This window comes from Diadema antillarum, unplaced genomic scaffold (assembly GCF_040938485.1).
Source record: "Diadema antillarum isolate AM-2024a unplaced genomic scaffold, OU_Dant_1.0 seq00000877_RagTag, whole genome shotgun sequence".
NCBI lineage: Eukaryota > Metazoa > Echinodermata > Echinoidea > Diadematoida > Diadematidae > Diadema > Diadema antillarum.
The window spans coordinates 709,045-837,500 of NW_027271741.1; the positions used below are offsets into that span (position 1 = coordinate 709,045).

The 128,456-nt window shown below is 38.9% G+C and overlaps 1 protein-coding gene and 1 pseudogene across 1 annotated transcript; one reads left to right on the forward strand and one right to left on the reverse strand.

Moving 5' to 3' along the window:
- Window positions 1-31,364: 31,364 nt before the first annotated feature.
- LOC139740752 (uncharacterized) lies at window positions 31,365-37,781 on the reverse strand (annotated as a pseudogene).
- Window positions 37,782-44,850: 7,069 nt separating this feature from the next.
- On the forward strand, window positions 44,851-121,682 carry LOC139740753 (myoferlin-like). Its single transcript, XM_071651328.1, has 51 exons — window positions 44,851-44,962; window positions 46,962-47,017; window positions 53,481-53,572; window positions 56,269-56,374; window positions 57,629-57,698; window positions 58,312-58,426; window positions 59,124-59,310; window positions 60,148-60,210; window positions 65,107-65,307; window positions 66,352-66,389; window positions 66,901-66,983; window positions 68,108-68,211; window positions 69,448-69,516; window positions 70,414-70,457; window positions 70,920-70,996; window positions 75,035-75,135; window positions 76,032-76,235; window positions 77,352-77,564; window positions 78,060-78,166; window positions 79,445-79,640; window positions 80,486-80,641; window positions 81,315-81,458; window positions 82,739-82,822; window positions 84,444-84,523; window positions 85,257-85,374; window positions 85,843-85,945; window positions 86,620-86,744; window positions 87,626-87,790; window positions 88,459-88,522; window positions 90,594-90,671; window positions 91,510-91,691; window positions 92,302-92,454; window positions 93,629-93,727; window positions 96,338-96,499; window positions 96,815-96,977; window positions 98,481-98,617; window positions 101,070-101,099; window positions 101,496-101,525; window positions 103,505-103,612; window positions 108,972-109,097; window positions 110,035-110,196; window positions 110,802-110,893; window positions 111,980-112,150; window positions 112,606-112,760; window positions 113,586-113,814; window positions 114,727-114,822; window positions 116,057-116,195; window positions 117,041-117,140; window positions 117,874-118,079; window positions 119,577-119,686; window positions 121,505-121,682. The coding sequence occupies exons 1-51, from the start codon at window positions 44,869-44,871 to the stop codon at window positions 121,680-121,682; spliced, it is 6,165 nt and encodes a 2,054-aa protein (XP_071507429.1). The 5' UTR covers window positions 44,851-44,868.
- Window positions 121,683-128,456: the final 6,774 nt, after the last annotated feature.

Consider the following 128,456-nt stretch of genomic DNA (forward strand, 5'->3'; position numbering starts at 1 on the left):
CCCCCCCCCCCCCCCACAGTTGCAGCTGACAAGCTTCAGAAGATAGATGGGTGCGATGGGGTCTGTTGAAGGGACCGGTGCGCAACCTTGGTCACCGAGCTTCCATCCATACTCCAAGACATCCAATGATGGAGTTTGCAACATTAGCCAATCTCTGGTTTGGAGATAAGGTCGTATAGAGAATGCTGTGCTGCAGCTTCTGTTTCTCAGGTTTGATGCTCCCAGCAGCAGCCCGCCTGCTGAAGATGTCAAATCTCAAGTCTCCCAAGTCTTTGGGTGGTTTTCCATGGTACATGAGCTTACATAATTCACAGCCGGCTTTAATGATATCATTTTTCTTGGCTCGGATGTCCAGAAACGCATCCATGGCCCTTTCAGCCTTGCTAGTGTCGCAGAGCTTAAAGTTGATTTGCTAAACCCACAAATCGCTGACACTGTATCGCAGCCGGAGAAGCTGTGCAAGAAGACCAAATACTTCCGGTAGGCCTATCTCTCTAGGAGGGCCTCCCTGATCTTTGCGATATCATTAGATGTTTCTTTGGCTCTTGTGAGGAAGATGGGGTGGTCTGCAGCATGATGAATCAGCAAAACCATGATATCGGTGTCCTCAGCCCTCACCTCAACAGGAGAATCTTTTGCCTCATCTAGAGCTGCCCGGACTACAGCAGTGTCTACACCATCGTGGCATTGCTGTACACTGATCCCATTTCTACTGAATGTCTCAGCAAGCAGCAGAATGAGCTGGGCCTTGTTGCTCTTGTTGTCTCTTGGAACGAGGCGTTTGATGTCTGGGCGAATCAGAATGTCACAGCATGCATTCTCTGTTCGTCTCGGGTGATCATTGTCCTTAGTGGAGCTGCCGTATTCATCAAAGACCACAGTGGTTTTGAGAAACTGGCTCCCCATGGACTTCAAAAACTGGAAGTAGCTCTCCGCAATGCCCTTCCAGGTGAGGTTAGCTTAACACTTGACGTTGTGCGGGAGCAACCCCCCCCCCCCCCCCCCCCACCCCAGGCAACGCTTATCAGGCAGAGGAGGTTGGCAGGACCATGCAGGCCACGATGAATTGACGAACGGTTCTGGATTCAATGGAAACTAAGCACAAGGTGAAGTCATTAGAGAGCCTCAGAAGTGGACCTATAAAGTCAATGTAAAGAACCTGGTTATTGACTCACTCATGCTCTTCAACCGTCTAACCATCATCAGTGAGCGTGAAGTCAATACCAAAGAAGCTGTGCGATTTGAGTTGACGCCAACACCAATGCCTCTATTTGACAAAGACCAGAAGTTGTGAAAGCCAGACAAGGCTGCCCTAGCAAGATTTCTGAAGGCATTTGTGGAACCCGTTGAACGAACCCCCTGCACGAGGCTGGTGATTGATGGTGGGTGGCTCCTGCACAACGTCAAATGGGAGGCTAACCTCACCTGGAAGGGCAGAGCTACCTCCAGTTTTTGAAGTCCATGGGGAGCCAGTTTCTCAAAATCACTGTGGTCTTTGATGAATACGGCAGCTCCACTAAGGACAATGATCACCTGAGACGAACAGAGAATGCATGCTGTGACATTCTGATTCGCCCAGACATCAAAAGCCTCGTTCCAAGAGAAAAGTTCCTCGACAACAAGAGCAACAAGGCCCAGCTCATTCTGCTGCTTGCTGAGACATTCAGTAGAAATGGGATCAGTTTACAGCAATGCCACGATGACGCAGACAATGCTATAGTCCGGGCAGCTCTATAGATGAGGCAAAAGATTCTCCTGTTGAGGTGAGGGCCGAGGACACCGACATCATGGTTTTGCTGATTCATCATGCTGCAGACCACCCCATCTTCCTCACAAGAGCCAAAAAACATCTTATGATATCGCAAAGATCTGGGAGGCCCTCCCAGAGAGATACCAGAAGTATTTGATCTTCTTGCACAGCTTCTCCGGCTGCGATACAGTGTCAGCGATTTCTGGGTTCAGCAAATCAACTTTGGTAAACAAGCTCTGCGAGACTGACAAGGTGGAGAGGGCCATGGATGCGTTTCTGGACATCCGATCCAAGAAAGATGATATCATTAAAACCGGCTGTGAATTATTTAAACTCATGTTCCATACGTATACGTATACGTATACGTATAAAAATACCAATATTTATGTATTTCGGCGTTGCCAAAAAGGAGGCGTGGCCTATTATGCGGTCAGATAGTAGTTTTTACTCCAAACTAACGGTTTGAATCGATTCAGCACCCCCAGAAACCCCTAGTTAAACATCTCACACGCTTATATTCGGAAAAAAAATATATTTTTTTCCATTTTTGCCCCGCCCCCCTCCGGGTGCCCAACTTTGATTGGCTCCCCAGAATTTTCCACAAGGATTTGGGTTGGTACTAATTGATAGGTGTTAGTAGACACCTTTATGAACACACTGGTGAAGAAAGCTATTGGTAAGCAATTTTTTTCACAGATGGTCCAGAGATTTTCTAAAATGCCCTAACTATTAGTTGCAATATAACAGTGTCTGCATCGGCTGAAACGGTGAACCAGATAGCCAATGCCTCCCTGCACGATTTTGTTTTCTTATCTTCCTTGATCTCAGTCACATCTTGTAGTTTGTGGTCCAATAATACAGTGACATTTTTAAATCCTCTATGTTCCCTAACACTTTAAATAACTTAACATGTAAAAAAAAACTTTTTCACGCTTTTATCACGAGCATGGAAAGGGCTTGATGAATATCAGAGGGAATGTCTCCGTTACAGCAGACTCCGAGAAGAAAACAAGACATGGATGTGGATAACACAGGAAGAAAGACGTATGCAAAACATTATTATACCACACTGCGTGTGAGTTTGTGTGTGTTATTTTTCTTGTTCTTCTTTTACTTTGTATGAAAAACAAAACAATGGGTTAACAAAGAATAAGGACCGGATATCTTTATAACATTGCATTGCCCTTTCTATAAAGGAGTTATATAAAACAGGTAAGGAATCGTGTATTTAGCGACTGGCTTAGTGAGAAGGGAAGAGTGGTAATCTATTATGCCTTGACGTATCCAAGCAGGTCACTGGTAACCTCGGTGCTCACTCGTACCACGACTTATCAGATCAAGTGACATTTGAATATTGCATTGCAAATTCCGTATAAAGCACAATGTCTTATTCATAACATCATTCTTGAAAGTAAGATAAAAGTTGGAAAGACTTAAGGTCTTAAACCAGTATTCTTGCATAAAATATCTCGTATGATCTACTCATACATTATTAATCCACCTGTCTATTTTACCCTTCGAGATTTAAAGTTGTCCTTTGTAGACTCATAACTGAGATACTAAGTAGATGGGGCCTTGGTAACACACAGTAAATCTACAGCGTTTAATTAGAAAGTTCCAAAATCGGTGTCTGAGTGTAAACGCGGTTAGAACTCGTTTTTTAAGAAAACGCAGTGGGGATTATTACTTTGTGCAGGCATTCAACACACACACACACACACACACACATACACGCACACCCACACACACATACACACACACACTAACTTGGCAATATATTTCGGAAATGTTGGCGCAAATTTATACAAAATTGCGTTTTATTATTCGTCTCGTAGCGTGCCATGTGTGAACAAGTCGAATGAGTCGAATGAACGAACGAGAATGACGTTAGATCTAATAAAGACGATAACAGGCGATACTGATGTATCGATGATTATGCGATGTCCGCTGATTTGTGCCACTAGAGATTGCTAGCTCCTCGCGTGGCCGATTGTGATGCGAGCGATACTTTTATCGATTCCAATCGTGGGTATGTGAAAAGTGCTAAAGAAAAAGAGTATCACATATTTATGTGATAGTCCCACGGCATGGATGTTGGGAGAAACATCTCTCGGTCACGTGTTCCAAATTAAGTAATCCCATTGGTCAAACATACTATTTGGGATATACAACATAACAAAAACATTAACAAACTCTTTCTTATAATATCATATCTCATCTGAGATATTTGCGTGCAAAATTCTTAATCTATATTTCGGCAAATATGTACTTTCAACTAAAAACGTGTGTTAACATGTAAGAATAAGCATTATCATCTGCAAATTTTTACTTTAGCTATTGAAATTAACAATGATTAGGAAACCCACTTTGCTTGCCATATCTAAGTCGCTCATAAAGTCGTGCGTTACCTTTCAAACAGCTTAATATGAAACAGCGCACAGGAGAACTACGTTTAATGTCGAAGATTACAGAGAAGAAGACAGAAGGGATATAGACCCTACATGTTTAATGCTGGTTAAAGACTTAAGACCTTGAAAATGATACAGGACTTTTGGAGAATATTTGAATGCCAAGTAATCTGAACTGTCATGAAACGGTTGAGTAAAAGGTTGCATCTAAACAGTAATGAGTTTAGACAGACGCTAAAACATTCTGGATTATCCCCCTTCCCTCTCTCTAAGCCCGTCGCTGATAGTACGTGGTCTATTTTTCTTGTTTATATAACTTTCTATGTTTCGTTCTTGCACGAAGTATTGAATAATAAAGAAGCACTCTGAGAGCGCAGACCTCCTCCAAGCAGCTCACTTCTACCACTGACTGATCTTGTTCTCCAAATGAGATTAATAATCTTTCAACTAGCTCATACGGATAATGCTACATGCCGAATATATAGAAGCCAATTGTTCAACAGCTTCCAGCAGCGCGGCGCCTCGTTTAAGCATTGTACACACTAGAATTAGTGTCAGTATGCAAATCTCAAAAACATGCAGCTTTAACTCCCAAGTTCATTGACTCCTTACCCGCCAAAATATCGCATATCCTTCATAAAATCCATAAGATTTCCCGGATCACTACCAAAATTTAATTATCTGTTCCTCGTGTCATTCTCAAGCCCCCCTTTTTGTAAGTTTCATCTAAATCCGTTCACAACTTCTTGTAATTTTTGCACACAGTCAAACAAACAAGCAAACGCCAATGAAAAATAACCTCCTTCTTTAGCGGAGGTAATGATAACATATTTTTATTTCCTTTTTGACTGTCAACCGTGTTTCATAGAATGTAAAATACAAGACTTGTTCTTTGATAATGTAAAATAAACGGCTGCATGTCACGAGATCGATACCCACGAGTCATACAGCCCACAAATCATAAAGGTCACTAGTTATACAGCCCAAGAGTTCGACACTTCGTGAACAAAGCTCACGAGTTCGACATCAAGTAAAATAGGCGAAAGAGTTATACAGCCTATGAGTTCAACTCTAGGCAAGAAAGGCTCACGAGAGCGACAATACGCAAAAGATGCTCACAAGACTGACATTGAACAAAGAAGGCCAGCTCCCTCTGTAAACCAATGAATAGTGCGATAGATGGCATAAGGAAGAACCTAGAGATGAGAATCCGAAGTTGCTAGGGTGTTGACCTCCTTCACCCCCTGTCATTTTCAATAGATTTATGTCTGTATGTATGTGTGAGTGTTTGTGAAAAAAAAAATGATATAATTCACTAAAAGTGTGCACCAGATCTTTCCACTTCAATATATTCTAAAAATTAACTTCTGGGCCTTTTTAGGTATTCTTATCCCCCCCCCCCCTTTAAAAGTCTGAAAAAAGTCTAAAAGTCTGTGTACGGTCATTGTTATTACAGTCCAGTGGGATTTTCGAAGTAAATGTGACTGGTATCAAAATAAAAATTCTTTGATTATTGCCTCATTACAATAATTTATGATGCGCTAGTTTATAACAGTTCTTTGTATAAAAAAAAAGCCTTTGCCGTCCATTTTTAGTATTATTTTATTAGGAGGTGGAGGAGTTTATCGCCCGAAGCCGCTGTGTCCCTTCCTGCAGAATATACACTTACTCAGAAAAAAAAGTGAAATGATGTGTTTAGTCAAGTCAAGTTGTGCCTCTGACGCCTTAGCTATGCAACATTTACAACAGACTTTCATTTCAAACGTTTCACTATTTAGGCTACGGTTACAACTCAGACTACCGATTTGTAGCCTGCTCGGTCGCCGCTGAAATCTTGGCACTGCCCAGCGGTTTTTTTTTTAAATGTCGATCAGGCTGTAAAACCCCAGCGATGGCCGACCAATGCCCTGACGATTTCCCGTCGGTCATCGGTCGATTTTCGGTAACAATTTTGCAAACCCTATGACGATCGTCAGCGTATTGCGCAATGTTGTGTTTATCGTGACTATATTAGCTTGCTTGCAGTGTTGACACTAATCCTGATATTTAAAGGTAAACTGCGTCTTAATATTACATAATTTCTCCTTTTTTTGTCTGCTCAGTGATTAATGAAAGAGAATTTCCCTATTACACTTTTCCTGTGTTGCTCCTTGTTTGATCGTTTTGATTTTTTTTTTTTTTTTGGCTAGCTTTAACATTCCATATTATGGGACAATGGAGTCGCTCTCTTTGTTGAATGATGAGATAGCTTTGTCGCATGTCCAAAGGGGCATGACTACATGACTGAGCACATCAACTTTAAAGACAACAAAAGTATGAATGAATGAATGAATGAATGAATGAATGAATGAATGAATGAATGAATTTATTATCCAATGCAATAAAAATCATTGTACATGTTCATAGTCGTGTCAGTTACATAAAAAAGCGAGGATAATAGGAACCAGAAAATAGAATGAATGCTAGTCAAGTCTGGCCCCTTACAATTTATGCAGTTATAAAGTATAATTATTTCTTAGTTTATTACCGTTCAGTAATGTGTTACGATAACCAATTATCAATAACTCTAGTACTAAAGGAAGGAAAACCTATCTGATTAAATGAACAGTTTGTGACGTAATGAATCTACTGATAATAATCTGTAATCCATGTATATCAAAAACATAAACAATGTCTATATAAAGCGAAAAAATAGCATTTACATTTTGAAAGGTAAAATATATGCTAACAAAATGTCAGGAGTACATTAACTTTCTAACAAAAGTTCTTTGACAGCTTTTCGAAAACTTGACCTTGATGGTTTCTTCCTAATTTTGATTGGTAGGTCATTCCAACAAAAAAAAATTGTACCTAGGTAAGATAAACACTCTTTTCCCAAGCTCGTCTTTACCTTTGGTATATAAAGATTTTCATCTTCTTTTTTCCTTGTACTATATCCATGTTGAATTAATGAACAATATTCTGACAGCGAATGTGGCAAATTCTCATTAATCAAGTCATACATAACACTACAGATAGATAATCTATGCAGTAAATTGATAAACATCAAGTGTCTTAATATTCCTGAATAATGGATAATATTAACTTTGTCAACACAATAAGTACTAATGGAAAGATGAAGAGTTCTTCTTTCCTCACGACCACCAAGGGGGCTCTATAGTTGAAAACTATGGATTAGTTGCCTTCTAAAATCGGATTACTTTTTTTGATACGCATTGATATATATATATATATATATATATATATATTTACGTGTGTGTGTGTGTGCGCTCGCGTACGTGTATGTGTCTTGGTGTGGGTGTGTGTCTTGATACGTTTATGAGTAATTTATCGATTTCCTCTTTTTGAAATCGTGTCCGCTTGCTTTATTATACCTGTCTTTTATTGCTTACTTTCAGGCTCTTGCACCTTGCACTTGCACCTGTTTATATTTTTTGCTGTGAAATTATGTTTTTTTATTCTTTGGTTTTTTTTCACTTATATACATTTTTTTCCTTCTTAGGAGGGGGTGGAGGGAGACGACATGCTTACCAATGCTCAGAGGGTTGGTTTGTCAGGTTATGTATGTGCATTTGGGGCACGTACGTGCGTCAGAATTTATCAACTCATGCAAATGATGTAGATTCTGATGTGCATTTTTCTGACATTTAATGTATTTCGATGTAATCACACTTCTTGTTATTTCCCGTAAAGGACTTAATTCCTCTTCCATATTCTCCAACTTATCATAGTAATCTCACACATATTGGTCGGGTTTTTCTGCCTGGAATTAAACGTTTGATGGGATTTTCGTGAAGCTCTCACATCCGTTGAAAGCTTCTCCTAGAAATGATCCCAAGCACAAGGAATACCTTGCATGCTTGATTTGCCATGTTTCAAATCATGAACAAAATGAAACCGAGAGGATGATACTGATCAGTAAATGTCCTCGAATAATGAAAAACGCAGCGCTGAATTTATTACTCGGACTTCCGAATGAGATTTCACCTTACCCAAACCTGTGTACCTACAGTTTGGTCAATTAGCATTCCAAACATTTGAATATCAGGTACATGTGCGAATATTCTTCTTAGCTGGACAGGCATAATTTCTTTGCAGCCTACTGTAGATTTTCTGCGTCTTACACTGGGAAAAAGACTTGCCGAGAGCAAGAGCCTGTTGTCTGTTCTTTATTTACGACAACTTGAAAAGATTACGTTTTCATTATAAGTTCGAACTGTTCGTCTTGGAACCAGCCCATGTCGTAATTGGAAAGGTTTGTATATTTGTCGATTTTTCTTCTTTTTATTTGAAATCTTGTCGAGGACTTGAACCAGCTTTGCTAGGATATCATTCCTTTATTATTACAAAAGTCCCGTGGTGGGTTATTTTACTCTGACCGATACAAACGATAACTGCGACTTGTTTTGAAGGGGGGGGGGGGGGGCGTATAAGCGTATGATAAGTCACCGCTCTCTCAGTCGTGAACGATTCGTTATTCCGAAGGTTCGAAATGAAATGAGGTTTGTTAGTTCCGAAAGGCTGATTTCACGGAGCACGCGAACGATTTGTGAAAATTGCACCGATGGTGAGAAAAAAAGTGACGAAGTCCAACATTCGTACTTAGCATTAGTCTTCAAAAAATCGCCAAGAACCGAAAATCGTCAACATTTACTGTTCGCGTCTGTCGTTTTTTAGTTCGGCAGTAATTAAAAAAAAAAGCACAGGAAAAAGAAATTGCTTGCGAACGTTTGACTCACATTTGGTCGCGATTGCCAGTGATTTGTTACTAAAAATGTTTTGAAAGCCTCGTCATACATGTGCACGACCTATGCATTTCGTCCATGATGTTCGCAAAATCTTCATAAAACCCTTAAAGAGGTCCCGACAATTTGGAGAATATCTTGCGTATGTTTCCCGAAATTTGCGAAGTTCTTCCGATCATCTATCTGCTCTATATTTTGAGACATCTCTCACGAACGTTTCCTACATGTTTGGGACAAATCTGCATCCTGTGACGTACGACTGACCTCTACATAAAGCGCTTATGCCCGAGGTGTCTGACTTCTGATTGCATTTCATTTCTTTTCCTTCCGTTTCATTTCTTAGATTAAAATCGCAAAATACATCTTACACATGCAATAATTACAAAAATTCAAATACCCGCATAGAGAATGAAATCTTCTGAACAGTCACAGAATTCAATTCAAATTGCTCTGGATTACGCCAAAGTTAGAAATGAAAATCAAAACAATGTGTGGGGAAATCTCAAAAGAATAAGACAATTGTGGGGGCACATCCGGTCCTCACAAAAGAAGTCGGCACAGACACAATGACCGTTCATGTGTGTTTAAACCAACGAACAACAGAGAGAAGTGAAAGGGAAAGAATGAAAAGGAAAAGGAACAGCGAACAAATTGGCTTCAACTCAAGGCAGCTATTAACTCTTTTCATATTTTGCCCGTGATTAGGCCAAATGGAAAATTTGCGTTCTTCGCATTTAAATTGCGTGGTCTTCTTATAATGCGACTGGCAGTAGTTCAGCAATGACCGCATACAACATCCGCACATACGTTGTGAGAACTACACACAAACTGCGCAAGAATGGCTTTGCCATATGAGTATCACTCTCTACCTATACGCAAGACTCGACGTATCTGCGAGCTGCTCGTGTACTTCCTGAGGTATTTTCACGAACGTTTGGGGGCCAAATTTGACGGCATTTGACGGCTGGCCGCTGTAAAGTGCATGACCGAGGTGCCTGTCTTCATACCGACTTCACTTCATATCATATTATTTATCAAGAACCAATACCTTTGAAATCCCGTTATAGAGAATAAGAATTACATAATTATTCATGACAGAATTCCCTTTTAAGTCAGTCTAGGGTCCGCCATACCTTTATTAAGAAATTAAGATGTGTGAGTGGCAATCTAAAGAAAAGCATATGCTTGTGGGGTAAGGTCCTCAGAACTGCAATATATTGTGTTTGCCGATGACACCAACATATTCTGTTCCAATTCTGATTTTCATTCCCTCCTAAGAACTCTTAATACTGAATCACCAAAATTATCTACATGGCTTAATCGTAAACTCAACTTAAAACAAGCAAATCTTATCTATTTTCATGATAAGAGGCATAAAAATGAAACAACATTTGAATATCATGGTGGATGGTATATCATTGGAACAAAGAGAAAGTATCAAATTTCTCGGAATATATATAAATGAAAATATGAAATGGAACACTCATGTGCAATACATCTCTGATAAAGTGTCTCGTAAAGTTCGTATACTCCATAATCTCAGGTATAACGTCCCTAAGAACATTTTGTGTTTGCTATATAACTCGTTTATATTATCGTATATTTCATCTTGCAACATTGTATGAGCAACTTCAAAAAGTCACATTGATGATATATTACTTCTACCCCTTAAGAAGGCTATACGTATCTATATGCATCAACTCAGGTTATCGAGAGAATTCAGATTCTTTATTCTCAGAATTAAAAACACTCAAGGCAAATGACATTATTTTTATTTTGCAAAATTCACTCCTTATATTTCGCTTACTAGTACATAATGGTCAGTTGCCATTTTCTTTCTTCTCACTATTTCAATTAAACAAGGACATATATTCTTATCCCACAAGACAATCTGAGAAATTTCATCTGTATAATCCTGAAAACAGTGATGGCTCTGAAATTATGAAATGATATATCTGGACAAACAGCGCAACATGGTTAATGGGTCAATTGTCGGGACACATTCGGAGAAAGCCTTTTTCGAATGTTTTGATTTATTTTCGACATTCGCATCCTCCGCAAATATTGCTTGCTTAGTGAAAACAGCCCTAATAATTCAAAAGCGTAAAAAGAATATTTTTCCGAAGGTTCTTAATCCGAAAACGAAACAAAGTCCGTTATTCGTAGGGATCGTCAGTACGAACATTTTTTTCCATTATTTTCTTTTTTAAATGATGAAACTTGTTTTATTTTCGGATTACCGAATCTTCGGAATAACAAAGCTAATTCGCAACAGCAAACATTAAACCCATTAAATCAAACTTGTGGAGTTGGCGCACAACAGGGATTTGAAAATACCTATTTATTTCAAATAAATACGCGAAGCACTGCATTCTCTTGTCAAATTCTGTGTATTTGCGTACGTTATCCTTTTTGAAATCGTTATCCTACTTTTATTTTTTTTATCCGATCGTAACATTTTATTTACTTTTTGTTGACTTTTCAAGGAATGAAAATGCTGATACACTGTGAGAAGAGAATGGAGACCGGGCTCTACGCTCCAAGTTTTCTTCTGACTCTGTTGATTCTATCTGGTCTTTTGCCATCGGTACCCGCGCAACGGAGCGTCTGTGACATATGCACATGTTTTTCCGGGATACGAAGTGTGTCGTGCGTAAATGTATTCAATGTTCCGAAGTGCTCTTCTTGTCTTCAAGGTAACAGTTCTGGCGCATTTGTAGATATACAGGATATACCAGAAATGCTTCCTGCAGACCTATTTGAAGAGTTAACCACGACAAATGTGCTCGTGCTCAACGGAAATTCTCTGAGAAATGTTCCGACAGATATGTGTATTATTATGAGAGAGCTACAAAGCTTATCGCTTGCCCGAAACCTGTTGACAGGAATTCCTGTGTTCAGCAACAATACTTCTCTAAGATCCCTCTCATTTTCAAGAAACGCTATTTCGGATGTTGGAAAACACCTAAGAGAAGATGCCCCCAAACTTGAGCAACTTTCCCTTTCATTTAACAGGATCAAGAGCTTTACGGCAGATCAGTTTCCAGTCAATATTCGTTCAATAGATTTGAATGCAAATATAACTGAAAAGGTTAACGAGTACTCTTTTGCTGGTCTGCTTCAACTGCAAAGGATTGAATTGTGCGAGAACCGACTTAAAGGCATAATTTCAGGAACGTTTTCACTACCGTCCCTTCTGACGGTGCGTTTACAGGGCAATCAAATCTCCTGGGTTTCCTCTGATGCCTTCTCCAGCAGCATTACATATTTATCTCTCTTACGAAATAGATTAACTGAACTCTACTCTGTCGATGGATTTCCTAACTTGCAAACATTGTATTTACCCAGCATTCGCTTCATCACACCTGGCCTTGGAAGGCTCAAATTACTTTCTGTTCACGGGACTAACAGAGATTTCAAGATTGTGTCATCTCTAGAAAACGTCAACACTCTTGAAGCATTTACTGTCTTCGGTGGTGCGGAAAAATCGATTTCGTTTACCAACCATTCCTCTCTCAGATCCTTCTCCATTTACTCATCGCAGGTGGAAGGACTGCACAATGTCACAAGATTATGGTCATTATCAGGTCTTAGGGTATCGGACAGTAAACTTAGCGTTGTACCTGCTGTCGCCGGACTAAAAATGCTCAGAATCATCGATCTGGTAGGCAACCAAATCACATCAGTTGAAGCCTCTAGTTTTGACAACCTCCCCTGTCTGGAGTATATAGGCCTGGAGGGAAACAGAATATCATCTAGTAGTGGACAATTTCAGACTCCGAATTTGGAAATTATCAACTTATATCACAACGTTATATCGTCCACCAATGTGGATATTGTTTTTCCTCTTAGCGTAGTATTCCTTCATTTTTCCAGAAATAACTTATTGCGTTGGTTTCCTTTTGCAGATACACGGCACCTCCAGGCACTATATGTTTCTCAAAACAAATTCACATTTGTCGATTGGGACACCTTTGGTGCAGTGTACAGTCTTAAATCACTGTTTTTGGCATACAACCATATTGAAGCAGTATACGCATTACCTATCTCACCTCGACTAACACTTGTAAATCTGAGTAATAACCCACTTATTTTCATTGATCCTTCGGCCTTTCTGACTACCCCAAAAATTACTGAACTGTATCTTAAAAACACCCTTGTTTCAGCGTTTGAATTTCGCCTTTCAGTATTGATGATACTGGATCTTAGTGGTAGCAAGCTTCTAAAGATCCCGCCAAATTTTGCCCAACTTTGTCCAGAACTTCTATATTTCTATTTATGCGGCATTCCCATCTTAAGTGTTGATCTAGCTGCCGTAGAAACGCTGCCACTAAAATCCGTGTGCGTTGGAAGTAGTGAGGGGAAGCCAATCTCTCCAAAAAGTTTCCAGTTCTTCGAACAGGCAGAGTCGGTAGATCTGTTACTGACGTCATCCGTGGAGCTCTCCTGCAGTGATTTCACTGCCTTAGCGGCAAGGATTTCCCTCAGTATTACTGGCGGGACTGTAGGAGATTCCAATGAGACTCACTGTAGAATACCTCTGTTAAAATATCTTTTCTTAAGGGAAATAGTCGTCGCCGACAGTGTTTTTGTCCAACTCCTAACCAGTAGACGTGTTGTGTCGGTGACTTTTGAAAAACTTACACTGACTTCAAAACTTTCATTTCCGGATGTCAGCAACATTTTGCACACACCGAATCTCAAAAGTCTAGAGTACACATTAAGCAACTTAGTGAGTATCCCACAAATTTTTGCTCCCGTTGCTGTTTCTCTTAACCTAAGCAGAAATTTGGTGAAGGTTCTCGACTGCGAGCGAATCGTGCACTCATACCGTCAACTTCGTTACGTTGACTTGGCCTACAATCGCATTACCTTTTTGTCGCAATGCTCTAGAATCGATATCGTACATCCGCTCGAACACCTGATATTAAAAGGTAATGGAATCTTCTTATTAGGAATTAAAGCTCGATATACGCACCTGAGCATGTTTCCACACCTGACCTATTTGGACTTGACAAGTAACAATTTACATTATCTGAGTGAGGGTATTGTCCCTACAAGTCTTTGGAACATGCCGTTGTTTTATCTTACTCTGGATGTAGACGATAACCCACTCGTCTGTGATTGTAACCAACGATGGCTTCTCAGTCTTGATGATCATTTAACTTTTCAAAATGGCGTCTGCGTTGCTCCAGGCATAAATGAAGGGCGCATTCTGACAGACCTCATTCAAGAATCTTTCCCTTGCCCGCCATTTATTACGACCTTGCATGTGTGTGCCTCTATCAATGACAGTTTAATTGTGTCTGTTACGTGCCCGGTGATATCGCAACCAGAACCTAACATCACGTGGTTCTCTTCAAGCCTCCTCCCTAGTGATACGCTCGCCACTCAGCACGGTGACCCCATTAAAAATGATCACATCGAAATCGATCTATTCAATTTCGTCAACCAAAAAGTTATCTTGTCATGTGGCGTTAAGAGCATCTACCAATCCATTGTTATAGATATTGCTGTATCGGTAGAATTTTCATCTGAAACATTGAATTTTCGGAACGCGTCGTTAATTTGTGAAGCTTGGCAACGGCTAGATGATGTTTCGGAGGTCGATAGTCCTATCGTTCCCACCTCGAACGACCAAGTGAGGGGTGCAGGATGGTCTAAATATGAAAATACTTATTTCGTTGCTGCTATGACTTTGTTATTGTCGAATATACTTATTTAACAGCTGCCAAAACTTTCTGCTATCAATAATCACATGAATACTGCATCCTAGAACCACAGTGGGGAGTTCTAGATATACTTTAGCGTAATCATTTTCTATCTTACAAGGAAAAGACCTCTTTAATAATTATGACTTGTTTGAATATTTCCTTGAAACCTCTTACTAAACTGCTTAGCAAGGTATAGCAGAGAGATTATTTCGTAAGGGCCTGAGAGAATCCTACTATCTCACAATCGACAATTAGTCTCTGTGATCCCTACTCTTTGGCAGAAGTGGATTTAGGCCTGAAAGCTAACAAGTCAGGAAAAGCGGCTGGAATCGATGGTATCTACCCGGAGCTCCTGAAAAACCTTAGACGCAAGGGACGCATATGGTTGGCATCCATGTTTTCCTATGCGCATTCTATTGGAACCATTCCTAAGGCATGGAGAGAGTCTAGGATCATCGCTCTCCTACAACCAGGGAAAGCTGCTGAAGACCTTGCCAGCTACAGACCTACCTCGCTGTTGTGTACAACTTTCAAGCTGTTTGAACGACTCCAACCTGCCAGGCTGTCTCCTTTGGTGGAGCCTATCCTGCCGAGAGAGCAAGCAGGTTTTACACCAGGTAGGAGCTGTGCCGACCAAGTTCTAACCCTGACAAACATCGAGGCTGGCTTCCAACAAGGCTTGAAAACTGGCCTAGCACTCATAGACCTTCCATCAGCATACAACACAGTGTGGAGATGTGGTCTCCTTTTGAAACTGTCCAAGATCTTGTCTTCGGTCCTCAGCAATCGGAAATTCAGGGTCACTCTAGGTAACCAGACCAGTTCTGTGTTAGGACTCTCAATAATGGCGTCCCCAGGCCTCTGAGTTGGCTCCACTCCTTTTTAACATGTATGTGACCGACATGCCCACCACTTCATCCAGGAAACTTGCTCATGCAGGTGACCTCGTCAGAAAATTTGCAGAAATTGACATATTGAAATTCATTTGTAAATGTCTTTCAAGATAGCAATGATAAGAGACAAATTTAACGCAATGAGGGGCATGAATGATATAGCAGAAATACGTTTCCGTTCCCTCACTGTCCCTTGTTTCTCTGTATATTTTCAAACAAAAACAGTGAGGAAACTGATGGGGGAACATACACATTTTCTGTCAACTCGAACTTTAAATGACGTAGAGAGTAAGCCGCAAAGGCGTTAGAATGGACACAATTTGTTCATTTCACTTTTTGACTAAGGAATTGAAGAATGCATGAAACAAATTCAGCCCCAAATATTGTTTCAAAGTTTCTTGATTTGGAATAACGTTTAAAATTTCTACCATCTTTGTTACCATTGCTCCTCTTCTTATGTCTTTTGACTCTGGATTTGACAGAAGATTCTTCATTTTCCTCCATTATTTCTCGCCTTTCTTTATATTTTGAAGGTGACAGAGACATAGAGATCATAGGTTGATTTTTTTGCCCATTAATTTGGGTTTTGATTGTTTGGAATTTGTCTGTTGTTCTCATTGGTGTATGGAAAAGTACATACTCTTGAATAACAACTTGCCAATTTTTGCTTTTGTGCTTTGGAAGATACAAACTGATGTGTTCACTCATGTGCAAGGTTTATAGATTTGTATTGTGATGTATTTTCATCATAGCATAATCTGAATTATAAACGAGGATGGATGCTCATTCTTTAGTAACCACAAACTGTTTGTAAATTTTTGATATTTGTGTGTGTGATAAATGGTTGCACACACACTCATACACACATACACACACATATATGTATATATATATATATATATATTATCATTATTATTATTATTATTATTATTATTATTGAAATTTGAATCATGATACAAATGAATCAGTGTATTGTTGCACACGTATATCATTCCTTGCGTAATAATTATTGATAGGCATATTATTTTGAATCTCATTCGGAAGTTTATTTCAGGTCTCAATTTAGTTTTAAACCTCGCTATGAAACTTCTTTCTCTCTCCCTCTTTCTTTCTCTCTCTCCATCTCTCTCCTCTCTTTCTCTCTTTCTCTGTTTCATTCTCTCTCTCTCTCTTTCTTTTATTTTTTCTTCAATTTTACTGTTGCCCATACAACTTTATTACACGGGTATCATGTGCACTGTATACGATGATCAAAATGTGTGATGTACCTGATTTCAGTACCGGAGTTGGTTTGATTTGATTTGTTTGTCTTTTGTTTATATTTAGAAGTATAATTGAGCATTATAAGATGTACATTAAAATATTACATGTATGATGGTACATGACAGTCATTTTTTACATTGTACAAGCTTCAAGATTGATAATTTTTGTGTATGGTTTTATTTTTGTTTTTACTCTATATGCATCTTTTATCTCTTGGTATACGTGTATATATTTCAATGTTGCTATGGATGTTACCCAATAAAATATCTTTCCATTCATTCATTCATTCAGTCAGTCAGTCATTCAAAAGTCGATTTCGTTTACTAACCATTCCTTTCTCAGATTCTTTTCCATGAAGTCACCGCGGGTACAAAGACTGCACAATGTCATGTGATTGATCTTGTCTGTTAACGCAGTCCTGATGAAGGTCCACTCAATGAAGGTTCGCCGAAAGCTCGGCGGCCATTAAACCTGTTGAAATCTATAGCTATGCCTATCGCTCCGTCCGACTTCTCATTACGTACACACAAGCACACACACACACACACACACACACACACACACACACACACATATATATATATATTATATTTTTATATATATTATATATAAAAATATAATATTAATATATATTATATTATATATATATATATCATATTTTTAATATATATATATATATATATATATATATATATATATATATATATTATATTTTTATATATATTTATATACATAATTACTATATACTTCGCATAGGCTACCGTATCCTCGTACAGAGTGCTCGATGTCTGGATGGCAGAGCATGTGATAATGACGTTTACACCAGAAGATGACTATAGGTTCATTAGTGCTTTATTGTTACTCCAGGGAGCAATAACCGTATTATTCAAATTCATGAAATAATAACCGTATTATATATGTATGTATGTATGTATGTATATATATATATATATATATATATATATATATATATATAATATATGCATATATAATTATATTGTACGAAGAAATGTAGAAACAAACTGGTAATGCATTTTTCGCCAACAAAACATGAGTTTATTGGACTCAGATTTTCGGCGTACCACTCGTTCTTCCGGAGTCATAGCAATTAAGTCTGTCTTTGAGTACGCGCTCTGCGTTTTCAATTTTTGTTTTGCTTTGTTTTGATACCGTCATTGTCAAGGCTCTTGAAGAAGGCGTAGGACGCCGAAAATTTGAGTAGAATAACCTTCCAGGTCGTGGAGACATTATATGCGTAAGACAGTATAGTATTCTTATATCCTTAATTTTGTGTTCGAGCTTTCGGCCGTGTCGGCATTCATCAGGATCTATCAATATATAATAATGATGATGATGATAATAATAATAATAATAATAATAATAATAATAATAATGAAAATGATAATAATAGCATATATATATATATATATATATAATTCTATATATATAATTTATGTTATATAATCGAGAAAATGGATGACAGAAGACGTTGCAGGATGCCAGCTGGTGGAAGTTTTTCTTCGGTCTTCTTCAGCTTTATTGTCTGTTTATACGAAATGAAATAGATGTTTTGAGCATAACAGATCATATTATGAAGTGATGAGTATAATATGATACATTGAATACAATTTCAGCATGGGTTAACAGCTTCAGAGCATACTTGGCAACATATTTAGCAATTGCAAAACATTCAACAATGTATAACTGTAAATAGATATATAATAATGGGAATTTATTACATGCTTTGATGTAATATATACCCATCATTATATATCTATTTATAGTTATACATCGTTTTGCAACATTGTTTTGTTATCCATTGTCTCGATTATAATTCTTCCTAAGATGACAGAGGCGTACCGTACAACTAACAGCATCATACCTCTCCCTCTCACATTTTCAAGTACTGTTGCCGGGAACGGGTCAATTTTCTAAGTGAGATTTGCATAATGGTGACAGTTAATAGGCCACGGTTTGGGGCAACTAAGTTGACCGTTTAAACAGATGTATGACTATATTTTATACATATACACTTAAACCGTAATTAAAGGAAGTTTGCAACAATTAGTGCGATTTTCTACTCTCTTTTTCACTCTTATTGGTGTAGCTATGAGGATGACGTCATTTGGAATCTCAAGTAGATGGTGGTTTGGCTTAATTTTTATTATCAGGTCGTGTTGAATATATATAAAAAGATTGTATAAGTTTTGTCATACGACAGACAGTCATGTACAAGGAGTTTAGAGATGAATTCTATGAATTTGTTCATGCGTGTATCAATAGATCGACAGATTCTGAAAGATATGTAGATGGATGAATAATTTGATCGATCGACAGATTAATAGATAGGTACACATTTCTTCATTTTGTCTATGGGGTTCGGCCTCGAAAGGTGAATTGCTGTTCCCCTTCACACTCGCCACATATCCTGAGTCACAAACTTTGATTTTTATACATGTGCATTATTTTGTTATTGATTGTTTTTTTTTCTGTGTGTACATTTTGTTATGCTCATATGAAATCATATTGATTTCATTTTTCTTTTTTTTTATGAGATGTGGAAAATAAACTTGAAACTTGATATACGATTTATACATAAAAGATGGTTACGTTGATATGCCTTTGATGAGATAATGGAAATATCAAAGAATCAAACTATAACAGAAAGCTAAGATTTGCTTTCTGCTATCAATAAGATCTATCACTTATGGGACACTACAGCATTCAACAGCTCTTACAGTAAGTATCATGAGCATGACGAAGGTAAGTGTACTATTCTCTCCATTACTAGTGGTAATTCAGATGACATAAACACTGTTCACAAGTTGCAAAATACATGCAGGGCCTACAACTTTCAAAAACAACACAAAATCATTAAAATTACACTTCTAATACTTTTGATCAAGTACATAATAATTGGAAAAAATAACATTTTGCAACATCTTCTCTATGTGATAGTGAAAGATGAAAAACAGTCTTCAAAACAGCCCAAACTCTTAAAATTCTAAAATGTAATGTAATACATAAGAAATACGAATAAGTGTTCCTCAACAACTGTTTGTTTAATATCAATGTCTAGATACAATGAGACCTGTTATTATCAATTATAGGTTGTTTGTTTGTTTGTTTGTTTGTTTGTTTGTTTGTTTGGGGGGATCCTGAGCACCATGTTCTTCTTAGGCTTTAGAATGGATCCCTTTTTGTGTCATTTACTTTAAGTTTTGCCTAACTGGCTCTGTTACTAATACTTTGTAGTCATCGTGGCGCGTATACCTACTACGTCATCCAGGCAGACATGGAATGATTATTGTCAACACCATACAATGTACCAATGTCTTACTCTTTATGGCTACATTGACTTGTCAGAACAAAAGAGATATCAAACAACTTCATTGTTCCCATGCTTTATGAAGTGCATATATTATGATACAAATGTAATTCCATTTAACTTCCACTGTCAAACACAAACTTAATTTGAGTCAAATTTACCGTTTCGATTTACAGTATTTCATCATCTGTTAACTTGTGGACTGCTACACTAGCCATAGCTGCATATGCGTAATGAAACTTTCTCCATCTGTGACGATGGACTTATGTATTACACGTCTACAGTTCTCACCAGATAATCAGGAATAGCATTTGCAAAAATAACCGTATAAGTACACCATATTTCAATGTAACACACTTGAACTTTGCTTTAAAATAGCTGACTACTTCGAATAAACATCACTTGTATTGAAACATATTTTGGCTAAAATTGTCCCTCGTCCGATATCAGTGTCTAAAGATAATACGTAAATACAGAGAAACATATTGTCCTACATTTCTATAGTTACTGCGATTTGAGTACAACGTTCGCTGTTTTGTAGTAGACAACTTGTAAAAACATATTTCTGGTTTACTTTGCGATACACAAACTGTCAAACCCCTGTATGATCCTTTCGTCATTCAATCTTCCTTACCTCACCCCTCTACCTATATGCCTCGTTCGACCTAAAGGCCCTGTCATACCTTTCCGGGTAAGCTACGCGGGCTCGTTGCGAGTAAGGATTTTCCAGCAAGCAGGGAAATTTTCTGCGGGCGAACAAGGATGTTGGCGAGTTCCGTACTAGCGTCTTACCTGTTAGACGCGTGCTACTTACATGCGTGTATTCCGTGTGACCTGCGTGAGAACTTAGAAACCGATCCGTTTTCAGTTACGAGGGACATACGGGGGCTACGAAGCACCTGCGTTACAGCTACCTATGAGTTGCCTGCGAGGTGCTGCCGCTATTAAAAGGCCTCCTACTGGCGTTCTACGTGTACCTCTGCGGGTAGACCCCCGCGACTCACCCGGAACGAGCTTTGAGTATGCTCAAGGCCCTGTCACACCGGGTCTGGGAAGGCATTTTTTTTTTTTTTTTTTTGCTACCTGACAGTATAGGGCCTACATAGCGCGTATCTCGCCGCAGTTGCCTGAAGGTGCGCACGCAAGTCCGATTTACCCGCAGCCAAGTTTTGAGCATGACCAAAACTATTCCGGGTGAGTAGCGGGGATTGCCCACAGAGGTCCACGCAGAACACCAGTAGGAGGCCCGGAGATACCGCAAGTCATCTGTATGTGATCTGTATGACTTTCTGTGGGACAATTGCCGTAACAAATTCCTTCAGAGGAATTCCATCACCGAGTTGTCAGCCCTCACTCGCCACCCATGCGCCTACACGCAGGTCAAATGGAATGGTAGAACGTGAGTAGCACAGGTCCAGCAGGTAGTAAAGACGCATGCGAAACTCCCCCAAATCCTTGTCCCCCTGCAAAAATTGTCCTGTGTGCTCAAAAATCCCCACACGCATCAAGCCCGCGTATCTTTCCCCGGAAAGATGTGATATGCCAAACTTGGCTGCGGGTAAAGAGGACATGCGTGCGCAACTCCGGGTAACTACGGGTGAGATACGTGCAAGGTACTGTCATGTGTGGGTCATCTGCGGGGACCTCCGGGTAGCAAAAATTGTTCTTCGCAACTCGCACGCAAGGCTTGCCCGGGAAGGTGTGACACGGCCTTTATCTTCTATGTCTTTTGCTTTCTTTTATTTATAATTTTCGTCTTCGTTTTCTTCTTTCTTCTCTTCTCTCCTCTGGTAGAGTCATAGACATGTGATTTCATATTAAGAGAAATATATATATATATTGTAATACAGGTCTTTTATTGATCCATAAATCAAACAATCATAAACATCATGACATTATTCAATGTCCACATGACAGACATAATCAAACAATCCATACTAAAGATTAATTTCAGCATCGCAAGGAAAATCCGTAAATCTCGAATAGACCTAACTGGATTATAGTATTCCGACCTGCCTAAATTCAATAAAAGGTGCATGTGACAATGTCATGCCTGATGTCTGCACCAATCTGCCGGCTTATACTAGTAAAGCAAAACAACCCATTGTTCTTTTAACGCTAGATGCACTGGCACTCTTCAAATAACTACTGCTTTGAAATGCGCGTCGCCAAGACTACGCAGCTGAACATTACACCGTTGACAGGGCGCCAGCTAAATCTAAAGCCAATCGTTTATCCTGTTTGCAGAAGCAATTACATTTCTAGTCAGTAGAAGCGTTACATGTTTGTCCTAGTGAAGTTTTTCATACATTTTTTTTTTAACTGGCGACACTATCGATTAAAACAAACATCTTTCTCTTCAAAATTAGAGTACGATTAAGTTTTGGAAGTGTTTGACAGCTTGTTTCTCTAACTTTAACATGATAATGTATAGGAAAACAGAAGTTATTTCCTCGCAACGAGATGAACATGAAATTTAAGTGTCATGTTCACTTCCCCATTGAGTTGCATTGTATGTAAAATTGAACTGACCGTAAACGATCTAAAATTATGATGTTAATTCTTATTTTATTTTGATTTGATCTGATTTGATTTACTTCCGCATTGCATCAAACACAAATTTAATGCAAATTTCAAAAGCACAAAGACAAAGAATAACGAGTGCACTGATTGAAAATAGTAACATAACATTACACAAACAGACAAGCATAAACAATTGTATTGAGCAGTGTACATATTCAGAAACATGCAGTAAAATAATAATATTTTTCAGTAAATAACAGATAATCGAATGCAGGAGACGACCATCGTGAGTGATTAAGCTTGAAATGGATGGGGACTCACAAAAAGACTAGCGACACAACTCTCTTAGAGGAAATTAAGTGATCAGGTGAGTGCAGTGCAGTTGCAAGTATGGGTGCAGAATGCAGTTGAATGAACAAAATAGATATTAAAAAAACGACATTCATATTCAATATCTTTGAATGGGCAGTTCAAGTAAGAAGTAAGGAAAATGTCGAACAAGTCACAATATTCTAAGGAGACCAGTTGATTGCGCTTAAGCATGTCTAATTCTCCGAACAGTGACTGCCCCATGTTGATGTGATCACTAACAGCAGCATGTATTGACAACTATCAAATAAGTAATGTCGACGATAGCAAAGACATAGCTGCCACGAAATACGATTTGTCGAATTCAGAGCTTCCTCCATCAATCATTTGGGTACTCCAGGGGCGACCCGTAGGACCATCGAGCTTTGTAACGTCATCTAGCCTTTGCCAGGCCTTACAGGTTAACGACGCGTTCCGAAATTCATGTCTTCCTACTGTTTCAGATGAAAATTCTACAGATAAAGCGATGTCTATCACAATGGACTGGTAGATGCTTTTTACGCCACATGACAAGACAAGTTCTTGGTTAAGGAAAGTGTATAGATCGATTTCTATGTGATCTTTCTCACTGGGCTCATCATAATGACTGGAGAGTGTATCACGAAGAAGGGGGCTTGAAGAGAACCACGTAATATTAGGTTGTGGATGTGATATCACCGGGCACGTAACAGACACAATTAAACTGTCATTGATATAGGCACAAACCTGCGAAGCCGTAATAGATGGTGGACAAGGGAAAGATTCTTGAATAAGGTCTGTCAAAAGGCGCCCTTCGTTTATCCCTGGAGCTGCGCAGACTCCGTTTTGAAAAGTCACATGATCATCAAGGCTGAGAAGCCATCGTTGGTTACAATCACAGAGGAGTGGGTTATCGTTTGCATTCAGCGTAAGATAAAACAACGGCATGTTCCACACACTTGTAGGGACAATACCCTCACTCAGATAATGTAAATTATTACTTGTTACGTCCAAATTGGTAAGGTGCGGAAATATGCTGAGGTGTGTATTTCCATTCTTAACTCCTAATAAACCGATTTTATTACCTTTTAAAATTAATGATTCAAGTGAATGTATAGTGTCTATCCCTGAACAATTGGCCAAAAAAGTAATGCGATTGTAAGATAAGTCAAGGTAACGAAGCTGACGGTAAAAATATAAGATTCGGTCACAGTCGAGGAACTTTACCATATTTCTGCTAAGGTTAAGAGAAATAGCAATCGGTGCAAAAATCGGTGGGATATTCAATAATTTGCTCAATGTGTACTCCAGGCCTGTAAGGTTCGGTGCGTGTAGATATTTGCTCACGTGTGGAAAGGAAAGTTTTGACTTCAACCCAAGTTTTTTAAGGGTGAGGGATTTCACACCTCCGCTGGCAAATAGTTGGATAAAAAGGCTGTCGGCGACGGTTACTTCCCTCAAGGAAAGATGCTTGAATAAAGGTATTACACAGTGCGTCTCTATGAATTCTCCTACGGTTCCTCCAGTAATGCTGAGGTACAACTTTGCCGCTAGGGCAGCTAAATCGCTGCAGGTGATCTCAACAGATGACGCCAGTAACAAATCTACGGACTTTGCCTGTTTGAGGAGATGAAAATTTTCAGGCGAGATTGCCCTCCTCTTTCTGCTTCCCACACACACGGATTTTAGTGGCAGTGTTTCTACGGCAGCTAGATCAATACTTACAATGGGGTTATCGCATAGGCAAAGATCAAGAAGTTTTGGAAAGAATATGCCAAGATTTAGCGGGATCGCTAGTAACATGCTACCAAAAAGATCCAGTACAGTCAATCGAGACAGGTAAAATTCAAATACTGAAATGCGGGTGTTCTTAAGATATACTTTACTTATTTTGGGGGTAGTCAAAAACACCGAAGAATCGATGAAAAAAAGTGGGTTGTTGCTGAGATCAATATGTGCTAGCCGAGGTGAGATGGGGAGTCCGTATACTGCTTCAATACGGTTAAATTCCAAAAGCAGTACTTCAAGACTAAACACCGCACCAAACGTGTTGATATCGACAAATGTCAATTCATTTCCAAAAACATATAGTCTCCGAAGGTGCCGTGTATCTGTAAAAGGAAACCAACGCCATATATGATTTTGGGAGAGATGAAGAACATCCAGGCTAAGGGGAAAAGTTATATCTACGTCGGTGTACGAGATTTTGTTGTGATGTAAGTTAATAATATGCAAACTTGGAGTCTGAAATTGTCCACTTATAGATGATATTCTGTTTTTCTGTAGGTCTATATACTCCAGACTGGGAAGATTATCAAAACTCGAGGCTTGAATTGATGTAATTTCGTTGCCTGGCAGATGGATTATTCTGAGCAGTTTTAGTCCGGCGACAAGGGGTACGATGATAAGTTTGCAGCCAGATATCGTAAGATCTGACAACGACGGTAGTCTCGTGACATTGTGCAGTCTTTGTACCGGCGACAAGTTCAAGGAAAAGACTCTGAGAAAGGAATGGTTGGTAAACGAAATCGAATTTTCCGCACCACCATAGACAATAAGTACTTCAAGACTGTTGACGTTTTTCAGAGTTGACACTGTTTTGAAATCTCTGCTTGTCCCATCAACAGAAAGAAAATTGAGCCTTCCAAGGCCAGGTGAGATGAAGCGAATGCTTGGTAGATACAATGATTGCAAGTTAGGAAAGCCATCGACAGAGTAGAGTTCAGTTAATCTATTTCCTGTGAGAGATAAATATGTAATGTTGCTGGAGAAGGCATCAGAGGCAACCCAGGAGACGCGATTATCTTGTAAATGCACCTGACGAAGGTACGGGAGTGAAAACGTTCCAGAAACTATCTCTTTAAGCCTGTTTTGACCAAGTTCAATCGTTTGTAGATGAAGCAGACCAGAGAAAGAGGATTTGTCAACCTTATCAACTATATTTGCTTTCAAATCTACAGAACGAAGACTATTTGGAAACTGATCTGCCGAAAAGCGCTTGATCCGGTTAAATGAAAGGGAAAGTTGCTCAAGTTTGGGGGCATCTTCTCGTAGGTGTTTCCCAAGATCCGAAATAGCGTTTCTTGAAAATGAGAGGGATCTTAGCGAGGTATTGTTGCTGAACACAGGAATTCCTATTAACAGGTTTTTGGCAAGGGATAAACTTTGGAGCTCTCTCATATTAGTGAATATACTTGTCGGAACATTTCTCAGAGAATTTCGGTTGAGCACGAGGAAATTTGTCGTTGCTAACTCTTCGAATAGGTCTAGAGAAAGCATTTCGGGTATATTCTCAATATCAACTAGAGATTGTAATTTGTCATCACTGACAAATTAAGGTGATCCGATTTTTTTTTTAATCAATGATTCGAGGTCTGATCGCAATAGGCAACACCATACAGGTTTCATCTGTGTTTAGAGACATTGGTTGTGTGATGTTTGGATTCTCATTTAGAAAAGGGAGTCAAATCTGTCATCTTTGGTTCCAAATTCTGTATACACTAGATAACGAAGATACAGCAACAAATATATAATTTAGGCATGACCATACAGGTTTCATCTGTGTTTAGGGACATTCGCCGTGTGATATTCGGAATCTCATTTAGAAAAGCGAGTCAGATCTGCCATCTTTGGTACCATATTCCGTATAACACGTCATAATAAAGAGACAGAATGAAGTATATTTGACCACTGACCTCACTTTGCACAGCCAGGATGGCATCTAAGCAAAATGTGGTTATTTTGTAAAATGATTCTTGTAACATGGTCTTTGCGTGTGCAAAATATGGAAGAGACAGGACATGTATTCACTAAGATACAGAATGAAACATTTATGACCTTTGACCATAATTTACATACCCAAGATGGTGTCTGATCAAGAAGTTGTTATTTTATGAAATAATGTACGTGACATGAACTAAACATGTGCAAAATTTGAGGGTGATAGATGCTGTTTTTCTTGAGTTATTGCAAAGAAAGTTGCAGAAAGAAAAGAAACATCTCAATACATTGAAGATAAGCTTTAAATTCAACCACGTTTTTTAACATGATCCCGACATCGTATGAAAAAAACGAAGGGTAAAATACAATAGCCCAAAGTCTCAGCTACAACATATTAAGATCTGGGAGAAATTCACCGAAGCATAAGTGAGCTATTGCTCGAAAAAGATTGTCATAGCTTCATTCGCAGAAAAACTGCACTCCCATAGAGATAACACGTCATAATGAAGATACAGAAAGAATATATGACCTTTGACCCCACTTTGCACAGACATGATGGCATCTGAGCAAAAAGTAGTTATTTTGTGAAATGATTCTTGTAACATGGTCTTTGTGTGTGCAAAATATGGGAGAGATAGGACATGTATTCACCAAGATACAGGATAAAACATTTATGACCTTTGACCCTAATTTACATACCCAAGATGGTGTCCGATCAAGTAATTGTTATTTTATGAAATAATGTACGTGACATGAACAAAACATGTGCAAAATATGGGATTAATAGCCATTGTTGTTGTTCATCTATTGCACAGAAAGTAGTAGAAAGAAAGAAAAATAAAGAAAAAATTATGTTATTTTTATAGAAATTTGAAGGAGAAGCATGAAAAAATCAGAAAAAGATAAAGTTAGGAAAGGAGATTAAGACTAACTAAAGGAAAAAAAGTGTTAAAAAAAAAAACTGGCAGGGGTGAGCATCGAACCAGGGACCTTAGGATTACGAGTCGGATGCGCTATGCAATGACCTATTTCATGCTCCATAGGCCCTGTGTATTAAGCAAAATGACGCTGCATCGAAGCCACATGCAATTTTTCAACCAAGTTTTTCGATGTGATACCAACGTTGTATGAAAAAACAAAGGGCACATATACGATAGCCCAAAGTCTCAGCTACAACATACTAAAATCTGGGAGAAATTCACCGAAGCATAAGTGAGCTAGTGCTCGAAAAAGAGAGTCATGTCAATTTTCACTGCCAGAAAAACTGCACTCCCATAGAGATAACACGTAAACTGGTCAAATTTTACAAGGATACTTTCAATCCATTTTTACGAGGTGATGACGTTATCCAATCAAAATATTGTTATCACATTGATGAAAGAACATTTCATAAGCTACAACATACTGAAATCTGGGTGAAAATTGGCGAAGGATAAGTGAGATACGCTCGAGTGAATTTGAAATTTGATGACGTCATTTGGAAAATTTACTTTGTTTACTTTATTAAGAAATTTGATATCTTTTAATCATTTTTTCAGTATCGCCAACCCATGAAATGACATGTACAACTCATCAGCTTTTAGAATATGTCAAGAAAATGGGGGGTCATCGTCCATCCTGACGAGTAAAATCCGATTTAAAATTGGCGGTTTTTTGGCATAGTTGCACAGTGTATCCCCATTGACGCACGCGCGGAATTTTGAATTTGACGGGCCCGTATGATGTCATATTGAGTCGGATCGACTTGAAACTTGATAGAAATATTTCTTGACATTGTGGACATCCGATCCGTGTGAAAAAACTGAAAATTTCTATTGCATATGAGCTGTTCGTGCGTATATGCGCGCGCGCGTACGCGTCCGTCCGATTTTTTCAATTTTTCAAAAAATGCTCTAAATGGTCTGAAACGTGTGCAAAAAAAATTTGAGCTCGATTTGAGCATACAAATATTTCAACGCGCGCGTACGCGCACGTACCAAGAGAAAATGTGAATTTTGAGAATATGAGTAGAATGCGCATAACTTGAAATAAATGTGACGTGAATTTCATTGAAAAACTTCATTCCATTAATGAGATATGATTGAGAATGTGTTTTCATATAATGACGTCATAGTGACGTCACGGTCGACTGATCACTTTGATTTTAGTTCGATTGCCGTCTTTGGGACACGATACATACATGGTATAAGTTTGAAAGTGATAGGCATAGTACTTTCTGAGCTAACCTCTGCACAACTTTTGGGGAGAAATAAAGAAAGAAGAAGAAGAAGAAGAAGAAAGAATCCGTACAGATACAATAGGTGATCCGAGAGGATACTCGGATCACCTAATAAATGCTCCATAAGTGTTACCTGCAAGACATGAAGAACACCCAGGAATGCTGAATACATTCACGCATGACACACTTCGTATCCCGGAAAAACATGTACATATGTCACAGATGCTCCGGTGCGCAGGTACCGATGGCAAAAGGCCAGATAGCACCAACAGAGTCAGAAGAATCCTTGGAGCATAGAGCCCGCTCTCCATTCTTCTCTGGCAATGTATCAGCATTTCCACTCCTTGAAAAGTAAAGGAAACATGGAGGAAATCTTGTAATCAGTAGACGAAGAGAAATGAGAGCAGGCTAAATAACAGTTAATCAAAAAAATTTCGCAAATGCAGAGTTTCGCGTATTTTGCTTTAAAATATTTGCTATGTTGCCTAATACGATCTACAGGTCTTCCATATGAACGTTGCATGTGTTTTCTTCCTATCAATCTCAATTGACGTCCAATCGAAAGAATTCACAAACCACTCGCAATTGTGACGTCGAATCCCCAAGTTTGAGGTACCCGTGCGCGACTGAGAGAACGGCGACGACTTACATCCTTCCGCACTCCAGCCCCCCCCCCTCCCCTAAAGAAAAAAGGTCGCAGATGTCGTTTGTGTGGATCAGAGATAAGTTACGCATCATGTGACATATAGATAGGATATCGGACTTATATCGTAACGCCTATTGAAGCTCATCATGAATTATCAAAGCTGGGTAAAGTCCTCGATAAGATTTCAAATTAAAAAAAAAAAACAGTTCACAGGATGTAACGAATCAGGACAAATATTCAATAAATGCACAAACCTTAATCAAAACGTGAGTTGGTTCCAAGTCTTCATTGAAACGTTCTTTCTTCAGACTGTCTAAAAAAAAGACATTAGCAAACGAGCGGTTGTTTTCATCAGGCCTCCTTTTCCCAGAGCAAGACACAGGGAAATCCACAGTAGACAGCCCAGAAATGATGTATTTATACAGATAATAGGCTGAGAAAATGTTTGCCTGTACATCTCAAAATGAACAGTATTATATAAGTAGTCCAAATGTTATGATCATGTTTTGATGGTAGATTAAAGGAACCGCATCATAGAGTGATTCATTAAGTGGAATGCTAATTAATCAGATTGTAGTTACGTAGGATTGGTAAAGGTAAATTCTCATCCTTCAGAGGGCCAATAAAGATGCGTCTTGCATTATTCGAGGGCATTCAGGGTCCGTATTATCCTTTCCTTCATTTTGTCCATGAGCTGCGTGACGAGAATTCATCCTCGTTTCGTGAAGCAGAGCAAATCAAACATGCAAAGGTATTGCTTTTGCTTAGGATCTTTCCGAGGAAAAGATTTCAATGGATTTAAAAGCTTCACGGAAATCCCAGCTCATACTTACTTTAAGGCAGAAAAAAAAAGAAACCCTGACCAATATGTGTCAGATTATTAGATAAGTGGAAGAAAATAGAAGAGGAAATAAGTCTTTCACAGAGCATCAAAAAGAATTGATTACATTCAAATATATTTTACATCAAAGAATGCAGCATAATCCAGACGATTTGCCATGTTGTATGAATTAGTGCATTCTGACGCACGTACCCACACTGCAAATGACATTTCACTCATGTTCATTATTAAAGCCTGAGAAACCGTCTGAGCCTTGCAGATGGATTATGTATCTCCCACTTCCATCCTGCCCCCAAAAGAAAAATGAAAATGAATAAAAAATACAAAAGCATAATTTCAAGGCAAAGGATGTAGACAAGTGCACGTGTCGGTCTTCCGACCCGTTAATTTCACGATCAAGTGCATCCAGAAAAGAACACGAAAATAAAATATGGGTTTCAATGTAGTCATGTGGATACGATTACAGAGGAGGAATTTGATAAATTACAGGTAAATCACGATCAACATACACACACACACACACACACACACACATACACACGCAAACACACACACACAAACAAGCTTGATACTTTGTGGTCAAACAATAGATAGCAGTTGAGCTGAGTAGTTCCCCCCACCCCCGGAATGTATTCAAGATGTACACTAACATCATTTTTTTTCCTCAATACACACATTTTTTTTAAGCGTATTACACTGAAGGGTATTAAGGTGCCGAGAAATTTTTGTATTAGATTTTATTTAGATTTAGATTTTATTCGACTCTTCCGACCCCATTCCGGGGTATGAGAGTACAACACATAAATACAAGATATGGTTATAACAATATCAAAGAATACATGTTTGTGATAAATTACAATGATGTATATAAAATAGTCTATACCTACTAAACATATATACAGTGATATATACAAATTGGCAAGCAAGGTTAACTAATCGTATGAACCATACGACCAAACAATCGTGACATACAACTACAAAATATGTACTAGAGATCGAGTATCACTGGATGCTTAATTTTTCTACCACTACGAGTGACAATATTTTCTTTCTTGACTACAGTATACTCAACTTGTTCAGGCTTCTGCAAATTTGCAAAATATGACATGATCAGCCTCACAAATAACACTAATCTTTTAAGTTGTCCTAAATGCGAGCATGAAAATAATCTGGACATGTGTAATGAGCAAGGACGTTTAACCAAATAATGATTGCTTAAATATAACTGCCTTTCCTTTTCAAAGAAGGGGCATACGAAAACATAGTGAAATTCATCACCCGTTTCATGCCTATCACAACAAGGGCATTGAACATCCCTTTCATCAAATGACTGTACAAATCTTCTATTATTAGCTGGCAACTGATTTGACCTACATCTAAACGGCTCAATGAAATTCTATCCCTCTTACTCAACTGGACTAAATACCTTTCAAAGAGACTATTCGTCTTAAAAATCCTATAATTTAAACATACTCTGTTTGACCAAACATTTGCCATCAAATCCTGTTTAGACATATCACTTAATCTCAACTTCACGGTGCTCAATATCCAGTTATTACTAAATCCTTCCCCTTTCCTTAACCATACAACACCAAGACCAGCATTGTTTAAAATTTCCTCAATATGAGATATCCACTTAGATACAAAAGTCGTGTCCTGTTGACTTATTAATCTTTGGAGTGTATAAAACCTGAATGAATATTTAGCAGAAGAACCCTTTATGATCCTCAGCCAAAAGCTAACCATACGATATTTAACAGTATTAGCCAGTCGTGTTCTCCCGGTTTCTGCATATACCATACAATCTGGTGTGAATTTATTTACACATAACAACGATTTCAAGAATTTCCTATGAAAAATTTCGATTTGACTCAAATCCATAAAACCCCAAACTTCACACCCGTACAATAGTATTGGTAACACTAACTGATCAAACAGTTCGCATTGAATATCCACAGGAAGCTTGAGTTTCTGAACCTTTAGTGACATAGAAAAAAGTGCTTTCCTTGCCTGTGTCACCTGTTTAGCAATAGCCTTCTTAAAACTTCCATTGTAATTAAATTGAATACCTAAATAAACAAAATCATCCACTACATCAAGTTTGTCTTCACCAAAACTGAACAATGGAAAGTTACGTACTTTGCCTCTTGAGAAAATCAGGACTTTAGTTTTTGTAGTATTGACACTTAACTTCCAATCTATACAATATCCATGCAATGCAATGCATGTATAGAAGGAATTTTTCTGTTCTTGGCTATACAATTAAATATATGTATATATCTATACATATAGTTGTCATTGCAACTGATTGACAAATTGCCCTACACCGACGTAAATAAGCTCTGAATTGATCGGTGTTTTAGTAGTAGCCAAGATAAAAAAAAAAAAAAAAAAATTATGGGCGTACGTACTCGAGCAGGATTCGAACCTACGACCTCCTGATCTCCGGACAGGCGTCATCTCCACTAGACCACCGAGCTTTCGCCCGACAACAAGTGTTGGTTCTAATCCTTATAGCATGCAGCGGGTACTGCGTAATTATTCAAATTCATGAAATTCATGAATTTGAATACATAGTTGTCCTCAATTTTTTTATTTTTACAATGAAAAGAATGCATTTTGTTTTATCATGACTTATATGTGACCAACACATGACAGAACAACGACAGAACACAATTCCAGAAATCTTCCTTTTGGGGATCTTTTACTCATGGATTTCCAAGAAGTGCCATGTTCAAAATTATTCATACCTTATTTCTACTGAGTCCAATGTCTTATCTTTAGTAATCAATTGCAAAGCCCTTGTTGAACTATATCAGTAAATCTAGTCAACTGGACTTATAGTCTGGGTGCCAGAGGCTGAACCTTGTTTTAGCGTCCACCCAATGTTTTTTGATGGTTTTACCCTATTTCGGGGGTGCTGAATCCGAATCCGGATGATGCAACTCTTGCATCCTTGAGGGTTTTGAGATATTCAAGATGGCCGCCAAAATGGCCGCCAAAACCGGAAATTCCCACGTATTTCCTTCTAAATGGTGAGATATTGAAAACAAGTGATGGTTTTACCCTATTTCGAGGGTGCTGAATCCGAATCCGGATGATGCAACTCTTGCATCCTTGAGGGTTTTGAGATATTCAAGATGGCTGCCAAAATGGCCGCCAAAACCGAAAATTCCCACGTATTTCTTTCTAAATGGTGTGAAATTGAAAAGAATTGATGATTCTCCCTATTTGGAAGGTGCTGAATCCGAATCTGGATGATGCAACTCTTGCATCCATGGAGTTTTTTAGATATTCAAGATGGCCGCCAAAATGGCCGCCAATTAAAACCGGAAATTCCCATGTATTTCCTTCTAAATGTTGAGAAATTAAAAATAATTGATGGTTTTACCATATTTCGAGGGTGCTGAATCCGAATCTGGATGATGCAACTCTTGCATCCATGAAGTTTTAGAGATATTCAAGATGGCCGCCAAAATGGCCGCCAATTAAAACCGGAAATTCCCACGTATTTCCTTCTAAAAGGTGAGATGTTGAAAACAATTGATGGTTTTACCCTATTTCGAGGGTGCTGAATCCGAATCTGGATGACGCAACTCTTGCATCCATGAAGTTTTAGAGATATTCAAGATGGCCGCCAAGATGGCCACCAAAACCGAAAATTCCCACGTATTTCCGTCTTCTAAATGGTGAGAAATTGAAAACAATTTATTTTTTTTAACCCTATTTCGAGGGTGCTGAATCAGAATCTAGATGGTGCAACTCCTCCATTGTTGAAGATTTTGAGATAGTCAATACGGCCGTTAAAATGGCCGCCCAAAACGGAAGTTCCCGTGTATTTCCTTCTAAATGGTGAAAATTTGAAAGCAATTGGTGGTTTTTATCTTATTTTGAGTGTGCTGAATCCTAAGCTCAGGATACAACTCTTGCATCCTTAAGGGTTTTGAGATGATAAAGATGGTCGCCAAAAATGACCGCGAAAAACGGAAATTCATATGTAGACCCCCTTTTTCCTTCTAAATTGTGTAAAATATAAAACAGTTGGTGGTTTTACACTATTTTGAGTTTGCTGAATTTGAAGCTCCAGTATACAGCTCTTACTTCCTTGAGGGTTTTGAGATAATAAAGATGGCCGCCAGAATGGCCCCTAAATGGCCGTCAAAAACGAAAATTTCCATGTGAGCCCTATATTACCTTCTAAATGGTGTGAAATTGAAAACAAGTGGCGGTTTCACTCTATTTCGAGGGTGCTGAATCCGAACCTGGTTGATGCAACTTTCGTGTTCTTTTTTTAAGGGTTTTGAGATGTCCAAGATGACCGCCAAAATAACTGTCAAAAATTGGTAAATTTTAGGCCTATTCAGCACCCTCGAAACTTGGTTGTTGAAATTCGTCCATTCTTTAGGGTTTTTAGACATCCAAGATGACAGCCAAAATAAGTGGCAGAAATTCCAATGTCAATATATTTTTTCTTAATGGTAAAATTCTTCAAATAAATTGATGGTCTTACCCTATTTCGAGGGTGCTGAAGGTCTTTGAAGGTTTTCGGACATCTATAATGTGTGTATGAACAGAAACTCCTTAACATGTTCTTATACTGAAATGGTGAAGTATTGTGCTCCAACGCGAAGCGGGAGATTAAACCCATGCAGGGTGAAAAGCAATAATTCGTATTCTTGAATTCAACTCAGTTGAGCGAATTTGTCAAATCAGCCAAAATTGATTGAAAGTCAAAATGACAGTCACAATGGTATTGTAATATACTGAGATATTCCGATATGTCTCAAACGGAACTTTAACACGTACTGGAAAAAAGAAGAAGTGATATTGACATCATACTGAAACGTACAAACGCAAAGAAAGATACGATTGAAAATGTCTTTATGCATAATTGTTATGAAATAATGCTTGTGGTCTCCAATAATATTGCTCCATAGATGTAAAGTTAATCATTTTCGGCTATCAATAGAGTAAAATTAAATTATGGCATGTTGGTATTTGGTGTTGAAACTTGTCTTGTATTCTGACGAGTCTCGCCTCGTATTCTTGTGAAAATTGTCGCATATTCTGATTAGGTCATTGGAAATGGTTGCATCCATGACCACTATAGTAGATATCAATAAGGGTTATTTCAAAAGCACTCTGCGCGATTATGATATTCGTAAGTACTGGATTATCAACTATTACCTTCCATGTTGTCGTTTGATTTTTATTTAGTTTTTTTTTTCCAAGGCGCGTTACCTGTGATTTGTCCGTCCCCTCACGCTAGTGTGTGTTTGTAATAGATTATATATACATACATAATGTTACATCATATTGAAGAAAAAATTGAAGCATAACAATAAAAATGTCCCACTCGTGTCTTCAACAATGTCATCAAGACCACCAATATAAACCAAATAACCAATTTGAGTGTTCATGGATAAAGAGATTAAAACTGCGCATGGATTAAGGCAGGTAATGTTGGGTAATATCAGTACACTTCTCTACATCACTATCACAATATGATTTAGATGAACATGTCTTGTCCATTAATTGTTAGTGTTCAAAACTTGTCCATTATGTAGAGGAAACAGTGTAATCTTGCAATTATTCAACCGCATCTGTAGTCTTGAAGGGATAATTACTGTTGGCACACTTGTATCGTACCAACTCAAAGATATCCAGTAGAGCTAGTTTCACTGTATATACAGCAAGTTCAAACTGTGCCATTGACGAAAACCATCAATTGTTATCAATTTCTCACCATTTATAAGAAGGAAATACATTGGAGTTTCCGTTTCGGCGGCCATTTTGGCGGCCATTTTGACTATCTCGAGGTGCATCATCCAGATTCGGTTTCAGCACCCTCGATATAGAGTAAAACCATCAACTGTTTTCTATTTCTCACCATTTAAAAGCTAATACATAGATATTTCCGGTTTTGATTGGCGGCCATTTTGGCGGCCATCTTGAATATCTCAATACCCTCAAGGATGCAAGGTTTGCATCATCCAGACTCGGATTTAACACCATACAAATAGGGTAGATCCATCAATTGTTTTCAATTTCTCACCATTCAGAAGGAAATACATGGGAATTTCGGGTTTTAATTGGCGGCCATTTTGACAGCCATTTTGGCGGCCATCTTGAATATCTCAAAAACTTCATGGATGCATGAGTTGCATCATCCAGATTCGGATTCAGCACCTTCCACATAGGGAGAATCATCAATTATTTCCAATTTCACACCATTTAGAAGGAAATACGTGGGAATTTTCGGTTTTGGTGGCCATTTTGGCGGCCATCTTGAATATCTCAAAATCCTCAAGGATGCAAGAGTTGCATCATCCAGATTCGGATTCAGCGCCCTCGAAATAGGGTAACACCATCAATTGTTTTCAATATCTCACCTTTTAGAAGGAAATACGTGGGAATTTCCGGTTTTGGCGGCCATTTTGGCGGCCATCTTGAATATCTCAAAATCCTCAAGGATGCAAGAGTTGCATCATCCGGATTCGGATTCAGCACCCCCGAAATAGGGTAAAACCATTAAAAAACATTGGGTGGACGGTAAAACAAGGTTAGGCCCAAAAAGTGGCTTTGGCGCCCAGACTATTACTTGTAATTTGGAGTAGCGATGTTTCACATCCTCTCCGGGACGCTTCATCAGGCCGACTGATCTTTGGCGACAATTGGTTGTTTACTCGTAACAGGGTCGCGGAATTTCTGAAAGCGCCGAGGAATCTTCCGAACTACACAACCTAGCCGGAGCCTACAACCCGGCAGTTCGGAAGATTCCTCGGCGCGTTCCGAAATTCCCCGACCCTGTTACGGGTCAACAACCAATTGCTGCCAAAGATCAGTCGGCAGCAACATTCAGAAAGACATGAAGTCTCTTATACTTGGTCAGTCACTTGAAATACATGTATAATTTGTCTTTATTTTTTTCCCTATAGCACGCGGTAAAGCCATCAAATCGTTCCATCAAAGACTGTGACACCGCTTTCCCGTCAGAGAATGATATCGTTACTCAAAAAACAAACAAACAAACAAACAAACAAACAAACAAACAAACAAAACAAAGAGCAACACATAAAAGTGGACAAGTAAAATAATCTTTATCGCGAGTCGAGCAAAAAGAAACGACATGTCAACGATTTTTCTTTTATGTGGGGACAATGAAATTTCACCTTTAAAGACTTTAGTTGCCCAAACGGGCCAGAGAAAAAAAAAAGTTAGTCTTAACATTCTTTCATGATTATAACCATTTCTTTTTTATTAACTTGTTAACCAACACTGGGCAACATACTGTCCACACAACTATTGGTTAAAATCTGCCCAACTGATGTCGGGTAATGAGTTTGCTATGTGGTTGGGCAAATTAAATTGCCCATCAGCTGTTGACCAATCAGACTTTACCCATCTTTGCAATTTCCCAACCGTTGGTTATATTTTGAGTTGGGTAATCATTTGCCCAACCAATTCTACCCAATAAGATATTGCTGACAAAGTTAATTTTGTATTGAATTATTTGATGTATGGGTGTTTACCAGAACATGTGTATGTCAAGACATTGTTCATATCTAACCTTTCATAATCCTACAGCTAGTCGTAAAGCCTATACCTACAAGTACACCTAGGCTTAGCCTACATCCTAGACCTAGTTAGTACCAGGGATATTTCATTCACATATAGGGTCATTTAGTTGTAATGCTTTAAGACATGGTAACCATGTAGATTACACTTTTACTATACAAATGTGAAAATACCTCATCAAAGGTACAAGTTGAAATCGTGAATAAGACGGCAATAATATTCAATAAATTTATGATACATTTCAGACATTTCGGAGTTTATCGAAATCATAAAAAGCATTAAATTTAACAATATTTATCTTTTTCACGAAGAGAATTTGAATAGCTTATGAATATTCATGAGCAAAAAGAAAGCCAGTAGAAACCAATTGAAACCAACTGGTATCAACTGGTATCAAAATTTCAATGTTTTAGTTACTGGGTTTTAATCTGGAATGAAGTGGTAAGCAAGTCCAGTCAGGTATATGGGTTTCAAATTGTGTCATCTAACTATTTGCACGCAAACCGACACACACACACACGTACACACACACAAACACACACACACTCACACACTATACGCATAACTTACCAGTCATACCCATCCCACCAGAGCTTAAAACCGGAAGAACCACCCCGAGCCCGGGGCGACAATCCTTGACGGGGCGACAATCCGTGTCGCAACAAATTTTTTGCCATCACGGATTGTCGCCTTCGAGGTCAAAAAGTGGGAACTGCACAAGCGTCACGGATTGTCGCCAGACGACAATCCGTGCCGCCAACTCCGTCACAGATTGTCGCCCTGAGCCGGGGGCGACAATCCGTGCAGGGGCGACAATCCGTGCCACAACACACGGCTTTCACGTTTTTTCTGAAAACGTGGGGAGGGAGTAGCTAGAGCAGGAAGTACGTCAACGCACGACACTCGCACGGTTGCGCAGCGTGTAAGTACTAGGCCCGCACGCCACGCCTGGTCGTGAGAGGTTACGTGCATCGTACGTTGTGCACGTGGTAAGAGAGTTGTACGTGCTTTCAACGTACTTTCTCCGTGCGATTGCCAAGTTATCTTGCGGAGGCTATAATTACACGTGCTGGTCACGTACGTCATTCCTACTCTCTTGCATGTTGTAAGTGCGTGCAAGTGCGATGATTTTTCCCCCGTCAGATGTTAGGGGTAGGCCTAATTATAGGACCACCTTCCGAGGTTCTTCAGATGGATAATCATACGTCCTCTCCATACGTGTACATGGCAGTTTAACCTTCTGTGTGCCATATTTATTTCATGTCCATAGATTTATATGAGGTGTATATTTGACTCACTGACAGAGAAAGGGTTAACACATCAGGTATTAACACATAGTGTATACAATGACATTGTAAAACATTATTTTGGTTTAAATAGCCTAACACATTGGCACTGTATGGAGATGAGCTGAGAATAGACGTTTGTTATTTCAGATGCATATGATATGCTGTTATGAAGTCTGCCATCTTTACACCCACTTTCAGAGGTGACCAGTGGTTCATTTCAGCCATCCAGGCATATTTTGAGTTAGATTAACAGCATATTGCTGAAACGATGAATGTAGGCCTATGGTTCTATATTTTTCTCTGAGTCTGAAGGTGTCACGTTTGCAATTTATGTAAGGTAATACTGTCATCATAGTAACTTCTTCCTTGCTTAATTTCAAAATATACACATTCTCAATTTCAGCTTAACTGACAATTGTACTGACTTTATCACTGTTCTACAAAAACAATTATGACCAATGCATTTTAACCAAGCTTGTGCAACTCTTAAATGTAACACTTTTTCAGAACTCCCAAAACCTGGTCACTTCATGCACTGACCACTCAGAGCTCAAGATTTCTAAATGCTTTGCTTCTTCAAGCAGCTTTTCACTGTCATTGGGATATGTATCATTCTCATATCATATATCTTTTTTAAAGAACCATGATCATTACTCATCGCCTGCCATGCAGAAAGGTCCTGTAGCATGACATTTTGGTTTGTGACACAATTCGATAGAGTTTTGAAATCTTTCATGTAATATAACAATCATTTTTCTGTGTATGCAGGGTTTTTTTTTATCCCAGTACGAATACCTAATTATTGCCAACATCTTGGAGACGAAAATTAATGACACTCGTACGTCGGCTCGGCATGTGTACATTGCAGAAATCAGTGCGCACAACGTGCGTTGTAAGTGCGGAGTAGGTGCTTGCTGGTACGATCTGCGTGCTCTATTGAAGAGTTGAACTCACGGAAGTGCCGAATAAGCACGGACTATCACGTGCTTATCACTTATCACGAGCACAACAAGCAAGAGCTACGTGCGTCGTCCGTCGAGCAAGTGACGGTAGGAAGACGCACGGAGTCAGTGCGTTGTACACACGTTTACTGTAGAGGGCACTTACGTTGCCCGTACTTAGGGTGAATCCGTAGCCCGAACGCAGCGAAAGTTCCTCGTGACATAAGCCCTGGTCACAACTCGCCGTGCGTGCTTTTAGTCCGTACGTTTTTGGCGGACGCCACGGCATTCACGTTTTTTTTCTGAAAACGTGGGGAGGAAGTGACTAGAGCAGGGAGGAAGTACGTCAACACACGACACTCTCACGGTTGCGCAGGGTATAAGTACTAGGCCCGCACGCCACGCCTAGCCGTGAGAGGTTACGTGCATCGTACGTTGTGCACGTGGTAAGTGAGTTGTACGTGCTTACAACGTACAATCTCCGTGCAATTGCCACGTTATCTTGCGGAGGCTGTAATTACACGTGCTGCTCAAGTGCGGTATCCCTACTCTCTCGCATGTTGTAAGTGCGTGCAAGTGCGATGATTTTTTTTCCCCGTCAGATGTTGGGGGTAGGCCTATAGGACCACCTTCCGAGATTCTTCTGATGTATAATCATATGTCTTCTCCATACGTGTACATGGCATTTGCTGTGAACCATATTTATTTCATGTCCATTATATATGTGAAATGTGTGAATATATGACTCAATGACAGAGAAAGAGTTAATACATCTGGACCTTATTTCATAAAAAGTTGATATGATAGCAACTCTTATTGGAATGACAATTGTCATAGTAATGACAAGAATCTAGCTTCCTGATTGGCTGTTGCTGTTGGAAGTTGCCATTCCAGCAAGAGTTGCCATCCTAACTTATTTTATGAAATGGGGCCCATCAGGTACACGTATAAATAAATATATCATCGTGTATACAATGACATTGTAAAACACTATTTTGGTTTAAATAGCCTAACACGTTGGCACTGGACATGAGCTGAGAATATACGTTTGTTATTTCAGATGCATATGATTTGCTGTTATGAAGTCTGCCATCTTCATACGTAGTGTCAGAGGTGTCCAGTAGTTCATTTCAGCCATCCAGGTATATTTTAAACTAGATTAACAGCATATTGCTGGAACAATGAATGTAGGCCTATGGGGTTTTTTTTTTCATTTTCTCTGAGTCTGAAGGTGTGATGACTGCAATCTATATAAGGTAATGCTGTCATAATAATTTCTTCCTTGCTTAATTTCAAAATATACACATTCTCAATTTCAGCTTAGCTGAAATTGTACTGAGTTTATCACTGCTCTACAAAAACAATGATGACCAATGCATATTAGCCAAGCTTGTGCAACTCTTGAATGTAACAATTTTTCAGAACTCCAAAAACCTGGTCACTTCATACACTGACTACTCAGAGATCAAGATTTCTCTTCTTCAAGCAGTTTTTGACTGTCTCTTATGTTCTGCAAAATATTATATATATATATATATATATATATATATATATATATATATATATATATATATATATATATATATAAAACCATAATCATTACTCATCGCCTGCCAGGCCTGAGAAAGGTTCTATAGCATGACATTTTTGTTTGTAATGACAATTCGATAGAGTTTTGAAAGCTCTTTCATGTAATATATTACAATCATTTTTCTGTGTATACGAAATTTTTTTTTTTCGAGGCAACAATCTTTATAGGGCATTTCTGCCCCCTGGGAGAAGTAGAACAGTACGAATACCTAATTGCCAACATTTTGGAGACGAAAATATCTATGACACTCGTCCGTCGGCTGGGCTTGCAGAAATCAGTGCGCACAACTTGCGTTGTTAAGTGCGGAGCATGTGCTTATTCGGTACGATCTGCGTGCTCTGTTGAAGAGTTGAAATCACGAAGTGCTGAATAAGTACTATGTGGTGATCATGATCGGAGCCCTCTACATTCATTGTATTACAATTATTCTTTTACACTGTATTACACTCAGTATCGTAATGGAGGGCCGGCTCTGATCAGGCTGGAAGTGGTGCGCCCTCAGTGGCGGGGCGCGGCTCACGATATTGCTCGACATATTATGTACACACTGAAGAATCAGGTTAAGATTCACGATTATACAGCTGCACACTATATTCAATGATACTCAGTATTGTGATGATGTGTAATTTTGTTTGTCTTTGTAGATTTTAATAGAATATTGTATGCACAAATTGTATATATTTTTTTTAATTGCATTTAATTATAATTCTTGCCCATCCTTTTGTCCCACCCTTTTATGGTTGTTTTTGGTATGTCTTGGTTCCTTCCTTTTGGATGTTCTTTTCTTGTCCCTATTTATTGCAAATCCGGTTATTTTTTATGCGACTCATGATTTATGAAACAGTGTATAACGACATTCAGTTTTAATATTGTATATTTGCTCATGGGATCAGCCTCGAAAGGTCAATGGCCTACTGCTGATTTCCTCCACCATTTATTTTAATTGTTAAGTCAATCTTGAACACACACTTTTTAACTTTTAACTGTGATTATGTACTTATCCAAAATAATTTTTGGTTTGTATACGTATGTGTTAGAACTGATTGATTGTATATTTATATGTTTTTACCTGAACTTGTGGAAATAAACTAAACTGAGACTGAAACTGAAACCACGGCGTCATGAATGTGGCGCTTTTAATGCGCTCGTGAGGCGATTGTGATACGCTCTAAAACCACGGCGACCTCGCTACGGAAGCTTTGGACATGTTCAAAACTTCCGTAGCGATGTCGCCGACCATGGCGATGATGACGACCCTCCACGATTCTGAACCGCTCAAGATACGACGGAGACGATTTAAAGCGATCAAGCCACGAGCCGCCGCACTTTGTAGATTTTTTATGATCGTAGAAGAATCGCCGTCTAGTGGGATGGGGAATACAGAGTTCCTCTTACAATTGTACATGTATTTTCTTTGATATTTCATAAGTGTTTTCTAACTATCTCGCAAAAATTGAAATCTGAATCCCGCATATAACTCAACAAAAAATATACCATTCCTTTATTACACTTAGCACTTTTTACAAATGCATTTTGAGGAAAATGATTGTTGGTTAATGTGTGTGTTGTTTTTTAGAATAAAAAATACCTAACTTTTTGACATTAAAGGGATCGTATAGTTCTGGTTGAGACATAACCACAGGTTTCTGACATTTGGGATGAGATTATGAGAAACCTCTTTTGGAATATGAAAGAGCATGTAATTCCAAAAGGAATTCAACGTTCATCTGATGAAAATTGGTTTTTGAAATGGCTGAGATACTCAAAACAGTGCAATTCTGATAAAATGTGGGACCCACCTTTTATTATGATCGCTTTGTTTTACTTTATTTTTGGATGTCTCAGCCATTTTAAAACCGATTTTTATCAAATAAACTTTGAATTCCTCTTAGAAAGGTATGCTCTGTACTAGTTTACAAACGGTTTCTTGACATATGCTTGATATCTCGAAAAAGTTAAGACCCAAATCTCACCTCTACCAATACTTTACCATACCTTTAATGGTACATAAGTACAATATAACAGCAACACATTGCATCAAAGCTCATCTTCGTACACTGATTAATGGCTGACGGCAGGCAGTGTCAAACGAGCATAGTCAGGAGACGGTTTCGCCACTGCCATTACTCCATAAAGACGGTAATGTACGTCCATTTTTTTTTTCTTTATTGGCTCTTACTAACTAGATTTGAAAGCCTAATGCAACTTATATTTCTTCTAATTTCCTTGTTGTCTTATTTTTCTTTCTTTCTTTCAGAATCATCGTATATTCTTTTGTTGCAGGTGACTTAATTGCTTAAAAATGACAAGGTATTTCATCCAAGGAATCTTGCATGTGTACGCAGAATAGCAAATAGCAATCAAACTGACTACATGTCAGAGATACAACTCTTCCCAAAAAGCGAATGTACTGCTCGTGCAACGCCGCGAACAAGTGATATACCCGCACTTTAATTGTCATAGAGGAGATCAGTAGCTATAGAAAGATCGCAAAATAGCACGGGCGGAACGGAGCCCGAAACACACCCCACCAGCAAAAATACCTGGGAGTATGCACACGTCGCATTATACCAAGCTTGTCTGTCGTATTTTACGGTGGGACGAGGCATTTAGTTTGTGATATTCCGACATAATACCACTGAAGTCCCCCCCCCCCCTTTTTTTTTTTTCTAATGCAGCTGGACCGGTGATGCATGATTATAATACATGTGCTGACCCATTTGAAAGAGGAAGTACCGGAGGGCGGTTGGGTCATATTTCTTCTTCTTTTCATACCGAAGTTAGTACAGTGAATCTTCAAGTCAACCGCCATACAGACATTTTGATTGCACCGAACGACCTCCCGTGGGATATCTAATGCTGATAATCTTCTTGAGAAAGGCAGCTCGGTGAATATGGCGGCAAATCGCTAGCTTCTTCACATTTTCGAAACCGACGGAAGAGAAGAACATAAAGGTGAAATCGTCTCATCTTCACAAAATGAGTCAGAAATAGTGAAGGGCCTCTATCCCCACGGACAACGCTGCCGATTCTCTCTCTTTTTTTTTCCTTCTTCTTAATGTGAGATATGCGATATCTCCGTGCCTCATCAATATGTCTTTGCAACTTATAGCAAAAAGCGCGAAGAATCTCCCAAATCTAGAGGTCGTTGGAAAGGTTGATCCTTACCTTACGGCCAATTTCCAAGGTAAGTGTCTTACACATTTTCTCAAGTGTGGTTGCGATTGTATTCTTCAAATTTAGAACTACCAGACCTATGTGACTGATTATACTCGAGCTGGGGCTGAGTTATCTTTACTTTATTTCTAATAGTTTGTCAAAATTCCGGAATATCTTCAAACTTAAAATGTAATATCAAACACACAACACATAATCAGACACACGCAAGTATGACTGTGCAAGAAATCTGATATGTATTATGTATAGCGTGAGGCAGAAGAAACTAGAACATTGCTTTCTTCTATCTTGTTCATGTATGAAGCGCTTATATACCACGTGAATGGATCTGTTTGTATTCATTATATTTATTTCAATTTAAATATATATATATATATATATATATATATATTATATATATCGATATCAAGATTGCCCTTTGCTAGCAGCATGCCATATGTAAAAAAAAATGCATACGGCTTATTGTGAAACATTTTTTTACTTTTCCGAGTTAATAGTAAGATGATGTTGAACACATCGATACAATATTTACATCCGCTTGAATAGTAGCGATGGGACATTTTCAAAACTTCACAATGTCGGGAATTCTGTCTTTTCATTAAAGTATACTCCCTATCACCATTGCTACATCATGTGTCTATCAGTAGTAAAGATCTTGGCCACTTTGTGGTTGAAACTGGTTTCAAAGCTTATGCTGGTAGTTTACCAGTACAGTCGTCTTACGACTATTGGCGTCGACACATACGTATAGCCTTGATCCTCCTTGAAGTTCTGGGCTGTGTCCAGCTGATGATTAATGTCTTCCATATTTCGATATGATTATATTGAACGCCATCCAAAGAAGGTAATTAAGTGTATAATGTGACCTTTTGTTTTGGTTTGTTTTGTTTTGTTGTTTGTTTGCTTTTTACACAGGAACCGTTTGATCCAATGTTTTCACTATTTCTTTAGAGCACGTCTTTCACTTTGAGGAGAGAACGAATATTGTGTTCAAGTATTTTTTGAATGCAAAAAAAAAGTATTCTTTCGTAATCAAAATTACCACAGGATGAGACTGATACTTTCAAAACGACCGATGACCAAACGCATAATAGACAGCGTCATTATAGATATGCAGACGATACATCGCACTACATTAAGTGAAAGAACTTTTTTATCATTATTTGGGGGGCGTTGAATTTGTATTCGGTTATTGGGATGGTGTAAACGGCTCAGTAAACATCTTCGTATAGGGTTATATAGAATCGTGACATAATGTGTTGGCCAGTTCTTTGAATTCACGTGAGAAGGCAATAATTTTGATGACTTCTATCTACCACACGATGGTACGGGCTCGACACACAAGCCTGGCAATCATAAGAGTACCACAGCACGATACTGGAGAGCTGTATAGATATTATAACATCCACTTAGTTTTTCCCCTGTGTACTCAATGCAGTTTTCATATCATTAACCTTTGCAAAGGTGGTTCTGGCGTTCAGCAGCCATTTTGACAGAAATATGAGCAGGCAACATCTGCCGTTCTCATGGATCCGGAATAAAAAGCAAACATACCCGCAATCCTCGCAATTAATTAGCATAGCGACTGTGTTCGATTGTCACGGGAATGTTTGGAAAGGATCCCAATGACAATGTGAAATGTCTCAGGTATTTTGCAGATGGATTTGCCATTGAATTGGTTCCACTTCTTGCGCGAGTTCGTCAGCTGTTCGTCAACACAAATAAACATTCGAAACGCCACATTCGATTTAAGAAAATTAATGAGGATCAAAATGAATTTCATGAGTTGAATATAGTTTGTACGAGGACACATCTCGCTGCGTCCCTTACAGGAATTTGATAAAATGATGCAGTGAAAAAGAAACAAAAATAGACCTAAGAATATGGAAAGATTCAATTTTAGGGCATCATGGTATGACAAACGTGATGACTGCATTTCGCTGACATGCTGTTATGTCTCTAGTTATTTGCTATTCTCTCTCTCTCTTTCTTTCTGACGCACCTGGCAGGCATCAAGCGAAAGACGCAGTGTGTGAAGAGCGATTTAAACCCAGCGTGGAATCAAGTAAGTATTGGCCACTGATATACATACTTCTTTTCACTCATGTTAGAAAGTTTGTCTTCTCGAGTCAAAGCTTACATATCCATTAGAGAATACTGTATATGAACAACAAGACATATTTACAGCCATGTTCATGACATTATCTAACAGATGATTACCATCCGTTTGGGAAGTTTTGACGACGTATTTGTTTTCATATACAATTTAAGCAATCGAATTACTGACTCCTTAAAATTAAAATGAATACTGGACTACCACGGCAGGCTCACATACCCGTCGTCGCGATGTGTTTGATTTTTAGAGCGTATACAATAATGTCTTACGTGAATCCACTTCTATTGTCCGTTGTAATTAGAATACATGGAACATTGCATCTTCAATCATTGGGGAATAAAATCATCTTCCGTTCTATTGGAAAACATGTTGCTACAGAGACTGTTCCGCGGCTTTGATACTTTGTTTAGTGTACCATGACCGTGTCTCCATGACCTCTTAAGTCACTGCACTATAGGCTAGGAAAAATATGATGGCGCCAGTAATTTGTACGCCAGTAACGTTCAGTAGAGCGAGGCGAAAGGCAAGAGAGTGGCCATGAGAACAATTCTTTAACACATGAAGTAACTGACATACTGTAAAGCAAGCACAGGTGTAACAAGTGGAATTAAGTCGTGTATTCTTAGTAGCTGTAAGTGGTGTATTTATTCAACGATCAAGTAGAAGTGTAGCATGGGATAGCAACTTGAAAATAAAGAAAACGGCTGGGGATCGGCTGTTTTGAAAGTGCTATATATAAACAGTCTGCATCCATTGTGAATTCACTCGTCCTTGGCGCTCTTTCAGCACAAATGAGTTTCATCCAGGCATTACGTTCTGTTCTGATCTATTCTCTTGCTGATCCATGTCACGCACCCCTCTGTTTAACCCGAGAATAAACCCAGCTGATCAGGCGACCAAAGTAACGGCGCTCATGCTCAAAGACTGAGCAGCATGGCAAGACTGAAGTGACACGAAAATTTCACGCTGTGCGGTCAATTGTGCGAAACTCTTAGGTCCAAGTTCACACAGTTGATTCACAATTTTCAGACACATCTAGTGCAATTCTAGGAATATAGACATGTCTTCTAACCCATACTAATAGCTAATATTTAAGGTAAGTCATCAGGTTGTTGCGTCACTGTACCGTAAAGCCACATTTTATTGGTGAAAAAAATAAGAATATAACGTTTTGCATCGTTAACGACAGCATTCTTCTATCGTTTCATTTCATTTCATTCTTTTACTTCATTACCAATAGTGTAATTATAACATCTGAATACCCATAATGACACGACATTGTAATGAAAAACAAACAAACTGTGAACTGAGATACAGTGTTGTAAATTTTATGGCAAATACGGGGGGGGGGGAAGTTGTTGGAAATTAAGGGGACTGCTAAAAAGCAGAGCTTGTAGTTAGCAGTCCCCTTATATAAAAATATCTAATTACTAAACTGACAGAACTACGCAAAATGTATAAAAGATAAAAGAAAGACAGAAAAATACACACATACAGACAAATAAAAAAGGTACGAGGCAGTTGTTATGTAAAATTGTGCATGTCATGTCATTTGAAAACGAGGCGTTTTAAGGGTTAACATCTTCCGCAAGCAGAGGCCTGCAATGTTGCTCATGATGTTGACGAAAAACAGTATATATCTCTGAACTTTGATCGCACGCTTCTAGTGCCCCCTTCTGTCGGAAAGACAAAAAGCCACCCCCGTGTGCAATACAAAAGACCTGTCTTGAGGGAGGGAAATGCGCACCCTGCTTGCTCCGGAAAGAAGTCCTGTTTTTATTTTGTCACAAAAGAGAGGCGCTATTGTTATAGATTAAGCGTGTTATGGGAACATAATCTAGCAACAGAGCAAAGTGGATAGCAAAGGGGGAGGGGGGGGGGGGGGGGAGGCGGTGAAGGAGCTGGTACAGGTCCTGAGCAGAGAAGTCGTAGAGGTTAGAAATGTGTAAGGCTGGGATGAAGGAGACTTATGGGTGACAGAGAATTTATGGGAGAGTGTGCTGGTAACATGAGAGGGGATTGGTGGGGGAGAGTGAGTAAAGAGGGTGAAGATTGAGGAGGGGGTAAAAGAGGGGTGAATGTTTGACTTGAATGGTGCAGGATTGTTGTTGTGAGTTTGTTTTGTTTTTTCAACAGCACAGGCTATAGTATCACAAGACAGCATGTAATAGAGAATCGACTTTGGGCCCCCTCAGAATTCTTACAAATTAAGCCCCGCCTTTATATCCAGGGAGATGGGAAGAGACCCACCTCTCATCTGCTATATCCAAGCCGGCCATAGTACACCTCGACTGTTCATTTCAACAAAAGTTTTGAATCCGGCTTACACAAGGGGACCACCAGCCTACATTGGAAAGGAAAGAGGAGATTACAGAGCAAATGCGATTGTTTCCGATGCTACCGATATCTCTTTCGTTAAAACGTTATCAAGTACTCTCTATTTCAGATCACAACCTATAGTAAATGTCTGATTTTAGAATATTTTGAAATATTCATTATTCTAAAATACAAATGAAGATTTTGCATACAAAATACATCTTATCCTAAACATGAATAGTTTAGCAATCTAAGTAAACAAAACGTAATGTTTTAAAATGCGTATACATATTTTGCCAAAAATACACCTATGTAGGCCTATACTTAGTATAGGCATCTAAGTGAGAAAAATGAAATACATGTATATTCTAATATACATATAAGTATTTTGCCTAAAAGTACAACACACTAGGCCTTACATACATTATAATATATAGCCATCTGAGTAGAATAACAACAACAACAACAACAAAACACTTACGGTAAACGCTGAAAGAAAATGCGCAGAAATGCACATACATATAGATCCTGTCATATTGGCTTTCAACGTCCATTTACATAAGTGTGCAAAAACCTCTGCAAAATACTCCTATATCTAATGTCTGGCATAATTATGAGTAATTAATCAGTAATATACTGATTGATAGAGAATAGGTGAAGCAAATGAAATTGACAGATGAAATGTACACAGAGTCACACTTCATTACATACGATTCCTTCGAATGGAACCTTTATAATAATGCTGAGTGAACAATATCATATACTGTATTTCACCTGCACGATGAAGTGTTCCATCAATTGGAAAGTTTTTCTTTTGATACCATACACTGGTTTTAGCAAAACGTTGAATGCGTATGAATACCTCGTCAGATATCGAGATAGGACTTTGAATAGCTATCGTCATGGTTTTATATCCAACAGATTATTATGGTATATACTCGACTAGACTTTAATAGGCCTTCATTGTGTACTATAGTGTTTTAGATATTTCATTAATATAAAAAAAACAACTGAATTTGAACATATTGATCATTGACTGATTCTCTCTTATCAAAAAACAATAGATTTTCAAAGAAGGTTTCAATTTATTAAAATATATTTTCAATTAACAGAGAGCGAATGTGACTATTCTATATGTACAAACACCGAATGTACAGTGAAATCCAATTATTATCTTCTCTCCTTTTTTTTGTTTTTGTCTGACATTCATTCGTCAATCTATACAATTACTAAACTGCATTTCACGTTTTGTATGCAGATACACTTGGTATAACGGGAAGTTTCTATATGTATCTCAAACGATGAGAGAAAAACCTGTCAAGGCAGCCGTATGTCTTCAAATTAGGAAGCTGCTGCCTAGAGACTGTACATGCAGAGTTCGAGGTTCGCTTTCTTACTTGCCATGAAGTGATTAAATGAGGAAAAAAAAAGAAAGCTGAGAAGAAAATAGAACTAAACAAACATGTCTGGTTCCTACCACCATTTGTTTGACTGATTTGATTGATGTATAGGGGTTGCCTGTGTAGTGTTCATACTTGCTATGAAAGACTTCCTCTGTTGGAAAAAAAAAAGCAACAACAAAATTCACTCGTGACTCATGTCATACAGAATAATAATTAAAAAAAAGCTGTGTTATTTTACAGTCTTACACCACCATCACATCACATATCATTTCGCAGCATGACATCCCTATCGGGGTGGGGGGGGGGGGGTGTGTAGGTACGGCAGTTGACGCAAAGTCTATGTGGAGATCTCGACTTAGCCATTAGTCCTGTAGAAAGTCTATGGGCCTTGTGAAGAATACAGTACATGGAAGCCGTACTGTTTCCATGCAATATGATAGCATCATACTACAGCATTCCCCCTCACGCTTGCTTTGGAACATTATTCATACTTATTGCAGGTTGGCGTTAGAGTAGCACCCTGCATCCTAACATTTAATTCACAAACGTCACACTTAGTGTGGTGGTCTTATTTTGTTGCAGGGCATACAAGTGTGTAGTGAAGATTTAAAATTCAAAATGTGCGTTCCTCCACGTGTACTTCAAGGTATCTTCATTTATATCTGACACATAATTGCATAACTGCAAACTTTGTGTGTTGGTACATTATCAAAGCAGGGATCGTTTTTCTGCCAACCCGTGCAAATATGCACATACACACACACACACACACACACACAATAGCACTGCGAATCTTTTAGCAAGAGAGTAATGAGCTTGTGCACAATATGCGGGCAAGTGGGAGTTGTGTTTGTTGTTATTTTTGCTGTATTCAAGCCTATCCGCATACATAGAAATGGAACACTTGAGTACAGCATATATCTGCTGCACTGTCTATGTGTGTAATAATGCATGCATTTCTACGAACCTGTGCCTGTATGGTTCTACGTTTCGCTTTTTAACCTTTCCTTCTGTTTACCTCTCATTGTTACGAGGGACCTTTTAGACCAATTTTTGGTTTTAAAGTACTATACGGTAACTTATGCCAGCCACGTAACTGGAGGGCTTCCAAAGTAAGACGAAAAGATGATTCAATGGGTTATGCAATGAGTAAGGTGCATTGATATGTCAGTGCATAAATCAACTATTGTTAGGCATATACTACTCTATAAAACCCCCCAATGATAGCTGAAATGTACCTGTGAAGCTAGTAGCTTCACAGGTTTCCCCAAATAAAATGAGTAAGATCTATCATAAGAATTTCATTAGTAAGAGGAAAAAATCCCTGCAGAACTGTGCAGAATTGATCAAAATCGGATAAGAAATAAGGAAGTTATGACGTGTCAAATTTGGAGAACACTTCTTGACCAGTTGTTTTGAATATTCAAATCAGCAAGTCGATGATGTCATGCTTTCATAGGTTCTCATTCATTTCGTACACGGAAATCTCATTTTCAGCTGTATAAATAGAAAACTATCCTTACAACCATCCAAAATAAAAGAACTAATGTTAACTATGATACATTTTGGCATGGAAGTATGCTTTTATCTGTACTAGCTTAAAATAACACTTTTTCTAAATATCATTATATATACATGTTACATACATGAAAACTTGTGAGGGCATAACATCATCAACTCGCTCATTCGAATACTCATAAGGACTGGTCAAGAAATGTTTTCCGAAGATTTCCAAAGGTCATAATACTTTATCTTCCTTATTTATTGTCTGATTTTTGTCATTTTTGAAACGTTCTGTAGAGATTTTTTTTTTTTTGGGGGGGGGGTGGATTTCCTCTTTCATTGCATAAACACTTTATTGCGTTTTTTCTCCGCAATATCAAATCATATCACAATGTATTATCATAAAAAAAACGCCATCAACAGACTGTATCTATTAGGTTGTCTTTGGTAATCTCTGCTTGTAAATTGTCTTATTTCTTGTTTGGAGTTGTATTATTGTGTGTTTTTCATTACCAGTTATTTTCAAACTTCGACATGTTCAATAAAGTTTGTCATGTTCGTAATTATGTGAAAATGGAAATATGATTTATATTGAATTGCGTATTTCAAAATTCGAAAAGATACCCTTGTACTCTGCATGATACTAGACGATAAGCCAGTTCACAGTTTCACTTTGCGCATGAGCGTATAAGGGTCATTTGTACAATCAGGCATGTTGCTTTCTAAATTCACCACGATATCAGGTGATGTGAGGATTATTCATGTGTCCTTATAAATGGTGCTTGCAATGCGTCCACCAGACAGCAGGCCGGGTATTTAGCATTGTCAATGCAGTCAATATAAAAACAATGTAATGGACGCCTGCCGAAGAGTCCATTGACAGATCATTCTGGTCACCTGGTCTAGATAAGCAAGTTATATTCTTTGATTGAACAAGAATTCCACAAATTATTACGTCGGGCAAGCTTGTGCACCGTGGCGCCTTGAAATCGAGTGAAGTGAGATCCAACTTTTTGAAAAAAAGGAAGGTCATCTGTAGGTGTGACTATAGACTACCAATGTGCATATGAGCTACCTGTGAATTGACTTATAGCTGGTCAAATTGATCGACGAACGTAAAGTTTCTGCTGTGAATAAACGTATTCTTGGTTTAAAATGCTGACATAAAAATACGCTTGTTCTACGCCCAGACTTTGGCATGGGACTTGGGCACGAAGCCGCTGGAACACGGAGACTTCATAGAAATTGACGTGCGGGACTGGGAACGTGTGGGCAGACATCGGTAAGCCAAACAAAGATGACAGTGATAATTTCCGATAGCTATGAAGATTTCCATAATGATACATGTAGTATTGCAGACCGATAAATGTTTAAATTAGTGGCCTTGTCGTGGTATCTGTCACCACTCACTTCATACTCCGTTCACCACCGCTCATTTCGTCACTGTTAGGCTGGGTTCACATAGAAGTATACGGTATACGGTATACGCTATTCACTATTCGCTATTCGCTATACGCTATACGGGCATGGCGGGTCACATAAGGTAGCACGCATATCCTGCTTTAATATTCTCTTGGCGCCGTCAAAATGGATACTTCAGATGAAGAAGATCTGGCTCTTCTCCTCCTGGCCGAGGCTGATGCAGGAGGCACATATTGTGAAGAAAAATGAAGAACGGTATGGGTAAGACAGCACCTCCAAATGATTTTACACATTAGAAACTAAAATTTTATTAATCTATTTTTTTTTTGGGGGGGGGAGGGGGTTGGGGGTGGGGAAGGGTAAATGTGATTGGAAATACTGTAGTTATGTTTCCAAATATATATTTTAACATTTTGAACATGTATCAAGCCTAACTGATCTTATCAGTTATTCAAATTTTGTGCTTTGATGACGTAATTTTTTTAAGGTGGGGGTAGCTTAATTCGGTTCGGTGTAATAATGTCAGAGGTAAAAATGTCAGAAGTAAAAATGTCAGAAGTGAAAATGTTTTATCTCTGATATTTTTACCTCATGTTTACTTCTGACATTATTACCTCTGACATTTTTACTTCTGACATTTTTACCTCTGACATTTTTACCTCTGACATTTTTACCTGGCACCGCTTAATTCTATACTCCCCCATCCCAGCTCCGTGAACTCATATCAAAAGTGAAATAGTAAAGAGTCATTTTATAAACGATATTTTCTTGGGTTAAATGTATTTCCACGTTATTTTCAACTTATTATTAGAATAATTAAGTAATTAATTGAATATGGCTGAACTATACACAACAACATGGGTCAACTAACCCACGCTGCGGGTTAGTTGAGCCGATTCTGACCTTGTGCCTTCAATCACTTCAACGTCAAAAAAAAGAAAGAAAGAAAAATGAGGAGCCCACATAAATCACACAGAATGTGCATGAGATATTGTTCTTTCAGGTAAAAAAAGGGGGTACGTGGGGCATTTGACATAGTAATCCAGGCCTGAAGTGCTGGATAACTTAAATATGACGGCATGTGCTATGAAATTCCAATAAAATGAGTACCAAGAAATCCTATAATTTTTAACTTAGCTTATTTAACCAAAGCGCACATTCAGAACACCAGCTGCCACACCCGAACAGGATTGTATACGCTGCACGAAAATTGAACAAGCACGATTCCGACCACTATACCATAGTTCCTTCACGCAGCTATAAGGCATTTTCGAATAGTGCCCTCTTATGTGGTCCGGGTATTAGGAAATCCTATTGTTCGATTCAAGCTATTCGCCTGCCCTCGAAAACGTGCACCGTATACCCGAATAGTATACTCCTGTGTGAACCCAGCCTGAATGACAACTTCCCACCGCCATATTTATAGGCCTAATCGCACACAATGAAGACGTACACGGGAGTGATTGGAGACATAGGCTCTAAACCACGGTGATGATGAAAGAATGTTATAATTTTGGAAACGTTATCACATATAGACTCTGTACGATATCCTTTTGTTTAGTGCACTGCTCTCCCATTGATCTTTGTCAATGTCGGCATTAATCTCTACGGAGTCATCATTTTAAAATAAATGTAGGCCTACCTGTATCGAATGGGTTGGAAGCGTCGGAGTCGCGTCGCATTGACTTGGGCACCACCCATCACCATTTGTCAATAAGCTCCCCCTCCCCATCTGGTTTTACCTGAAAAGTGCGTTGGGGGTGTGTCAGCTTTCAAATACTTTTCCTTGCTATAACAACATTAGTAAAAGTAATAATGATAACAAGAACGCCATGCAGCTACTATTACTGATAAGAATTATAATGATAAATTCATTTGAAATGAGAAAAGGGATTGAAGAAGACAAAGAAGAAGAAGAAGAAGAAGAAAAAGAAAAAGAAGAAAAAGAAAAAGAAAAAATAGAGAAGAAGAAAGGAAGAAGGAAAAGCAGATGATGAAGATGATTTACACACCTGACCTGAATTTCATAATTTCTTACTATTGTTCTTGAGATTACTTGGATACACCCAGAAAAAATAAACAAACAAAGGAAACTTTCAAACCAAGATTCTGCCAGAACCATCAGTCGATCATTGCTAATTTACTAATGTTATTAAGAAACGACACGGAAATGCACATTTTCATAGACTGCGCATAACTTGCATATTTCCATGTTATTGATATGATTAATGAAATACATTGCGGGGAAAAATAAAGTAAGTTATGCTCGGAGACCGAGTAGGCTCGATATAATTTAAATCTTTGCATGTATATATCTATACTTTCCTCTAGTTCATTACTTTGTTATGTGTGTATCCTTTGGTTCATTTCATTGTTAATTTAACATTTAATCAAGTCATTAGCATATCAATATCTTCTTTCTTTTTCTTTTTTTGAAAGCTGACACTATCGAAGATCAAAAAGAAGATTATCGAATACTTAACCACAACTTCTGTAAGCACTATCTGATTATCCTACCCAATTCTTGATTCCCTTCTTCTCCGTTCCGCAACATAGATTGATAGGCTGCTGTAAGGTCTCGTTGAAAGATGTCATCCGGGCGAAGGAACGGGAGACCCAAACCACCATTCAGCTGCGAGATGGCTCGGACCGCGTCACGACGGTGAGTGTGACTGGGTTAACCATTAATTTTTCATTCAGCCGCACCCCCGGATGCTAACCCATTAACCCTCCGTGTGCCACATTTACTTCACGTCCCTATGTTATGTGTGTGAAATTTGTCCGCATTTGATTCGTTGGCAGAGAAAGAGTTAAGAGGAAAAATGTGTCGACGCCAGGATGATTCCTTAGCGATATGTCCATATCCACACATGAAACAAAATTATGTAAAAATGTATATAGCACCTGCTCGCAGAGGGTATGTGTGATGCAAGTGTATGTTATATATTTTCAATTTTTCTAAAATTGATTCTAATATACAACATTCATGTTAAAAAAATAATGTACTTGTCAATCACATGTTTGTATGGTCGCTTTATAGGATGAATACAAAATCTTTTCTGAGGAACCTTTAGGATACACGCATGCATATCGCTTGTTCCCAGGCGTATCAGATTTTCATGCATGAATGATTGCTTTACTATTAAAGAGAGAATACTGTATAGATCTGAAGCCATGTTGAGTCTTATCTTTGTTCGGATATCCTCAAAAGTCTATATCATGTCAGTAACAGGACACTGCTTCTTTAGTGCGCCATATTGATCGTGGTATCGATTTACTAAAGGCCTAGATGAAATAACGTGGAGTTTCTCTTCAAATGGAATAGATCTGCGTTTAGAAACTATCGAATGTCGATATACATTCCCCCCACACACATTCCAAATTTCAACAGAACAACTCTATCAGTAATTGTGCAAACGGTTGTTGTAGCGCTGCAAGCAGTGATTTTATAACAGTCTCTATTCGTAAGTTGCTATCGGGATATATAATATGATTGCAAGACCTTTCCATGCACTATTTATAGATAAACACAAGAATGAACAGAATCAAATGACACAAAAGCCGCAGATGTTGGTGTTTTTAGTGACAAAAACTCGGAAGAAGAAGAACGAATCAACAAAAAGAGAAGAAAAACAAGAGAAATACAACAAAATGAAGTAGCATGAAGTGGAGGAGAAGCAGATGATGATGATGGAGAGAAATATCGTAGAAGAGGAGGAGATGAAAAGGTATTGAAAGAAAAAAGTAAAAAGAAGAGGAGAAGAAGAAGGAACATCGGGGAAGGAGGATGAAAGTGAAGTGTGGGAGAGAAGTTTGAGAGTGAATCGCTGGCTCATTTTCACACAATTTATCTAAACCGTTATACCTATCAATATTTGTATACCATACAAAATTAATCTTTCAATTCAACGAATAGGGAGAAATTGAGCTTCATCTCAAATACCAACCCCCGAGCACAGCCGCGTCATCCGACTTGGACGTATCAGGTAAGTTTCGATTTTCATTTTAAATAATTTACACATTATTCTATTGTAAGTATTATGTTTTGTACTCATTTAAAGATAATATAAAGTTTTGGTTCCTCAAAAGTTTCCCTGATTTTCCTTGTCTTGGTTTGTGTTTCAGGTTAAAGTACCTTTCATATAACTAATACTGTAAGACTTACTCGCCCCAAAGTGCTCTCATGTCTTAGTAATCATGCAATAATGGTTTCGTACAATACGTGTATATTGATTGTCGCGGTACCGCGTCGAGTCAAACTAACGGCTCGTTCGAATTTTTCAGAGCCCGCTCTCCTCTGATTATATATATACATATATATATATATATATATATATATATATATATATATATATCATCTATATAAGGGGCTGTAAACCTATTTTTTCTGCATGTGCTACGTAACAACTAAACTTTCGCACGCATAAATGAATTTTCCTGCTAGTAAAATGTTGTTAACATAAGGTCAATCTGTACACATCATTCATCATTTTTATTACTACAGTGCAATGGAAATGAAATATCACGCCTTGTTAAAAACTCTCCCTTCCCATCTCCCACCCCTCCCTCCCCCCCCCCCCCCCCCCCCCCCCTTTACAGAGTCTGCCCACGACCCTGCCGCCCCCGGTGCTCCCCCGCCTGCGCGTGACACCACCACTGACGCCACGCAAACAACGGACGTTAAGGAGGGAGCGGACGCCTATGGAGGACTACGGTTAGTTGATTTTACATTAGCATCTCTCATTAAGAGCCTCTCGCCTGCCAAATGTATGGATTAAATGTGCCATACGTCACTGAGAAGCATAATGTTTGCAAAGCTGTTAATCACTGTCGTCATATCCAAGTAAACTGCGTGTTTGAAATGTGTATATTAAAAGTATGCGGCTTTCCTTGATTGGGAAGGGAAGTTGTATATCTATTTCTGAGTAAATTTAAATATATGGTGATTATTCTTTACTTCATACTGAGTGAAAAGATAAAAGGAGTACTGGTCATTTTAGCTTGATTTGCTTCGTTGGTTTATAAACAAATACCAAATACTCCAGCATCCTCAGGACTAAGACTTAATCCGATTGAACTGTATTCATTATAATATTCAAACGACTTGCATAGGCAAAATGATATAGAAGAAATGCAGTGAAGTACATTAGATATCTCAACGATGAAGCTCAAAGAATATCCATATAATACACATTATATCATTCTACTGAATAGAATACAGCTTGTAACACTAAAACTTCAAAAATATCATAGCTGTAAACACTTACTGCAGCTGCCTTTTTAGAATATGTGTGTCGTAAACAATCAAAGCATAGCTGTTATTAAATGTAGGTATTTTCATGCATAGAGGAAGTCGTCCTGAATCTACTTATTTTAACTGTAATGCAGCCATCTTTTTTTATAATTGGAAGATTAACGGGAAAGATGAGCCGAGACACCCTTTCAACAAAGCCAACGGACTTCCAGATTCGGGTGAAAGTTTGGGAGGGGCGCCAACTCCACGGTACGAACATCAACCCGGTGTGTCGGGTGACGATACAACATAACACCCAAGTTACCCGCGTCAAGAAATCCACCAGTAAACCGTATTGGGACGAGGTATGACACTCGCTGGTTTGGATTCAAAAATACCTACATATTTCATGCACTATATCCTGGCAGCAGTATAGCTATGAATCTGTTTGTTTTGTTTGTTTGGTTTGTTTCATTTCCATCTGAGAAGATGGCTAGATAGCACAATATTCAGCTGCAATAGCTGGTCTTCCATGGGGTCCAGTTGGATGTTAGGCGGGACCACTTCACCGGGTTAAACACCCCTCTCTTTGCGATGAATAAATAAAGTGGGGTATTTTATGTGCATGGTTTGTGACTCTCTAACACACTCGGGACCTCCATTTTATGTCCTATCCGAGGGACAGAGTGTTTTGCATCTTACTTGAGGGGACGGTATGATCACACACAATATTGCTAAGTGGGACTCGGGAATCGAACCCGGGTCCTTTGGCACTGTTTGGATCGTGAGGCAGACGCGCTACCGACTGAGCTAACTCACCGCCATTGAACACCACACCATTTCACATTGAAGTCATTGTCAGCGATTTTGTTTTCAAACCAAACTTTTCAATGTCATAAATGGGTCTAAAATTCTTGTTATTCATCCTCTGATAATTAAAAGCAATGCCTACAATAGCTCCAGATTGTTGATTAAGATCATGATCGATAAGTGTCGTTGTTACGCTGTCAGCGCTAAGATTATAATTAAGTGCTTTCAATATGAAGGCTCACGAGAGAAAATTAAATTTTACCACTCTTAATAAAAGTCAATACATAAACATCATCAGGGCCCCAATTCATAAATGGATAGGAAGAGACAGTGAATGATTGTGGCGTGATGTTGACATTTTTTTTTTATTCTTTTTCCCTTTGTTGTGTCAGCTGTTCTTTTTCCAGTTCAACATGAGTCCGGCAGAGTTGTTCGATGAGATCATTCAACTCCAGGTAAAAGATTTTGATTTCTCTTTCGAGCTGAAGTGGTACGGTGACATCATTGTTTGTTGAGTCTCTAACACTGAAGATCCGTTTCAAGTAATTCTACGTCGGAACTTGATAAAAACCACATTAATGTTGACTGTCTACTGTATTGTTGGTCATCTCCTACATCCCAAAACAAAATAAGAAGGTCATGGAAATATTTAGCTGGCAACAGACCGGTTCGTAATGTATTCACACTTTATGAATGTTTCGTTCACAAAAGTTGCCCTAAACATCCACAAAAGCTTGTCGGTGGTTTGCCTTTCCTAGCAACAACTGATGGAATTCCTGCGCAGCAGGCGAAAGAAATACTTCGTTACTAGGCTATAGGAAAATAAACATCCATAAATTGTGATAAATTACAGAAACGGCCAATAACAAGTGAAGCAAAGCACACAGATCATCTCTACCACTTTTGCTCTCACCCTGGAGAAGTTGGAGAAATGATATAAAAGCCTCTCGTGTCTATTTGTTCCGCATCCCGTGATTACAAATGAAATTCCTCCCCTGAAATTAAAATGGCAAAGAGAAGCCATTTTAATACACCGCTTGATTCATTCGTCTGCTGCCATTTGGAATGTCACATCGCTTCAGTGGCACCACACTCAACTATATACTGAAAGAATGATTACCTACTGTATGGCGGTCTGTTGAAATTTTACCAAATCACACCTGGATCGTGTGTACTTTAAACGGACATTGCATAATAGTCAGTTATTTGATGATGATGATGATGATGATGATGATGATTTAGATGTGACTCATAAATTTAAACGGATGACACATTGGGCAGTTATACGGAAATCCACCTCAACCTTGAGGCCACAGTGTTTGTATTTTTGCTTCCACTTTACACTGCTTGCGTTAATTATAAATAATGTGTACGTGCATGTGTGTGTGTGTGTGTGTGCGCGCGCGCGCGCGCGTGCGCATTGGCATGCATGTATCACTTTATGTACATGTTGTTTATGTATAACGTAGCTAAATATTCGTGTTAAAGTACATAATTTTGAATGTACAGTTCTTTGTGGTCGGACTTTGGAGGGAGGTAAAGGCCATTCACTGTTGTCATTGTGATATTTCTTCTTTTTTTTCACAACGAAGCAGCCTGTCACACATGGTACCAGCACGTGGTGCTATATTATAAGTGACTACGACATTGCCAGTGAAAAGTAAGAAGTGAAGTGAGAATGAATCCAGTAAGTGAATAAGGTTCTTTAGTCTGAAAATGAAATAAGGTTTGTTAATCCAATAAGTGAATAAGGCTCCCTATTTCGAAAATAAAAATAACTTGAACGAACCTTTGGAATATCTTTTTTTTTCAAATTTCGGATTAACGAGCCTACGGAGCCTACGGATCAACTAACCCTATTCCTGTTTCATTTTGGGATTAACGAACTTTCGGAATAAAAAACTGTAAGGAAAAAAAACATGTTATAACACAATATCATTTACTGGTTCCAGTATTCATGATGACAGTGACAACGGAGATAACAAATAAGACTAAACACAAATTTGTTTTCCTGAATAGACATGTAGAACCACTGTATAGAACACGTAGAAACAATTAAGACATGAAAACATAATTCCTTCCTAGTATTGCAATAGACTGACTGTGTACACTAAATGAAATCGCGTTTCACTTGAAAATATAAGAATACATGATGAAAATATACATACATTTGAATACATTAGTAAACCTGGATACCACACTATCACAGCCTCTTCGCATGTCATACAATCCACCTTTTGCTCACTGAATACATTTCATTACTATGAAATCTACCATAAGCCCAAACTGAAGTATATTTAGAAGGCAAGTCTTTCGTTTTGAATCGGCAATTATTTTTTAAGGTCTACCAGCACAATTTTAGACAAGACTGCATCTGCCAAGTAGTACTGGGTTGTACTGGAGCACCGTTCCTGGTAGGTCTAGTCCAATTTCGTCACGGTAAGAAATGAAATGCCATCGGGTCTTTTCCACGTCAGTATGTGGTAGAAAGGTCATTAAATGATGGCGTACACGTGAAGACAGATCGGAAGTATTATAATTGATTGTCATATCGCTGGATCGAGTGATTAACGATCTGCCAGGATTTTTACCGCTCTCTTTCCATTATTTGACAGCTTCGGGTGATATTTTTTCTCCATTTTTCGATCAAAACATAAATAAATAAAAGATTAACATTGTAACGACGTTGATAGTTCAATTTTGATACATCTGTATAAGTTATTAATTAAGATGTGTGCAATCATCTCATTCGCTCAGCCACTGTTACTATAGAAACGTTTGGACGATAAGTTACGTGGAGATTGAGCAGACACCCTCCAATGCCACTCAAAAAGTCTTAATGTCAGAATGGCAAAGACAAGAGCAGATTTTATCCGATGTAATAGGAAAAGTCGTGGTGCCACGATAACAATTACGAGAAGAAATGAACAGAAACTCCCCGTCAGCTGCACGTCTAGCCTGGCTCTGCAGTGAGGATACTCCTCAGTATTTCTCCTACGTGTTTTCGCGTTCGTTTGCTCGTCAGAATGTGGACCAAGGGCTGCACCCAGGTGGCTATGCACGGTGTGATGAAAACCACGACTAGGACAGTTTCACTGACGGAGGTAACAAGAAACCCCCAAACAACGAACGGTGTCCAGAGGAGGTAGAAGGACAATGTCATGATGACAAGCGTTCGGATTCCTCTCATCCTTGATGGCTGGACGTTGTTTGCTGGAGAATTCCGACGGCTGGGCGGGGAGCAATTAGCGGCCGTAGTGTCGGGCTGAACTGCTACTGTCCTAAGCGGCAGGTCCGTGCTGCTAACTGCGTATCCCAGTGCTCCAGCTGCTACCTGCCCGGGTAGAGGTGTTCCCTGCAACGATGCCACCTCGCCCACTGGTTGCAGTTCGGTGCTTTCCTCCGTCTGGGCGACATGGAAGCTAGTAGAAGGGACTGCGGATCCAGTGCTGGTGCGCGTGTCGTCGTTGCTCGTGAATCCTACCGGATGAACGGAATTTCTCGTGTGCCTCCACAGGAACCAAAGCAAACCTAAGTTGGAGGCGGTGGTGAGGAGTGCCGTCAAGGCAACGGGTACCACTACGCTGGCCAATGCCGCGGTACGCACGGCAAAGTCGGACCGATTGCTGAAAAGTTCGCTTCCGCAGGAGAAACGGAAGTATTCGGACATCGGAATCCCAGGAATAGGAAGGGTAATAAATGCAATGATGAGAGTTACCGTGATTAAAACACCAGCTAACGAGATCTTGACCCGGCGTAGGTTTACGAGGACAAGGTAGCGCAGAGGATGGGCCACCATGACGAATTTGTTGACAGCGATGAAGCACATCGTTGTCATTAAGTGTAGGAGGAGGCTCAGGGAGGTCCACGGTGCCACGTTCTCTGCCACAAAGCAGCCCCAGTCGCTCGGCAGTATGGTGAGGAGAGTCAGCAGAAGCCAGATGATGCAGCAGATGATGTGTTGGTAGGAAAGGGTCTGGTAGAGAAATCGCGTGACGTCGTGCATGTCTCGCTCATGGCGGAGCGCCACGAGGACCAGTACATTGAGGAAAGTAGAGAGGAGAGCGGAGCACGAGTCACTGATGCAGATGGCAATCTGGGATTTGGTGTAACTGTCAGGTGGTAACGTCGTCATTTTCAGTCTTACGACAGTCAGTAATTGAACTCTTCATCGAAGGAGGATCGAGAGATTATATCAGTGAGTTAATTTGATGCAGTCACTATCTCACGCAGGACTTTAATCGATCCGTAAATCAAGCACATGGGTCATAAAAAAAAATGGTGAAACTTGGACTATTTCTTACTCTGGATACTCTGGATAAAGAAGGGCAAAAAAAAAAATGCTTTCCAACAGAAATCAGTTGACTTACACCACTGCCTCGAAATTTGAAATGACAGACAAGAAAGCTTTGTCAGACGATAATCCCTTTTTTTAATTTACTAGCGAAAGAAAACGCCTCCTGCTATTCAATGATATGACGATAATTTTAATGTACACACAATTCTCCGAGATGTCAAATCCTCCGAAGCGCCGCTCATGAATAAATACCATTTTCACTTTCTTCGTGTCCACACTGGATGACTGTAACGTCGAATCCTTGGTCATTTCAATTATCGGCTGAGCAAACACTGTTTGGTGGAACCAGTTTCGAGTCGGGGGGTGTGTGTCTTATTCAGATGAGACTTCGAGATAATTTATCTCTGTCCTCAATCTGTGATGCCATGGAAACGGATGCATCAACAAAATATGTCTTCCGACACGAGGTGTCGAAATGTCTACATGTGATGGTTTTGCGCCCTTATCTGCGCGTGTGAGTGAGAGCTATAAACTTGTGTGCACGAAAGACGTGGCAGACAAAAGGCAAATTTGTAGTAACTTTGTCGAAAGCAAGGAATGAGCCATTCCAATACTAACAATTAGGTTACCTCTCTATTTGCAAAATTGATTGTCCACGTTGTTTGTAAGAAAGACATATTATGGCATAAATGCATATATGTATGTGATGTTCTGTTCATGAGTCGACGTAATGATTAAGGGACGCATTTATTGTCTTTCTGTCTTTCTGAGGAAATGCATGCACAATATTAGGACTCATACCATGGAAGCAATTACAACAATATCATGAGATACTAGTTTTGACATTTTAACAACTTGTAGCAATTAAGGTATTACCATATCACCTTGGCACCTGCGATCAGTATGACATAAATTCTTCAAAAAGTGGGACCCAGGTGTGAACTGCAGATAGGGAGGAGTTTGGGTCTCTAGAACGAGGCGGAGCTTAATTGACGCGGAGCCACTCTATGTACTTTGATATCATTTTGCTGTTGATGTTGTTTTTGATGTTCAGGTGCTGGATTCTCATCTTGTACGCAGTGACGCCGTGATAGGCACATTCCAGCTTGACATCGGAACCGTCTACCAGTCCGAAGACCACACACTCCACAACAAGTGGCTTCTGCTGACCGTCGTGGAAGAGTCGAAGTCGTCGGCAGCCAAGGGCTACCTCCTCGTCAGCATATCCATCATCGGTCAGGGCGACGAAGCACCGGTATTTAAGCTAGATGGTTCAAAGAGTTCACAAGGTTTTGTTTAGCTATGGTTATTGATGGTAGCCTCTTCTTTGTTATTGTATTCCTCTCTCAGATCAGTGGCGGATCCAGGCAGGGACGCAACGGACGCACTCCCCCTTATTTTTTTTTTGTTAAAACAAAAGCAATAAAAAGAAAAATGGGGATGGGATGCATGCGCCCCTCCTTTGATTTTATAAAGGCGCCCCCTCTTTACGGAATTCTTGGATCCGCCCCTGCAGATGGATCTGACATTATCATTACCCCCATCATTACCAGGCGTTCATTTATGACTCATCAGTAGGGAATTGTAAGACATAATGAACAATCTTGTTCAAAGATTAATACACCGGGAAGGATTCGGACCCTTATAGACCTTTTGTTTACAGATCCAGAACTTTATCGAACGCATCGTATAAAAAGAATTCTTGTTGTTGTTGTTGTTGTTAATTTTAAAGGTGAGCTGTTCTTGATGAATATGCCATAATGCCATTGGTGTAAGGTTCATGTCGTTAAAGTCTCGTAGAATACTCGTAGGCGCAGGGCAGCACACAAGCTGGCCCGATTCGACCTCCACGATATGAAGCCACTTTTTATGGTCATCCGCTTTGCGTGGACTTGCATGTCACTCAAATCAAAATAACAAACGAAAAATATATCAATGTTTTCGGATTATCTGCACAAATCATTTTGACTTGAACAAGAAAATAATAGTGACACTGAATATTCATATTGATATGCTAGTAGCTGGGTACACTTGGCTGAGTTATATAGATATCTACTATCGTACAAACCCACGGGAAGAGGCGACAGAGGAAAAATACAAACGAGTGTCATGTGATGGAGGAGTCATCCGAAGTTAATCCAAAACGAGGGATCGAAAAAAAAAGTTATACACCTCTTTAGAAACACATATCCAGCAAACATTAGATCATGTTCTTTATGTCAACATAATGAATGAACGTTGTCAGATGCGTCTCACATTAAAGTCAACTTTGTTTCTTGTTTCCTTTGTGACGTAACAGATTTTAAAGAAGGCAGATGAAGACTACGACATCGAGACGTAAGATATTAATTTCCTTTAACAATACATTGTACTCATAAGTAAAGACTTTATTAAGACTCTACAAACAGAATACAATTAAGTACAGTATAATAGTTTCTCCGACTCAACTTCAGATGACATGAATTCTTTCTGTGTTTGGTTTCCGTGCTGCGGTATGTAAATTGATCTGTGTACTTCGCCTCAAGGAGAAACAGAACGGCTCATTACATAGTTATACCTTTCTTAAAACACATCCAAACTTCCCTTTTTAATCGAAATCGTGTAGTTCACAAGATGGAAGACAGAAGAATGTGGCAATATGCCATAGCATTTCATTTCAAGGTTTTGATAAAGGGGAAATACTCGTATCAATTTATCGACAGGCAATGATAAAAAAAAAAAGTTATACACGGAAGGCACAATTAAAGAAAATACCATGAGAAATAATGTCGGCTTCACCTAATCGATTATGATACTTGAGATGTTACTGAATTTTCTTTTCAATGTCGTGAAATTATTTCCTTGCCAGGAATCTGTTACATCCCGCCGGTATAGACATAAGGAAGGGCTGCTTCAAGCTAAGGGTCTTCCAGGCAGAAGATCTACCCCAAAGTGAGTAAATATTTTTGTAATTATTTGTCACTTGTACAGTGTCTGTCTTTTGGTCCTCCCCCTCCCCCCCCCCCCTTCATGATTACAGTACACAGACAGCATTATTATATTCTCAGTGTATACAACATAAGCTGACACCCTATAAGACAGATAAAAAAAGGAACAAAGTGTAGGAAAACAGCGTGTCTTACTTGAAATTCGAAGGGATGTCACCCCATTGGTCAATCATATCCCATAAACTGCACTTATGTGCTTTGTTGTTTGGGTTTTTTTTTTTACTACTCGTTGATAGTGTTCATAGAGTAGAGTAAAATAAAAAGTCACATTTAAGCCCGTTGTATTTCTAAAGTGTCGTTCGATTTTTCATTTGTTTGTTTGTTTGTCTGGGGCTTGTTTGGTGCCGTTTTCATAGTAACTCTGCTATTTTCTCGTGATAAACACTAAATGGTAATATCTGATTGGACGAGACGTCAAGCGGGTACAGTTTCCGTAGGTACTGAAGATTACTTTTTTATCCCGAAGAAATGTTCAAAATTACATACCGCTGCGGTATTGATGGTGACATTTCGCTGATGAGCAAATGGCTCTCCGCTGTCGTGTCTCTGGCTTCCATTATTTTCTATAACGATTATTTTTATTGATTGTGGAATAATACATGTCACAAAGGAAGACACACTACAGCCAGAGATAAAGAGAAACGTCGCCATACACCCAGTGACAGACAGGCGTGGAGGCGGTAACTATGGGTAAGCGGTCGGATGGAGGAAAATAATATATACTGGAGCTGCTTGTTGGTGGTAAAGCGCCAACTGTGTCATCAACAGCTGATCAAACTAGATCTTGTGAAGATGGAAATCACTTAGATTTAACTCAAACATAAACCATGGCACTATCTGACAAAAAAAAATAGACGATCATGCGGGAAAGCCATGAAAGTGGCATTGCCTGACTAGCTATGTGCCACTATGAGATCGAGCAATGAAAGCATTACTGCCAATGACACGACCCGGAAGCGAACCACGCTTACCCGCAGCGCGTCAACCAATCAAAAACAAGCATAATTATGATTAACTGTTATTTGGTTTCCTCAAACATCCATTTCTCTCTCTCTCTGTTGTCTGTAGTGGATCCATCTTGCTTTGAGGGGGTCAAGAAAGTCCTCCGAGTGGGTGAAGAGCAGAAGGAGTTGGTGGACCCGTATCTCGTCTTCACGTTTGCTGGGAAATCAGTAAGAAATGTTAATTAGCTATGCCTTGTTTGTTATGTTACTTACAACCCTTGACAACCCCTTCAAACAATAGGAAAACAAACAATGCTGATTGATTTTGACAAGCTTGTGTTTGATGATTGATTTTGACAAGCTTGCGTTTTGACAGTTATATGACAATGTCAAAATGTGCCCTGAATTTCATATCTTATATCTGTATTTCCCTTCGTAAAATTTGTATAAATGAAAAAGTTGCAAAACCAATGCATGAAATAAAAAGGAAAAAAATACATTACAGTTATTATATTGTAAAGATGACATACTGTATATACCAATTATGTATTGGACAGCTGATTCAAACAATCTGCGAGCCAAACCAAATAACCTTTTTACAGTCAACATCAAATATACTTGATCCTCTGCAAGCTTTATTCATCTTGTCTGTAAAAATAATCTGAACGTGGATAAAGTATGCATTCTTAAAATTCTACCATGTAAACAATGTTACCGCAAATTAAAGAAATTTAGTTTTTGTTGAATATATCTTGTACGCCTCATGTTTCTTGCGTTTTACGTTAATAAACCTGTTTTGCAAACTAAATCAAAGGTCTTCACATATCAGTTAATTACATCTGCAAAAGGTTCATTAAAAAGGTACTACTAATCTCACTCTCTTAGTTTTGACACATTTTACTCAACACCTTGACTTATTTTCTAGTTCAACATCTGTGAAAATTGACATGTTTCGTATAATAATTGTGCCTTCAGGGCTTAGCCGAGAGATAATTGAAGCATCTTCAACAGTGGATGAAGGGAAAAAGAACGACGTGGAAAGGTTGAGAGCCCTTTGTAACGCAAATTTGTTTTCTGGCTCGACCTGATCTTATCAGGTACATTACGTATGCAAGGACTGCTTGGATTTAGCTGTGTTTTCTTGAATGAAATTCGAGTGGACTTCAAGAGCTTTCGAAGGACTATAGTGTCTGAATCATCTATGGAGATGATGACACCTCTGTTTTGTGATTTAAAGATTAAAAAAAGAGAATTTTACGCACTTACAATACTAACGAGACTTATTCCGAATTGGTGATGTAGAATGAATTAATACACACACACACACACACACACACACACACACACACATACACACAGGGACAGGAAATAACATTGAAGGGAGTGACGTAAATTGTTGTTGCTAGCGTGATAATTAACAGCCATTGTATTATGCTTTCCTTTTGTTCTGCTGTGTGCGTATAGTTGAAGACCGATGTGAAGTATACCAACGACCACCCCGAATGGAATCAGGAGCTGCGATTACCCATTCGAGTAAGACTAGAAATGAACCTTCTAATCCGTAAATGAAGACATTTCTATACATGTATGACAGTATGATATATCTTAACATCTTTATACTCATAGGCTGAATGTCGTTTGCATATCAGTATATCCAGTGACGTTGCTTTTCAGTATTTTACAATAAGGCTCGGACACTAACGTCTTTCACTGATGCCCCGTTAGGGCGATTAAAATCTTTGAATCTGAAATTTGGTGGCCTGAAAAAAAAAAGATATGTACAGCCCCGAAATAACAACAAAAGTAACAAGTCATTGTGAATCTTATACTAGCGCGATTGGACAACCAAAAGATAAAGTTGGTTGCTCGACAACATTTTTTTTTTTTTTTTTTTAGTGCCACCGGGCCACCGCTCCTGTCGACAAAGACAATGATAATCGATGTGATGATAGATCCAACAAACATCTTACACGAACTACTGAGATCTCTTCAGCTAAGCGGTAGTTTTTTTTTTTGTGATAATTAGGGCTGAAAACCTTGTCCTAACCCTGGGTTCATTTCAGAGTCTCGTCCAATGTTGTACGATGCCAAATTATTTTCTTGAACTTGAATGTTCACATATCATGTGATGAATGTGGTGAGCTAATATGAAAATTCACGTATGATTATCTCAAGTAGATCTCGTCTTCAGCTTGATTCAAAATAAGTTTGATTTTGAATTTGTTGATTCGGCCGACTTGGCCTGGTAGCGTCTTTTTTACATTTAGTTGAAAAATACATGTCCATTACGATTAATAAGAAAACATTGGATGATATGATGCATTTCTGACGTATAGGTGCCGAAACTCCTTTGTAGACATTTTTGTGAACGTGCCAAAATAGATATGCCAATCATTTTTTTCTCTTTATGTTTGTCATCATCACCTTCAGTTTCCTTCTATGTGCGAGCGCTTGAAGTTAATCTTGAGGGACTGGTAAGTGTTTTGATTATTGATAAGCATCTGTGATGCAGTAATCATTGATGTCGATCATAGAAAAATGGTGCTTTCTAGATCGTCAACCTGACAGCAGTAAAGTGTTCATTAATGCCTAGTATTCAGCAAAATGTTATTAAAAATGAACGTATTTAGTATTTAATGCTAAAAAAAGAATTATTTACTTTCATATAATCGCCAAATGACGGGCCACTCTGGTCCAAACGATTTACGCAGTTTTATTTTTTGTTTAGACATTGATTTCGAACTATTGCGCAGTAAGTTGCCTTGTAAATGAGTCCAGTACCTGCGTATAAACTGAGAGAAAAAAAAGGAAGGTTTATTCGTACAAATGTGTGCATGACCTGATTACGAACTAGCTCTGTATAAGCTCTGCTGCAAATTTCTCCTCATTTATGTGAAATCTGGTTCGGATGATAACCTGTTCATCACATTCCCCAGGGACCGCCTTTCGACAGATGATTTTATCGCGACGGCATTTCTGGAACTCGATCAGATTGGCTCTAGGGGAGACGAAGGTAAGAGCACTAGCTGCCCCCTCGTCATGTTTGATAGCTACCATTTGTTTGTTTGTTTGTTTTTTGTAATTATCAGTTACCCAAAGAAGATGCTATCTTACCGACACCCCTAGCCAATGAATAATTCTACATTAATTCGCACGAAAACTGTACATTGGTATCAATGTTTCCTTTTAATTATTATCACAGGTTTCCCGTCCAATTTACATGTAGGGCAAAAGTAGGTCACTTGATTTCACCGAAGAGATGACAGAAGAGTGAAAATTAATCACTTAAAATCGCCACAGGGAGCTAAAATGCATAATGGGCATTCAAATTTACCATAGGGCATTCAAATTTACCATAGGGCAATCATGAGTGTAAAAATGTCATTCATATATAAGCCATAGCACAGGAGGTCGCCTGTGACTTTATAGGTTAGGGCATTCAATTTCGCCAAAGGGCATTGATATTAATAATAGTGCATTCAATTACCATTGTCACACGCATTAAATGATTATTTGTATATTGTACTTTACTTAATCATTAATTTTCGAATGAGTGGCTTCTTTTAATATATGTTTGAAAGCTCTACACAGCACCTAGCAATATTGCCGACGTTGACCTGTATATCTGTGAGATCTAAGTCATTCATTTTTTATAAATTTTTATCCTAACCTGCAACAGAGAAAGTAACTACAGTGTACATATTATACCAATATGACAGAAAAAAGGTCATTATTGTATAAATGCAGTGATTTATGCCTGTAGATTGGAAAAAAAAACAAAAACCCTGCATTATTACATGTTATGTAGTATCAGAGGTTGTGCAAAATAACCGCTAGAATATGTGTATATTACGCTGTAATAAATATGTAAAAGAAGGCATATGGATGGAATACATTGGGCAATTCTTTACATTTACCAAGTTAAAAAAAAATGGCAGTGAAGTTTACATGTTATACTGCTGGCACCCACTTTTTTTCTTTTTAATCGAGGATGGGGATCCCATAAATATGATTTTCCGGCGACTTAATGTAGACAAGAAATGAAAAATGATTGATTCCCTGTGAAAAGAAAAGCAGAATCAAAAGGTGAAAGAAGATGTAAACAGGAGAAAGCCAACTGAATTGTAATTTTAATCTTAATTTGAATTGTAATTATATAGAACGCATAACATGCGCTAAATCATTGATTGCCATGATTGTATAATTGCGAAGAATTAATGAGCGTATTTGGTCAGTCGGTTGCACCATGTACGAATTCGTATGTCGATTGGCGAATTTGGTTGCTCTTATGCCTATTGGCGGTTTTGGCTGTACTGCGACGAATCACGTTTTTGGCTGCCCTATCTGCGAAATTAAATGATCTATCTATATTTCCGCATGTACTTTACTCGTGATAGAAAAGAAAAACATACATGTATATCATTATACTAATTTAATTAACTCATTTATGTATTCTATTTTATTTTATTTTGTCTTATCTTATTTTTTGGTGGGGGAGGAGGGGTGGGATGTGTATGCAGTGTGCAAGGAGCGTTGATGTACCAATTTGTTTAGTTCCCATCTGTAAATGCTATATCTAGTGCAGCTTTGCCGGAAGAATTATTTATGCCACAAGTGAGAGAAACTCAGGAACGAACTTGGTATTATTATCATTTTATCGCGTAAGAAGATTAAATTTGGGCGCAGAGATTCAGAATAAGTGAATTTGTTTGATAAATGTCAAATAACCCCTGTCATGTTGGTTTAAATGTCACATATCATTCATTGTAATCTTGTGATCCACTGAGAACGGCCTTCTTTCGTGTTTTAGTGATCAGACAATGCGATTGTCTGAAGTCATTTTGTTGTCATTATGAGCCTGTCACAACAACAAAAAAGTTATCCTAATACAATCCAAACATCCGATTGTGGTTTTGAAGGCTGCACATATCCACGATTGATGAAATATTTGTCACAACCTTTAAAAGCATGTTATGTTGCACAGCAGATCAAAACGCATTAGGAATATATGTATATAATTATTTTAAGTTAATTGCTGACAAAACATCCTTATTACCACCTTTGACATTTTCATCTACAGTCACTAGGATGGTCGGTAAGACGATGATAAGTTTGCAAATAAAGATTTGAATAATCTGCTGACATTTCACCGCTTCGCATGTATCAGCCATACTGAACGCGCCATTGCAGTGTGGTTTTTTCTTCAAATTTTGCGCATTTTTTTGAAATTTGTATGTAGATTGCCTCTTCGGCAGTCTTTAAGTTGATGTGAACTCACATAGCATTATACCAAATAAAGCCAGAAAATGTTGACTTGTTTTTCTCTTAAAGTTTTGGGTCTGCTTGGTTCCATCGTGACGGTTTTTCCTCCATCAAATGTTTGACAAAGATACCCATTCTAATATTGCAGTCTTACTCATCTCTTCGCTTTAAAGGTGGTCGCGACTAGGGGATGATAAAGGGTGCGTTCGAGCGCTCTCCTAAAGCAAACCGAACCGTACCGAACCCGAGCCAAAGGAGCACTAGAGCGCTCCAAATCTGACACAGTTCAGTACTGATCGCTTTGGTTCGGTTCGCTTTGGTTCGCTTTAGATTGCTCGAACGCACCCTTTGTCATCATGACGTAGGATGATTGGACAACATTTCAAATTCTGTTTCCGCCGGACCATGGTGGGCTACCATTGTTTCTATCTGCCATGTCTTCTTGCTAATGCATGTAAAATTATATCTCTCGCTGGTCACATGAGTGCATCTTGAATAATGTGCATGTTAATGTTAGCAGAACGAGTATGTGTGTGCGTATGTGTTTGTAATGTGTAGGCTACTTCTTCACCTGTTTTGGTTTGGCTGGTGTATCAGGGCAATAACATGTCACAGGAATTACAATGACTGTTTGTAGGTTTTGTGTGTGTGTGTGTTTGTGTGTGTGGAGGGGAGGGGGTGTGGCGGTGGCGGTGGCGGTGTTGAATCCGTAATACCCCCATTCCACAAAGATTTTCTCTCATCGGTCACTCATCGGAGCAAAGTTTGCTGCTTCCGGTCACCCACCGAAGTGCATCAGAACGCAGTCCGACGAATTCGACTTGTGTTGGTCGACTCTCAGGTCAGTATTAGACATGTCGGGCTATGATTCGATGAGGCAATATCGTCCGATAAGGATGACGCGCGACATGTCTGACACTGACCTGATAGTCAACCAACCAAGTCGAATTCATCCGACTGCGATCGGATTTACTTCAGTAGGTCGCCGGAAGCAGCATGCTTCGCTTCCAATGACTGACCGCCGAGAGAATATCTCCGCGGAGTGGAGACATAAGTTCTTTATTTTGGCAGCATTTGAAGAAAGATCCTGTAATAGACGGAGAAAAGTAGAAAACAAGAATTTCAACCTGTCTTCAGAGATCTTACCTTCATTTTTGTATAAGCACGTGGTTAAGACAATTGGTTTTAACTTCATTCGAAAGTATAAGGTGGAAATGAACTATCGTTTGTTTCCGTTACATAATTATCAAATTTATCATTGAAATAATATTTGAATTTTACTACCTAATTATGTTGTCATACAGTAATTTTACGTAATAGCACATGCGTATTATACTGTGTACTGATCCCCCCCCCCCCCCCCCGTTGACAAGTGAAGGCATAAAATTGCAGTGAAATTTGAACAACGGTGATAGTGCATACTGGTGGTGTGTGATTCCAAGGAAGTACTAGGTGACACTATCATATTATTCTCACCAATTACATCATTTTCACTTACATTGTAACAGTCATGACGGAATGTAGAGATAATTTTGTTTTTCTTAATCCTGGGTTATCATGTCAGATCATCATGGATTATATTCAAGAGTATATTGCATTTATCATTATTATCATTATTTGTATTACCGATATCATATCATTTTCATCATCATCATTGTCATGATTCAATTGTCATCATTTTTATTATCATAATTATTGTCCTCATTGCTATCCTCACTGTCATTAGCATTGTTAATAGATTGTGTATCTCTCTCTCTCCGCTCTTATTGATTAATGTGCGATCACAAAGGATATTTGCCGACGTTTGGACCGTGCTTTGTGAATTTCTACGGGTCTCCCCGCGAGTTCGACTCTTTCAACGGTGACTACGACGAGTTAAACAGAGGCAGGGTGAGGACTTAGATTTATCTACTTTGTCTTTATTGGTGCGATTGTTATCATTTTTATGCATGACGTGGAGTTAATACATCTGGAGGAAAAAATCTTATGCATCGTCAGGCAAGTCCTTAATGAAACAAGATGTATTTCTACTGATCATGTGACATTATACATGTATATTATAAGAATATACCATCATTTTGACATTTGCATTACCCATGTATATTGTTTGGAAATGAAAAAAAAACATGAATGAATGAATGAATGAATGAATCTTCTCTTTGATGTCATTCAGATACGTAGTAAGCAAAATATTAAATGCGGTATGTTCCTTCCTGTTAGAAAAAAAAACATTTTGATTGGAAAAACGACTAATTGTAGCATAGTGATGAGCTGGTGTACAGTAGTAAGCAATTTATACTCAGTCATTATTAAATGAAATTCAAACAATATTATGTCTCAAGTTTTATGAGAAAACGCCAAAAGGAAAATATAAAAATCAGTAGCACTGAAGCTAAAGTTTTATTTTAATTGATTCTAGGAGACAGATACATTTTTGTTAGGAGCCAAGCCAATCGCAAATCCGTTGCATCAATCGTAGAAATAGGGAACGATCGTGCAGTGTTGATAGATTCCATGAACGATACTGAAAGAGCTGGTTAAAACATGTGCAGTATCTTAATTGTAGATATTTTCCCTTAATAAGTACTTGTATAATGTAGCTGTTTCTACTAAATCAAGTTCAATGTGTAGAATCCAGTTTATATAATATTTTGTTTAATAGCCCTGCGTTTGTATGTGTCGGGCAAACCTCGTGCAGGCTTTACAGGAACAACCTCTGCTGTTCGTAGAATTGAAATGTACCATGCAGTTAAAGCGGATTTTGCATACTCTACATTCGTTTACAGGGTCATGGTGCTGCCTATAGGGGGCGCGTTCTGGTTTCCATGGCAACAGAACTCGGGGATCCCCCGGAGGAGCAGATTGTGTCGCTAAGCAACGCTGAGATGCAGCGACTAGACAAGTTTCGCCGACGCCGAAAGTACCATCTTTACGCAGCTTTCATCAATGCCACCATGATCAGCGAAACGGATCGTCCCGTGGAATTTGAGGTGCACGTCATACCTATATTTTGTCCGCCCTTTCGAGAGAGAGAAAGACAGAGAAATGGAGAGAGGGGAGTAGGGAGTGGGTAGAAGATCCTCATTAAAATCAACGTTTAAGGAAAGAAATGATAAACTAGGTCGGGGTTCCAGTGTGCGCATGAGCACAAAAAGGTCATTTGTACTGACAGACAGGCCGGTTTTTAAATTCACTGAGATAAGCATCTGTGATGTGATGATTATTCATGTAATCCTCATGAATGAAGCTTGCCAGTACTTCCACCTGACAGCAAGCCTGGTGTTTGGCAATACTAACAGAAAAAGTTTGTTAATGCTTCCAGTTAGGCACAATGAAATGGGTGCTTGATGTTGATTAACGAACCATTCTGGTCATCTGATCTACACCGATTCATTCTTTGTTTGAATACGAGTTCCATAAATTACTATGTTGGGCAAGCTAGTGTATTATGTCGCTTTGAATCGAGTGAAGTGCCTAACCAACTGACGAAAAAGGAAAGGCCATTTACGGTACCCATGCGCATATGGGCTCTGAACTGGTGTATTGGGGCTAGCCATAATTTTGGTTGACACACAAGATGTCAGATTATAACTGTTAAATCTAACTCCGCTTTCTAATGTAGGAAGTCAACTTCGGCATCATGCAGTTTTATTGTTAACATGTCATTACACACTTTTATTTTCAATGTTATACAAAATCCAACCAAAGAAATACATTCCTAATTTTTCTGAGACAAACGCAACATGTACTACGAGTGAAGATATCATTCTGCTTATGTCGACAATCTTTCCTCTCTCTATTAATAGACATGATTAGAACCAAGTAGATGCAAGTATATGATAATGTATACTTATATAATGCAATTTCTAGATGATTACTAATGGCTAATCCCAAACTAATGGTTTGGGTCTGAGCCACTTTCATGAGTAATGCAAGAGTGGTTCAAACCCAACCCATTTGTAATTTGGGACAAGCCATTATCTATCATCTAGAAATTGCATTATATCCATACTGACCTTTTTCGCAGATCTATGCTGATACAAAAAAAAAAGGGGGGGCAACGATATATGAACTGTAGACTTTGAACTTTAAACTCTTGCTGACAGGTGAGCATCGGAAACTTTGGGAACAAGTTCGACGAGCGCGTGACACCGCAGCCGTCGACCACACAGCCTTCGAACGCCGTTTTCGACGGCAACCACTACTACTTCTTGCCCTGGATGGACAACAAACCCCTCATCGTCATCAGCTCTGAGTGGGAGGACATCAGCCACCGCCTCGACCCGCTCAACATCCTCAACCACATCATAGTTAGACTGGTAAGGGATTGGGCGGCAGAGGGGGCGAAGAAACCCCTGTTTTTCTAAAGGGTTTACAATAACAGTAACTTTCGTTGGAGCAGTGGGGGTGGTAGGAAAAGCTCTGGACCCTAAAAGATCCTGAGCTCAGATCCAGCCGAGAGAAAACATCGAAGAAAAAAGACTGTGTATAATAATCCTTTTAGGTAAAATTGGTTGTTGCGATGGTAGTTTAGAATTCTTGAAGGGGGTGGCTAATAACTGATTAGTGGGAATCAGGGGTAAAGCTGGGGGGGGGGGTGATTGTTCCAATCCTTGTGGGATTCATTTAAGAGTACATTATATATCTATTGTTGTGTGAAAATTATTTGCTTCAGATTGGTCTCATATTCAAGTAATGTGCAGTTCACTGTTTCCAGGTAAGCATGACTGTGCAGTGTCGGGCCGTTAACGATCGCCCCGATTGTTATCATTATTATTATCATTATTGTTATTATCACCATTATCATTATTCAGGAAGCAAACATCGAGTCCGTACGGACGAGCATCCGGTCCGGAGACTCCGAGAAAGACATCGCCACGCAGCTCATCACTATGATTGATCGACTCATCGAAGTGTGCAAGTAGGTCTCGGCAATGCTTTCCCAAAGTGCCCTCTCAGACATACAAACAAACAAACAAACAAACAAACAAACAAAACCAAACATACACACAAACAATAAAAACATGCAGCAAGAACTGTTCCAGAAACAATTTTAAGTTGGCGCCCTGTCCTGGCATTGCTTTTCTATCATCCAATAAAAGTGCTAAATCGACTGTTGCAATAGATGGGTGCTTATCGATACAATATACAGCTTCAGCGTACTAAGATGAGATCAACATTTACAAAATTGAAAGGTTTGAAGTGTGTGTGTGTGTGTGTGTGTGTGTGTGTGTGTGTGTGTGTGTGTGTGTGTGTGTCTGTGTGTCTGTGTGTGTGTGCGTGTGTGATAGTGTGTTTGTGGTTTGTACATTGGTTGGGTGTTGGCCGTTGTCTCACATAACGCGCTACAATATTTGTGTTGGTATGACAAGTAGATTATTGTGTATAACATTAGTTCTTCATGAAAAAACGAAAGAATGTTGTTTTTGAAAAATGACATGCATATCTGATGGAGATAATGAAATAAGAGATTGAGAGGAAAGAAGAAAGAGAGCGCATATGTATTGTGTGTGTCTGTGGATATTGCATCGGTATATTGCATTTTTATGTTCGTAGATAATCAATAATTGTAACGTAATCGTAACGTGACGTGCCAAATGTGAAAACTTTTTGACCATTCGAAAAACTCTGTTGCGATGAGTTCTAAGAAAAATGTTTTTTCTAAGCTAACGACGGCAGTCACTTGTTTTAGCTAATGTTAAAGGTACTGTTTACCATCGGGAGCAGTGGTTTAAAAATGTGCCAGGGCCCTGTTATATGAAGAGTTATAATTGATTATGTTTAGTAATTTCGATTGTAAGTCTATGGCAGCCTGTGTGGTAAGGAAATTCATAATCGATTATATCTTTTGATAAACGGAGCCCAGTTATCACATTTTATGCATATGTGTAGGTCAGTTGTATCTCAAAACATTCTACCATATAATTTTTTTTAATAAAGCCTAAAATATAAGGAGATATCACCATTTTCTCATTGAACCATAACTGTAGACGACTTTAGTCAAGAAACAATTTTATCATAACTATTGTTTATATTTTGTCTATTTAACAATACTTAACATTGATTATACTGATTAACCTTCTAATATTGGTTATCTCTATCCCTAACTCAAATTTTAGAACTATATTGAATCACTAAAGCTGGGTTTTTGTTTCATCTGCAAATGGTAAATAATGACTGTAACTAAACCTCTTCGTAGGACGCCGCTGCCAGATTTCGGTGCCAACAAGAACTACGCCAACGAGCTCGATCAGCGACGTTACGACTTCCGAAGACGAGTCATGCTCGACATCGTGGAGCGAGCGACGGCGCTCCGCGATCGAGCCACGGACATCGACGAAACCCTGGACGAGGTGGAGGAATACCTCATGATGCTTCAGGAACTTGCGGTCGAGGTGTGTGGGTGTGATGTTTGTCATAATCGTGAAGTGAAATGGAATAACTGTTATAATTATCATATTACGAGCATGAGACCACAAGGTCTTTATTAATGGTAGGCTCTCCAATATTGCCACTGCTCTACCAGAGAACCCCATTGGTATAAGAACCCCAACATTATAAAGTATAACAGTCTACACATCTCTGTCAGATGGGGCACTGTAGGGAATAAATATTGTCTACGGATGAACACATCGACGTGGGATTCCAACCCGTATCCTCCTGCTTAAGGTCCGGAGACTTATCTTATCTGCTACACAGCGGTGTTATCATTGGTATTTTGTTGACTGCGACGGGATAAGCAAAGGGCATAAAGACTGCATTGTAGATTTTTAGATCCCGAAGTAGTTTACGACGCCCAGTCAGAATATCTCTCTTCGATTATTGTAATTACATGTATTTTTGTTCAGTTGCCATGTAATATGCATTTTTTTTTTACAACAAAGTGAAGACATCGTATGTAGCTTACTACTAATTCACGTACAGAGGGGGCCCTAGTAAGTTATCTCAGTATCTTATCAATATCTCTTCTAGGGAGCTATATTATCACTCAATTTACCACAGTATTCGCAAAAGTATATTTTAAAAATAATTGTTATCGTCATATGGGCAGCTTTTATCTTCCGTAGCAAACATAGTTAACAAAAGGCGCACTGGGCTATGATATCACATAATTATGTTTCTTTGAAGAGGGAGGACGTTTGAAAGTTATGTTTAGAGTAGGTGATAACGCTAAGCAATAATCATAATGATATATGTATTGATTTGTCAGTTGTCGTTGTTGTTTTGCGTAAATGAGTAGCCCCAGAATAGCATCCCGGATGTCGTGGTGTGGATGCTGTGTGGATCCAAGCGGACCGCCTACATCCGGGTGCCTGCGTACGAAGTGCTGTACTCTGCCAAGGGGTGGGACGCGTGCGGGCGCTATTGTGGACGCACGTTCAGTTACTTCCTCCAGGTAAGCACCATGAAAACCCCAAGTCCCTAAGAGAGAAAATCAGATCAACATCTCATCTCATTTCATCTCATCTTATCTCATCTATTTCTTTACATAAGATAAATACTGTGGTAATGAACATACTTTTGCAATTTAGGAAGAAGGATCATTTTTATTTGCATTCGGCAATGCGAGAAGTATAAAATAAGATCATTTTAACAAGTGTGAGAATAGATATTATTCGACATATCTCAATGTTCATGGTTCAGACCCTATGATATGCTGTATTTTGGCAAAGTGTGGTTGGTAAATCAAGTTCAAATGCCTGATGTTTTGAACATGTCTAAAGTTCGAATGATTTATGTCACACTGTATTGTTCAATGCCATTTTTAGTCTATAGTTCTGTAATTAAATATAGGATTTTTTTTTTTAGAATGTATACATGAACCATTCAATTAACACTCTTTTCGGAGTCTGACAGTTTCCATCAAATTTTGATATTTCTATCTTACCAAGCGGAGAGTGAAAGATAATTTCTGCTCTTGAAACTTATCACTGATCTCACTGTGTCTAAACTCGGAGTATGGTAACCCTGGGGATTATCCGAGTTAAAATGATCATAATAGTCCTCACAGAAAAAAAAAAGTTATCTATTCCTCTTCTTTTGACTATCAATTCATTAAATCTGGGTAGTACGTAAAGCCGAGTTCTGCTGACGACGGTCTGTACACCATCCCCGCCATGCTGCGGCTCAAACTCTGGCTGGGCTTGGAGGAACACAGTGAAAACTTTCGCAAAGACCTCACGGATTCATCTATCGCTGTTTACGCTGAAACGGTAGGGTCAGGTTCACATGAAGTTCTCCTCCTCCTCTCCCTCCTCCTCCTCCTCCTCCTCTTCTTCTTCTTCTTCTTTTCTTCTTCTTCTTTTTCTGCTCCTTCTTCTTCCTCGATCCTCCTCCTGCTCGGATCCTCTTCTCCATCCCCCTTCCTCCAGTTTGGATCCTCTTCTCTATTCTCCCCACCCCTCTTCCTCCTCGTATCCTCTTCTCCATCGTCATCCTCCTTCTCCTCCTCCTGCTCTGATCCGCCTCTCCATCCCCTCTTCCTCCTGCTCAGGTCCTCTTCTCTATCCTCCTCCTCCTCCTCCTACCCCTCCTTGCATCCTCTTCTCCATCTCCTCCTCCTCTGCTGATCCACTTCTCCATCCCCCTCCTCCTCAGCGGATCTACTTCTCCATCCTAACCCTCCTCCTCATCCCCTTTCTTTTCTTCCTCCTTCTCCTCTTTCTCCTATTCCCTCAAATCCTCCTCCCGCTCCTGTCCTCCCCTTCTTCTTCTCCTTCTTCTCTCCTCATTCTTATTTGTCTTCTCCTGTTTCTTCCCAATCCCCCCCCCCCCCATCTCTCTCTCTCTCTTTCCTAAACAGGGCCCATTTCTCACTGGTTCTGTTTTGGTTTATAATCCTATATCTGTGTCGCTTTTTTATCTTCCTGTCACCCCCCCCCCCCCATTTTCTTCTTTGCTAAGTTCAGCGTTGTCATATCCCCATGAATCCCAATGCGCTTTAAGAGCATCCCTTAAGCATTAGAGGATAAACAAAAAACATTGGAATTAAGAAGATAGAGTACCAACATTTTCGGCCCTATTCCCCATCAAACCTAAGAACAAGTAGATACTGTAATATTACTTCAATATACCAGCAAACATCTAAGCGTTATCATAAAGTACACCATCTTCCTTCAATCACAATGATTAGAGAGATAAAGATGATGGTCCATGGAAGAAGGATTATACCATTTTATCATTCTTTTGTGCTGCAAACATTCAACAGAGAGGACCTTCTTCTTATTACATTGCAGCTGAATGATAGTCTATACATCGTCATTTCATAGCACGATTTAGCATACAGAACGAAACCACGCAAACACAACGAGGACTGCAATATTTGACTCTATCATAGAGAGGCAAGGTGTCATTGAGCATTATCGCTATGTTGTTTCTAAAGTGTGGTCTTGAGAGGGTTTATTTGTTACTTGCTTTCATTTTTCGACTTCCATGATACCGTCCGAGTAACCAAGAATTTTCTAACTTTCTGTTTTCCCCGACATCTGAGCAGTACGAGAACCAACGGAACATGATGGGTCAGTGGTCCGACAAGGCGCTAATTTCCCGCGCGAAGTACTCTGACGCCTCGGGAAAGGTACGGTTGTACTCCGTTTAGTCAGATTCTTACAGAATTACTTTCAACCTACAAGAACTTCTCACTATAACTCTAATTTCCATCTACACCTAAATATGAAAAAAGTGTGGTGTTTTCAAAGACGCCCTGTGAAGAGAGATGGGTCTGAAATTGCTTGTTTCTGAAAGTACAGTTGAAGAGTAACTATGCCACTGAACTGGATGCATACCGTGACGTAATGGCCTATAGGAGCGTTGATGTTATGCGCAAAAGTCAGTCACGTTCGCATACTCCGCCGTGTTTGATAATACTTGCGAAAATTACATGATTTCTTTACGACATGTGGAACACATCATGCGTCGAACATGTCGAATGGTTATCTGCTTTGTTAAAGGTGCAAAATATTTAGTTGTGGCAACACGTAACTCGGAAATATATTCCCCGTCAGCTCGGGAAATACACGAAATATATTCCCTATCATTTCCATTCCTGGCACTTTTCACATCGTGACTAATTCACTTCAGCTTCTGTTTGATTTGAGAGGTATATACAAAAATCCTGCAGGTCGTTCTTTTGATAATTAAGTGTGATGAAATGTGCTGAATTGACGCCTCATCGCAAACTAATACAAAAGAAATACAAGGAAAGGGAGAGATAAAGAGAGATAGAGAGAAATCATTTTAATATGATTAGATTCGATCTAATCTACATCCCATAATCTTGTCTTTTTGGCAATGATAGATATTGAAAAATTTTGATGGCACAAATTTTACCGTGAAACATAATCATTCGAAATTCGCCGACTGATAATAGAATAAAGAGCCATGTCGCATGTTGATGTGTAACGCTAACCTGGTGGTAAAACCAGGGTTGTTACTTCTTCTTTTAAATAATTTCCAGGTGTGAAGGCTAAACAACTTGTTATAAAATAAACACTGCTGAGTTTTAAGAAAGATAAACTTCTATCAACATTGCGACTCCCATAGTTTTGTAAACGACAGAATTCTGTGTATTGGAGTTATTCATTACGTTAACTGAGCATATAATACGTAATGAAAAAGTTAATCACAGGGCCGGCGCAGTGTTTTCAAAAGTGTGGGGGCCCACTTCCGGGTTTCATGAGCTAACAAGCAAAAAAAAAAAGAAAAAAAAAGGCTCATCTTTTCTCTCCCCGTCCACTTCCGGTTTCTTCAGCTGACAAGCAAAAAAAAAAAAAGGTCCTCGGCTCATCTCTATCCGGCCACTTCCGGGTTTCTTCAGCTGACAAGCAAAAAAAAAAAAACAACAAAAAACAAAAGGTCTTCAGAGAAAAAACATAACCGTACCGCCGCCATACTTCAAGATCCCTATCTATTTCTACTTTAGTGCCACTTACGTGCTTCCGGGTTAAAAAAAAAAAAGTGTGGGGGCCCAAAGTGATGACACCTTATGTATTCCTTTGTATGGTGCACAAAAAGTGTGGGGGCCCGAGCCCCCACGGCCCCCACGGCTGCGCCGGTCATGACTCCTACGGACAGACAAGGGACTAATGCTTAGTGCTAAGAAAGAGTGCAGACATTTAAGTTTGTGGGACTGGGATGTATACCAGCGATGGTAGAGCTCTCACGAGTAGTCCGGTGCATTAATTTCATTTTCATTTCAGCTAAACCTTCCCAAGAACAAGTTCACTACGCCAAAGGGATGGAGGTGGGACGGTGACTGGTTTGTGAACCTCGATGCAAGGTGGGTTGGAAAAAATAGCAGAACCAAAACGCAGTGTCAGGATACAAGTAAACAGCTATATGAAATCTGACGTACGAGATTCGTAGAGTGCGAGAAACATTTCCCCTTTTTTCTGTCAGTAATGCCGTAGGCAAAATCTTAGGCATTTTGAAACCTATTAATCGTTTTATTTCTATCGAAGTGATGTGACATTATGTTTGTTCCTTGAATATATGACCATATTTCATAAACTTCCGTGTCCTGGTGAGATATTCTGCTTAATGCTTTCATTCTCATTTTGCCTTTCGATATATTTAGCTGTTAACGGAAATTAATGTATCATATTTTTTTTCTATTTCATATACTCACCTCGGTGAATATATGATTTCGTAGATCTAAACAACCAATTCAGTTTATGGTAGTTTATATTTTACTTATAGTGAGAACATGACTGTGTTAGAACTTTATAGCTACTTGCAATCATAGTGTACACCCGTCTTTTTATTATAATTTTAGCTAGTGTGATAAAGCTTCATCCTATTGCTTAAAGTTTATCATTCATAACATACGTGCCTTAAATCACATGCATTATCAAAAAATTTTCGCGATTAATCACACGGTGAGTCATAATTGTTGACATATTTCCGCCTAATCCTTTATGACAAAATTAAACTTACAAAGATGAAAATTAAAGAATATGAATAACGTTATACATTTTCTTTCTTTTTTTTTACACATTTTCCAAAAAAAAAAGTTTACTCTACGATGCAGACGCAGGATTGAAACACTTCCTTGAGGACTGCTTCGAGCAGCAGGTCCGCTTTATTCCCGGTGGCGAATGGGTTCAATCGACCACTCCCTTCACCAACGTGGTAAGCTTAGATAACCCATCTAGTTCCATCGATGTTTTTCACTAATAGGAAAGGACTCTATTCCTTCAATGAGAGATAAAAAAAAGCTAGCAGTAAAAGAGGGTTCTCTCTTAAATAACTCGCCGTTACTTGTAAAACGTTTCTTGAAAAGATACCAACAAAAGCATGTAATGTTGTTAGCAGGGTAAACTTCCACGATGTTCGCACCGGCTTAATGAATTTAGATTTTGCTTAAACCAAAGTAATAGCTAGTCTCTATATCTCCTTACAATGTTCATTAGTTGTAATCATCAAACGATTGATTTCAGACAGTCATACTGCTGAAAATCGATAAATTAGCTCTTTCATCTGAAATCATTATCATCATTTTGATTCCTATTATCAAGTTTCAATGATTCATATCCTAGTGAAGAAATCGGTAACCTCTACTTCTTCTCTATTACTCATTTCACCATTCTTGTGAGGCAGAAAGGAGACCCAGTCCAATCAAGGGCCCAAATCGAATGCCCGGCCGGCTGGAAGTGGGACGATGCATGGCAGGTGGATATCAACCGAGCCTGCGATGACGAAGGTTGGTAACTGTGGGGGAGGAGGGGGGAGCGGGAGGGGGCTAACGGGACACCGCGGTAATGTTGTATATAATGTAAATCGATGCTCGGATCTTGTCAAATCCTCACAGCTGATTGGTTGAAGCCAAGCTGTCACCAATGGTGACTGGAAGTATTGCTTAAATTAATCACTCCACGGTGCTCTGTGAAGAAAAGGCCTTGGCGATGCACTGTCAGCCTCCCATTACCCTAACGTTGCACGAACTGTACTGAAATACGAGTCATTAAATCAGTATTTCCTGCTGTATAGGCCAACCAAAACAGTGTATCGAAAGTATGCTGATGTGTCACAAGGCTAATGTTTGGACTAGTGCGAAGGATCATCTTAAAAAGAAAGAGAGAAAAAAAAAGAGACAAAGAATGACGGGTATTCTCCATGAAACGGCAAAGAAGCTAACATTCTGGATAAATTCTTAGCAATCTTTAGAATAATGCGGCGAGATTGCAACCTGATAATATGCGCTTAAGCGCAAGGCAACCCTATTGCATTAGATAAAGGGCATTTTGACGAGTTTCGGCACGGTGCCTTCTTCTCCATTGCTTAAGCGTTCGTATCTACGGTAAAATCTTAATGTGGAGTTTTTTACCATAGCACCGCTGATGCATGCAACACGTTCCTTTTCGTTTTCCACATCAGGTTACGAGTATTGCGTGGAGTCGACGTCGGCCGCGTGGACGCCGGCCAGCCGAACGTATCACATGTGTCGCAGGAAGCGCTGGGTTCGACCACGATCGCTGGTCAAGGAAGTCAGCGTGCAAGAGGTAGGCGATGATGGAAGGGAATTGATGCTGTGCAGAAATTCAGTCAAACATGTCTGGCAGGCACTCTGACATTGAAATATGAAATGTTCACCCTGTTGACAGGGAATAGACAGTCTGGCGGCCTAAATCACTTACAATGTCGATTTGTTTACGACGTCCCAAAACGTGAATTTCTATAAAGCAATGAAAATAATGCTTCTTGTGTTTTATCCTCATAGCAAAAAGATTGCACGCTCGATTTGTTGGAAAAGTTTAAATCCAAACAATCGATGTTACATACAAATTATAGCATCTCCCGCAAAGGACGAGCCTTCATTATATCAAAAGTTGTTCACGATCTACCTTAGATAATAATTGCAACTGTGAAAGTACAACGTATAAGATTGCAACAAATAGCTGTACAAATATATTTTAGTATCATCGACCAGCTAGAGGGTAAGAGAAAGAGGGGCAAAAATGTCAGAGAAACGGCAGATATGAACGTTTACTCTTTATTGAACAATTGGCACTCGCGCAGAATGTTTGTATAGAACCTTAAATTGTAAGTTCGATCGAAATTCCCATAAATTTCAGGGCTGTAGTATACCAACTTGGTTACTCGGCATCTCAAACGCGCTGAAATCTTCAGTGCATTGTTTTATAAGTACACTACCATATAAGACGCTATTTACGAGTGTGAGACCTGGGGTGTTTCATAAAGCTGTTCTTAAAGTTACGAACAACTTACGAGCGACTGGTGATCAGTTGTAATGTGCTATATACTTATCAGAATTTCAATAATTCAGCACAAGAACTGATCACCAGTCGCTCGTAAGTCGTCGGTAACTTTAAGAACAGCTTTATGAAACACCCACTGAACCATTTCTACCTCAACTGTACAGACGAAGGAGGATATGAAAGCAGACGGCTGGGAGTACGCGCCCATGTTCCACATGCGTTTCCACGCCACGGAGCGAAAGATGGACATCGTCCGAAGGCGTCGATGGCATCGGAAGATGATCCCGTCCAGTGACACCGCCGCATCCATCTTCGAACTTCGGAGATCGGTACAGCTTATTTTGATGTTAGACCGATAAAGATATCAAACATCCATTTGATTTTCGCACAATAGAAATCTGGTGGTTAAGACGCGTGCATGTTTTCAAAGCGTAATTCAGATCATAAATCTGGCCATTCATTTTGTCTTTCTGCAGACCCTGAATATAAGTCTTGCAGCGACATTCATTTTCCTTCAGCGAGACCGCTTAATTACCCCTTATATCGGGCATCACACACCTTATCACACACTTTACTTATTGTTATAGCCATCTAAGAAACGCGTGTAGCTGTATGTAAGTGGCGGGAAGGCCGTTGTAGTAGTGTTGGACACAACAGGCTGCCAAGACGGCAGCCGATATAAATACTCGAGAGGATGAGTATGAAAATGGACACTATACCCCCTCGACAATCATTAACGAAAAGAACAAAACTCCAAACGACAGTAATCCTAGATCTAACCAGCGATCGAATTGACAGCCGGCCCATTCATATACAGTCACAGAGACTCCCGTACAGGAAACAGGGTTACTTTCATCATGCTTTAATCTTGAAAGATGCTTGCATTCTTACAACCGGAACCCCAAGGATTTGCATGCTTTGAATATACACTGTGCTTAGGAGGATTACTCGGCAATTATTATACTAAAGAGATATTGGTGATGTTCTTACTCAATAGATGACAGAGGAAAAAACGGAGAAGGAAGACCAGGCAGTTCCGAGAATCTTCCTGGAACCCAAAGGTAAGTCATCAAAGTTACCTCCTCCTCCTCCTCAGAATAGGGTCCTAAAACGTAATTGGGAATTAAACCTCTTTCCTGACTGTATGTTGGTGCAGTATGTGTACTGGGCGGATAATGACAACGGGTTTGTAGTGAGATTAACTATTTAACAAAACTTGGATGCTTAATACTCACTTGACCTTTTCTCATCACCGCTTACATGGTAGATTCGGAAGTTTGTGTTTGTGAGTCTATCTGTCTGTCTGTGTAAAATACCACAAAGCCCTGTTCAACTTTATGTGCGACTATCTTGTCGCATCTTTGGGATCAAATATTTAGACAATTATTCATTCCTGTCGATTCTGTTACCTCTTTATCACGCTATAGTCTTGTTTCCTCTCGTGTCGTCAAGTTAGTTTTTTTCCCTACGAGTAATCTTGTTGTTGTTCCAGTCTTTTCTTATGCTCTCTCTTTACTCTGTTTGTTGTTTCGTGTGTAACTGTTTGTCCTTCTGTCTCTTAGTGGGCTACCAAACTTTTTTTTTGTCACAAACTTTTTGTGCTGATTTGCTGCTGTTTTCAATTCAATTCAAATTCAATTTTTGCATCGATCACTTAATATAAGAGGGGCCCACAATCTACAAGCATTGTGTTTTTAGTGGGTCCCTCCGGGTTTATTTTTTTCACACAGTACAACTATTGCAATGAATCACTACTGTTAGTTTTTTTATTATTGTTGTTTTCTCTGTACAAATTGCATGCATTGTTTTTTTTTTTGTGATTCAAGAAAGTGAGATTTATGTTTATATATCGTGGAAAAAACGAATAAATTTGAACTTGAGCTAGAACTTGAACTTGACAAGACTTATGCACAAGTAAAACTGTCCCAAAATCGACAGGAGATGGTCGTACGAATATGTAATTTTCAAAATTTTGCACTAAGATGGCTCCGAACTTGGTTAAAAACCAATCAAATGTAGAAGTGAATTCGATGCCTAAAACACGATAACAACGAACCACATTAGAGAAGGCTACATGAAAATGTGAATCTTTATAATCATAGTATAAACCTTTGCAAGATCTTCGGGGTATTTCTTGGCTTCAGGTTTTGCCGCATATCATGAAGTTGCTGTCGAAGCCCGAGAAACTCCACAAGCGGTCATGAGATGACTTATGAGATGCTTTTATGAATGACAGAGCCAAATATGAAAATTTCCTTTATCGTGTGTCCATCTTTGCTCAATTTGGGGACAACGTTTGTTTGTTTGGATAGCCCATATTCACCTAAAGCTGGCTTTCGATGGGGTCCAAATGGATGTGAGGTGGGACCACTTCACAGGGTTAACACCCTGCTCTTTGCGATGACTGAATGAAGCGGGATCTTTTACGTGCGTGAGTTGTGACTCTCTCACACACGGGACCTCCATTGTATGTCCTATCCGAGGGACAGAGTGTTTTGCCTCTTGCTAGAGGGGACGGTATGATAACACACAACATTGCTCAGTTCAGACTCGGGTTTGATCCCGGGTCGCTTGGTTCGGAGGCAGACGGGCTACCGACTGAGCCAACTCACCCCCAACGTGACTCCTGCAGTACAGCATGGCCACATGAAAACTGCGATATATATTACTAGTATCATGAAAAGAAATAAAATGGAAAAGATGACTCCGGCAAATGTAGAAGATGAAATGAGTTAAGGGAAACCAATAACGTAGTGGTTACACTGTAGCAAGAAAGACAAAGGATTGAGTATCTCAGTCATGAGAGGTGATCCCGAGGTCAGTTTTTAAAATGTATAAGACATGTATCACTCCTAGAATACGACATATTATTATGCATGGTTATGACTTTACAAGCATAATATTTGCTGTCAAGATGATTGGAAGACATGGAGGAAATGGACATCTAACGAAACGGTTTCATTCCTTATATCGTCAATCTGTCTTGCTCAGTGTCCCAGATAATTATGACGCATAATGTTCTTCCATCACTGGTAGTAAATTAAGAAATGGGATGTCAAGTTGGATTGATTTGTATTTTTTACCTACCTCAGAGCAACTAATGTGACTTATTATACATCTGTCCGTTTGTAGAGGTGCATAAATACCAACTTCGGGCGTATATGTTCCAGGCGCGGAACCTCATCGCTGCCGATTCGGACAATTTCTCAGGTAAGGCTCGTATATATTACATGGGCTGTGCAATGGCGGTATGGGCCGCAGTTTACGTAAAGGGTTCAATGGGTTCATGTCATGCTGATTTAAACTGACCAAGCGATAATGTTGATGGCCGCTGAGTATTCATTACGAAGCTTCCACTATGCTTGCGGCAGTCACGTTACATTTCTTTTTTGTTATTTGACATGGGGGTATAGAGGATGGGTGTGTCTCTCAGCCGAGCGGTAGTCATTCAGTGTTCCACCTGTTGCAGCTATGTCTTACTTGGTCAAGTAATCTCAATTCTCAAATGGTCAAATGAGGGTATGAAGAACACGAAATTGAGACTTCTTTTAATTCTCTTCTGAACTTTATCCCCTACGGAAAGTTGGTATGAGAGGAAATTACAGTTTTTGAACTCTACTTCGCGAACACAACTCGAAATTCGACTTCTAGGGGGTACACAATGAAAAATGCTATACTCATACTTTATCTTCACACTGCCGAAGCTTTAGTGATTCTTAGATTGTCTAACTTAAAATGGTGATCTCCAGATCGCTTTCGTTGACTATTTTTAAAGCAAGGAAAATGTCAAGGTGCCACACATTATCATAAGTACATTCCGCAAAACAATGAAATGAACCTTGAAAGAATCGAATAAGTACTGTATTCAAGCATGAAATGATATTACGATCATGGCATTGATTGTGCATTTTACTATTCGTTAATAGAAATGTGGAAAATGTGTGTAGAATGGTTTGAGGATATCTATTTGGAGAAAATTGTGACTATAAAATTTCGTTTTCGCTGCTCCGCTCACCTGCCTCACCCGTGCTTTTCGTGGTTTATCCAGATCCGTTCGCCTTCGTCAGCATCCTGTTCCGGAGTCAGCGAACTCACTTCATCAAGCACTCACTCTCGCCGCAGTGGGACCAGACTCTGATCTTCGAAGAGATCGTCATTCACGGAGACCCGCGCTTCGTTGCCCGACATCCCCCCGACATCGTCGTGGAGATCTACGACCACGATGCCTACGTAGGTTTCCTATTACATTGTGACAATATTGACAAGAATATTACTATTTCAACAATTCGTGTTTTCCGCTCTCATTTTCGACACTGACAAGTTTCTTTTCTTGCCTAAATAATTGCACTTTCGCAGCCAAACTTTCCGTAATTGTTTGTTCTAACTTTGATGGTCTTTCAAACCTGTTTAAAGGTAGAGCAAAAGCTGCTACATATATTTCGATATCCGATTAATCTTGGCATTGTACGAAGTAATCAAATAACGATAAGTCATCGCAGAGTTGCAAATAAAATTGTGTTTCCAAATCAAGCATTACATATTGTGTATTGGGATTCTGCACAGAAAATACATAATGGTAATGTGGACTTGAGACTTGAAGTCAGTATAATTGCTGTATCAAGGGCACTGAATTTGTTTGGAAATTTATAGCTTAATACAGACATACCATTGAAATTCATCATTTCTTGTTGAACCTGATCGGACGTGAGAATCCCTCTCGTATGAGCGAACAGATAAATATCGTAATTTTCACTCAAATGACGTTCTTTAAAGCAAAGAAGTGATGCAACCATTACGTAAGAAAACCTTCACACGCGCCATCCCATTATTGTACCTTCAGAAAAATGACGAGTTCCTCGGGAGGGCAAAGATCAAACCAATGGTGAAATTGCAGCCATCGGACCGTCGGGTGTGCCGCCTCGCCTGGCACGACCTCCAGCGGGGCCAGAGGGATGCTGGAGAGCTGCTGGCTTCCTTCGAGCTCTTTCTTCAGGTGAGGCAAAGGAGTTCCCTATTTGAAAATATCCGCATGCTTTCTTTAGACATTCCTCATTTCATTTTACTTTATTTCATTTCATTTCAATCCGTTTCATTCCATTTCATGTCATTCCAATTCGTTTAATTCCATTTCATTTCATACCATTTCATTTCATTCCGTTTAACTTCGTTTCGTTTCAATTCATTTCATTTCATTTCACTTCATTTCATTCCGTTTGATTCTATTTCATTTCATTTCACTCCATTCAGGTTCATTCCATATTACTTCATTTCATTTTATTTCATTTCATTTCATTTCTTCGTCCATGATAAGAATACATAAACAATAAGCCTGGCTGGAAATGAATACGATACAGTTATACATACACGAATATGTGAAATAATGAGACATGTATTAAAGAAGGGAAATTGCGCAAGTTACAAAAATTGATTAAAAATCTAAACATTTATTGAGACAAAAGGCAAATTCTCGGGACACAGACTAAGCAATCTCTTGACTGAAGAAGAAAAACACCAAACAACCAATCTCCTTCGTTCTGCGAAATAAAAAGAAATTTAAAAAAAAAATGTATCTGCGTCAGTGAATGGATTGAATGCTAACAGGAGTGCCATTTTGACAGTGACTTCGCATTTTCAAAAGGAATTGTTCATTCAATTTTTTTAACACTTCTCATTAATCATTATATACAAATCTAAACTACCTAGCCATGGGCTTCGCATCTGAGCAATAAACTTCCAATATCACGTTTAACACTAAACAAGACCTTCATATTGTGATGAGTATCACCTTCATCGCAGACAAATTTTCGGGAGTAATTAACACTTCCGCAATTCCAAATTAAGTGATTACCCTCATCATCGCTAGTATCAATTGATGCTCATGCCCCTTCATTATCGTGTACCCATAATTTCATTTGAAACATATCACTCCTTAAAAGCAGAAAGAATTTTTTTCCATATGTCTCAAACTTTAAGTCTTGAAACGTTAATTTGTCGTTTGAGTTTGCTTCGTTTCAAGTTTACAAAGAGAAAAATTTAGACGAAAAATCAAAAACTCTCATTGAAATTTCTCGCGCTCTTTCCTTTCTCGTCTGTCTCTTTTCCTCCTTTGCATGTATCCTCTCTGCGCTGTACAGCAATTTATACCCCAAGTTTTCCTCAATTTGCAGAAGAGTCACTCCGACCTGCCCTTCATGCCGCCCATGAAGCAGAACCGGTACGTGGTTCCCAGCGGAATCCGACCCGTCATGCAACACACTGCAGTGGAGGTGAGTTATACGCATGCGCGTAAATCATGAATACACGGACGTTGGGTCAAACCAGACTTAACATAATCCTTTGGTTTGCTTTGTTTGTTTTCTATTCTCTTTTTTTTCTTCTTTTCATTTGTTTATGGTTGGAAATGGCTGTATTTTATTTACCTTGTAGTGTTGTTTTGTGTGATTTTATTTGAGATGGTTGAGTTTTATTTGGTCTTGTCAAAGGCCTATTCCTTTTTATTTGTTTAATTCTGCTGATATCATGGGGCGACATGGTTTGCTTCTTGGTTTTGCTTTGCTTTAATGTTCTGTCGCTTGTCGCATTATTTTGAATATGGCATGGTCGTGGATATATGATTTTGTTTCGTTGTGGGGATTTTTATCTTGTTTGTTGTGAAAGCGCTTCTTCCTTTTCTTTAAGCAGCACAAGAACGAGAAACGTAAAATGAAATCGGAGATTAGCAGAAACGGAGGTAGATTACTTTATTTCATTGTCAGATGAAATTGTAAACGCGAATGCATTTCTACCTAGATCACTGTAACACCGCATATGTTCTTGATTAATCGTAAGAAAGTGTTCAGAGATGTAGTTTTCAAAATTCATTATCCAGAAAAGTTATTTGTCCCGATGACGCCTGAAATATCATTACATCACAGAAGGGAATTGTGAGGGCACTTTGGTTTATTGGCGGATGGACTAATAAATGGACTAGAATCATTCCCAGTCAACGTACATCCATAAACAAGATTCTTAAACCCACTTTGTCCCTTTCGATCCAGGCGTGAAATATATAGGGGCCTACCTTTAAAGCTGTGCTGTGGGATGCCAATGCGCAGAAAACTTCTGCGCACGCTGAAAAGCCCTCTCACAGATGCACTGTGGAATTCCTCGGTCCATTGTCGCTTGCATTTGTCTCGCGCGCGTCGCAGTTCCCATACGATTCAATGTAGTTATTTGTCTGCTTTTACGCTGTTACTCCCTTTTTCTTGGCTATAGTTCAGCTTTAGAAGAGCTGAAAGTTTCGAAATGTTACTGATTTGCGGTCACTGGAGTCATGGTTCACTACTGCAATGCTTCAATGTGCTGGTCACATGATCGAAATCGAAGAAATCTTCAACAAAAAATACCCCTGGATAAAGACAGAACGTGACCTGAGTGCATAATATATGCAGCCAAAACCGGGGCATTTAAGTTGTCCCCTGAGCTATCTCACAATGCATCTAAAACGCTGCTCTGCGCACGGCACCTTGGTATTGGTGATACCGAGAATTCAAATCAATTGTACAACTTCAGTACTATTAAAAAAAGAATACGGACGTGTAAGTTAGAATGCGGGGAAAAAATATGCACGTACATAGTCTATGATAATGTATTTGAAGTAATTCATCGTGTTATTGGAATATATTGTATGGCCCACGCAAAAGATAAGATTGGAAGATGACAATTTTTGCCACTCAATTATTAATTGAAAATTAAAAAATAGATATATTAGTGAGAGCACACAAATGCACCCCCCCCCAAAAAAAAAGACCCCCCAAAAAAAAAAAAAAAAACCACGGAAAACAACAACTACAATAACAACAAAACATCGGGAAGGGGCAGTTAGAGAAGGAAAGACTGGTGAAAAGGAAGCAGGGGTCCGCAGCACATGGATATTGATTGCTAGACACTATCCACTGGCATGGACACAGTTTTGACTACAGACATTTATACAAATAAGTTGACTATATGACAGGGCACTCTGTATAGGAACAGCGCTATAACAAACAGAGAGGGCACCTTTCAGAAAGAGATCACCCCACAAAAACAACGACAACAACAAACGAACAAACAAACAAAGAAGAAGAAAAATATTGTGGTCTAAGGTGTGTTTACACCATGTTCCCGGCGGCCATAACAGCCCCATTTATTGATTTATCTATTTTCTTTATTCATTGCAAATCTTTGTACAGAGTGGCCTGATCAGCATAAAATGAATAAACATTTATTTCAAAACGATACAAAGTTTGCCCGAAACGCAGTGCGCCGTGGGTAGATAAGCCATTTTCCTTCCCTATTCGTATTCTAGTCTTGTTCGTTCCAGTCCTCTCTCCGGTAAACATACAGCTATCAGACGCTGTTCTCACGGCGTCTGGTTAGGCTATGACTACCATTATTTTCCGTAGCGTCCCAATACGGACCGCCTCCAAGTTGTGTTACGGTCTATTACGTGCCGCCATGTTTCCTTGCGTTCACCCCGTTATATCGCGGCATACAAAATTCCTCATTTGCACCGACTGCAGTGGTAAATTTTTCTGACAGTTTAAAAATCTGACACGCCATCCACGGCATCTACGGCAATCACGGCCTGCCACATTAGACAGTCCCGCCTCACCGCGTCGTTTCACGTCCATCCCGGGTTTTTTTTTCCCCCACGGTGGCCAGAAAGGGGGCTGCTGTGGCTGCCGGGAACATGGTGTAAACGCAGCTTAACATTTTCTAGATGAATTATTTGGTATCTATACATGGAACAATTCATGCTGATTTTTATTTAAAAAAAAATTAGAACACAGCGCTTACAACCGGCGTATCAAAAACAGAGAGAAATGATTGGATCTGTGTGCTTTGTCTTCGAACAGATTCTGTGTTGGGGAGTTCGCAATCTGTCTAAGTTCATGCAGATGAATGTGACGTCACCCAGTGTTGAGTTTGAGATTGGCGGGAAGGTTCTGGAATCGCAAGTAATCAAGAACGTGAAGACCAACCCAAACTTCGATCAGCCGATCCTCATCCTGCGAGTGGTAAGAAATAGAAAATCCTTTCATGAAGGGGGAGGGGGTATTGCTTTTATCAAGTCCACCGTTGCCAATTCGAGGGTCAAATGTACTATCTGACCTGCTCAAATTCACTGCAGTTCAGATAAGGGAGAATAATGATAATAATATTGCATGGTTTAAGATTTCGAAATTACAATTCAAAGCAGTTCGGATAAGGGAGAATGATAATAATGACAATGCATGGTTTAACATTTCGAAAGAACATTACAGCTGGGTAGTCACGATGTTAAATGTCAAATATGGAGGCTAAAACACATTTCTTTTTTTATGGTCATGAAGGATTTGCCACGAGAAGAACTCTACACGCCCCCGATAAACATCAAGGTGCGCGATCACCGAGCGTTCGGCCGCAAACCAATCGTGGGCATCACTGCAATCAGCGGGCTTGCAAAGTACCGGCGCATCCGATCTCTGCGACTATCTACAACGGATGACAGAGCTGGTAAGCTGTGTAGTTTTCCTTCCAGTGGGAACGTTTGATAACATTTCCAGTTTGAAAAAAAATTCTACGCTGTGTGATCCTACCTATCCAGTTTATGCAGTATTGTTTAAAAGAAGAAGCTATGAAGAAATAATGTAGGTGCAAATGAATGTTAAATGCCTCAGGAAAGTGAAATCTGTTCCTGGATGATTTCATTAATCATTCTGAACGGTAAATAGACAGCACTGTTATAACTTATAAAGATGTTACCGGCAACTTTGCAAGCCACCAGTTAAGAGTTGTTAGAAATGATTACAATGTAACGGATTTGCTGTTACGAACTGCTGATGGATTCTGTGACATATGACATACAAATTACAATGTGCACATATTTACAATTAAAAAAGAAATCTTTTAAAGTTCGATCGAAATATCAGAGGAAGGATGATGGGTTTCATTCTTAAAGAACTCACAGGGTTAAACCATAGGTTCACCCATGCCATCTAACCACAATAAAATTTACCTACCTTTGTATTACTATTATAGCTCGATGTACTTGGAATGCAACATTAAGTTTGTTGATAGATGTTCATTTGCGTACGTGTAGCCTGTAAAAGAAAATATACCTTAAATCATGAGGAAAAAGTACAGGATATGATTTCAGCCAAAACGGGAATTCAAAGCAGAGTAAAGCAAGATTTTTTGTTTATACTATTACCTTAGGACTACCGCTAACAAATGACAGTAAACTTTGTTTTCAAATGATCAGTTTTATCAATTACTGTGAATTTGAAAAAAGTATGAAAATTCCACTTTGCCCCAGACCATTGGGGCAAAGTGGAATACAAATCGCAAGGCATGCGGCGTGCGTGGAAACACACCAAACTTCATTTTACCCACAAACCCATTAGTTAACATGTTCTACCTTGTCCCGTCCACTTTGCCCCAACCATGTATAATTTTCCCAACATGCATAATTGTGACGTCGGCCAATATTTGCTAACCCTGATATCACGATTTATGGAAGCTTAAATTACTTTGTATTACTTTATATGGAAATGAAATCATTTTAAACCGAATTGAATTGAATTAAAATCCATGCATCGTTGTTACCATGGTTTTCGAGATACTATTTCAGATAAGCATTATAATTTGGCATAAAATATTTTGTCATCAATTGTTGGTTTTGAGGTATGCAAAACAAATATTTTCCCTGAAAGACACACATATAATTATTTATTTACACAGCTCTGATCTCAAAAGATGGAGCATTCCTGGAGGGATCTTGGTGCATGAGCTTTAGATTCAAGACTGAATATATATAGGTTTAATGGGGGTGTTTCACTTTGCCCTGTGTTCCTCTTTGCCCCGGGTTCCCCTACTTAACATAGGCCTGCCAGTAACCAAACAGGGTATTGTCTGGACTTTGATAAGTGCATGTTTCGTCATCTTGAAAAGCAGAGAAGCTTTGAATACTCAGTGATATTCTCCGATTAAACTCGAAACCTATTTCTGTATTACAAGACGACGTACCAGGGCTCACACTTACCCGCCCGGACAAGAAAGAGTACGAAGTGATCGACATGCCGGATGGGGAGTCTTCCACGGACAAAAGTCGAAAAGTCACACTGTCTGCCGAAGACAACCAGAGGAAGAAAAAGGTATCGATACTGATTTAGGTCCACATCGCGAGCTCGAAATCCCATAAGTTATACACAGTGGCGTATCTAGGGAAAATGGCGCCCGGGGCAAGCGCGAAAATTGCGCCCCTACCCAACCCCATCTCGGTAGGGACTTTAAACAAAGTCCACATGATATGCTTTTTCAAGCACTTTAAAGGGGTCTTTTGAGGGTGATTCAAATGTAATGAATTTTGATAAATTTTGGCGAGCGAGCGCAGCGAGCGAGCCGAAAATTTTGGTATTTCAGCTTACAAAAGAGGGAATTCTTGTCATTTTTTGCTAATCAAATCTTACAATTCCAATCAAGATATAGTGACGGCCTTATAGATAACGATTTATACCAACAAACTGCATGAGGAATTTCAAAAGTACTCTAAATTAGTACGCGCGAGTTAGCCGAAATTTGTAAATTTCCACGTCATCATCACGTTTTGTTCTTATCTCTTTGTTCTTTTTTGTTTTTTTGATAAATTTTGGCGAGCGAGCGCAGCGAGCGAGCCGAAAATTTTTGTATATCAGCTTGGCAAAACATGGAATTCTTGTCATTTTTTGCTTATTAAATCTTACAATTCTAATCAAGATATAGTGACGACCTTATAGATAACGATTTATACCAATAAACTGAGGACTTATAATACTAGTACTCTAAATTAGTACGAGCGAGTGAGCCGAAATTTGCATATTTCCGCGTCATCATTACGTTTTGTTCTTATCTTTTTTGATTTGTTGTTTTTTTTGCGCCCCCCCATAATTATGTTCGAAACTGTTGGCGTCCTCTCTTCATCCAATCGGCGATCGCTTCAGAACGAATGAAATTGCAGCCGCTGCTCCGTGTAACATTTTTCCTGCTTAATATAAAATGACATGTGTGAACACAATAGACATTATCATTTTGTGCGCGTCATCGTCACGTTTTGTTCTTATCTTCTTCTTTTCTTTTCTTTTTTTGGATAAATTTTGGCGAGCGAGCGCAGCGAGCGAGCCGAAAATTTTTGTATTTCAGCTTACAAAACATTGAATTCTTGTCATTTTTTGCTTATTTAATCTTACAATCCTAATCAAGATAATAGTGACGGCCTTATAACGATTTATACCAACAAACTGTGGACTTGAAAAAAATACTCTAACTTGTACGAGCGAGTGAGCCGAAATTTGCATATTTCCTCGTCATCATTACGTTTTGTTCTTATCTTGCTTGATTTCTTTGCGCCCCTCCCCCCCCCCCGTATGTTCGAAACCGTTTGCGCATTCTTTTGATCCAATTGGCGATCGCTTCAGAACGAAAGAAATTGCAGCCGCTGCTCCGTGAAACATTTTGCTTGCTAAATATAAAATGACATGTGTGAACACAATAGACATTATCATTTTGTCCACGTCAGTATCACCTTTTGTTCTTACCTTCTTTATTTGTATAAATTTTGGCGAGCGAACGCAGCGAGCGAGCCGAAAATTTTTGTATTTCAGCTGACAGAACATGGAATTCTTAATTGTGTGAACACAATAAACATTGTCATTTTGTCCGCGTCATCATCATGTTTTGTTTTTATCTTGTTTGATTTGGTTTTCTGCCCCCCCCCCCCTTTCCGGGCGTTTTTTTTTTTTTTTCTTCTTCTTCTTCTTCTTCTTTTCTTTTTTCTTTTTTCTTCTTCTTCGTTTTTTTTTCTTTTTCTTCTTCTTTTTTTTTTTCGTTTTTTTTTCCGTTTTTTGCGCCCCCAAGGAGTGGCGCCCGGGGCACGTGCCCCCCTTGCCCCCCCCTAGATACGCCACTGGTTATACAGCCCGTGAGTCATACAGCCTACGAGTTATACAGCCCACGAGTTATACAGCTCACGAGTTATACAGCTCACGAGTATGCATTTTCAACATTTTCTTTAGTTTTTGCGGTTACCAAAAAGTGAAATTGATGACCAGTACAAGAAGGGATTGTCGAGCCCATAGAGATATATCATGTAGATACCATACCATTTGATACAATGTGTGCTTATCATGCATGGATGTACAAGTGTATATATGTATCAGGCAAATTACTTTTTCTCCATTTTCTGTTAAGATATATGATTCTTATGTCGTTGAATCTTTCACTTTTTTCTCTTTCTCTGTAGACAATTGAGTATTGGTACCTACATTTGCCACCAAAATTACGAGAACACTCTTGTGCTGTTGTCTTTATATTAATTAAGATTATTGCCTCTCAACATAAACGATGATATTATTTCAGACGATTATTAAGAGCGCTATCTATTGACACGATCAAAACAGAGGTCATTTCATATACGAGAATCGGGTTTTACGTGTGTAAGATATTCTAAACGACTGAATCCATGTGTCCAGAAGGCTGTGAGTTTAGGCGAACGATTTTTTTTTCTGGTGTCGTTTTCTGTTGCTTCATATATACATGATATTATATTCTTTCTATATTTTTTCTGAACAGATCAGCATGGGCGGATTAAGACGAATGCAGGTATTTGAAAAGCTTTATCCCTTAACTCATAAATGTTGATTGTAATTTTCATAGACGTGTAAAAAACAATGGAATTACGATGTGATGTAATACTATATACATGAAATCCTGATCATAACATTGGTTCATCATAATGATGTAGGGGTATGGGTTACTTTGGCATAAAGATTACGATATCAAACATGTTAATTTTTAGGAGGTAATTATATTCACACCAGACACGTGTAGATAAAAATGGTACTCATTGAATACAAAATCTTTTTGTTGCAGACGACACGTGAATTCACAGTGACAAGGTATGGGTTTTGATGACGGATACACCCATGTAAATGTAACCTTTCTCTCTTTATTTCCTTTTCTCTCTTTTCTTCCTTTTCTCCTTGTTTATCCTAACAGTGGTGGCAGAGAACAAGATCGGTTGACCCGGTATGTCACAACTCATCTTGATTATTGCGCACTCCAATCTTTACACATTTAAGGATAATAAATTATGCTTGCCAACGTTCGTCATGCACTTCTTAAAGCATTGTTTAGTACACTAGAACCTTTACACTTTGGTATGGTTGTCGTGCGTGGTATCGACATTGTGATAAAATCCATACGTGCAAACTGAAACGCTAAATCATGAAACGGTTTCCTTTCTTATCTTACACACTTCATCAACATCAGCTTAGTCAATTATGTTTGGGAATAAAACATTTAAGGGTTTCTGATGGGAACCTGATCCAAATACCAAACAAGTCAACTTTAAACAAAACAAGTTTAACCGCAGAACACGGTTTTTCGACTCCTTCTCCTCTCTTATCCCATTCTTTTCAATTATTGATCTATCTCTTTTTACCCATGACTCAGCTCTTTTATATCACAATGGTTCTTCTTTCTTAAGGCATTTTCATCTGGTGTTGACATTCTTCTCTCTTGGTCTGCCTACTTTAACAAATCCAAAGTTGAACGGCAATTCTTGTTCTCCAAGATCTCCATTTTTAGCTGGGGAGATACATGATTGTTGCTTAATTCATCTTCGCTTTCATGAAAGGATCGTGTCGCACATGAACATCATCCTCAGATCTACAAGGCATCTTAAGTTTTTACCATCTAAACTCGTTCCATAATTATCACGGATAGTCATGATATGGTAGTTTTGACAAGTATAGAATATCGCAAATATTTCTGTTCACGTTATCATGATGTAATTCGTTTTACTGTAAGTAATATGAAGCTACAAGTGTTGTTATTGACGTTTTTGTTTGTCTGCCACCGTGCACATTCCACTTTTTTCTTGCATGTGTGAATTAAAACCAAATATCGAATTGAAATGAATGGAATCTAGCAGTTATGGCAGTCTTGAGTGATCATCCACCAGCATTACATCTCTTGCTCCCATCTTTTCTCCATGCATTTGCTCATCCACCGTCCACGATTGCACATCCACAGTGACACCAACTTCCTATGTTAAGGTCCTCTCTTCGACCTCTTTTGGAGACTCTCTATTTCTAGAACACAGCTGAAACTGCATGCGTATCAGCCTTCATCCTTTGGTTTTCTCTTTGTCACAGTGTCCGCGTTTAGTTTCCTCTTTGCTAACTTTTCTAGATCGACCATCTGTCAACTTTGTCATGCACAAAACTGATCATCAGCACACTGTGGTAGCTTCCAAAATACCCTCTTGTATATATCACTACATCGTCTAGACTTTTTACCGCTTCTACAATATTGCATGTAATTTGTCAACAGACGCAGGTGCCAGCAATCCGTACACCCGATGTCACTGATATACCGATTTCTAGCTCTGATTCCTTAAAAACTTGCACTCTCTTGAATCCGTGTATAGTCTATATAGCTTATTCATATTTACAGAATGATATTTGGAATTGTGTACCGTAAGTCTGTAAATTGCATGCGTTTTATCAATGTTGCTAGTTGGGGGCAACATGTGTTGGCTCACATGGGTACGGGAAATAGTAAATGTCTTTACTTATGTGTACCCTGACTTGAATTTGGCACCTTCTTTGCCTCTATCATTATTTTTGTTTTACATGTCCAGTACATGTATAGTGTATCCTTTTGTAATGTTTACTCTACTTTTTGTGTTATGTTTGTAATGTTATGATATGTACATGTATATCATGTTCTTCATCTGGTCGAATAAATAATAATCATAATCATATTGAATCCAAGCAAAGTATTATGTATTTGAAAGATTACCATTATTTTCTTTCTACTTTGCTTTCCAATCATGGTTCATAAACCTGTCTATCGCTTCATTAATAATTGGACGGTCACTATGTCTTAATAATCGTAATGAAGACTTCTCGTATATTGCGTCCGCAATTGATAAGAATCTGTTTGTCAAACTATCGACGACAACCTTGTCGATTATCAAACTTCTTTTATCGAACTTTTAGGAGGCCGTGGCAGAGGAGGAGATCGACTGGTGGTCGAAGTATTACGCATCCATCGGTGATACCGACAAGTGTGTGTCGTACTTGGAGCGCGGCTACGATACCCTGGAGGTAGGCAGAGGCGTTGAATTTTCTCACTCTCCCTCCCAGTTTCTCCTCCTTTATAAATATATGCATTTGTATATCTATATATTAATATATTTATATATATATATGCATTTATATTTCTATATATTTATATATTTACATATTTATATATTTGTATATTTGTAATATATATCCTTTCTCACCCTCAATCTATCAATATATCCCTCTCTAAAATATATGTGTACACTTCGACAATCATACACACGAAACAGAGTTTTGAATTTCCTACACTTTACTCCTTTTCGCACGGAAGGAAAATATTCAATACCGTATCCGGGCACTTACCCCCTGGGCAACTACCCTCCGGATAACTACCACCCGGATAATTACCCCCCAGGTCTATTCCCCCTTAGGGCAACTACCCCCCGGACAACTACCCTCCCAGGGCAATCACCCTCCAGGGCCATTACCCCCTAGGAAAACTACCACCCGGTCATCTACCCTCCTAGGGCAACTACCCCCAAGGGCAATTACCCCTAGGACATCTACCCCCCGGATAACTACCCCCTGGGTAACTACCCCCTGGATGACTACCCCCCGGATAACTACCCCCCAGATAACTACCACCCGGATAACTACCCCCTGGATAACTACCCCCCGGATAACTACCCCCTGGATAACTACCCCCCGGAGAACTACCCCCTGGGTAACTACCCCCCGGAGAACTACCCCCCGGATAACTACCCCCCGGATAACTACCCCCCGGATAACTACCCCCAGGATAACTACCACCCGGATAATTACTCCCCGGATAACTACCCCCAGGATAACTACCACCCGGATTACTACCCCCCCCCCCCATTAACAATACCCCCCCCCCGCCCCCTCCTGATACTTACCTACTGGACAACCCTCCCTCCCCGCCCCCCGAAAGTTACCACCCGTCGTATATTTTCCATAAGTTCATAACACCATATCAGAAGATGCACCTTTCTCTTACACTGTCATCACTCTTTTGGCTTGTCATTTATTTTCTACCGTTATAACACATGATAGACGATAAACATAAGAAAAGGAGAGTTGATTTCACTGCAATTCATATTCCCTTAACATTAGCGAGGGACTCTTCGATATAAAGCCGTAATTTCTGATAGGATCCGGGCACGGTTTTATGAAAGTTATCAGTCCTGACAAGCTGTCAGTTCCACACAATTACCAATCGTTGTAGGTCGATCAAAGCAGGTCCATGGTAACAAGTCAGTGACTCGAGCTTATCAATCAAGCAGAACCCATGGTTTTATTGAAATTATTAGATACTAACAAGATGTCATAACTGGCAACTTTTATCAAAAGGTGCCCTAATCTGTCATGAGAGTAAAATTACAGCTTGATTTACATACAAGTAGAATTGTGCTAGTTTTCAAATTAAATGTTCTCGACACTTTAAGAGGAAATCCAGTTCAAATATAAGTTAGTCTCATTAGAAAGAGTAAAATATTACGAGTTTAACGGTATTTTTTTTTTGTACAAAACACCCCTAGTTGTTAACGAAGTCTTTTGTCCTGCACCCTCTTTTTGAATAGATCTAGGGAGAGTTGTAGTTGACAGAATCCTTTTTACATTATAGGGCTGCTCTGTTTTATCCCGGCCATTTCAAGAGTATTTTTTTTTCTCAAAAAATTGAATCCTTCTTGGAATAACATGCTCTTTAATATTTCGTAAGGGGTTTCTAATTATCTCACCCAAAAGATGTTTAAAACCTGAAGTTAGGTCTCGACCAAAACCAGACGATATGAAAAAATGTTGGGTTTTTTTTTTTTCAATTCAAATAGCTAATGTGTTCGAAAATAACAATGAGAGACGTAATTTTCTGGGGGAGAGTTATTGTAAGAGGGGTGATTGTTTGGAGCCTAATTTTAATAAGGAGTAATTGTCAAGGGAGGTAATGTTCTGCAGTGATCATACCAAGGAGGTGACAATCTCTTCCCACATCCTTGATATACTAGTTGTTAATATGCCCAATAATGCAGTAGGGCAATTCTGAAATGAGCGTTAACGGTATAACAGTAAAATAGTTACAAAATTGATGAAACAATGCAAAGAAAGCAAATTAAGACAGAGACGAAGTACACAAATAAAGATACAGTGCACTCCCGTTACAACGAACACGGTTATAACGAAATTTCGTTATAACGAAGCAAAACTTCTGGTCCCAAAATTATCGCCATTAAAGTCTATGGTACAAAATTCGCTTATAACGAAGACGGTTATAACAAAATTTTCGTTATCACGAAGTCTTTTCTGAGCGCCACTGACAAAGAAAAACAAAAGAAATGCGCTCCGTTATAACGAAATGCGGATCGCATTCGAAAATGCGTAGCGGAACAAGCATTATTAAAGCGTCTCTGCATGAGCGAACGCATCATTAAATGTTCACTCCGTGTATCACGCACAGTTTCCGAGGGGAACTTGCGTTGTTGTAATAAAATAATTTGAATTCAGATAAGGTTTGTTTCATTGTTCCGAAGTCCTTTAATACAAAACACACAGATTCTGATACAACTAAATGTCCGTTAGTTCGGAAATGAAAGAGGGTTTGTTATTAAGCACATTTTGGCGTTATTCCAAAGGTTCGTTAATTCGATAATAAAATATGGTCCTTATTCTTATTCTTATACGGTTCGTTAGTCCGAAAATGATAGGAATTCAAAACGTTCGTTAATCGGAACATTACAAAAAGTATCGTTAATCCATGGTGGAAAAAGGAGAGTACACTAACAAAACTTAAGAATTGCAATCTTTATAATCGTCTTAAGATAAATAAATCTTCGAAATAACTAACCTTTCTCATCTTTTTTTTCATTAACAAAATTTCTTCGGAATAACGAACCTTATTTCATTTTCGGATGAAAAAGCCTTCGGAACAACGGACTTTCTGACTAGTGAACCTTTTTCTTTTTTCTTTTTGATTTATAAACCTTCAGAATGACGAACCTCATTTCATTTTCAGATCAACGAACCTTCGGAAAATGAACAATATATTATTTTGATCTAGATTATGAACTTTCGGAATGATGATTCTGCGGAAATGCGAACCTTCACATAAACAAACCATCGGAATCCCGGGAATGGCGAAACTTCGGAATAAGGAGTCTTCGGAGTAACGTACTTTAGTAAGAAAAGAACCTTTGGAATAGCGAACTGTAACCAAATCCTACACCGTCATTTTCTACACATGTGTGACAACACAAACAACTTTATGCTCTTTTTAAAATGTAATATTTAAACGAAATTAAAAAGGTATTCTCCCATTTCACATAGCTTTCCAGCGTATGATGAGGATTCAACAAACAAAATTTTTTTATGCGTGGTTTCCTTCTTTTCGTTATACATTGCATATTATATTTGTTCGGTTACAACGAAATTTCGTTAAAACGAAAAAAAAAAAAACTGCCGGTCCTGAGCATTTCGTTTTAACGGGAGTGCACTGCACATGAACACACACGAGATAAATCCCTTGTAATGAGAGAAAGAGGAAAGGTGAGTTATGAATGACAGGAATAGACTACCTTCACAGTGGACAGAGAAAAGCGAGAGGGAAGAGGAAGATGATGGGTCAAAACCAGGGCACGTGAGGCATGAGATATAAGCTCCTCAAAATAAAGAAGTGTTACATGGAGTTGTGGTAAACGATAGACAATTGTGGTTAAAAAATATTGCAAAAAGTTTAACTCATTCTGAAGTGTAACATTTCTTCAAAATGTCTTTAGTTCAATGGTAAAGGCATTCAAACTTAAAACTTCTTTTATACTATACTATCAAGAGAAATCCGAAATTTCGGAACAGTAAAAGAAAATACAGATTTAGCGAAAATAGTTTGGTTAAAGGCATTGACATTTACTGGATTACCGGGTAGGATATGAAGGGACAGCTTCGTTTTTTATTAACATAGAGTCAAAATACAGAGGGAGAAATTAAGCTTTTACATAAATTGTCCTAAGTGCAAACGATACAAATCGTAAATCTTTAAGATGTTGTTTTCATAAAATGATGTATCAGTATGGCATCTCCGTGATTCCTGGCAAATAATACAAAGAACTTCGTTTCCTGTAGTAATGATATTCTTTTTATTAAAGGTAAGATGGGGGGGGGGAGGCAATGACCCGGGAGGTAGTTACCCAGGGGGTAATTGGCGTGGTGCACTGTCCTGGGGTAATTTTCGTCTTGATAGTTATAGGGGAGGGGGAGTTGTAGGCTTGCTTATCCGGGGTAATCATCCTCGGGAAGTTATCGGAGGGTGTAGTTATCGGGTGGAAGTTATCTGGGGTCTAGTTATCGGAGGAGGGGGTAATTAACCTGGGGATAATTATCCTGGTGGTAATTATCGGGGGGGGGGGGTAGTTATCCGGAGGGTAATTATCGGGGGGGGGGGGTGATTATCCGGGGGGTAATTATCCGGGGGGTAATTATCCGAGGGGTAATTATCCGGGGGGTAGTTATCCGGGGGGTAGTTATCCGGGGGGTAGTTATCCTGGGGGTAGTTACCCAGGGGGTAGTTCTCCGGGGGGTAGTTACCCAGGGGGTAGTTCTCCGGGGGGTAGTTATCCAGGGGGTAGTTCTCCGGGGGGTAGTTATCCAGGGGGTAGTTATCCGGGTGGTAGTTATCCAGGGGGTAGTTATCCGAGGGGGTAGTTATCCAGGGGTAGTTATCCGAGGGGTAGTTATCCAGGGGGTAGTTTTCCTAAGGGGGAATTGCCCTGGGGGGTGATTGCCCTTGGAGGGTAGTTGTCCGGGGGGTAGATGTCCTAGGGGGTAATTACCCTGGAGGGTAATTGCCCTTGGAGGGTAGTTGTCCGGGGGGTAGTTGCCCTAGGGGGGAATTGTCCTGGGGGGTAATTATCCGGGTGGTAGTTATCCGGAGGGTGGTTTTCCAGGGGGTACTGTTCCTAGAACCGATTATCAAATATCAAATAGTAAGATGCCCCTTCGAAAGGTTTCAGCTGCCACTTTGTTTTGCACATTTGAGAGAATTTGTTTATTTAGTTTACATTCATGTTTATACAATTTGCCTATAAATTTATCTTTGCAGAGCAATTCCCAGGACACTGCATACATTTCTGTTTGTGTCTCACCTTTATGACAAGGAAGTCAATCTTTCTCACAACAACTGGGCGTACAATTCAAAATTCATTTCCATGAACAATAACATCTTTCAAGAATGTCACACCATGATGATCCGACCGGTATAGTAGAGGTAGTGATCGATGAACTCTTCTATATCTTGATATTTTAGATTCTGATGACAAAATTTACTAGAGGCTGATGATCACCACACTATTATTCTGTACTTGCGATCATTCGTTGGGTTATTCTTCTATTCCAGCTCATTCCTTACGAACTAGAGAAGGTTCCAGAATTCAACGGCTTCTCCGATTTTTGCGACACGTTCTCCCTGACTCGAGGCAAGGTGAAAGGGGACCAAGAACCGAGCAACGTGGGCGAGTTCAAGGTACAAAATGATCACATGCGGGCAGAGAATCAAAGTCGCAGTTGAACACTGTCTTGGTTAATTTCAAAATCGGTTAGATTTTTTTTTTAAACTGAAACATAATCCATAGAATGAAGAAACATTTTGCATAAAATGTTTGAAAAACAATAAAGTCACCATCAAGATAGTTATTACCAAAATAATATAATGCTAATTAATTCAAGGATGTCAAATCTGGTCATGCACTCACAGATCTTACCATAATCCCTCTTCTCTACTGTACATATCTCTGCCCGTAGGCGATCGCTGATGCAATAATCCTCTTCTAGTCTCTCCTGTCGTAGCTCTAGTGCAGCACCATAATCCATGTTTATTGTTGAAATTCCTGAAAAACCTTGCCGCTATCCACATTGATCATCCGCATTGATCATCCTCATCATCCATTGCTATGGGGGCGCTGTGGCATAGTAGATAAGACTCTCGACTCCCAATCGGAGAACCCGAGTTCGAATCCCGCCCAGTGCTGACGTCCTTGGACAAGATGTTTTACCCACGAGGTCCCTCTCGGCCCAGGTGTATAAATGGGTACCTGGCAACGCCAGGGTATTAAATAATAATGGCAGGGCCCTCTGGTAGAGCAGTGGCAACACTGAAGAGGCTACCCTGGATAAATAAGACATTATTATTATTATTATTATTATTATTATTATTATTATTATTATTTCTATTATCATCATTATTATATATTACGATCATCGTTATTATCATCTTCATGTCAAAGCCGTCAAGTTGATATGAACTGATGCCATAGTTACAAGAGACTTACTAGCAGTTGATTGGCTGCTGCATAGCAGTTGCCATGGGAACTGCAATCACTGTGTGTCGCATGTTTTATGTATCTGAGACCCATGCAGGTGACCTGAAGATTCTCTTTGTCTATAATCCCCTGTCCTTTTAGGGCTCGTTCAAGATCTACCCACTGCCTCCGGAGATGAAGGAACCCCTGGAACCAATGTTCTTCAAACAGGGCGAGCTACCGCACGTCGGGCTCGTGGAATGCATCGTGCGCGTCTACGTGGTGCGCGCGCATCAGCTGTGCCCCATGGACAGAAATGGTCTGGTAAGACGACAATAGCTGCTACATTAATGCTCGATCTAAGTGATAAAACTCATGCCGCCTCACTAGCATTTACAAACACAAGAACAACAACAACAGTATCAAACTTCAAGTAGACTCGTCACACGAACAAGAAGTGACTCAACAAGAACGCAACAGATTCAAGAACACCAACTACAGTACAAAGATTCAAAACGCTAAATTCACTGTCAAATCAAGCTCTGTGTTCTTGTTGAGAATGACTTGTATGACACCAACAACTGTCTGCATGTAAGAAAAACAAAATTTCATTTGATATTCCATGCATTATTAATATGACTCCTTTGGTAGTCTCACAAATTCATCTTTATTCTAAACATATGAGATCTACAGTGTAACTTATGATATGCACTTAATATACTTATCGAGAAAGAAAAGGAGAGAGAGAAAAAAAAAACAAAAAAGAGGAAGAGAGAGAAGAGACCAACAAATAGCTGCTATATTCTCTTATTTTCAATCAACGCATTCATATGCTGTATTCCTAGTAGTTAACGCCCGTTATGTAACAGTTCTGCTGCAAATTTGCATTCAGTAATTCCTTTTTGTCACTCACAAATTTTGCTCGACAGTCTGATCCTTACGTCATCGTTTCCCTTGGCAACAAGAAGCAGGACGACAATGAGAATTACGTGCCCAACACCCTCGATCCTTTCTTCGGCAGGTAACGCTTACGAGATTGTGTCCAATCTTGATACATATTGTTTCAACACACATCATTCTCGTTCATTTTAAAATTAATTTCATTTCCTTTTATCTATATGAAATGTGTACATCATCGAACTTCCATCATCGTCACCATCACCTTCATCGTCACCATCACCTTCATCGTCACCATCAATACCATCTTCGTCAAAGTTATTATTTTCACTGACAGTGATTTGCTGGTTATCGTTGTGTAAAGATTTTCTCCGCTCTCTTTAAAATGAGGCCGACCACGATTTTAAATTTTCACTGAGCCTGCTTTGTCATCTTGATACATTTCCGCTAAGTAAAAGAAATATTGGGTTAGTTTTAGATTCTGCCAAAGGGCAGAGCAGTATTGAAAGGTTAAGTCTAATCTGATGTATATTCCTTATCAATCGACATGTATATATAATCTCAGAAGTTTTCACTAGCGTGGTGCGGAAGGTAAATGCGATTTTGGTGAAGTGAATATAAATAAGGCAATTTTTATGCAGCTCAAATGTGTTCCCTTCCCCTTCCCAAGTTCATAAACCAATAAGTACATCTATGAATCTTCGACAGAGGTTGCATGACAATTTGTTTGCATTAGTTGATACATAAGCTTTTTTCGATCATTTCAAGAGGACGATACAAAAGTTACAGACTGCTATTATGCAACAGGTAGAAATTCCCTTTTACACTATACACGGTTGTGCTACCTGCATGTCGCATGGCGGGAGAACCCCTTCCCTACTACAGACATACGCAAATAAAACAATCCAGTTTTGGTTGTTGTTGTTGCTGTTCTTTTTTACATAGCCCTGATGTCTTTAGGTTTCGCTTTGTCCTGATAAGGGTAAACCAATATACATCTAGTATGGTCCAAATCTGAAACTACTAGTAACTACTGAAAGCATACTACTATGGACTGATACAATGACCACTTCCAAATTATGTCATATTGACTACTCGTGGCAGTTATTATGGCACATTGCTATAGTGGTCATCATCACGTGGCCATAAAATCGCCATATGCATTTTTCCATTTTTTAATAACAAGCTCATTTGTCTCATTTTGGTCTAGATTGTTTGAGATCAAGACGGTTCTGCCGATACACAAGGACCTCGTGATCACAGTGATGGATCGGGACCTACTGAGCCGTGACGATATGATCGGTCAAACTGTCATCGATCTCGAGAATCGATTTCTGACGCAGTACCGCGCAACTTGTGGTCTACCCCAAACATACAACATGTGAGCACACCTCGTCATTCTTATTATGATATCGAATTATGTTGAACGTTTTTGCTTGCTTGTTTTGTTATGATCTAGTGTACAAAGAGTATAGTCTCTTCAATGTAGACTCTCGTCTCCAAGAAGGTCATACCATTATCTATTATACCATGTCATAATTTGGTACCCATCTATATTGTTGAATTGAATTGAATTGAATGGAATGGAATGGAATGAAATTGAATTGAATTGAATTGAATTGAATTGAATTAAATTAAATTAAATTGCACTGAATTTGAATTGAGTTGAGCTGAGTTGGGTTGAATTGAATTGAATTGGGTTGGGTTGAGTTGAACTGACTTGAACTGAACTGAATTGAACTGAACTGAGTCGATGAATTGAATTGAATATGTATATGGTCACTGGTCACTATGTAGTCTTACGGCTTCGCTGCAACTTACTGTGTGAAATTACAGCTCAGGCCCGAACATCTGGCGCGACACGGGCACTCCCCGCCAGCTCCTGGCCGAGCACTGCAAGCGACACTCGATGGCTCCCCCGATCTTTGAGGACGCAGATCCACCTTCAAGCGTCATCGTTGGAGGCGAGACTTTCAATTTGATTGACCTCGGTAAGTCTATGTCAGCCTGTTGCGCAAGTTCAGAAGCCATTCGCAAGACGTGATTTAACGTTTTTGATGATATGACTAGTACTGTTTGCAATTGTTTTCAGTAATCAGGGGTGGCGCAGCCGTGGGGGCCGTGGGGGCTCGGGCCCCCACACTTTTTGTGCACCATACAAAGGAATACATAAGGTGTCATCACTTTGGACCCCCACACTTTTTTCAACCCGGAAGTACGTAAGAGGCACTACAATGGGAGGGGAGAGAATGAGCTGAGGACTTTTTTTTTTTTGCTTGTCAGCTGAAGAAACCCGGAAGTGGACGGTTAGATATGAGCTGAGGAATTTTTTTTCGTTTTTTTTTTTTTGCTTGTTAGCTGAAGAAACCCGGAAGTGGACGGGTAGAGATGAGCTGAGGACCTTTTTTTTTTTCTTCTTCTTTTTTTTCTTTTTTCTTTTTTTGCTTGTCAGCTGAAGAAACCCGGAAGTGGACGGGGACGGGGAGAGATGAGCTGAGGACCTTTTTTATTCTTTTTAACAGTGCGCCGGCCCTGGTAATGACTAATGGTGATAGTTATTAGTTGTATGATAATACTAGAAGACATGATTATTAAAGTGAAATATGGATCAAGGAGAACTGGTCTAGGCCTTAACATGTTGCCTGTGTTGTTGCTGTACTGTATAGTTACCATCTCGAATGCTGTCAGAAAATACACTTGTACTTGATCAAGTAAATAGTGACTGAAATATTGAAATCTATCCCGACTTTCCAAAAAGCAAAGCGACTAACCACTCTATCTCGATTACCTTCGACCTCACGAAAATCCACTCGTAGAGGCCAACAAGATTCAAAACGAGCACTGGGGCCCGGCGGACCAGAGACTGGCCCTCTACGCTCTGCGGGCCCAAAAATTGGTCCGGGAGCACGTGGAGACTCGGAAGCTGTACAACCCTGTCATGCCAGACCTGGTCCAGGGCCACCTCGAGATGTGGGTAGACATCTTTCCCAGCGGTATGAGCCAGCCGGGACCGCCTTTTGACATCACTGTTCGAAAGGCCAAGAAGTAAGCTTAATTCATGTACACCAACGCCCTGCACCAATGATTGTTCTTGCTTCTGAAACTTCAACAGTTAGTAGCTGCTTGAAGGTTCAAAATCTGTCATAGAATAGTGCCAGACTGTGTATACATCTAATATGATATGTCAGACTGTCAATACGCAGTTACAAAATCAACTGTCTAGAAACATAACTTTTCCTGGTTACAGACAAGGTAGTATTTTAGTAAGGAAAGAGTACCTTGCCTGTGGAAGGGCATTACTTCTGCCGTTAACGGATTAAAAGCATAGACCTTAAGATTTAGAATCCTTGATCATATTCACAGCAACTCTCACTATAACATCTGATATATAACATTCTGCTTCATTTTTTGATGATTTGCTATGGAGAACGTTTTCACAACACCAAAGAAATGTGATCCTGATACTAACTATACCTTAAAATGAAGAAAGGTCAGCTGTTTTCAGTAGCGACTGCAGAATGATATGAGAAATAAAAAGGATAAGTGATAAGAAATAAATACAAAAGCATCGATGTAACTCTTAAAACGGCCAAGGAATTGCGACTGATTGACAAATTGCCCTATACATCGACGTCGATGTCGCGCATTTTGTCAATCAGTTGCATAATAAAGCCTCTCGACGGAAGAATTTCATGAATTTGTCCCAAGGAATTATAGCAAATAAGCGAATGGAATATCATGAGGTTCTTTTACAATGAACATATCCTGAAAATTGCATCAACTGGTCTTGTGATATTATCAAGCGACAAACAAACAAAGAAACAAACGGCCAAACTTCGGGAATAAAAAAAAAACACAACAGAACCTCCTCGGCAGAAGTAAATATAAGTTTGGATTCAAGTGAATCCATAGAATAGTGATCATATCATAATTATGTTTATGTAATACTCTTATTAGATTTCAGCTTCGCTGCGTCATCTGGAACACAGTAGACGTGATCTTGGACGAGACTTCAATAACTGGTGAGAGGATGAGCGACATCTACGTCAAAGGGTGAGCAAAATGTGTTCGTTTTATTTGAAAGGGATGGTCAAAGGGTGAAAACAGTGTGTCCGTTTTGTTTTAAAGTGATGGTCAAAGGGTCAGCAAAATGTGTCCGATTTATTTGAAAGGGAAGGTCAAAGGGTGAGCAAAATGTGTCCGTTTTATTTTAAAGGGATGGTCAAATGGTGAGCAAAATGTGTCCGTTTTATTTTAAAGGGATGGTCAAGGGGTCAGCAAAATGTGTCCGATTTATTTGAAAGGGAAGGTCAAAGGGTGAGCAAAATGTGTCCGTTTTATTTTAAAGGATGGTCAAATGGTGAGCAAAATGTGTCCATTTTATTTATAAGGGATGGTCAAAGGGTCAGCAAAATGTGTCCGATTTATTTGAAAAGGAAGGTCAAAGGGTGAGCAAAATGTGTCCGTTTTATTTGAAAAGGAAGGTCAAATGGTGAGCAAAATGTGTCCGTTTTATTTCAAAGGGATGGTCAAATGGTGAACAAAGTGTGTCCACTTTGTTTTAAAGGGATGGTCAAAGGGTGAGCAAAATGTGTCCGTTTTATTTTAAAGGGATGGTCAAATGGTGAGCAAAGTGTGTCCGTTTTATTTTATAGTGATGGTCAAAAGGGTGAGCAACGTGTGTGTCCGTTTTATTTCAGTGTTACCTTTCTCCACTTTGAGGTCTCTCTCGCCCTCGTGTAAATGAATTCTTAGTACATCGACACGAAGTCTAAGAACTAATTTTTAGAATCTGGCAAATGCGAAAAATATGACACATTCAAACCTTTTCATGTTTCATCCCAACGTTTCCAAAGGAGGAGGAGTAGCTCAAGTTTCATAAGGATCTTTCAAGATTTATAATTTTTTCACTAAATAATTTGTTTTCGTTGGTGAATCAATACGTCAAAATAAATGCAATCCGTCTGCAATTTAATGAAATCATAGCTAACTATTATAATTAAGGCATTGATTTCATAGCAACATCTGATTGGGAATCCATCTGCTGATTAGCCCCCCCCCCCCCACCCCACCCCAAACACACACACACCCTCGAAAATTTTTGTGGGTTATGTCTGATATAACTCTGGATTGAGCGCGAAAATATCCACGGTGTGCGCATGCTTGAAACTTTAGTGTATAAGCTATAGGTGTTTAAATCAGTATCAGACCGGTGTAACAAAATAAGCACACGAACAGAAACAGAAACCAGTTCATATTTCTTCGCATATATATTATGCATGGACAGCTGGCTGGCTGGTCAAGACGAGAAGCAGGAGACGGATGTCCACTACCGGTCACTCAACGGAGAGGGCAACTTCAACTGGAGATTCGTCTTTGACATGGATTACATTCCGCCCGAGCGCGTGCTCGTGGTCAAGAGAAAGGTGAGTGCAAATGCTACGCGCATATCCGCGGACGCCTCCGTGTCGATAAAGGTGGTGGTGGGCGGACGGGATGGTGGGGGGGGGGGGGGGGGGAGGGCATGTTTAGTGTGTTGAACGGAGCGGGGAATATATTTATTCATTTACTTTTTTTTTAGGGGGGAGGGGGTAATTTGAATATTATGAAAGGAAAACAACAGATGATGGCACTCGACCGTGCGCTGTCGAAGGAGTCGTACTTCAGATGGAGGAGAAATCCTTTGAGGAAATAAACGGAATATCATCTAACTGTCAACATTGTGTCTTACGTAGAAACATACTAACGAGCAAGTATTAAGCACGAGGATACAGGTATTATCTAGGAATAGTAGCACTTGGTTAGGTATTGGTGCCAGGAGATTTATTTCCAGAACGGAGAGAGGGATTTCATTGAACAGAATGTAGAAGACATAATGAATGCGCCATCGCGTATTCATTATCCAGCAGATAATACATGTAGAAACAAGTGTGCAGCAAAATTGAACCCATGGAGTAGGCTTCATTTGGAAATAGATATGCGAGCCCATAAGTGACATATCTGATACAAAATTACCTAGAAAGGGTAAGCGTTATGGGATATACCGATAACACCAGTACTAATGGCAGTGATGGGAATGAGGAACAGCCGAAACAAGTTGAATTGTCTTCATCATTACCACTATCCATGTCTTTGTTTGCGACAATGTAGTTGTAAAAGTGATGATAAAATTATTTGCCATCACGCGTAAGGAAAAGAATTACAGTTCAGTCTGAACATAATAGACTCGGTCTGATTTTCATTCCTCAATATATTTTTGTTTCCACTTTAGGAACATTTCTGGAGTGTTAGCGCCACGGAAATACGAGTTCCTCCCACATTCGTAATTCAAATTTGGGACAACGACAAATTCTCCGCTGACGACTTCCTTGGTTTGTTGTTTTCACTTGTTTTTTTTTTTTATATATTCAATCGCACTGTATGTTCACCACAATTTTGATGATACATTGTACAGTTACTTGACTCGAGCGGAGCCGAGAAAAAAAAATAATAAAGCCGGCAAATAACTTGAATGACGCTCACCGAAGGAGTTGAGTGAATGATAAAAAGGGACAGATTTCATCGATAGTAAATTCGTGACATTTGACAATTGTTTGATGGGGTAATTCGGCAAAGAGGAGTAAATCAATGAATGTGTTTACTCGTTGTGCTCATGTTTATCCCATAGTTTGTTTTTATTGTTATGTTTGTGGGGAAAAAAAGTCGCGCCAAAATGATCAAATCTTACGTCACATTTAAGAGATCAGGATGATGAGAGAGAAAGAGTCTGTCTTTCTGTCTGTCTGTCCATCCGTCCCTCCGTCTGTCTGTCTGTCTGTCTATCTATCTGTCTACTATGATATTCTCTTTCTCGGCTAAACATTTTTTGGAAAAGGTTTTCATTAACATATACTGTACATGGGTCCGTCTTTCTGTCTGTCTGTCCATCCGTCCCTCCGTCTGTCTGTGTGTCTGTCTGTCTATCTATCTATCTACCCTGATATTCTCTTTCTCGGATAAACATTTTTTGGAAAAGGTTCTCATTAACATATACTGTACATGGGAAAGAATATGAAAATGAATTCTGGTCCTCCAACCAACTCCATTCCCTCTCCCACTCTACAGGTGCCGTGGAACTGGACCTGAACCGAATGGTGGTCCCTGCGAAGAAGTCCTACCAGTGTTCGCTGAACCAGCTACCCGGTGGGGACGGGTCGAAGAAAGGTAGCTCACGGCAGGTCAGCTACATGTCTCTCTTCGATCAGAAGCGGGTCCGAGGCTGGTGGCCATGCTACTGCACGGAAGGGGATGAAGACCTACGTACCCTGGCGGTCAGTTTATCCAATCTTTATTAGCGCAAGCTATCTTACTATAGTATTTGATTGTCGTGCGTATGTAGGTCCTATTACGTCCAATAAACACACTCCAAAAAGAAAGAGGAATTAACTCCCTACAGAACTTTTCGAAAATGACAAAAATTGGATAAGCAACAAGGAAGATATGACATTTTGAAATTTCACATTTTTCAGGAAACATTTCTTGACCGGTCCTTATGCATATTCAAGTGAGTGAGTGAGTTGATGATGTCATGTTCTCGCAATTTTTCATGCATTATTTTATATGAAATTTGGGGAAATCGTTATTTCATCTTACAGCTAAAAAGCATATTCCCTACCAAAATATATCAGAGATAACATTTGTTCGTTCTAATTTAAGAACGTTTTAAGGCAAGTTTTATATTCATAGAGCTGACAGCTGAAACAGTAGATTTTTGTCACTTCTGTATTTGAAATGAATAAGAAACTGTGATAGCATGAGATCATCAACTTGCTGAAATGAATATTCATAACGACTGCTCAAGGAGTGTTTTCCTAAAATATTTGACATTTCCTAATGTCGTAATTTTCTCATTTCTCATCCGATTTTGATTAATTTGCACTGTTCTGCAGGGATATTTTCTCTCTTTCTTGTAAAATCAATGAAAAAATTTTAGTGGATTTTCCCAACATTAATGGTCCTGGGTTTAAATCCTGCCAGGTGCGTTCATAATTAGTCGAATTGTTTCTCTCACATTGTATATAGACCCAGGTTTCTAACCCTAGAAAGATAAAACTACGATTCAAAGAAGACGTTTCTTTTGAGGTTATTGCGATTCGGGAATTGCACAGCGTCGCTGCTTTGTGCCGTTTGACCCGGAAAGCAAACAAGTCAACTATACAAACACATTCCAAAACGACGTATATCATGCTTCTCATTGCCGTTTCGAATTGGCGTTTTGTGTAGGAAATCACGGATGAAAACACGGTCCCGATTATCTATCACCGGAAATAATGTATGGAAAGTGCAGAGTAAATAATATTTCGAGGTAATGACAAGCCCCCTTTGATACTGTACACTTGTTTGAAGAGCAAGCAGTCCAAAAAATTGGCTCCCTTGAGATAATAAAACTCCACGATCCTATCAAAGCTGCCATTACTTTGCCTTTTTGATACATTTGAGTGTCATGTCAACAGCCGTTATAATCATACTCTTTCAAACTAAATAGATTCTAAATCATAAGTGCAAACCTGCCAGGTGAAACATCAAATATGGAGTATAATCAGGCAAACTCCCCGCCGTCATTTGGATTTTTCAGTTGCGTGTTTGTTTGTTTGTTAGTTTGTTTGTTTGTCTATTTTCCATTTCACATTAAAAATACACCAAAAAAAAAAAAACTTAAATCATACATAGATAATTAATCAAAGGTTACAAATTAAATGGATGGATTGTCCATGCTTTGAAAGTCGATGTTTATACATGAGTCCTATATGATGTATCTCTCACTGCAGGGGAAGGTCGAAATGGAGCTGGAAATTCTAGACGAGGGTGAGATCGAAGAGCGGCCCACAGCTCCGGGAAGGGACGAACCCAACCAACACCCCCATCTAGACCCGCCAAAGTTAGTATCTTACTGATCTTATTTGGTTTTCCCATGCATAAGTTCTTTGTAGTTAAGTTTCTACGATGTGTAAGCAAAGTCATCCAGCAAGTGTTATCCTGTATGTCGCAAGAATTTTGTTCCCTATACAAACGAGGGATAATATTCAAGAAGAGTTCGTGCCACGCTTCAAATTCAAATACATTGTACTCCAAGGCAATTATTTCAATAAGATATGCAGTATGCATGGCCTGCAACTCCCTTTAGGTCAGTTGCAATATCTGTATATAATTATAGCTTACAATATCTTGGTATATGTTTTACATTATCAAACGGCACCAGATAAAGATAATGTGGCATGGTTTATTCTCGTTTCTCCAACTGAATATCAACAATATTGACTGAAACATGTTTTGTGTGTTATTGCGCAGGGCGTTCCTAACATGTATATTACAGAAGGCACGGACCATGATTTTGTCCACTTAAATATCATCGCTATTTGACTGAAAACTTTAAATTTGAAATAAAAGGGGTGTTGATATGCAATATATCATAATGTGGAGAATGTTTCTCCTCCATCTTTAATGAATAGCCACAGCAGCTACATTGAATGAGAACTCGTGTTTTAAATAATCTAATACACAAAAAGCGTCCTATTTCCATAAACTTATACATGGTAACGGAGAGGTCAAGTTGTAACTTATCACGTGACATTCCCAGATAAAACTTTACTGGTGTGGCGATCCAAAACCGTGGGTCTCCACGTAAATCCTTTTTGCGTCATTTTGCGTCATTTCAGTCCAGCCACGTTTGCATCTGTCACTTCAAGAGTAGGCATGAATTAATCTCACAGATTTGATATATAAAATTGAATTTCCCTTCAAAAGCATTTTTCATGATTTGATTTTATGGCACTATGCATATCAACGTGCAAATATACCACACATGCCTGCGGTGAAGCATAATGATTATGTGCAATATGTGCATAATGTGCATAATGATTATGTGCAATATGATTTGATTTTATGGCACTATGCATAGCAACGTGCAAATATACCACACATGCCTGCGGTAAAGCATAATGATTATGTGCAATGTCAGAGACGTGTATTTGAATATTTTGGGGGGTTTTGTTTTGTTTTGTTTTTTTGTTTGTTTGTTTGTTTGTTTTATTTCCGTCATAACATACATACAGATATAAAAGACAACATATAAGGTGCAAGGAAAATGATACATCATGCATAAAATGAAACATACATACATAGCAAATGAATAATGTGACACATCATCGACATACAAAATAATAGAATGTAGGATTATAGAAATAACAGCTGGATAGCCCATAATCAGCTGCACTTTTCTGGTGCCGCTGGTTTTCCACGAGGACCAGTTATAAAGAGGTATGGAAAAGAAAGAAAAAAGAGTAGAAGATTACATATTATATAAATACAAAATTATACTAATCCCATGAAATATCACTTTATAATGCAATATTATACAAAATCTCAAGGCAAAATACGCTTTCTTGATAAGTGTAGATACATTTCTTGTGTATCAGAAAAAATATATGTATATCTAGATAAGTTGACACAGATGAGATTAAACTGATTCAGAAAGGGACCGTTTAAAATCATTCAGTGACTTGTAGTCACGTACAGCATGCGGAAGGCTGTTATATAGTTTGGCTCCCCTGTAGAAAAATGCACGTTTGCAAAAGTTTGTCCGAGGTTTCGGAAGGCTGAGGCTACTGTGCCGAAATTGGTAGGGTTGGGGGGAATAGAATATATTTTCGTTTAAATAGGTAAGTGTTAAATTATTCAAAATCTTTTTGAAACGCAGTCGCCCAGAGACTTCCTTCCTGTGGTTCACCTCCCCCTGGAAATCCATTCGCTTCATCATCTGGTACAACTACAAGTGGTACATCATCATCGGCATCCTCGTCATCCTCCTAATCATCTTCCTCATTCTCTTCATCTACAACGTGCCGGGAGCATCCGTCAACGCCGTCTTCAACTAGAACACCTAGGATGCCTTCAGCCTAAGGATGCCTTCAATCTACGAAGACATTTGCCTCTTACTCATGATCATTATATGGATGATGTTGTACAAGAGCACGAATCCTCACTTAGAATTAACAACGATGTGTTCAGACGATACGCTTTAATCAACTGCAAGTCCAACGTGGACCTACGAGCGAGAGAACGCCAAATCTTCAACGCAAACACTGCCTTCCCATAAATCGATGACATTCAAGTCTTCCATAAGGATGTCTTCAACTGTTTAAAATAGTGCTGTTTGAACAATTCAAATAAAATATGCTGCAGTCAGCTACAGCGTTGTCTTAAACTAGATCATTGGCCATAAACCAAGACAATGTCTTCCACAAGAGCTTTGGTCTCTACTTTGACTTAACGCCGTTTTCAACCTAAGCGCTCTTGTAATCCATATAACAGTGTCTTGGACTAAATTGCGACTCTCAAACCGGGTCAGCCAATGACAATGTTCATTCACCGGAACTTGAGCATTTAAATAAAATAACGCTGTCGTCAAATTAATGTGCATATTAAAGATGAAATTGTGGGCCTCAAATCAAAACATGAGTTCTGCACCTAGAAAGTGGGCTTTCACCAATTGAACAATGTCTTCCACTACAAAACTACCGTCAACATCAAGGTTTTCTTCGAAATGACAGAAAAAAACTGATCAGCTTGAGACAGTATTTGATTGATTAATGAATATAAACCTATGAATATTTTTTATATCGTATGAATATTGAATAGGATCGGAGATGTAAAATACTAATGTGATTATATTTTGTCTTGGCTTTTGTAGTGCCTGACTTTATTGGGTTTTTTTTTCTGAAGGAAATAATCATCATGTTGTCCCCGAATAACAATTGAGTATACCCATCACTTTGCTCATCATCAACGTCAAAGGACCTACATCAACGACAGTGTCTGAGCATAATACACTGTTTTCTGATTTATTTCTCTCACTTATATATCACTGCGCAGTATTCTTGGAAACAAAAGCTGCGGTTCACAGCTGATAAAAGTTTAGATGCGTGTGATTATGGCATTAGTCCACCTTCTACATTTTCTTGTTTTGTTTGTCACATTCGACTAATAAGGACTTTTGTTTTTAAAAAATTATCATAGTAAACATGAGCATGGAAATATGACTTTCTGTGCCTAAATAGAGAAATATCATTACCAAAGGGGGAAAAAAGCGGTGTAACATACTCGCTGAATCTTTAATAAGCCTTCACGAGCATGACAATGGAGAGGAAAGCAAAAGCTTATCAATATCTTCAAATTGATGAGAATCTTTTTTTTTTATCATGAGGACCTTGTTACAAGCCCTGGGTATAACTGCTTCCAATAAATGTATTTCGATACTGGAAATCCCGTTTGCACGCGTTAGTTACTATTATGTTAGAACAACTCTCTGTGGGGCTTTCTTGCCGTCACTAACATTTGTTGTAAAGGTTGTAAATTTGAATTAGTTGACAATAACGTAATAAACCTTCGTTGTGAGATGTCTTTGAACGTACTGAACGATATTTCGATACAGTCGCTTTCAGTTCCAGTAGTTCCTTGTTGTGAATGTTTACTGATTTCACAAGGAATACATGTAACCATTAGTATTTGAAAGTGTTGAAGATGTGCCTGACGATCTGTATATTACAGCTCATACAGTAATAGCAAATATCAACACTACTGCGTTCTCATGAAATTGAGGTTATACAAAATGATACCGCGCAGATCCGTAAATCGTGGAAGTGAACTTATTCCGGAATGTGGATTTATTGTGATTTGCATGCTGAGGTGAAGTACATGTATATCTCCCTATTCAGAAAATGTGAATCTCAACGTTTGGCAATATATAGCACTGTGTATTCGTGAGTCTGAAGTCTGAAGGAACGTGTCTATTCGTGTAGCAGAAAATTTAATCATTAATGTATGGTCATGTGTATTCCCAGCCACATCCTTGACGTCTGCCAATATCAACGGTTATTTATACATTCTAAAATTTTCGATAACGGCCGTCAACCACCAAGATTATCAGAGTTTTTATGATTGTAGTGGCTCGGTTAATATCCGAACTTACTTCGAAATGAGCTTGCTAGTAATTTTCTGTGTTATTTTGTTGTGATACGAAACAAAACATATATTGGAAGAAATCATGCAAACAAGATATTAGTTATTTGTATTGACTGTTTTTGTCTTGAAATGTCATGATAATGCATATGAATTATTTATATGATCAAAGTGTATATAAAGCCAGAGATGTTAGACCAAAACGAGAATGGTGGGTCAAATGAAAGTAACTTGCAAATTAAACACTTTTTCCTTTAGAGTCACAGAATTACAGTGTATTTGCCAAAGTACTGTATCGATACTGATATCAAATTGCTTATAACAGGAAACGGAGTAATTTGCGCAATCAAGAGGATGATGTGGTCTCTGAAATTGACATTTTTTTTTTCGGATAGATTTTGTCTTTTATTCTTGTTAATGACAAATTTAGAGATATATGTATATTCATGAATTCTCGTCAGATCATATAACCGATGTACTGAATATCCACATGATTATCACTATATCATCGTAGTTCGTGTGTGGACACGAACTTCACCGTATGACTGTGTAATGAACTCGTGTAGTAATAATGAGCGATGCATATCAGTTACTAATACGGGGAGAATTCGCCTTTCGACAAGTGTCACTGTGATTTTCAAGTGAATAAAGGAATCACAAGGTGTTCATTCTCTCTGTCAAAGAAATGATATCTATATACTTCGAGCAAAACCAACGTTGTAAAATATGATGTTAAATCAATAACGCGTGATATAAAAGTGATCGATTGTTGTTAGTGTAATCGGCTGCAGGAGATCTGTCGGTGCGTTTAGAAGATATAGTAACCATAGATTATCATTTCAACGATTTGTGTGTGCGTGTGTGTGTGTGTGTGTAGACATGGTTGTACTTGTGTGTACGTGTGCTGTGTCTATATAAATGTGTAAGTGTAGGTGCTGGTGTTTGTGTTTGTGTTAGCATAGTGCATACAAATCGCGAGATTGCAAGTGCAAAGATGCATAAGCGTGAGAAACAACAGAAGGCAAAAAATCCCCCGAAACATGAATGTAAAGAGGCATATACAAAGAATGGACGAGCAGCCTCATAGAAGACACCCAAGTTGGTAAGGTTTCGGAAAAGTAATAAGTAGAAATAAACTACGCAAATTACAATCGTTAAAGTTATAAACACCAGTGACAGAATGTGAAACGAATTGTAAATATGAAGCTGTGATACCAATGTCCTATATGCTCGGATAAGGCGTGTCCATAACGATAATTCAGCTTACTGACAACACAGAGGTCAAATGCAAATAACGAATGTCTCACTATAACCAGAAGAGGTTCGGAACACTATAATGTGGAAAGAAAAAAAGGGGGGGGGGGAATTTACATCAGCATGAGAATCAGAAAATTCAGGACAACAAGTTCATACCTTGGCGCTCCAAACCTAAGAGCATCCGGAATTTTGAGAGGAAATAATAAGAGATCTGTGTCATGACAGCCTGTAAATGGAATGTTAAAGGTCCTGTTTACCTTTGGGAGCAATGATTTACAAAATGTTCAATATATCACATTTGATGCATATGACTTGTAGTAGAGAATGCACGTATAATTTGAACTTTCTGGAGTGTGGGCCTTCCACTCTTAATTTCAGTTGATTGCATCACCAGCCTGTAACCACGGATTGTGACTGTTTATGCAAAATGGATAATATTTTTATAGCCAAGTCAGGCGCCATGAGCGCCTGACTTGGCGGATACCGGCGCTATACAAGACTTCATCATCATCATCATCATATGTGTAAGTCTGTTGTATCACAAAATATCCTACAATATATATATATATATATATATATATATATATATATATATATATATATTTGCAATAAAGCAAAGGAGATATCAGTATCAGAGATATCAGTATTTTTAAGGAGATATCAGTATTTTTTTTTAGTAAACCGTAACTGTAGACGGTTTAGTCTGGAAACATTTTTGTTATAACTATAAATTCTTCTAATTTTGTGTATTCAACAATACTTAACATCTATCATAAGGATTCAAATTTTTACTATGGTTGTATCTATCCCTAACTCACATTTTAGGACTATTTGAAAGCACCAATACTATAGGTTGTTGTTTCTTCTGCAAATGGTAAATTATGCCTTTAACACATTTCTGCCATGATTTTGATAATAATTCTGTTTATTGGTCGCTCAGACGTCATGCAAATAGCGATTGCCTCGCCACACCCTCTGGCCCGAATTCACGTAGGTGGTACAATTGAAACCATGGTTTAAACCATGGACAAAAAAAAAACCGTAGTTTTTTTTTTTATGGGGCGCCAAGTGTCTTATGGCCTATTTCGTTACGAAATGAGTCATTTCGTCGATTTCGTCGACGAAATGTTCATTTCGTTACGAAACGCTAACATTACGTCAATGAAATAATCATTTCGTCGACGAAATGACTGATTTCGTAACGAAATAGGCCATGCGACACTTGGCGCCCCATTAATAAAGAAAAACTGCGGTCTTTGTCCATGGTTTAAACCATGGTTTCAATTGTACCACCTTCGTGAATTCGGGCCCTAGAGTTATGATAAAACATGTTGTTAAAAACATCATCCAATCTATTTGTGTGATGGTATAATGAAAACAATGTGCGTAGTAAATAGATTCTTTTTTCAATTTTCAGAGGTTACCGATGGTCTGCTTACAACTGACAAAACATGACATTTGATTCTTTTAACCTGAAGTGTAAATTTACAAATGGAAGTCGTTGTAATTGCCGAGTTAACTGATTCGTTTGATGGAAGATATTAGCGACATAACCGGGGGTAATGTTTTATCAGATGGACTACGTCACTGAGCTTACACGTACGTTCTTACGTCCATCTATACCAGAGATGGAAAAATGTTTTCTTTGAATCCTCAGCATGAAAAGAGAAACAAGCTATAACTATTCAGATTTTTTTTTTCATTTCATTTATTTCCACAACTTGCACAACTGATAAAAAAGAATGAATAATACAGGAAATACGTCAATCATATATGCAATACAGGGTGTGGAGGAAGAGGCCATTGACCTGTCAAGGCTTCTCCCTAGTAAAAGGTAACAATCATGACACAATACAAAAAAGAACAAAACAAAACAAATCAAAACAAGACAAAACGAAAACTACTGATATATATATATATATATATATATATATATACATTAGCATGAAGAAGATTATATTTATAACTATGACAATTGGTGATAGTTATTTAGGATTTTGCAGAGGAGTTCGTTCTCAACATGAAATCGCAGTTGGTTGTGAATAGAATGCGTTTCCAACTCCACAGAACTGCATTGTTCAATATCTTGTTTGTTCCGAACGTCCGTGAGTTATATGCGAACCTCCGTGATGAAAACTATGATATGTTTGTTTGGTTATAGAGACTGCCTAGATCAGATAGATCTTTAAAAAGCATCTTTTTTTTTCTTTTTTTTTCCAACTCTTTCTTCCCAATTCACATGCTGCTTCATATACCTAATACATGCATAATAATGAATAGTACAATATGGAAAAAACAAATAACATAGAAAACTATGGTATAAGAGCTTGCCATTTGCTCCCATGAAAATCTAGACGATTCTTTTTCATAGCTATGATGCGTTCTGTATTTTCCAAATGCTTCATAAAAAACAGAAACGGATTTAGAGTTGGAATGATATTTTTGATTTTACAAGAAAATATAAAATATTTTGCATAATAGATAATTGTATTCACGAAATGTCCTCTTTCAACATGCAAAGTTCCAAAACAGATTTCTTCATCTATGAACATAACATTGCGGACATTTTTAGCTTTGAGCCAAAAAAATACTTCATACCAGAAAGATGACACATGGGTACATTTCAGAAATAAATGTATTAATGTCTGTGGATGAGAGTCACAAAAATTACAAATTGCAGAATCACTGATACCTGTTTTACATAGATAATATTGAGTAGCGATTTTTCTATGTACGAACTTAAATTGAAAATTACGAATTCTATTCTCTATCGATGATCTATAGATCAAAGAAAAACGAGACTTCCATAACAAAGAATCTTGTAAGTGCAACAGTAAATCAGTTTTCCATTTTACTTGGTGGTCTGTCTCTGAAAGTGTGGTTTTATGATTCTTTACAAAGTATGGGTAACAAAAATTTGAAACTCTTTTGGATTTAAGAAAATTATTCAGTAGAAGATCACAAGGATTCGAAAGTAATACAACACTTTGACAATCTATATTTTGTTTTATGGTGAATTTCCATTCTTGAGGAATTGCATATACTATTGAAAAATAAATCAAGAATAACCCTGGATTGAATTGCTGTAATATTTGGTCATAATTCATGAAGGAACCATCAGGGTTGATAATATCTCCTATGTAAGTCGTATTTGATTCAAAAAAATTTCTAGAATAAATAGGCTGACCATCAACTAAAATATGGGAATTAAACCATAATGGCTGTGAAACAATTTCCTTGAATTTAACTGGATTGTAGTACTTGTAATGACACCATGCAAAAGAACATCGTACCAAAAATATCAATATTATCATTTAGAATAAGGTGCCGAGGTGAAAGATTCCATTTAAAGAACATATCACCGCCCATAGTTTTTACATACATTCTAAGAAAAACTTTGTTAACTCTCATTTTCTTTATCAAGATACCTCTTT

What these genes read in the sequence shown, in the direction of transcription:
- LOC139740753 (XM_071651328.1), top strand. Translation starts at nt 44,869, where the DNA reads ATGTCTTTGCAACTTATAGCAAAAAGCGCGAAGAATCTCCCAAATCTA. An exon ending in ACGAGTTAAACAGAGGCAGG is followed by an intron (nt 75,136 to 76,031) that starts GTGAGGACTTAG and finishes ATTCGTTTACAG; the next exon opens with GGTCATGGTGCTGCCTATAG. An exon ending in ACTGTTCGAAAGGCCAAGAA is followed by an intron (nt 113,815 to 114,726) that starts GTAAGCTTAATT and finishes TACTCTTATTAG; the next exon opens with ATTTCAGCTTCGCTGCGTCA.